This window comes from Paramisgurnus dabryanus, chromosome 8 (assembly GCF_030506205.2).
Source record: "Paramisgurnus dabryanus chromosome 8, PD_genome_1.1, whole genome shotgun sequence".
NCBI classification, from domain to species: domain Eukaryota; kingdom Metazoa; phylum Chordata; class Actinopteri; order Cypriniformes; family Cobitidae; genus Paramisgurnus; species Paramisgurnus dabryanus.
In genome coordinates this window covers 14888502-15032680 of record NC_133344.1, presented here as the reverse complement: position 1 = coordinate 15032680, position 144179 = coordinate 14888502, and the positions used below count along the sequence as shown (strand labels likewise).

At 38.1% G+C, this 144179-nt stretch overlaps 7 protein-coding genes across 9 annotated transcripts in view; all 7 read right to left on the bottom strand.

Annotated features, from left to right (window-relative positions):
• Nucleotides 1-4352, bottom strand: part of LOC135770199 (C3a anaphylatoxin chemotactic receptor-like) — a 5752-nt gene extending 1400 nt beyond the window's left edge. Inside the window, exons 1-2 of the mRNA XM_065279935.1 lie at nucleotides 4189-4352; nucleotides 3872-4026 (exon numbers count right to left, since the gene is read on the bottom strand). Of these exons, the coding sequence (XP_065136007.1) occupies nucleotides 3872-4026; nucleotides 4189-4352 (319 nt within the window). The remainder of the gene's footprint in view (nucleotides 1-3871; nucleotides 4027-4188) is intronic.
• Nucleotides 4353-20812: 16460 nt separating this feature from the next.
• On the bottom strand, nucleotides 20813-29647 carry LOC135770807 (C3a anaphylatoxin chemotactic receptor-like). The gene is made up of 2 exons (XM_065280617.1): nucleotides 29563-29647; nucleotides 20813-25186 (listed from the first exon to the last, which is right to left on the bottom strand). Exons 1-2 carry the CDS (start codon nucleotides 29564-29566, stop codon nucleotides 24108-24110), a joined length of 1083 nt encoding a protein of 360 aa, XP_065136689.1. The 5' UTR covers nucleotides 29567-29647; the 3' UTR covers nucleotides 20813-24107.
• An 11801-nt stretch (nucleotides 29648-41448) lies between these two features.
• LOC135770808 (C3a anaphylatoxin chemotactic receptor-like) lies at nucleotides 41449-131167 on the bottom strand. 3 transcript variants are annotated; one of them, XM_073815449.1, is made up of 2 exons: nucleotides 131099-131167; nucleotides 41449-42909 (listed from the first exon to the last, which is right to left on the bottom strand). In XM_073815449.1, exons 1-2 carry the CDS (start codon nucleotides 131100-131102, stop codon nucleotides 41936-41938), a joined length of 978 nt encoding a protein of 325 aa, XP_073671550.1. In that variant the 5' UTR covers nucleotides 131103-131167; the 3' UTR covers nucleotides 41449-41935. The 3 variants fall into 3 exon arrangements, with proteins under 3 accessions (XP_073671550.1, XP_065136693.1, XP_065136692.1); XM_065280621.2 differs by lacking the exon at nucleotides 131099-131167 and adding an exon at nucleotides 52425-52490; XM_065280620.1 differs by lacking the exon at nucleotides 41449-42909 and adding an exon at nucleotides 114190-115445 and having other exon boundaries at nucleotides 131099-131166.
• On the bottom strand, nucleotides 58948-60643 carry LOC135771625 (chemerin-like receptor 1). The gene is made up of 2 exons (XM_065281946.1): nucleotides 60640-60643; nucleotides 58948-59978 (listed from the first exon to the last, which is right to left on the bottom strand). Exons 1-2 carry the CDS (start codon nucleotides 60641-60643, stop codon nucleotides 58948-58950), a joined length of 1035 nt encoding a protein of 344 aa, XP_065138018.1.
• LOC141279792 (C3a anaphylatoxin chemotactic receptor-like) lies at nucleotides 74177-77339 on the bottom strand. Its single transcript, XM_065280619.1, has 2 exons — nucleotides 77290-77339; nucleotides 74177-75142 (listed from the first exon to the last, which is right to left on the bottom strand). The coding sequence occupies exons 1-2, from the start codon at nucleotides 77291-77293 to the stop codon at nucleotides 74196-74198; spliced, it is 951 nt and encodes a 316-aa protein (XP_065136691.1). The 5' UTR covers nucleotides 77294-77339; the 3' UTR covers nucleotides 74177-74195.
• LOC135770198 (C3a anaphylatoxin chemotactic receptor-like) lies at nucleotides 80605-82554 on the bottom strand. Its single transcript, XM_065279934.1, has 2 exons — nucleotides 82551-82554; nucleotides 80605-81887 (listed from the first exon to the last, which is right to left on the bottom strand). Exons 1-2 carry the CDS (start codon nucleotides 82552-82554, stop codon nucleotides 80917-80919), a joined length of 975 nt encoding a protein of 324 aa, XP_065136006.1. The 3' UTR covers nucleotides 80605-80916.
• Nucleotides 83486-108553, bottom strand: LOC135770196 (C3a anaphylatoxin chemotactic receptor-like). Its single transcript, XM_065279933.2, has 5 exons — nucleotides 108504-108553; nucleotides 106259-106984; nucleotides 90541-90550; nucleotides 84021-84176; nucleotides 83486-83810 (listed from the first exon to the last, which is right to left on the bottom strand). Exons 1-5 carry the CDS (start codon nucleotides 108505-108507, stop codon nucleotides 83486-83488), a joined length of 1221 nt encoding a protein of 406 aa, XP_065136005.2. The 5' UTR covers nucleotides 108508-108553.
• Nucleotides 131168-144179: the final 13012 nt, after the last annotated feature.

Genomic DNA, 144179 nt, shown 5'->3' with positions numbered 1-144179 from the left:
ATATTTAATAATATATTTAATAATAATAATTTTTTTAGATATTAATAAAAAGGTATGAAATAAATGTTTTTTTTTTTTTTTAAAAACCTTTAACAAAAAAGTGGTTCTTCTATGACATTGCTGTGAAGAATCTTTCAAGCACCTTTATTTTGAAGAGTGTATAGCATACATGTAAATTCTTACCCATTTTCTTTGTCATTATTTTTTCTCTTCTGTCTTCAGGTAATGTACAGATAGATGTTGTCAAAGCCCACAGCAATGTCTCTGTATCAACAATTTTTTGCCTGTTTCCTCTTATGCAAACAGGAGTTTAGGGGCGGAGATATGATTTTATAGGAAGATAAATGTTGCTGTAAAAATCTATTTCCAAATCATCTTCAACAACAGACAACATTAATATCAAAACAAAAGAAATACATTTTGGCCAAAAGATCCAATAATATTTGATGTTTTTATTTTAATGAAGGTGGAGGTTTGAGGCGGTGCCTTAGCACTTCCATAAGTGCTTTATTTTCACATATTAATTTTGTACTTAATATGCTAAAATTCTTCTTTAGCACTTCTTAAGGTAGTATAAGAACTTCTATGTACTTATCTGTGCTATTCTGAGAAACTATGAATATGAACTAAAATAGGCTAAAAACTTATTCATATAAATGTACTTGTACATGACATACTTGGTGTTACAGGATATTTCAAAATGCTTTTTTTAAATTGCAATGTCATAAAAAAACATTTCAGTAGGAACAACCAGGGTGCGATTTGTGAAAAAAAACAGAGGGGGGGGGGGTGTTTTCATAGGCGTCGATTTCGGCAACGGTGGGTACCCACCATATTTCGTCATGAGTCATTTTGTACCCACCACTAGTTTTAACTTTTTTGACTGTTTTCAGTGGTTATGAAGAGAAATATGAGAGAGAAATTTGGTAATCATTGTCCGACCTAACAAAAATCCATTATAATATTATTATTATTTTTTTTATATATTTCTAATTAAAATATTTCTAACATTCAGAAATGCGCTCTCCACTCACGAGCTCTGATCGGAACAAACACGAACCTCACTGTGTGCTGAACATGCGCAGAAACATCAAAATATAACCAGCTTTTTAAAATGGTTTTAAAACTAAACATTTAGACTATTTTAGCGCAAATTATGAGCTTATTGACGATTTTTTATAATTCTTGACATATTGCGTCTCTGTCCACAGCACATTTCAAAACATTTTAATTCATAAAAATAAATCATGAGAACATGAACTCATCACTGCATTTGCAGGAATTGTAAAATCTTTTTTCTTATTAACTCATGAAGCAGCCTAACGCAATATTTTTATTCTAATAGCTTATCTTTCCCCACACATATGAACTGTGATCATGCACAACGAAAAAACACGCAAGAATTAAATCTTGAATGGCAAAACTATATGGCACAACACAGTGTCAACTTAAACATAAATATGAACAATGTATTGATTGCAAAGTTAAACCATTACAGTAGAAACAGCTTTACTGCTGCTTTTAAAGTAATATCATTAACTTTACACCGCGATGCTGAGCTACAGTGAAATTATATAAAAGACGGATGCATTATGTGTTAGTCAATTAGCCTCATTTGCGCAAACTGGACGCGCCCGCGCCTCGCTAAACGCCTCATCTGCATTTATCATGTGTCACTTCTGCCATTCTCAGTGGTGTGACTGGGACACTAACTCTGCTTGTCATCATAAACAGATCATCAGATTGTTATGTTTATTCCCGCTTTATTCATATGCGGCTGAATATGCTGCCTTCCATCGTTTCGACACACAGCTCCATAACCATCTCGCAAGTGTTGATAGGCTTTTACTCGTGAGGTGTAACCGGGTCTGTAACCAATCAGACAGTGCCGTGGGCGGGACATTGAGCAAGTCTGCAGAGTGGTAAATACAGAGAGGCTGCGCGGCAGCTGAATCAGAGCCAGCCAAAGTAGCGCACTGTGAAACAAAATTGACTTTAATCATACCACGGATCCGTGATAAGTTTTGTGATCCGTCTTTCCACTAGTGTAGTAGCACTGATCACTTTGGGGGGGGATAAATTTATCCCCACCGGGGATAAAAATAATTAAGCAGAGGCAGGGATACATTGACCAGAAAGGGGGAAATCCCACGCATCCCCCCCGGCAAATCGCACCCTGGGAACAACTGTTATGCACACAGTGAAAAAATTTTCTACCCTATTTATAGTCATGCGTAAGGTCTACAACGTAGCTACGCCGTAGGTTATCTGTAGCCTCTGCGTAGCCTGACATGCAACTCACCAAATTTTTTACAGTGCGCCAGTTCTACACGGACCGCAAGCGCTGTGATTGAACTAGAACCCCTCCCATCAGGTAAAAATCTGCGTAATAGTTATTTCCGTTTGCACACCTATACACAACTCTTCCTACGCACAACTATACACAACTTTTCCTACACACAACTATACACAACTTTTCCTACACACAACTATACACAACTTTTCCTACACACAACTATACACAACTTTTCCTACACACAACTATAACAAGCCCTTAAGTAGTAAAACGGAATTGACTTCATGGGCTCGTTATAGTTGTGTGTAAGTCCTACGGCGAACAGACCAATCAGGCTATGGATAACCTACGGCTACGGATAATCAGGCTACGGATAACATACGGCGTAGAGCTTGCGCACAACTAATCGAGCTTTAGAAGTCATTCCAATTTGCTATTTCAATTTTTGTGATTTTTAAGTGATAAGTTGATAAAAAACAAGTTGAAATCACTTAACTTCAGTTTTTATAAGTGAAAATTCACACTGTATACCTTTTTTGCACTTAATTGGATTTACAAGACATTTCAACTTTTTTATCTTGACCACGATTTGCTGAAACTTATAAAATAAAGTTGAATTAGCTTAACTCTTTCACCGCCAGCGTTTTTAAAAAAGTTGCCAGCCAGCGCCAGCGTTTTTCATGATTTTCACCAAAGTTTAATGCCTCCCAGAAAATGTTCTTCTTTAAATATATAAACATACAATATACCAAATAAAAGAACAGACCCTCTGCTTTCAAAAAAAAAAAAAAAACATTTCATTCTACCTTCAGTGGTTCTTTTGTAATCAGCTTTTGAATATGGGTAGGTTTCTGCAAAAACACCCAATTTTGAGCAAAAAGCAGAGATAATTTCATTGTTGTGACTGACTTTTCATAGAGATCCCATTCAGAGCGATCTTTAAAACAGACACGGACATGCAGCCGCTTGCCATAGGGCAATACTTCCGGGTTTAAAAAGTTGCGGATTATGCCACCTGGTGGATAATAGCGGTATTGCGGAAAGACGGAAAATCTCGTCATTGGTGGCGAAGCGTTTTCTATTAATTGACGAGATATCTCGTCAATGGCGGGGAAAGAGTTAAGTTATTTTCACTTTATTTTATAAGTTGCAACAACTCATCACTAGTCAAAATAAAACCATCAAAGTGGAAATTACTTTGAAAATTATGTGCAATTTTTTTTAACAGTGCAGTAAAACTGTAGTGGCTTTCCTTTAAGCCTTGACATGAAGGCATCTTCCTCTAAAATTTTCTCATTGAAGTCATGATTATATTGGGCAATTAACTTCAATTTGGCAACTGAGATCCTTTTAGCAGTGACAACTGGAGAGCCAATCTTTTCTTTTCATCATTACCACCTCTTAAGGGCCGGTCACCAATAGGGTCTTGACAGCATAGGGTCCCCTGCATTGGCTGTTAATGATTTCCAATGGCTCCATGAGATTTGATGCATTGACACCAATCAAGAGTTCAAATTTTTCATCAATACTAGGAATAAAAACTGTCTATTTGTCCTTGTATTGATTTGTCTGTACCGTCTGCCTGAAGGTAACAGTTCAAACTGGGGCCGGGGTGTGATGCGTCTTTTATAATGTTCTGTGCTCTTTTGTGACAGCGGGAGCTGTGTAGGTCACAATCTTTTGTGTGGTGTTTATGACCCTTTAGAGTGCTCCTCTGAGCCGCTGTACAGCTGAAGTACCAGATGCCTATGCAATTTGTAAATATACTTTCAATGGAGGCTTGGTACTGTAGAAGGACACCAGCATTCTTTGTGTGATGTTATTCCTCCTAAGTATTCTCAGGAAGTACAGTCTCTGCTGGGCCTTCTTCAGCAGCACAGAGGTGTTCACACTAGAGGATAGACTCTCCTCTGTGGATTCCCAGGAAGTGGAAGTCTGCCACCCTTTCCACACACTCCCTGCTGATCATTAAGGGTGGGATCTCGGTCTTCTTTCTCCTGAAGTCTATTATGAGTTCTTTGAACTGTTGAGAAGGAGGTTGTTGGCCATACACCATGTCGTTAGCCGCTCCACTTCATCTCTGTAAGCGGACTTCTCCCCTCTGGAGATCAGCCCCACCACCGTAGTGTCTCACAGGCATTGATTCTTTAGAAAACAGCTCTGGTGAATCCACAAAGTTTTGTCCATCCAGGCTTGAAATTTGAAGACCTCTCACCATGAATGTCTTTATAGACCTTTCTTGGCCTAAAATACGGAGCAGGATGGAGCTTTTTGTTCCTGAAAGATTCAGTTTTCTCATAAGATAAGAATCTAGCTGAGCTTCCAGGATGCACAAAAGCATATAATTTACAATCCTGATACCTTTGCTTAACTCGTACAGGAATTATAAACAACACACTCTCCTCATTTCCGGCCCCAGTTTGACCACAAGCTTGCAAAAGTCGTAAGAGCATGTTCACTTGTAGTTGTGATGGCTAAACTTTTGATTCTATGTGAAGAAGGTCGTATGTCTTTGTTTGCAAACATCACAAATCGATGGGTTTCTACAATCTCTGCTTACATGTCCAGGCTCTAAGCATCCAAAACACCACCTGTTTTCTTTCAAGATGTTCATTTTTTCTCTGTATGTCAAATTCTCCAAATGAGAACATGCTTCCAATGAATGAGAGCCCTCAGATGCAATGCAGATTTTACTGTTAGCTTTTTATTGAACCAAACTGAAATTGGTAGGATTCACTTTAGATAAACATGATTCTGAAACAGTATGAACAGCTGCAACAGTTGCATGGCCTTTACTTAAAGATTTAGATTCAGCCTGAAACAAGGAAGTAGTTGAGCAGCCAGTGGTGTCAAAAGTATTCATATTCATTACTCAAGTAGAAGTATAGATACTAGGGTTAAAAAAGACTTTTGTAGAAGTTGAAGTATCAACTCAAGCTTTTTACTCAAGTAAAAGTGAAAAAGTACTGGTTTCAAAACTACTTAAAGTATAAAAGTAAAAGTAATGTAAGGAAAAAATTTCATTATGGAAAAAAGCCTAGGCCGCACCACAGGGGCCTTTTGTGCACTACCCTATCTCCTCTAAAACATGTTTCTAAAGGCCATAATAACTATAGTGTTATATTAAAAATGTTAATGTTAAACAATTTGGGATGCACTAGGGCCAGGGGTAGGCAACATCAGTCCTGGAGTGTTCCGTAAAAGGAATATATGTTTACGGTCTGGGTGTTACCCGGACACTTGTGTATGATGAACGAACAGGAAGTAAAGTTGTTGTTTTGATATGTGACACATGTGTTCCGTCTCGTGCTTCTAGCTAACTTAACATGGTGTCAGAAGTTGAAAACAACCAGTAAGTTACGATGCCACTATAACTTCTCGGGAGAGAGTGTGAGCATGTCGCAGTTAAGTGGAGGATACGGAGATTAAAGCGATCGTAAAAGACGCAAGAAAAAGTAGGGCTGTTCCGAATACCATTTTTTGAGCTTCGAAGCTCTAGTAGAAATAAAATCGAATATTCGAAGCTTCGGAAGGAGGGGCTGAACATATTTTTTCTCTTTAATAAAGGCAGGAATCTGTGTGTGTGTGTGTATGTGTGTATCTGTCTATCCACAGTTTTATTATGTGGCAGATGTGTTGCTGCGAACTCAAGGGAGTGTAGTGCATTTTTTTCGTGCAAAATGGACATGTGACACTTCTAGAATTAATAAACTTTAAAAATACTACAGAACAGCGCAAGCCGGAAGCGGCGTGCCTGTCATGCGTCATGCGAGAACAGCATTAGTGAAACAAAACACAAGACCAATACTTTTAATAAGGTAGCCTATTTTCTAACAACATTTGTCTAACAAACAAACATTCCCGTATCAGAAATTAGCAGCACAGTAATTACTGACAACGTAGGGTAGGCTATTTAAATAAAACAACGAAAATAAATGAACGAAGTTCAACAAACTGTAATAAAACGGTAGCATACTTTCAAAATCAAGTTTATTTATAACACTTACACCATCCAATATGTTTTTTTCATCAGAACAATAATGAAGATATTTTGCAGAAACCCCAGTGCTCCGTCATGCAAGTCAACCGATCCGCACACTTTAAGAGCTAAAGCATATATATCCAATACAAAAGTAATCCCCCATATCTCCGTGTGACATATTGACGTCTTGTGAAGCAAATCAATCAGTTTTTGCAAGAAACTGAACGTTATTTACAACACTATTAGCGTGAATGCCAAAGCAGGAAGCGCGCTTTCCGTTCGAGGCGATCTCTTCTTCTACTGGTGGAGTTTGATGGCTGTTGGCTATGGATGTTGGTCTCTCTGCGCCACCTACAGAGCGGGAGTGTGAAGCGCACTTCCTGCTTGGCAAAAGCTCTGCATTAACACTGAAAAATATTTGTATATATATATTCGAATCTCAAAACTGAAAATCGAATGTCAACCCACCGAACGAATATTCGAATATTCGAATTTTCTGGTCCAGCCCTAAGAAAAAGCGGAGATCAGAGGAACCGCGAGAGACGGAGAAAAGAGGGCGATTGAGCTGGTGAGAAACAGCAAGAAAAATAAATAAATAATAATAATAAGATAAAAAAATAAAAAGAGGCAACAATGGATGATGAAGCAGCCAGTGTGCCACAAATGTTGCCGTCACTGATGCCACCAGGCAAGTTTGATTTCAGTGATATTAGTGAATGGGCCAAATGGATGCGACGCTTTGAGCGTTATAGAATTGCGTCAGGTCTGGACAAGCAGTCACAAGAATTTCAAGTGAATACATTTATGTATACTATCGGTGACGAAGCTGAAGATATCCTGAATGTTCTTCCCCTGTCTGAGGCGGAGAAAAAGTCATATGAGACAGTGAAAACGGCATTCACACGACATTGCGTAAGCAAACGTAATGTGATTTTTGAACGTGCACGTTTTAACAGACGTAATCAAGAAGCAGGAGAGAGTATAGAAGCTTTTATTACTGCTGTACATGCACTGGCTGAACATTGTGAATTTGGAGCATTAAGAGACGAATTGATAAGAGACAGAATTGTTGTTGGAATACAGGATGCAAGATTGTCTGAAAGTTTGCAACTTGATCCTGAGCTCACCCTGGAAAAAGCTATGACTAAAGTGAGGCAAAGTGAAGCTGTGAAGAGACAGCAGCCCATCCTGCGGGGAAGTTCACGTGAAATACAAGTAGCAGGGGATGTTCATGCTTTAAGTTCAAAACCAAAACAGTCACAAAAGAAAGTAAGATGGCAAAAACAAAGTGGACCCAGTAAAATGGAAAAAAAATCAACTGGATGTGGAAAATGTGGAAATATAAAGAGACACAATTGGAGAGAATGCCCTGCACGTGAAGCGGAATGCCGTAAATGTCACAAAAAGGGACATTTTGCAAAGCAGTGTTGGTCAGCTGGAACGGTTAATGATATCACACAGGAGAGAGAAGAGCAGGATATGAGAGACTTTGCTTTCTTGGGAGAGGTGAGTTCAATCGAGACAAGTGAGTGGATTGAACTAGTCAGATTAAATGGTCAAAACACTGAGTTTAAGCTGGACACAGGAGCAGCGGTTACTGCAATCCCAGAAAGCAGCTTTTCAACGAATATTCATGGCAAACTCTTTCCATTCAGTAAAGTCTTGTATGGGCCTGGGAACCAGGCCCTCGATGTACAGGGTTTATTCCAGGGAGTGCTGGACATCAAAAATAAACAAACTAAACAAGACATTTATGTTGTGAAAGGACTGTCCAAAGCACTCTTGGGACTTCCAGCAATAGAAGCTTTGCATTTGATTACACGCTTACACACAGTGCAGACTAAGACAGAAGATTTTGTCGCTAACTATCCAGCTGTGTTTAAAGGCCTGGGGAAACTGAAAGAGCCGTACAAGATTGAATTAGAGCAGGGTGCGATACCTTATGCACTGTCTTCTCCACGTAGAGTTCCTCTCCCTCTGCGTGACAAAGTAAAAATTGAACTGCAACGTATGGAATCCATAGGAGTGATATCCAAGGTCACAGAGCCGACTCCATGGTGTGCGGGGTTGGTAGTTGTGCCCAAAGCTCAGGGAAAAATAAGACTGTGCGTGGATTTAACTCACCTGAACAAGTGGGTGCGTCGTGAGAGGCATATCTTACCAGCAGTCGATCATACACTGGGCATGTTAGCAGGGGCTAAAGTGTTTACGAAGCTTGATGCCACGTCAGGATTTTGGCAAATTCCCCTGACAAAGGAAAGTTCGCTCCTGACCACATTCATCACGCCATTTGGTCGGTACGCGTTTAACCGCTTACCATTTGGAATTTCCTCGGCCCCGGAACATTTCCAGCGCCGGATGACGCAGATGTTGGAGGGGTGTGCAGGAGTTGTCTGTCACGCAGATGATATTGTGGTGTATGGGGAAAACGTACAGCAACATAACGAAAGGTTGCATCAGGTTCTGAGCAGACTTGAAGAAAAAGGCCTAACACTGAATGAGAAATGTGTTTTTGCCAAGGACAAGATAATGTTTGTTGGACACAGCGTTACTTCAGATGGCATCGCACCTGATCCGAGCAAGGTGAGAGCAATAATGGATATGCCTGAGCCCAGCTGTGTAGCTGATGTTAGGAGGGTCATGGGCATGGCAAATTATCTGGGAAAATTTGTGCCCCATCTGGCTTCATTCACATGTCCATTAAAAGATCTGTTGTCAGAAAAGAATGAATGGTGTTGGGACACACCTCAGTGTGAGGCCTTTCAGAAACTAAAGAAAGAGCTCAGCTCAACACCAGTGTTAGCCCAGTATTCTCCAAAATATGAGACAAGACTGTCAGCAGATGCTTCGTCATTTGGTTTAGGAGGAGTGCTGACCCAGAAACAACCTGAGAATGGATTATGGAAGCCGGTGGTCTACATTTCTCGAGGGTTGTCAGAAGCAGAAAAACACTACGCGCAGATCGAGAAGGAAGCATTAGCAGCGACCTGGGCTTGCGAACGCCTTTCTCCCTATCTGTTAGGGTTAAAGTTCACTCTTGAAACGGATCACAAGCCTCTAGTTTCTTTGCTGAGCACCAAAGCATTGGACCAACTCCCTCCACGTGTCTTAAGATTTCGTCTTAGACTGATGCGCTATGATTATGACATAATTCATGTACCTGGAAAACAGCTGATCACAGCTGACGTACTGTCAAGAGCACCTGTTACGCGCACACTCTCAGAAGAGGAGATGGAGAAAGAGGCAGATCTGAAGGTGTTCGTTGATTCAGTTGTACAAGGCTTGCCGGCCACAGAAATAAGGCTGAAACAAATAGTTGAAGAACAAAAAGCAGACTCAGTCTGTGGAAAAATCCGCCAATAGTGTCAGTCTGGGTGGCCAGAAAAAAGTAATTTGCAGAAAGAGCTCTGGTCATATTGGCAAGAACGAGGGCATTTTTCCATAACTGGAGACCTCCTTTTGAAAGGACAAAGGATTGTCATACCCAGATCCATGTGGCAAGAGATGCTGAAAATTCTTCATGAGGGTCACCAAGGGATTGTTAAGTGCAGGGCCAGAGCATGTCAATCGGTGTGGTGGCCAGGTATTTCAGTACATATTAGCCAGCTGGTGGAACGGTGTAGTGTCTGTGCTCAACACAGGAACGCGTCGAAAGAGCCATTGCTGCCAACGCCCATTCCAGAACGACCTTGGCAACGTATTGGTACTGATCTTTTCTTCTGGGAGAAAGAGAACTATCTGCTTGTCGTTGACTATTTTTCTCGGTACATTGAGGTCGCAAGACTTAAAGTATCTACATCAAACACAGTCATATCCGCTCTGAAGGAGGTGTTTTGTCGACATGGCATTCCTGAGATTGTAGTGTCGGACAATGGACCCCAGTACAGTTCAGTTCTCTTTCGGGATTTTGCAACTGACTATGGATTTCATCATGTGACAAGTAGGGATGCACCGAATCCAGATTTTTTAGGTTCGGCCGAATCCCGAATCCACCGTTTAAGATTCGGCCGAATCCGAAACCGACTACCGAATCCTACTTGCATCCTTATTCCATTAACACAGTAAAACACATTAATGAATTATACAACGTCCACAGCATGTATTTTTTTTATTTTATTTAATTTTAACTGTACATTATGCCAGGATGACAAGTTGGAAAACTATTTTGACAATTACCATAAGCCTATGCATAATGAAAGCGATGCGTTGCGACACGCTCGTTTTTCCAATAAGCAAGCAGCTCCGCGCTGAAAACAATATTTAACTTTGAGTGAGAAGCTCCGCTCGTCAATGTCAGTTTTCACACGACCGTCCAATTACAATGGAGGAGGGGCGGGACATTACCACAGCAACCAACCGGCTCACAGCTGAAGCATCACAGCTACCAAGCGCTCGGCTGAAAAACAGCTGGCATTTGGTGTCCTCAAGGCATTTTCAGCCGTGTTTAAAAGTTTTGGTGTGTCCAGCCCCTAAAGCTCACCGAAAGAAAAAGCTCATCTCCACGTCAGCACCCGATGTGTGTAATCAACGGCCGCGTGACGTCGACCATCGTAGCGCAAGCCTAAGATTCGGTTCGGTGGAAAAAAAATCTAGGATTCGGCCGAACCCGAACCCCGTCAAAAAGCCCAGTATTCGGCCGAATCCGAATCCTGGATTCGGTGCATCCCTAGTGACAAGTAGCCCATTGTTTCCACAAGCAAATGGAGAAGCGGAGCGTGCAGTGGGTACTGTTAAAAGTCTGTGGAAAGGAGGGGGAGATAAGGAAAGAGCACTCCTGACGTATCGTTCCACGCCTTTGGGGAACGGATATTCACCTGCACAATTGCTTATGGGAAGGCAAATTCGCACCAGTTTACCTCAGCTCCCGAAAAAGTTGTCTCCAGGCTGGCCAGGAATAAGAGGGTTCAAGTGCTATGAAACAAAAGAAAGGAGAAAACAACAAAAGTACTACAACAGTCGTCACAGAGCCCGGCCCTTAGCCCCAAGATCTTATCTGATTGGCACAGAAGATGGTGTGATTCGCAGAAACAGGGCTCATCTACGCCCGATTCCTCAGTCAGAACAAGTGCCAGCATTGGAAAAGGAGTCTGAGAGTAACAGGAGTTCTATGTCCGTTGCAGAACAAACTGAAAGACATTCTTATGTGACCCGCTCAGGAAGAGTGTCACAGCCACCTAAGAGGATGGACTTGTAGAAAATAAAGAAAGATAATAATGATTAAGAAGTTGAAACAGTTAAAGGAAAAGTTCTGAAATAAGAAGTATATAATTTGTTGAGTTATTACTTATTGCTTTAGCATAGAGTTGGGAAAAAAAAGGGGCTTCTTTATTTAAGAGGGGAGATGTTCCGCAAAAGGAATATATGTTTACGGTCTGGGTGTTACCCGGACACTTGTGTATGATGAACGAACAGGAAGTAAAGTTGTTGTTTTGATATGTGACACATGTGTTCCGTCTCGTGCTTCTAGCTAACTTAACATGGAGTGCCGATGTCCTGCAGATTTTAGCTCCAACCCTTATAAAACCTTAGCTACCTGTAGTTTCAGGTGACTTTATAGACCTTTATTAGTTTGTTCAGGTCTGCTTGTTTAGACCTGGAGCTAAACACTGCAGGACATCGGCACTCCATGTTGCCTACCCCTGCACTAGACTATCTGTTTCAACCACATACGGTACATGCCCATTAAAAATGAACGCATTTCAATACAATGCGAACAAATACATTAAAGCAGTGGTTCTCAAACTGGGGGCCGCGAGATGGTGCCAGGGGCCCCAGTTTTATAATATTTTATGAAATACATTACTTTATTATAAATTCTGTGTAATTAAACCTCAAAAAATAAGGCTACTAAACAAAAGCAATACATTGTATAATTTAATATGTTTTGTTTAATTCAAATTGTAAGTTTTAGAATGTTTATGTCATACATTTTCTTTGGGGGGTCGTGAAGGAATCCACTGTACACAAGGGAGGCGAAAAAAAAAAAAGGTTTGATAACCACTGCATTAAAGAACCATATATGTGTACTACTGAGCATTAACATGTGTTCCATAGAGAGGAAGATATGATGACTAGTTGCCTATAAATATTGTAATGGTGCAAAAAGTCAAACTTCAGAGCAGGGCCGCTGCTGGCAAAACTTCTACAGTGGTGCCCTCTTTAGTTAAAAAACAACAAAATCTCACACAACTATAGTATGTGTGAGAATAGACCTTTTGCGTGTTTGCAAACAGAGATGACGTTTTTTGTGGGCGGAGCCCAACTGGTGGCAGAAAGTGAATGCTTCTCAATAGCTGTGTGAAGTGTTTTAGCATTAAACTGTGATTTTTAAGGATCCGGTGTTCTGTAGAAGTCTGTTTACCCTATATTTCTCTTAAGTGTAATGTTTCTTATAACGTTTTCACCAAGTTACGTTTATTTTTTTAAATAAATTAAAAGTTTTAATGGCTTGGCCACTGATATGCTTGCATGTATGTAATGTATATGTATTTTTCTTTATTGGTAAATCAATTATTTTTACAGTATGAATCTCTGAAGTACTTATAAGAGCAATACTATCATGTATTCTGTATAATATCATTTATTAAACATTTAATCATTTCCTGTTTTCCATTTCTTCCTTATATTTTTATCCTACGCGTTTGATCTAAAACTATTATGTTTACATACAAATTAATTTGTATAGGCCTGTTTATATATTATTAACACTTTACTGTACATCGTGTGTGTGTGTGTGTGTGTGTGTGTGTGTGTGTGTGTGCTATGTTTATATATTTATTAGTAAACATCATAATTTAGAACAAACAGGAAGACATAGGCTAAGATATAAGGTAAAAAGAAGTAATAGAAAATGAAAAAAAAAAATACGAAAACTTTAATAAATGGTAATATTATTGATATTATGAACTAATTGAAATCTTTAATCTTTCTAAATAAATTATAAACGTAACGTGATGAAAACGCTATAAGAAACACATAGAGGGATCAGACTTCGACAGAACACTGGATATCTTCTCTAATTATTTTCTATTTAAATAATTAAAAGATTTTCAGATGATTTCATCACTCCAGTCTGTCCGGTTGAGGGCTTTTATTGCACCCATAAACACCTACGTTTATCTTCAAATGGTGTCTTCGACGACGATATACTATAAAAATGAAGGTCATCTATTTTGGCATTCCTATTCTGACACTCAACAGCACAACAAAACATTTTCTAGTGAGTTATATTGTCCGTTTCACTCGTGTCTCATTCATTTCCACTGTTTTTCTGCCACCACATGCGCGCGTGACGTAACTGTGACGTCGACTCGCAAAAGGTCTATAGAAATATGCTATTATTGTTTTCATTTAAAATTTTATTTTGACAGCAACACAAACTACAATTATACAAATATGCAATTATATATTATAGCCTATATTCCTGTATCTGTACTTGTGTAGCTAATGGACTTTAGTATACTTAACTTTAGTCAGTATAAATCCAAGCAATTAAGGAGAATTACTAAATGTCTTTCTTGTAAGTAAATTCAAAAAGTCAGGTTTAAGGAAACAGCTAATGTCTATTAACAAAAGCAAAAGTTGGTATGTATGGTTATGTGTTTCATTGATTTAACACTCAAGCATTCAGCTAAGTAGGTTTTGTTAATGCAAATAACATTTAGGGCAGTTATTAGCATATACAAAACAACAGATGTCTTTAGCATAGATATCTTTGCCATGCTTCAAAACGCAAAGCAGCACAATGTCATTTAAGTTGAACAACTGAAGTTACATGATATAAATTGGTATTGTTACACTATTTAAATCACACAGATGAGTTGGTGTCAGCAGACAGCTATATATTTACACAGGCTTGTGAATGTGAACTGACCTGAAAGTGATGCGCAAGTTTTATTTCGTACTTTTACATTTAATGACAGAATGCCGCGTTCTGTTACTGTACAAACGGATGGCGGATGATATAAAATCATCGCGAGAGCAAACTGCTCCGCATGCTTTCTAATCGCTCTCGCGGTTCTTTTATGTTTCTCTGTGCAGCGCTAGAGAAACAAACTTTTGATCATCTGCAGTCAGCTGGGGGCGTGGATTGCGTACAAACCAATAGGGTGTCGGAATGGTGTATGTTTATACTTCTCATCCAACCACAATCGCATTTATGTGGATGATGCAATTTATCAAGATAGGTTTTTTTAACGATGACAAGCCGGAATGAAAAAAGCAAACAAGCCGAAATAATAGAAGTAACAAGGCGATTTTTAAAATGTAAGGAGTAGAAAGTACAGATAATTGCGTGAAAATGTAAGGAGTAGAAGTAAAAAGTCGTCTGAAAAATAATTACTCCAGTAAAGTATAGATACCCAAAATAGCTACTTAAGTAAGGTAACGAAGTATTTGTACTTCGTTACTTGACACCTCTGTGAGCAGCAATGATATTTTACTGTTGTACAATATCATGCAAAAAAGGACTTTGAGTTGGAACATTGGAGAAGGCAAACGTGGTTGGATGTTTGCACCAAACCCACAAGAACTTGAAATTGGCGTTGGATGATTACAGTGCATTGAGGCTTGTGTTTGAGTTTGCATATTTAATTTCACCTTTGGGCATACAATGGATGAACGACAACTGCAATGCTAAGAACTTGCATTCGTGGTTATAATGACGCCTTTGATTTTATGTACGTGACTTTGCACGCTTATCATAATATCCATTCATAGGATGTTCAGCAGCTAGTTTGGTTTCCATTTGTAATTGTTACTTTTCTTGTTTCAATTGTCTTTCAAGATCTTCCTTTTTAACCTCAATAGTGTGCAAGTTGTTTAAGGCGGAAACTTTAATTTGCATTGCCTTTGCAAGTTTTCAATATCCAGCGAAACACCTTTGTCTGACATTATCCTTACTCGTTTATCCGTTTGAACAGTTTCAGTATAAGTGTGATCATGGTAGGGGTTAAATTCCAGAGATGTATAGTAACGAAGTAGAACTACTTCACTACTGTACTTAAGTACTAAAAGACAGTATCTGTACTCTACTGAAGTATTATTTTTTTCTCCTACTTCCACTTTTACTTCAGTACATTTTTTCTTTGAGTTTAATACTTTTACTCCAATACATTTTTTATGTGCTGCATAGTTACTCGTTACTCTCAAATGTTACGAATCATGGTCACATGGTGGTCTGAACCAATTGGAGATAGTAAAGGGCGACCCCTCCCAACCTCTCACTCACAAATATGAGCCAGGGTTGTTGACAAATGTGAAGCGAAGAGAGAACCAAAGTGCGCGAGAAAGACAGAGAGAGAGAGAATGCGCAAGAAAGGGCGAGTCTGCGCGAAAGAAGGAAACCTAAATTCAATGAAACACCTTGTACCTTTACCTATTACCATTTTATCGACTAATATTTCATTAATTCTGAATTCTCTATCGCCATATCAGTTAAATTAATCTGAATTATATGAACATTCATGTCCTTGTACTCCTGCTACAGCCAAAGGAATTGTAAGTGTCCTTTAGCTTAAACATTTGAAATAATATAAACAATATTATATTCAAACTTTTGACTGTTTTCTTTAATAACTACATTACACAATACTTGTACTTTTACTTTCAGTACTTGAGTAGTATATTTTAAAATAAACTACTTGCAATACTTAAGTACAAAGCATGTTTAATACTTTAGTACTTCCACTTAAGTGCTGTGCTTAAAGAGCACTTCAACTTCTACTCAAGTCACTTTTTTGATAGAGCACTTGTACTTTTACTCAAGTCTGGGTCGCTAGTACTTTATACATATCTGTTAAATTCAAACACTGCAACATCCTCTTTATCAGTTGTGAATCCATCATCATTAATTTCTCTTGTAACACTCATCTTTATGCACAATTCCTTTTAGGACACATTCAATAAACAAGGCACAGAGCAGAGTTTATTTTACTGAACAGACTAAATTTCATTTCAAGCCAACAAAATGTAGCAAGCCAAAGACATGTTGATTGTAGATAATCATCATCACCCAGTCAGCATTTAAGCTTTAAAGTTCATCTTGAAGCAATATTTCATAACACGATTAATATCGCTAAATAAAGACTGTTCACTCAGCAGTGTTTCCAGAGGGCCTCAAAGTTTTGCAATCAAGATTAAAGTTAAGTTAAGTTCAGTTTAGGACGTCAAAACTTATCAGGTATCAGGTAAGCGATGCACACTCCAATAGTAGTCACTCACTCTGCAGTAAGTCGAAAAAGTCCATTTAAATTCCTCTGTCCATTCCAATGCTCAAGGAAATTCTTTATTCCAAAAAATATCCTCTTCGTCAAGGTTGGTTCTTACTTTGTGTAGTGTCTTTCCTTTAAGCATTAGCAGGGTTGTAAGGTGTTCTTCATTCGTAGCTTGAATTGGAATAACAATGTCCAAACTCCAATATCTTTTACATAATGATGTTCATTTAAAAAAGAATCCCCAAGTTTACTAATATAATGGCTGTGGCTTTGGCTATGTTTACGGCTATGGTAAGAACCATTGATCCTGCCACTCGTGCACACACCCTGACAAACACCCAAACTACCTTAATTTATATTAACCCTTAAGAGATCCTAGGGACATTTTGTGCCATTCTGACTGTGATGATTACAAATTTCCCTAAATTGCCAGAGGTAAATCATTTTTTATATATTTTAGAATTTTGGTTTCAGTTTTTTAAATTATCTTAATATGGCTAAGCTGCGCAAATACCGACACATGTGATCCTAGGGACAAAAAATGCCCCATTAAAAACATTTTAACTATAATTTTGACCCCCCCCCATTTATCTTAACATAAACTAATGCATACTTTTATATCAAGATATAATTTTGGACTACTGGCCTTGAAGTTTTGATTTTTATACTAGTCCATCAGGTAAAATTTCACAATTTTGGTGCATTGCTCCTAAAAGATAATCCATTGATGTTGAAAAATGATGTGAGTTGTAAAAAAGGGGTAAGGGGGTGGGGTGATGTTGGGGTGTTAAAAACATGGGTTAATGAAAACTGGCATATAAAGGGTCAAAATGTTTCACAAATGTAAATATTTGATATGTATGTTTCAAGCAAAAGTAGCCTTAAAAGATTTAATCATTTAAAGTGGAAAAAATATTAATGTATGATATTTTTAGACCAGTTTTGGGGAAGGTTTCTTTTTGTGGCTTCACAAGTGTGAACTTTTTATTAAACCTGACCATGTAAAAAAAAAAGAAAAAAAATGCATCTAAATCAATGTTGCTACCAATCTTTGACCTATCCCAGGGTCTAATGGAAAAAACAATCAAATGGTAGTTCAAATGTTTAGTTTGAATGTAATGTAATGAATATTTGATAATTATGTATCAGGCAGAAGTAGCTGTTTTAGATAATATAAAGTATAAACTTTATATCTTCAGTCATCACCAGACAATAACTGTCAGGACCCATCTAAATCATGTGTTTTATTACATCTAGTCTTTGTGTTCGGGGTCCTGGCAGTACCATGTTTTATGTGGGAAATGTGTGGTTTTAGTATTGGTTTATTCTGACCACGCATTTCCCGGGTCTCGTCACTTTTTCCCCGATCCCTTACTTGTAAGGATTTCCAGGTGTATGTAATTTACTTTGTCCCTATTTATTGTCCTTGTGTTTGATGTTCAGGGCGCGTATGTCTTGTTACATCCTTGTCATGTTCCTGAGTCGTATATCTGTGAGTATTAAGAAGTGTTTAGTCTAGTTTGTTATCTGTAGTTTATTGTTGGTTCATGTTTAGTTTTATGTTAGTTTAGTGTAGCGTTTACCCTGTCTTGTTTTGCCCCCTCGTGGGTTTTTGTTTCCCCTGTTTTGTTAATAAATTATTATTATTTTAGTCTGTCTGCATCTGTGTTCGTTTCTTGTCCAAATCCTCACATTACGAACGCGCCACTATAGAACCCAGCAGACATGTACACCCGTCTTGCACGGAGGGGTCGGTGTTATCGCCTGGAGTGTGAACCGGGTCCTTTCTGGACCGATCCACTCGTGCCTGGACCCGGGGCTAACTCTAGGCAGAACCCGACCCGAACCGCCGAACCCCGTCCGCTTCAAGCTATCCATGAAGGACGTACTTTAGGAATGTGGGGGTTCGGTGACCCAGAACCCTCTTCTCCGGCTCCAGAGAGCCACTCCCCACCGGTGTCCCTTCGAGGGAAGTATGAGAGGAGGATCTCCTGGGAGCATTCGTCTGGGGGGTCCTCCTACGACTTGACAGCACCACCTCATCCACTATCTGCTCCGCGACCTCGAAGGAAGAACAGGAGGAAGGGGGAGATTGTTCAGCCGCCGGAGCGCACAGAGCCGCCGCCGGAGCGCACAGAGCCGCCGACGCAGCCGCCGGAGCGCACAGAGCCCGTTTGTTGTTTGTTATTTTTGTTGTCCCATCCCAATCCGATCATTGTTATTTCCTGTTTGCCCCTGTTAATGTTTGTCATGTTTTCGTTGTTCATGTATTGTATGCAGTCTGTTTTGTCCCGTGTTTAGTGTTCCCCTTGGGGCTACTGTCAGGACCCGTCTAAATCATGTGTTTTATTACATCTAGTCTTTGTGTTCGGGGTCCTGGCAGTACCATGTTTTATGTGGGAAATGTGTGGTTTAAGTATTGGTTTATTCTGACCACGCATTTCCCGGGTCTCGTCACTTTTTCCTCTATCCCTAACTTGAAAGGATTTCCAGGTGTATGTAATTTACTTTGTCCCTATTTATTGTCCTTGTGTTTGATGTTCAGGGCGCGTACGTCTTGTTACATCCTTGTCATGTTCTGGAGTCGTATATCTGTGAGTATTAAGAAGTGTTTAGTCTAGTTTGTTATCTGTAGTTTATTGTTGGTTCATGTTTAGTTTTATGTTAGTTTAGTGTAGCGTTTACCCTGTCTTGTTTTGCTCCCTCACGGGTTTTTGTTTCCCCTGTTTTGTTAATAAATTATTATTATTTTAGTCTGTCTGCATCTGGGTTCGTTCCTTGTCCAAATTCTCACAATAACATTATAACTAAATTCAATGCAAAAAATTTAGTGGAACTGCGAAAAGTAGTGCAACAAAGAGCCTTCAAAGAGAGTTCATGAGTCTTCGATGTAAAAAGGTAAATAACCTTACGAGTTTTGTGATCTCAGAGTTGATAAAGATAAATGATCTGCATGTTACTTTACTCCCCGGGTACACAGTACCTTAACACTCTGTAAAATAAGATTAAGAGAGGAGGGAACTTTCCAGAAAAAGTACTGTTGTATGAAGAAAAGGTAGGTAATGCTACAGTAGATCTCTGTCAGGAAACAATTCAATGCAGTCAGTGGAGGGCCAAGTATTTACATGTTCACATTTGGCAGAAGCTTTTACCTAAAGCAACTAACAGTGCATTTCAGCTGTACATTTTTATCACTATATGTGTATTTTTGGGATCGAACCAATGACCTTTTGCACGGCTAATGCAAAGCTCTACCATTGAGTTGCAGAAACAATACAGGAGCAATGCAGTAATACAGGCAACATTTGCTAGATATTTCCTTGTTTAGATAACCTACTGTCCTTGCTTATGTGAAATTTTAGTACACACTGTTAAGCGTTACGTAATGTTCAGATTTGTATTTATTTATTTAACCTTTATTTTTTTCAGGAAGGTCCCATTGAGATTTAAGAAATCTCTTCTTCCAAGGAGTCCTGGCTAAGATGGCCTTATTAAAGTTTAAAATAAACACATTATACACAAAACAAAATCTAAACAAGCAAAACTATAAAAATACATTTAATTATACATAATAAATTATTTAAAACAGCAACATACTTCACTCGTTTTTAAAACAAGCTCCTCAATAAAGGTAAGTATTGATGGTAAAAATCCATAACTGCCTGTAACAATAATGCATCTGGTTTATCTTAAACACTTTTTTATCTATTTTCCTCCTTGTTACTCCTTTCGTTTTTCTACACCAGAGGCCTGTTGCTTTAACACAGTGCCACCCGAGCCTCTTCGGGGCCCTAAGCAGAATTTGTTTGGGGGCCCCCTCCCACCATTTTTTTATATATATAAAAAAGAAGTTGCAGATTAAATAAGGGCTAAAATTAGCATTATGTACAGAAATCAAATCAAATGAATTATAACACTGTCTTTATGAAATAAATATAATTATTATATTTTAGATATATAATTGTATCATTTGCTGAATGCTTAAAAGTACTCTAAAAATCTTAAGGAGACAATTATATAGTGCTACACAAGGTTTCAACTGCAAAGAACTATATATGTTAAAAGAGCGATAGTAAGTATAAGAGGAGAGTTTAACTTATTTTATTTATAGAATATAAGAGTTACCAAAGCTATAAGCAAATCTAACACCAGGTGTCTGCAGTTTAACAAAGCTATAAACTTTTCTTTGTCAAATTAGTTGTTCACCAGAAATGTGAAAAAAAAAAATTCTCATAAGTCGTCAAGATTTCCCTCTTCACTGACAAACAAGTTATAACTAGAAAGACTTACGAGGAACTGAAACACACGTACACAGCAAAATAATTGATATATTAAAGTTTATTTATAAAAAAATACAGTGAAAAATAAAAATTACCCAATGATTTACTCACAATAAAGCCAAAAGTCATGGGCCCTGTTTTCTGTTGTTATAAAGCTTGGAAGAGCCAGGACAATTACTAAAATAACTCAAATTGTGTACAGAAAGATGATGGAGATAATTATCTCAGATGACTTGAGGGTAAGTAAACCATGTGGTCATTTTTATTTTTTTCTAAACTATCCCTTTAGTACACAATAAAAACAGCCTTATTTACCTTAAAATAATGAAAATGTAAAAAACAAGAAAATAATGCATTTGTATTTTTCCATATGAAAGGTAAGTAGTGATGCCAATTGCAAACCATCAGGACTAACAAGTGGGTGTGTCAGGTGAGCAAACAAAAGGAAAAAGAAAAGATTGTGCGCATTAGAATATCAAAGGCAAGTACAGAGCTGCCCTTTCTTAGCCCTGAAAAATGATTCAACCTGACCTAAATCTAGATGTTTATGGTTTTAGTAAGAGATAACACGAAACCAGACAGTTGTTATTGCAAATCAAATCCAGACCCCTTCACAAAGTAGAGGGGCCTTTGTAGCACCCTGAAGGGATTATTTACAATAACAACCAGCTGGTTATGTGATTTGCCACATATGAAAATATTTATGTGTATGCAAAATATTGATTTGATTATAAAGGATTTTTGCAAGCTGTTTCAGTTTTTTTACATTTACAAACATTACAATAAAATACAACCGACAGAAAATTTGACTTCATGAAAATGTTAAACGAACAACTTTAAAACTATATTTGTGCATGGTAAATAAACACCTTTATGACTATTTGTGTAAATAAACACCTTTATGATTTTTTATGTATGTAAAATTATTAAAAAGAAAGAAAAAAAAGAAAGAATAACAAACAGGACCAGTGTTATTTACGTCTCACAAAATGGCATATTCGCTTATTTGTATCAAATCCTCCCTGAGTTTCCAACTTTAAAGGTCGTGTTCTTCCTGATCCCATTTTTTAAACTTTAGTTAGTGTGTAATGTTGCTATAATAGCATACATAATACCTGTAAAATGATAACGCTCAAAGTTCACTGCCAGGCGATATATTTTCTAAACAGAAGTCTCCTTTCAAAGCCTACAACGAACGACCGGTTTGGACTACAGCACTCTACTTCCTGCTTTAATGACGTCAATATTAAAGTTTTTGATTAAACTCCGCCCACAGGAATACGTCAGCAGTGTCGGCGCCACGAGCGGGCCCCGGGGGCATGGCCCGGCCACTTGAGTAACTGTGCCCCCTTACTTCTCAAAATAATAATGAACTTAATAATTAAAAAAAATGTGCTGCAAATAAATTTGGTTATACAATGTATACTGATTAAAATGAGGAGTATAATTAATAAAAAAAAAATTAAAATACTAACCCACAATGCAGTGCTAACATAGTCAGCCAGTTACATACACGCAGCCACTACATTTGAACAACACAAATTCTTAAAGCTATCCCCAGTGTTTTGTCTGCAATGAAAGTTAATGTCACGTTCGGGGTCTCAATCGCCATGCGTGAGAACTCATTCTCTATCTAAATAATGTACACTTGTAGACTAAGTCTCGGCATTTGAGCAAGACAAAGAAATTTTAAAAGGACCCTCTTAAAAAGTTTCTAAAAGTCCTCTCGTCGCCTGCAGCTCTTCTAAAGGTAAAATGCATAGTTCATTCTGGTGTTAGATATGTCAGTGACATTGTTTTCTTTTGCTGTTATTTGGTTATGTACTGGTCTTTATGATTTGCGTGAGTTTTGCACTTTAGCGTCATGATAAGTTATGGTTTTACTATAGTGAGGGATTTATTTGCGACAACAAATTGGCTGGCTGTAATAATCCCGCTTATTTCACGGCTAGTTGCTATACGAGTAAATATATAGACAGAACATTTAGATTTTATGTCTTTTATTAGCTTATTTTTAAGAAATACAAACCTTCTGGGAACACGTACATTTCATAATGGGTGAAAGCCAGACGCGTAAAAACAAGTTAAAAGTCAAAAGACGAACATTCGGTTTAATCAATGTAAATACAATCTCATATACGTTATTAATTATGAATATTTATTCTGTATAATTTGAAGGTGTTAAACTCCCTGTTAACGTGACTCGCACGCAGCACCTGGGTGAGCCTGTGTTTCAGGCGGTTGTTCAAGGAATAAAATACCTTTGAATGTTGCGACTGGCCAATCAGTACCAAGCATTTTACAGTGCCATGTAGTAATAATAATAATAATAATAAAATAATAAGATGAACGAGGTGCCCCCCCAGTGAAACAGGAGGCCCCCTCATTCTGTATTCTCTGGCGCCGACCCTGTACGTCAGTCACCAGCTTTGGCTCAAACGGCTCTGCTAAGCTAAGCTGCTGTCGAATCACAACACACTAAACAAACTACGCAATCATAACTCGTAACGTATTTCTGAAGGAGGGACTTCATAGCACAAGGAAGACATCAGCCTGTTTTGAGGACAGTGAAGACAACGGTATAGAGGTAAATAAGTTATGTGAAAAATAATGTGTTTTCTTTTACACGTGAAACATGAACACATGTTATATTGCGCACTGTAAACACAATCATTTGTGCGTTTGGTTTACTCAGTTGTAAATGAAATATTATATATTATGAAAATTAGTACGAATTAAACTGCAATTGTCACGATGTCTCACAGTACCAGATGTGGATAATACCCAGATAATATTGGATGGTTGTTATCTGGGAATATCAAACCTTGGAATGTCACCACTGGCCAATCAAACATTCCAGAGGGCCGTGTAATAACTTCAATTAACCAATTCAATAAGCTCAACATTATACATAAGTTAAATATATCTGTTATGTAATGGTTACGTTGTACATCCTAATTGTCTATTTTTACAGTGGTGATAGCAAAGGTTTCAATAAGGCATAGGCTTATTTTAAAATAAAACAACTCTTTGTGTTTAAAAAAGTCACTAAATATTATAAACAGAAAATAATCAGTTCCCTCAATTATGATGATTTTTACGACAACAAAGATACATTAGTCTAACAGCGTTGTAATGTAAAGGTTTTGTGTAACAAGGGCAATTAAAAAAAGTCATTTCCTCATCTATACATTGCTCTTTTTTGGATTCCATGAACCTTCCGACTTTGACTCAGCCAGTGGCAACAGTTTGGGGTGGGACCGAATGGAGGAATGTTTGAGAAACCTTCATGTCCGGTTTACAAGTTTATATCTTCAGTCATCACCAGACTGAATTTAAAAGCTTGTTCTGCCCTGACCACTTCCAGAGGAGGAGATGGTTGTGTCGTTTGTCTGCTTGCCAGATTTACTTCGCAGTGACTCTGAGTAGCGTAAAGTAGAACGAAGTGTTGATCGGTAAGGCAGATCATCCGTAAAGGCCGCCTCAAACACCAGCAGGAGAGACTTTTTAAGTTTTGTCTTATACTCATCACACATGAACACATAGAGAATGGGGTTCAGACAACTGTTTAGATAAGCCAGGCACTGAAGAAAAGATCCTGCAGAACTAATTTCTTTCTGAGCACTGACAGTCCAGTTATACTTCACTGCATGTATGTGACACAGTTGTTGAACATGGAGAGGAAACCAGCATATGAAGAAAGCCAGAATCACAGACAAAATGACTCGGTAAGGCCGAAGCTGCTTTTCAATTTTAAGGAGTTTCACGCGCACACCAATAGCTATGTATGAAGATGCAATGATCAAGAAGGGAATTAGAAAGCCAACCATAAACCTGTATGTGAACAGAGACAATAATACATCATGTGACTGGTTGTAGACACAGTATTTCAATCCCTTATGTTCCTGTACCGAGCGGTGCATGGCAAAAGGGAGGCTGCAGCAGATGGATAAAATCCACACAAATACACAGATGATTCTGCCTTTGTTTAGAGTTCGTTTATTCTGAACCCACACAATCATCCATATGCACAGACATCGATCCACACTGATGGCTGTCAGCAAAAAAATGCTCGCAAACATATTTATTACTGTGACCAAGGAGGTTAATTTACACATTAAGTCGTTGAAAAGCCAAACCTTATTGTTGAAGGTAACAATTATGTTGATAATCAAACAGAAATCAAAAATGAAATCTGCCATGGCCAAATTGAGAAACCAAACAGAGTTGACTGTCGTCTTCATTTTGTAGCCGGTCACAAAGATGACAAGTCCATTTCCAATGACACCCATGATCAAGATGACAAGATATATGCAGATCTTTAAGATATCGGTGCTTGATAAGATTTGGTTTGCCACTGTGTTGATGTTTGTTGTGTTCTCTGTCTGATTTTGAGGTCTCAAAGTTGTGCCCACTGCAAAAAGAAAAGAGAAAAATCACTTGCACATTGCACTGTGAAAAACAAACCTGTTTTAATAATCCACAAAGCAAATATGCTTAAAATCAAATGCTAAAATATCTTAGCATGATTTTAGTATTCTGATAACCAGTGTAGATGCACTGTAAGGCATTTTGGATAAAATGTCTGCCAAATGTCTTTTTTTAGAGCTCATGTTATCTCATTTCAATACAGAGATGATCAACATGTATAACTTTAGTGATGAGATGTAAAATTGGGTAGGAGTTTCCCCATTTTACACCAGGGGTCATCTTGCCATCATTTCCTATTATTGTGTGTTATACATTGCTAAAGACTTTGCATAATGTAGTTTATAGTTCAGCATTTAAACAATATTTTTTCTTCTGATTACAAAACTTTAATTTACAGAAGTCATTAAGGAAATTTATTTAATGACCAAGCAAAACAAGGCACGCACATCAACCTAAAGCTGGTACTCGATTAAAAAAATCGATATGATAAAAAAACATCAAGTATCCATATTCACTCAAGTTTACATGACCTACATTACTACACCGCAATCAAATGAAAAAATGATCTTAGAATGAAAACTAATTAATTAACAAACAAAAATAAATTAATGAAAACATGCAAAATGTAAAAGTCATTATTTTAAATATGTAATAATACATGCCTAAAAAAAAATATACGGAGGGAAAATAGACAAATGATGACACAAAAATCTTTTAAAAAAGTTAACAATGTGAAAATCTTTGTTTAAAGGTGCATGTGTACAATTAAAAAGGATCTATTGACAGAAATGGAATATAATATAAATAAATATTATCAGTGGTGTATAGACGGTTTCATCCGACGCATGTGCGGTGACACGATACGCGTCTGGTCAGAACTTTACTTCCAATTTCATATTTTTTAGTGGTCCGACTTGTTGCTGAACTGAAATCTTGAACAAATAACAAATGTTTTGGTTTCCTAGGTAATCTATGTGTTGTTTATTTTGCTTGTTAAATAAATAAATATGTTTAAAGTACATTGTTGTTATTTATTCTTAGCGGAGTTTTTCTGGAAGTTACGTTATGACCACGAAAACCGCTTGTTTATGTTGTTACTGCTGAAAACTTCTATAAAGACTTTACTTCACCCTATTATAAAAGTCCTTGTAAAGTCAGATATTAAATGTCAAAAAAATCTAAATCTTGAAAAATAGGCAGCATTGTCTGTTGTTTGCGTTGAACTCGACGGAAAGCCAGACGGCAGTTCTCTCAACTTTCAAATACAACTACACAACCTGAATGGATGCTCATGATTGTGTTAGGGGCGGGGCTATGCGCAGTGTCTCAGGTGTGTCATCAATCGACCGTTTTACGCCCGCCTAAAAATCCTAAACTTAGAAATGGTGAAAAACTGTATAACGATATACTCTTCAATTCAGTACTACATAGTTTACAGTCTTTTTGACATGTTTCAACAATACATTTCTAACATTTATAATTTGTTTAGAAACTATTTACAAGATTGACTTTACAGGAACTTTTCTTTGAATTGTAGGCCTATATTTGGAAAGATACTTTTGCTTAAGTTTGTTTTTCTTTTTGTTTATTGATATATTGTGGTTTAGTATGTCATGCGATATTATACCTGAAGGTATAAAGGGTGGCTCATTCGTTTTCTTTTATTGTGTAATAAAAAGCCTGCAAACTGTCACACCCTATATGTGAAAGTCTTTTATTAGATAAATTGTACACAATGAAAAAAATGTGCAACACTCCCTAATAATTAAACTTCTATTAGTTTAAAATCAGTGACAGTTTGGACAATATCAAGGCTTTCATTACACATCAAAAGCAACAGTCAACACACACCGTTTTATACACGCAGTCAACAACAACAGGGCTCAACATAAAGGACTGCCCGGTAGCCAGAGATGTATAGTAACGAAGTAGAGCTACTTCACTACTGTACTTAAGTACTAAAAGACAGTATCTGTACTCTACTGAAGTATTATTTTTTTTCTCCTACTTCCGCTTTTACTTCAGTACATATTTTCGATGAGTTTAATACTTTTACTCCGATACATTTTTAATCTGCTGCATCGTTACTCATTACACTCATTATAAAAATGTTACAAATCATTCCAAACCCACATTATCACTGCCGGAGCGGTGATACACTTTAGAAACACACACACATCGTGATCTAAACCAATCGGACCCCTCCCTCCCTCTCACTCACAAATATGATCTGCGGTTGTGGACAAATGTAAAGCGAAGAGAGAGCCAACGTGCACGAGAGAGACAGAGTTTGCGAGAGAGAGAGAGAATGCACAAGAAAATGTGAGTGTGCGTGAAAGAAGGAAACCTAAATACTTTGAAACACCTTGTACCTTTACCTTTTTATCGACTAATATTTAATTAATACTGAATTCTCTATCGCCATATCAGTTAAATGAATCTGAATTAATCTGATCATTCCTGCCCTTGTACTCCTGCTAGAGCCAAAGGAATTGTGAGTGTCATTTAGCTTAAACATTTGAAATAATATAAACAATATTATTTTCAAACTTTTGACTGTTTTCTTTAATAACTACATTACACAATACTTGTACTTTTACTTTCAGTACTTGAGTAGTATATTTTAAAATAAACTACTTGCAATACTTAAGTACAAAACATGTTTAATACTTTAGTACTTCCACTTAAGTGCTGTGCTTAAAGAGCACTTCAACTTCTACTTAAGTCACTTTTTTGATAAAGCACTTGTACTTTTACTCAAGTCTGGGTCCCTAGTACTTTATACATCTCTGCCGGTAGACCGGGGCAAGCATGAAAGACGTTCGGGCAAGTATTGTCACTTGCCCGATTGGGCCCCCCTCAGTCACTGAAATATATTTTCATCAATGTATATAATTTAACATCATGGAAGCAGACATTTACTTGGGTAAAACGCGACGAAAGAAACAATGCAATTTGTTTGCTGTCAGTAAAGCAGAAAAGTTGAGAGCCTTTTTTATTTTTAAATATGTGACACTGACATTTTTTTTTGGGGGGGGGGGGGGTGAAAATGTTGGCAGGGTAAGTAAAAACCTGAACCACTGGCCCGACCAGGCCAGTATAAAAATGATTTGCGTTGAGCCCCTGAACATTCTGCCCAGGGACTGCATGTGCAAACTAGCTTTATTGCTATTTCTGTCATAACACTTTTGGTATGCATGGTCCCTGTCAAATAAATACATGAAATACAAAACAGGTTAGAGAGAGAGAAAGAGAGAGAGAGAAAGAGAGAGAGACTTTGACTTTTAAGGTCTCTTTATTACAAAAAAACTACAAAAACATTAAAACAGCATCGAGATGATAAAAAACAATTCAAATATAAATGTTTAAAACCTCAACAGAATCAACCTCACAAATGCATTTATTAACTTCCCATTTTTCTTTGAAGCTCAACATGTCACCAATGAATTTATAATAACTATTCTCAATCAGCTTATTTTTTCTTGACAACCATATAGCCATCTTTGCTTGCCCAAACATGAGGTTTAATCAAAGAGAGAGAGAGAGAGAGAGAGAGAGAGAGAGAGAGAGAGAGAGAGAGAGAGAGAGAGAGAGAGAGAGAGAGAGAGAGAGAGAGAGAGAGAGAGAGAGAGAGAGACTAGACTTTATGCCTAGAGAGTTTTCAAAAATTTCAAAATGTTTTCAGTTCAATTTTGATACCAAATCCATCTCAACATCATGCAAAATATTTACAGTAATTATCTTATTTTAACTTGCATGTAAAAATGCATGTAACATGTAGTTGGTTTAGATAAAAAAAAATATTGTGTAGGTACGTGTTTTCACACGCCAGCCAAATCCTTGGTTTAAACAGACTTTTCCTGTTGATTTAATTCCACTGTAAAACTTGATACTACTTGTAGATAATTATGCTTTTTTTGGAAATTCATCAACACTGAAATATTTCAACAATGCAACTTCATTTGTGAGTACAAGTTCAAAGCTTGCATTTTTTAAATGATCGCTTTTCACAATTTTACATTGCATTTAATTTGCAGTGCACACATTGTGATCAAAATCAATAAAACGTCCCATGAGTGCATGACTTTTATTTTACCTTAAAATTGCAGTCAACACTAAAAGACAAAAGCACAGACAGACAAAATCACTTTCTACTCAAGTGATCATTATCTTGTTTAAAGCAAAGATGCAACAAAAAATACAAAGCTCGCCTTTAACAAAACTAATGTCATACATCTTAAAATAAAGAATAAAGCTCTTATCACAATTTTGCTCAGTAACCAAGTTACTTTATAAAACATACATTAATATGAAACATTGGCAAACGTATATGATTACAGCATAGATGTAAATTCTTACCCATTTTCTTTGTCTTTATTTTCCACGGTGTGTCTGCAGGTAGATGTTGTCAATGCCCACAACGTCTCTGCAATTTCCCTTTATAAGGAAGAATAGGGGTGGAGTGTGGGGTGATGATGTAAAGAGACAAACATTTTGATTATCATCTGCCAAGAAAAAGTTTCCCATGCCTGATCAAAATAGAGCCTTAAAAAAATTCATAATCAAAACATTGTCACGTTGGGATAGATGTTGTTTACGGAGTGTGTCATTACCATTGAAAGAGAGCCATCTAGAGGTAATACACAATAATAAATGGAGTTAAAACTTTGCATGCATTACACATCCGTTACTGCCTTGTTTGCCAGGGAGTCTATGGTTCAAGTGTTTTGAACAAGGTGGTTGAATTTAGCACACTTAGTCTCATTTGATTGATTGATTGATTGATTATTTTTATTTGAAACAGGGACAATGCACACATATACATTAAACTTGTTAAACAAGAAAATATGTCTTGGGCCAGGTTATAGCAACAATTGCTCATTTCCACCTGTAGTCCATGGGCAGGTATGACAAATTAAAAATAAATCTTACAAGATGAAAAAATAATATTAATGTCCATTATAATTAAACAAACAAATGTGCAAATAAACACCATCAAATAATTTGGTAATATCTTAATAAATACATTTTTAAGACAGATGGGTGCAGACCTGCATGCTTACCAACCACCTCTTTACTAGGCATTGGAAAATGTGCAAGTCTGTACATAAGTTGTATTCCGTGGGAAGTATATTTCACTGCGTCATGGCCACACATGAGAAGGAGAAAATCCGAAATTGGGTTTTACGTTGTGGGAAACTGCATTCCCCTGTTGCAACACTTCAAGTTGTTTGCTCTATTTTTTCCAGAGCAGAGTATTAAAAAATTGTTCAGAATTTGGGAGCAGTAGCAGTATGTATGATTTTATGTAACAAAGTTAAATTAGAGTGTTTTATTAAGTTATCAAAACTAAGTAAATCATGTTTGAACAATATGACAGTGATGATAATGATGTGTTTTTTTTGTCATGAGTTTATACAAAGATTCTAAGGGTTTTATGACTGTTTTACATGCCTGAGACCAGGATGTAATACAGTACAAAAGCTTTTGAAATATATAAGAAATAGGTATTGGTATAGACCGATTTGTGAAAAACATAGTTACAGTTTTTTCAATATTTAATGTAAGGCATGAGTCATGTAACCAATCACTGACCTTACTCATAATACTTGATAATTTCTCAGCTATCATGTGTGTGGGGAAGCAGACAGCTCTTAAACAGAAAGACTTTTATTATACACCAGAAACACCCTCGAGGGGGCAAACAATGACAACAATCCAAATAAATAACATAACGTGACACTTAGCAGGGCAGGACCAGACAAGACAGGAACACACAACGTTATTGTAAAATGAACAATGATCCAGCACAAGACAGTAGACACAAGGGCATTAAATAGGGGAAAACTAAACTAGGGAATAAGGACACACATGTGAAGGGTGTTAACTAATAATGAATAATTAACAAGGAAACAAGAGGGGAAGGTTCAACACTTAAGACAGGAGAGCAAGAGGTACACAAAACACAGGCCACGTGACTTTCCACACAAAAAATAAGGGCTGCCATGATCCTGTCACATGAAACAAGGCATAAAGACATACTGTACAGGGCCAACAGGATCATGACAGGATATAAAACTGTCATCAGCATACAACACAATATTTATTGCAGACTGACGGCAAGTCATTAATATATATATACAAAACAACAGTGGCCCCAGAATTGACCCCTGTGGTACTCCCATTGTAGATGTGAGAGACTTAGATAATGGGCCATTTATTTGCACATATTGTTTTCGATTTATCAATCAAGATTTTATTGTATTTGGCCAGTTTGTGTAATAGTACCTCATGGTAAACTATATCAAAGGCTTTAAGTAAATCTATGAAAATCATAAAATCATTTGTGGCAGTAGGAGGGCGGTAGATGCAAAAACAGCAAAAATGCATTTGGAGGGATAATATAAGTTTTACCCCACACACATTTCAAATTATTTTCAGGAAAAACTATTTGCTGACTTTGAATGCTGTCTAAGCTTTATTCGCTTCTCAAGCGCATGAAACAGACACTCCCATCTCTTGAATGGCGTGAGAATTTTAATCCCATCCAAATCGGAAAAAATCATAGAAGTCCTTAAATGTCGTATGGAAAATGAATCCCGTCCGAATAGTGCTTTTCACATATATCAGGACTCTACCCCTTTCCCTTTCCTTCTGTCCCTTCTGTACACATTATAACTGGAATATCAAAGACAGATTATTGGGGTTAAGCACGTCTCTGTAAGACCTAAGTAATCGACATTTCAGTCCATCAGCAAATGCTTTATTTGTGCAGTCTTTGAGATAATGCTACATATATTCAGATGTCTACCGAAAATACCTTTTGGCTTCATTTTTGCATTCCACTACACACTCGCATGATTTACAGTCTGGAACAGTTTCATCTGCTGCTGTTTAACACAGTATGTAGTTTGTGTAGTGTTGCTGAAGTCTGCACAAGAGCCATGTTTTCACCATTTTGCTTTCAGGCTTAATGCTGTGTGCTAGACGAAAATTACCTCAAGTTCCTACCCGTTAAAAGCAGCACCCTTGGTTGGTCTAGGGGTATTAAGATCTGCTGATTGACAAAACCCAAAAACCTCGGTCCAGGATTTAAATGGATATCCCCGCACAAAAGAAGAATTGCGCAAAAGACGATGGCCGGGCCCGACCTTGTCGACTCAGACGCTACAGAGCATCCACGTGACTCATCCTGTACACACCTCGCTCAACCATCATCCAAAATGTTGCGATTTTTCCAGTTAAGTCCATAAGCGCACGTTTAGAGGTAGAACACTAGCTCCCCCACATTTGTGTGCCCATCAGAAAAAAAACAGGTATCACCAAGGTAAGTGATTGATTCTCTACTTCTTCCTCATGAATTCATTGCTTTGTTTTTATACCCTGACCAGCCTGACCTTGACTCAATGAATGGCAATACAGTAGGTAAGGTTGGAACTGACTGTTTGTCTGATGGAGAAGTGTTTATTCACCAAATTACTAATTTACATCTTTATAGATTATTTAAAATTTAAAGCTTGTTTTTCTCCTTAATACCACCAAAAGATACGTGGCATGTGGTGACACTAATGCCGCATTTACATTGCATGTTTGAAGTGACTCAAAAGTGACTGAAAATGTTTTCCTCATGTGGAACAGATCGGATATGACCCAAAATCGGATATTGTCTGATTAATTTTACGCCTCATTCATATGTGTAAATAAATTAGATATGAAACGGATACATGCATTCACTTCTGCAGTGATCTAATATTTGCATGTCACATATAACTCTTATTAGCAGCGCAATAAAGGACGATGGCACCACTTAGTGGAGTAATGTTGAAGTGTTACTTGTTACAAAAATAAAGCTCTATAATCTTGTATAATCATTATGTTTGTGTCCATTGCATTTCACAACATTTTACTTCCTCTGTGGTTTAAGCTGTTCTGGGTCAATATGTCTACCTTGAATTGTTTTGGCAAGTGTTTAGTGTAAATGCTGATATTTAATTGAAAAGTTATGTAAGCTTTTTGACAAATGTTGTCAAAAACAACAACAACAACAACAACAACAAAAATAGATACATATACAGGCCACATATCAGAATTGGGCATCAAGATGTGCATTGTAAAGAGTTGTGAGGAGTTGTGAGTTAATCTCAAACCCAGATGCTCCTCAGTAAAAGCCGTCATAATTAATGAAAATTATTTTCCTGAACTCTATGTAAAATTGCAGTTTTGCATTTAAGGCAAACACCACAGGAATGAAACATCTCAACATTGCATTATTATAGTGAGTACAGCTAATTCTGCATTTTGGATGAACACAGTTTATTTTAACAAGTTGTATTTATTTCTATTAATAGACATATATGTATTTAGCTTATTATCATAAAGCTTATTATCATAAATTTATTTCCACATTTTACAAAAATGATTTTAGGTGTGAGATAGCCTACAGCACTGCAAAAATCTATGTATAAATTATACATATAAAAATGTCTGCCTACACAATGAGTTTAAAGACTAATTTAAAAACAAAAGACTTCAATTTCTCGAACATCTTGTGGAAGAAAACTACATAATTAAGGTACTGCATGTTTGAGTTAAGGCTCAGAAGTTCCAGAGAATAAGTGCAGATGATCTGAAGGTATAAGTAAAAGTGTAAATGTAGATCAGATTAGAAGTTAAAAAACATTTTCATATTTTTTTCTTTCAGGTAGATGTTTCAAAAGCCCACAGCAGTGTCTCTGCATCGACAATTTATGTCAGTTTCTCTTTAAATGAAAGGCGATTGGGAGGTGGTGATTTTCACCACAAATTCATAAGCTGACATAACTTCTAAAAACAAATAATTTGTAAAGATAAAGTGAGATGAAAATATATGTTGATTTATGCTGCTTTTTTTTTAGAAATGGGAGGCTGCAGATCTGGAGCACACAGATATATGACCCAGCAGTTTTATACCCCTGCTGTTCCTGAAGCGTCCAGTAGGGGACTGTATAGTGAGCCATCAGATCAGACCTAAGAGCAGGCCTATGGAACTGACAGTAATAAAAGGTGTGTTAAATAGTCACAGTTATTGTTGTTAAGCAATGGTTCAAACATTTTTCATTTATAAATGATTAGCAAAGGATCGATATCAATTCATTTCTGTATGTCTGTAGATGGGTCTATATTTATAAATGGTAACTGTCTCCTGATGGGAGGCAAAAAAAATCCACACCTAGGCACTCACGTAGTTGAGTACCAGATGTGCCGAGTGATATTTTTCTCTCTATCAGGTCTATATGTCAGAAACAATAAATGTACTTCTTGACGGTCACTTTGATGCAATAGCTAACCTGGTTATAAGTACCAATTAAACCTCCTATTTTTTTCCATTTTATTTTGTTGTTTGTCTCTGCATGAGGTGGCCTTTTCTGGTATATAATGACCAGTTTACTCCTTGCTTTACAACATACTGTAGGAACAAAGACAAATATGCCTGAATCAGATCAACTGCTAATTTACATATAGTTCTCATTTACATATATTTTTATTTCTGATGATTTCGCAGGTTTTAATGATTTTTAAAATCCTTTTTTTTTAAATGTTGTGTGCTGCTGCCCGTCCATGTATACGGTGCATTGTCATGCTGTTTATGCACATATTACTAAGGCGCTCTTCACTGGAAAAAAATTATTGATTCAATTTACTCAATTTTTTAAGGCAAGTGGTCGCAATCAATTTATTTAAGCTACATTAAAAAAAACAAAAAAAAAAACAAAAAAACTTTTGTTATTATGTAGCTTAGATAAATTGATTGCAACCACTTACCTTAAAAAATGTAGTAAATTAAGATTGAATCATTTTTTCAGTGTTTATCTCTTTCCCTGGCAGAAGTTTTTTCAAAAAATATAAGCATAAAATATATTAAATGAAAGAACAGACCATCTGCTTTCAAAAAAACTACCTTCATTTGTTCTCTTCTTATATGGGTAGGTTTCTTCAAAAAAGTATTTTTTTTGCAATTTTTACAACAATAATATTTTTCATCTTTTGTATCTACTTGGCCTGCAGGGTGTCTTGTGGTGTTTTGTAAAACGTGTTTGATTTTTGCATATTAAATAGTAAGGGTCTCAGTGCTACTGTTGGCAATATAACAGAATATAAAAATTAAAAGTGTCAATAAGCATTTGTTAGACTTGGTCCTCAATGAGAACACACAACCTTACCCTACACTCTAAAAAAAAAAAAACGGTGCTATATAGCACCAAAAGTGGTTCTTTGCTCATAATCATAGAAGAACCGTTTTAGTGCCATATAGCACCGGTGAAGCACCAGTGAAGCACCTGTGTAGAACCATATAGTGCTATGTAGAACCATATGTGGTGATATATGGCCCCTATTTGGTTCTACACAGGTGCTTCACCGGTGCTATATGGCACTAAAAACGGGCAAAGAACCACTTTTGGTGCTATATAGCACCGTTTGTTTTCAGAGATTAAAAGATAAAAACATAATTAATTAATTAATTAATAAACATGTCAAAATGTATGTATTATTAATGTATGTATTATTTTGTTATTAAATTTACATTACATTTTTATTATTACATCTTTGTATATCCAATAACAAACACAAGTACAGTTATGTCCTCTTGTTAGTCCTGGTTAGTTGACTGATTTAACCTTTTACCTGTTTATGTTCAGTCCCGTGTATTCATGCCCTGACTGTCTTTATAGTCCTTTTTAACTCTGTCTAAATTCTTTTTTTTTTTGTGGATCATTTAACTGTTGTGTTGAACTTGATATATGTTTGATCAGTTTTATCATAGTAAATGTGGAGGTTTGAGGTTCGGCCCTAATTATTTACACAACAAGGTATAGACACAATTTAGCATAAAAATATCTTTGTATTGAGAGAAGTTACAAAATGTAACATCCTGAAGCTATTTTGGGGATTTTCGCCTGGATTTGGCCTACCCAATTTCAAAAGCATCCCATACCCACATGCAGAGGTTTACATACAAAAGTTTGTTATCATTTTACAGGTAACCCTTTGAAATTACATAAAACACTGTTGAAAGTGCTAAACATGGTTGTATGTGATATCAGTCCTCTAATAAACACAAAAATAAATAGGCGCTTTTTGATGTTTTTTCTAAAGTTTTTATTTGAAAGAATATAACTCTGGCCCTGGGTATCTCAGGTCCCTGCAGACAGTTTTGTTTGATTCCAGCAATTGTCAGCTTACAGGGGGAAAAGGTTTTGTTTTTTCTATCATATGCAAAAGTTATTTTACTCCAACTGATGGGAGGAATAATACCCTTTTTGTATACAATTTCTGCCTAAAAACATTTGAAGTGCTCCCATAACCACATACAGTGGAATAAATGCAATTTCTTTATATCATTTTAAAGAAAACCTTTTGAAGTTACATAAAAAGCTGCTGTTTGTGACAAATTTTGTTATTTATGTTGTTTTTCATAGGATGAAACACCAAATTTTCTTTTTTATGTTGTAAATACTGCCTCTGATAGTGTATAACTCTGGTTCTGGGTGCTCTAGCAGACTGCAGACAGTTCAGGGCCCGGTTCCCCAAAACGTTCTTATCGCTAAGTAGTTCTTAACCTATACCTTAACCTCTCTCTTAACTCTATGGCATGATTCCCAAAACGTTCGTACGCGAAGTATATCTTCTGTAAGTCACACTTTCGTAAGGTTGGTCTGGACCATTCGTAAGCTCTCTCTTAGCGTTGTTTGGGTGCAAAACGCTATCGTCACAGTCTTTAGAAATCAGCGCAGCGCAGTGCAAGTCAAACTATGGTATGCTGACAATGATTTTATGTTATGGACATTTTTAAGACTTGTAATAAAATATGTTTGCAATGGATACAGGACTATTTATGTAGTTGACTTTATTTGGTATCAGAACTAATGAATCAAAGACGGCGCCAGTGTTTGTTCCTCATTGACGTCTGTTCCCTCTATGTTTATAGCGTTTTCATCACGTTACATTTATAATTTATTTAGAAAGATTAAAGATTTCAATTGGTTATACTAAAAAGCAATAATATCATGTATTCTATTATACAATTTATTAAATATTTCATATGTGACAGTTTTATGTCTTTTAACATAGCCTGTCTTTTTCTTTTTTTTTCTTTACTGTTTGTTTTAAAACTGTTATGTTTCCAAACATAATAAATATATATTATACATATAATATGATTCATACTGTAAAAATAAATGACTTACAATCAAGAACAGTCAAGATACATTACATAAATGCACACATATACATCTCAGTAGCCATTAAAACTTTCAATGTATATAAATAATAAACGTATAATGTGATAAAAATGCTATAAAAGTACTACACTAAAGGGAAACATAGGGGAAACAGACTTCCACACAACACCGGCCGCGTAACTGTTAAGTCCATGCCAATTTATTTATTCGTCAACCCTTAAACCTTTTGACATTTTGCCTGACGAGGCTAAATAAAAAAATCGCCTTCCAAGACAACTCATTATGGAGCTGCTAGATCTTCTCAGACCATATTCTGTACCTAGGTTGCTTTTTATTGAAAACATTAATGGTAAGCAATAGCCTACCGCATTAAACAGAAATACTGCAATCAATTCTGATTGTTAAGTACCTTAACAGTCGTATAAAAGTGTATTACACATGTGACTAGTCACGGAAAGTAGGGACACAAGTCGGCAGCGCAAGTTTCGAGATAATGGGCAACAAAGTGTTTATTTTCAAAATTTGTGATTTTCGTTTTATTGCAGAATCTGTTAGTTGAGATCACGAAGAAGCCTCTCCATGTTTGAGATAGCAGTTTTTGTATATTTAAAAGCGTACATTTTGCGGTTGAAATAGGCTTGTTTTTCCAGAGATTCTAGCGTGCAGCGGGGGGCGTCATTGTCTGTGTGTATTTACATACTGTATAAGCAGCTTGGTTTTCGCCCCCGCCCCCAAAGGGAACATCGTGACTACTGAATAAGGATAGTTCGCCCAAAAATGAAAATAATGTAATTAATGACTCACCCTTATGTCGTTCTAAACTCGGAAGACCTCCGTTCATCTTCGGAACACAGTTTAAGATGTTTTATCGTTAGATTTAGTCCGAGAGCTTTCTATCCCCTTCATTGAAAATCTATGTATGGTTTCCATGTCCAGAAAGGTAATAAAACATCATCAAAGTAGTCCATGTGACATCAGTGGGTCAGTGAGATTGTGTTGATGCATCGAAAATACAGTTTGGTCCAAAAATAGCAAGAATTACAACTTTATTCAGCATTGTCTTCTCTTTCGGCTCGAGCGTGAAGTCACGTGACTGTAGTGACGCGCTGCCCTGTTCCTCAGACATGTTTGCTAAGTTTTTTTTTTTTTTTCAAACTTATAGCGTGCGTCTCCCCAGACTGTAAAGCTTGGGCGCACAAATCAAAAGAAAAATAAAAGAAGCTGGGGCGGAACAAATAACAGTCAGCCGCATCGTACGTCAGCCGCGTCACTGACTTTATGCGGCGCCGCAGTAGGATGACGTCAACGTACCGCGAGAGCTCTTCAAGAAATCTTACGGAGTAGTTTAATTTCGACTCGACTTTGACGTCATCTCTATGTCAGTTCTTGCAGCGCAGCATGAGTCCAAACACACAGAAGTTACACAGATATCGTTGTATTCTTTATATAATTGGCTACATGTTTTGTCTATCAATATTTTCCATGAAGTCATTGGCTGATGGAGGAACGAGCGAGCCATTGGTAACATCTCTAAAGGATGTCACGTTTTCGACGGCGCTGTTTGGATGATCTATTATACTACTTCCCTATTTTAAATACAAACTTTGAAGGCGGGTTCATGTGTTTAACGGAGTGTAATCTCATATACCCTTACATGCTACGATTTAAATAGTCTTCAGATTGTATATTATATTGTATTACCAGACATTCATGCGAAATCTGATGTAAACAATCTATATTTCACGGATTATACGCATTTGTGGACAAATATGGTCATTGGATAATCTGAAACAGACTGGATTCGACTTGTGATCCCCACAAAGGTAAAAAGAGTCATGTTTATTTTTGCGTGTTGTCATTTGGTCATAAAATACTACATATGATGCTAGAACATCTCAAAAAGGGTTTTACAGGGGGTATGGCTTAGCTGTAATGTAAATGAGCCCTATTGTCCCACATGGAAAAAACATATATAAACATATATGTTTCAATATAGGTTTTGATATAGGTTTTACATATATGTGACATATATAAAATTGGCCGTTTTCCTATATTATATGTACGTATATGTACATATATGCACATATATGTTAACCTATATATTGGTAAAATTATTAAAATCTGTAGCTGCTAATAAATTAAACATAAATAAAGGTCCAACCAATGACAGTCTGCACCTGCAGGAGCCAGGATTCAAACCTCCAACCTTCCGATCACCAAAAAAAATGCAATCCCACGTGCCACTGCTGGGATTCGAACCTCCAACCTTCCGATCATTAGACATCTCACTCTACCATCTGCGCTACTGTCGCTGTTAAATAACACTGAACAGTAGCTATTAAATTAAACCATTTTGTTATACATGTCCTAGACAGATCTTGTAAATGTTTTAAATGTGCAGACATCATAACTTTATTTAATAATTCACATAATTTATGGCCTGTATATGCACATATATGCACCTCAATTTTGCATATATGCAGCATATATATTATCATATATGTGCATATATGCTGTATATGTGCAGCATATATGTGCATATTAGCTGCATATATGCTGTATATATGTGCATATATGCTGTATATGTGCTGCATATATGTGCATATTAGCTGCATATATGTTTCATATATGCGCATATATGCTGTATATATGCAGCATATATGTGCATATAAGCTGCATATAGGTTTCATATATGCACATATATCCACATATAGGTTCTTTCCATGTGGGGTCTCCCCCAGCTGAAAAGAAGAGTCCCTTTCGTCTCGATTTTCTCGGTTTGAGTATTTATGAGTTCCTATATTCAAATGGCCACAACTTCTCCAAATCTTATCAGATTTCCATGTGTTACACATCGTTGGAAAGCTTAGAAACTGCACTTTCAGAATCTGTGAATAACTCAAAATGCCCAGATCCGACTTGTGTCCCTACTTTCCGTGACTGGTCACATATTTTTTTTAAGTCAAAACCCATGTCAAGAAGCGGCACAAGTGGCACAACGGGATAAGGAGGGTGGATAAAGAGCGAGGGATACCCGGTTCGTCTACCCGTATTTCTGACAATTTGATCATTTAATTAATAGTCTATATTTTACGGATAACTTAAACTATGTTAAAATAAATGTGACTGGAATAATTTGAGTAATGTTCCATTTGTATATAACGTGTTGTCTTTCTTAACGTCGTAATGCACCTTCGCGTGAAGTGGAAAATCGATCCCTGAGTGATCGATTGCAAATAATTCAGCACCTTCACTTGGGACAGCGCCATTGTACGTCGTTCTTAGAGGCAGCGTGTTAAGAAGCTTCTTAAGAGACACTTCGGGGAACACACTTAGGAACATCAACAACTTTGGTAAGATATATCTTTTTGAGTCTTCTTAGCACGCTAAGAGTGAACGTTATCGGGGAACCGGGCCCTGGTTGTTAGCAGCAGCAGACAGTAAACACCCAAAAAAAGAATGAACTCTTTAGCATGTCACATTCAAAAGTTATTCTCATTTTACTAAAGGGTGTGAAAATACAGTTTTTATATAAATATAAATTTTTTGTTTTGCACATATAATAAATAGCAAGGGATTATATATGCACACAACCAAAGAAAATGCTGTGAATGGACTCATTGTTTAAAGTAGGACCTAAAATAAAAGATGGTGTATCATTTATGGCAATATGTGAAATCTGAGGCAGTTCACACTCAAGTTTCCCATATGTTTACAAAAGACCATTTTTTACCTTATTATTCATTCGATGATTGTTGGATATGTGTTGATAATAGATCAAAAATAACACTGCAGCCTTATTCCTGAGAATGAGAGCTTTCATTTGATATAAGACTTGCCCATGTTTGTCATATTTGACAAATATGAAATATGTGAATATTAAATTATATAAAAAATATGGGGGGGGGGTGACAGTGTTAATTAAGTGTAAATAACTTTCTTACAGTAAAAGATATGTCAAAGTGATGCATATCTGCAGAAAGTAGAGAGTCTAAGCTTTCAAACAGTATCTCATATGTGTTACTGGGGTCCATGACGGAGCATCAAAGATTAAAAGAATCTTTTATATTAAGTCAAAATACGAAATTCTGGACCCGGGACAGGGTCCTCAGGGTTGAAGAGGTTGGAAATTAAAAAAAGGTTTCTTAATTATCATGATTCTGAGGATAACAACGATAATATTTACATTAAAAGCATTACAACATAATGATTGCGTACAGTATAACAAAACATGAGAAAACATTTAATCCAGGAGTCACAATTACAGAACTAATCTAAGTAAGAGATTTGTAAATTTATTCTTGACTTCCTCTTCTTGAGCTGTTGGCAAGAGTTTGGAGAGGGACTTTCTGTTTGTCTGAGCACATAACAAGAGGAGCATTTAAGAAATCTTTATCTCCAAATTGCAAGATGTATATTTCCAATCATCTAAAGGCTGAAACTAAAGCTTGTTCAGTTTCCATGGCTGGCAAAGGATCAGATTGTTGGGTCTTCTGGCCGTACATCTGTTGACATTAACAGTTTTGAGGAAGTGGAGTTGACCTCAAACCCAGATGCTCTTCAGTAAAAGCCCCCTCAAACACCAGCAGGAGAGACTTTTTAAGTTTCTTCTTATACTCATCACACATGAACACATAGAGAATGGGGTTCACACAACTGTTTACACAAATCAGATACTGAATAAAAGATCCTGCAGAGTTAATTACTTTATGAGCACTGTCACTCCAGTTATACTTCACTGCATGTATGTGACACAGTTGTTGAACATGGAAAGGAAAGCAGCATATGAAAAAAGCCAGAATCACAGATATAATGACCCAGTAAGGCCGAAGCTGCTTTCCTCTATTGAGACGTTTCACCCGAACACATATAGCTGTGTATGAAGATACAATGATCAAGAAGGGAATTAGAAAGCCAACCATAAACCTAAATGTGAACAGAGAAAGTAATACATCATTTGACTGGTTGTAGAGACAGTATTTCAATCCATTATGTTCCTTTACCACGAGATTTATGGCAAAAGGGATGCTGCAGCAGATGGATAAAATCCTCACAAATACACTGAGGATTCTGGCTTTGACTAAAGTTCGTTTGTTCTGAGCCCAAACAACAAACCATGTGCACAGACATCGATCCACACTGATAACTGTCAGAAAGAAAACACTTGCAGACCTATTTAGATTTATCACAAAAGGAAAAAAATTACACGTTAAGTCAACGAATGGCTGAAAGTAAATGACAATCTGACAAATCAAGAACAAAACCAAATTTAAGTCTGCAATCGCCAAGTTAAGAAACCAAATGGAGTTGACTGTCTTCTTCATTTTGTAGCTGGTCACAAAGATGACAAGTCCATTTCCAATGCCTCCTATGACTACGATGACAATATATAAGCATATCTTAAGAATTTCATTGTTTGATAAGCTTTCTTTTGACACGTGGTATGTTGTGTCATCAGTCTGATTTTGAGGTCCCAAAGTTGTGACAACTGCAAAAAGAAAAGACAAATTAAATTAACAATGTTGATGATGGTACTGTTACATGTGTTAATGAGATAAGGAGGATGAGGAGATACAAAAAATTTAAACTTTAATAAGGACTAATAACATAGACCATACACATGTGTAGACATCGACAATAACAGACAAAGACTATGATAAACAACATAGTATGAATAAACAATGAGGATGAAACATAATGGATGACAGGTGAGGATAATTACATAACACTAAAGAAAATGATGGGAATTGAAGTCCAGTTGAGGATGACCGGCAGGGGAACAGACTATGAATGTAATAGGTTGCATTATGTGTGTGTGTGCATTATAAGCAACATAAAATTGCCATATTTCATACATACATTTCATAATATCCATATTATGCTCATACCTTTCACAGATCACTTAAAAGGTGATTTCCTAAAATGGTCTCTTTGCAACTGAAGCCCCCTATATGGCAAAAAATATATTTTGAAATATACAAAAAATTGCCAAAAAATGAAATATATTTTGAAATATAAAAAATTGCCAAAAACATATGTACTGAAATATATTTTTAAATAATTTTACAAAAAATTATTTTTCACCAATATATTTTTTGGCCATTTTTGTATATTTTGAATTATATTTGAAAAATAAATATATTTTAAAGCATTTATACTCAACGCTATATTGTAAGAAAAACTTAGTATTTTACAAATGTCAGGAAAAACTTCGGAGTCAAGTGCAAGTTAACAATATTTATTGAGAAAAATAGAATGAGAGATCTGGAGAGCAAAGTCACTGGTAGATCCACACACGGCACACACCCTCGACTCACTCTGGATGACAACACTACTGTGGGAATGAAGCACTCCCACAGTAGGAGAGAGTGAGTCGGCGCTACACGATAGTCCAGTACAGATCCGAAGAGAGAGAGAGAGCCACCCACGCACTCCGTCGAGAACACCAGCACAGTCACCACACGCAACAGAGGGATGAAACACGCCGCCCTGAAGGTGGATGACAGGCGGAGATGGAAGGTGGAAAATCCAAGTTCTCAGACGGGGTAATCCACTGTGAAATCCTGGTGTAGATGAAGCCACCCGGAAACAACTGGTCACCGCCTAAAAACGAAGCGAACCAGCGGTTCCGAGAAACAACAGTCATTAGAGTCAATGTAATCCACAATGGTGAAATGGTGTACTCCACTCACGGGTGATGATGCAAACCGATGAGAAACAGAGATAGCTGGTGTACCGCCTAGAAAAGAAGCGAACCAGCTGTTCCGAGAGACAAACAAAGTCAATGAGTTCCAGTAATCCACAAGCGAGCGGTCCGGGCGAAGACGAGTCTGTGAGATGTCTATCAGTTAGACGGGAGCGGAGCTTTGATTTTATAATTCCCATGGCAGAGAAGGAGCTCTCACAAACATATGTAGATCCAAAGCAGGTCAGGATTTTCTCAGCACACTGAAATAGTGCGGGATATTTGTCCTTAGGAACGAAGGATATCCAGAATGTGTCTGCGCTTTCTTCCTTGTGCCTTTCTTTGAGAATGGTATTGTGCTGCAAGTCGATTAGCTGCTCCTCAAACACAGCCCTTTCGACTCCAAGCTGGAGATCTCTGACTGACAGTGAAGTAGAAAGTACGTCACAAGCAAACGGATTTTCCGTAAATGCCAGCACAGGTTTCATGGCCTTGATGTCTGCGAATCGTCGAGAAAACTGCTCTTTTAGTTCAGTGATGTATGGGCAGTAGGCAATGGGTGACAATGATCGTGCAACGGACTGCAGAACAGGGAAGTGTGTCAGGTCCTTTTCCTTGAGTTGTTGAACAAATAGGTCCAGTTTTGTTTCAAATGCGGACACATCATTGAACATCATCGGCAGAATTTTTTGCCTCCCCTGAAGTTTGAGATTAAGTGAATTTAAATGACACGTTATGTCTGTTAAAAATGCAGCGTTTTCAATGAATGTGTCATTTAAGAGAGACAGTAAATTATGTTGACCCTTCTCTTCCAAAAACATGCGCACAGCAGGAAGCAGTTGCATAAAACGGCATAACACCTTTCCGCGACTAAGCCATCGGACCTCTGCATGCATTGCCAAGTCACCATATGCACTCTCACACTCTTCTACGAGTGATCGGAACTGTCTATGTTTCAGCGCGTGTGCAAGAATAAAGTTCACTATACGTACCACACTGTCCATTGTTTCTTTGAGTGCTCCGCCTCTTAGTTTGCTGCATAATTGCTCCTGATGCAGAATGCAATGATAAGAGAAGAATGCCGACATTTCAGGATCTTTTCTGAGCAGAGCAATTAAACCTTTCTCCTTTCCGACCATTGAAGGAGCTCCATCGGTGGTCACAGAAACAAGGTTTTTAAGATTGATGCTGTTGCCTGGACCATGGAAAAAGTTTTTTAACGCAGAGTAAATGTCCTCCCCTCGCGTCTGGCCTTTTAATGGTAACAAAGTCAGCATTTCTTCGGCAAACTTTTCCCCTTTGAGAAAACGTACCCAGACCATAAGCTGTGCAATGTCTGTGCCGTCGGTGCATTCATCCAATGCCAGACTAAAATACTCCGCACGTTCAATGTCTTTTAAAAGCTGCGAGAAGAGATCATCTGTAATGACCTCTACTCGCCTGGTAATTGTTGAGTCGGACAACTGTAGTTTAGAAATTTGTCTAATAATGTCATCCTTGTTCTTGAAATCTGAAAATAGTGTTTCCGCGCAGTCCATAAATGTATTTTTCAGAAATTCTCCTTCTGTAGCTGGCTTTTTTGCTTTTGCAATATTCCAGGCGATTTTGAACGATGCCTCCGTAACACTGTCACTGCATTTAACATGACGGTGAAACAGCGATTGTTGTGACTGAAAGCCATCTCGCAAAGTCTGTATTTTATGCTTTCTGAGATTACTGTCAGGAGGATACACGTCCTTGAAGTCCGGGTGAAGTTGTTCGTGGTGTCGTTGCAGATTAGCCCGCTTTAATACAGCAATCGTTTTTTGACAGATGAGACACACTGGTTTGCCCTTTACCTCAAGAAAAGCAAATTCAGATTCCCACGCAGGGTTAAAAGTCCTGTTTTCATCGTCCACTTTTCGTTTTTTGGTCGCCATCAAAATAATAACGTAAGAGTTGAAAAAGTTCTGTGGGTTTTGCTAATGAAGTAAACTGATTTGGCGCTTACAGACTAGTCTCGCGATAGGTTGCATGAAAATTGTACACATGTAATTTGTTTTTTAAAATTATTTAAGTTATATAATAAATATAATGATTTGTTCTGTTGTGATCACATAATTTTAATAATAAAATGTAAAAGTTTTTTTTGGTGTTCATGACTTAAAAAGTGTGCTCCACTTCGCTGCACAGACCGCACGGCGTATGATGTAAAAGTCCCGTGAGAGCAATTCAAGTCTGCGAGGCTGCGGGCCACATCTTAAAGGGACACGGGCCGTATTCGGCCCGCGGGCCGCCTGTTGAGAACCTTGGATGTAACCGAAAGACGTGATTAATCAAAACCTGAGCCATCTCTTTTGCAGAAGGAAGCTTGGGCAGGGGAATAAAATGAGCCGCTTTCGAAAAGCAATCCACCACAGTTAGGATAACAGTGTTACCACTAGATGCCGGTAAGCCGGTGACAAAATCAAGGGCTATATGAGACCAGGGGCGGGAGGGCACGGGCAAAGATTTAAGCAGACCAGCGGGTGGTAAATTAGATGCTTTGTTACGAGCACAAACCGAACAGGCTAATACAAACTGTCTGATGTCTGTGGACATAGAAGGCCACCAAAAACGCTGACGGACGGCAGCCAACGTTCTCCGAATACCTGGATGGCCGACAAACTTGGACTCATGACCCCACCGGATGACATCAGAACGTAACCGCTCAGGAACCCATAGGCGGCCCGCTGGACACCCCTCCGGAACTTCCCCCTCCCGACCGGCCTCTCTCACCCGCTGCTCGATTCCCCATACGAGGGCGCCGACCACCCTCCCCTCCGGGAGAATGGTCTCCGCCCTCTCCGAATCGGACTTCTCGAACAGACGGGAGAGAGCATCAGGTTTGGTATTCTTCGAGCCAGGCCGGTACGAGAGGGTAAAGTTGAAACGATCAAAGAAGAGTGCCCAACGAGCCTGCCTAGATGTTAGTCTTCTGGCCGAACGGATATATTCAAGATTTTTATGATCCGTCCAGACCAGAAAGGGCTCCGAGGTTCCCTCCAACCAGTGACGCCAATCACCCAAAGCGAGTCTAACCGCCAACAGCTCCTGATTCCCTATGTCGTAATTACGTTCTGCTGGGTTTAACCGGTGAGAGAAAAAAGCACACGGATGTACTTTCCCATCAATAGACGATCGCTGTGATAAAACGGCGCCTACCCAGACATCAGATGCATCCACTCCCACTATAAATTGTTTAGCCGGATCGGGAATAGAGAGGACAGGCGCAGAGATGAACCGGGATTTTAACACATCAAAGGCCTCCTGAGCCTCTCTATTCCAACGGAAACATACGTTAGGTGAAGTGAGAGCAGTAAGAGGCTTAGCGATCTGAACAAAATTTCTGATGAAACGCCGATAAAAATTGGCGAACCCCAGAAATCGCTGAAGCTGCTTCCGAGTGTCGGGTACTGGCCAATCGGCAACCGTCTTAACCTTAGCGGGATCGGGACGAATCTCTCCCTCGGCAATAACAAAACCCAGAAACGAAACCGACTTCCTGTGGAACTCGCACTTCTCCGCCTTAACGAATAGTTGATTCTCTAAAAGCCGTTGTAAAACCATGCGAACGTGCTGAGTGTGTATCTGCATGGAGGGAGAAAAGATGCGAATGTCATCGAGATACACAAAGACAAATCTGTTAATCATGTCACCCAGCACTTCCTTGACCATGGTCTGGAAGACAGCTGGAGCGTTACAAAGACCGAACGGCAGAACGGAATATTCCCAGTGTCCTGAGGGTGTATTAACCCAGAATGCATTCTGCATTTACTGAATGAGCACTGTGCTGCTTCACACTGACTGCACTTTGGAATGGGGGCTCTGTCATCGTTTTCTCATCCTCGTGTTGTTCTGGACCTGTGTGGGTTTCTTTTTTTTCTGGTGGGCATGGGGGAGGATATTTTGGGAGGTGGTGGTGGGCGCGCAGCGGTGGGTGGCCGTGGGCTTCCATGGTAGGAATAAAAAAAAATATGGTATTCTTACCATCATTTAACAAAATGTTTTCTTAGTCATTTATCCAAATACTTACAAAATATTTGTTTTCCTAGTATGGAGGTCTATGATTGCTTGCTGCTGTGTGTTTGCCATCATTTCTCGGGGTATCTTCTTTGTGTTCGTCGGAGGGGGGGATGTGTGCGGGTTTGGAGCAGCGTGGGGATGGGTGGATGGTGGCAGGGTTTTTCATTTTGAAGTGAATTATCTTAACTCAAGTCACTTTTACTCCTGTTTTATTCTTTTTAACATTTTAAACTGTTTTTATTAAAATCACATTTATCTTCTTTAATTGTTATTTTAAATTCTCATATATCTTTGTTTTTATTGTGATTTTATCGTGTATCTCTTATTTTTACATTTTCTTTTTTATATATTGTATATTGTTTTCTCATTTCTGTGTAAAGCACTTTGAATGACCTCTGTGTATGAAATGTGCTATACAAATAAACTTGCCGTGCCTTGCCTTGCCTTGCCTTGCCTTGTATTAAAGGCTGTCTTCCACTCATCGCCCTCTTTAATTCGTACCAAGTGATAAGCGTTGCGCAGATCTAGCTTGGTAAATACGCGCGCTCCCTGTAACAACTCGAATGCTGATGACATTAATGGCAAGGGGTACTTATTCTTAACAGTAATGTCATTCAGCCCTCGATAATCAATGCACGGACGAAGGGACCCGTCTTTCTTCTTTACAAAGAAAAATCCAGCACCAGCTGGAGACGAGGAGCGGCGAATGAGACCGGCTTTAAGAGCGTCATTAATGTATTTATCCATAGCCTCTCTTTCTGGTTTAGCTAGGGAAAATATGCGACCCTTAGGCGGAGAAGTGTTGGGAAGAAGTTTGATCTCACAATCATATGACCGATGAGGAGGCAGAGAAGTGGCCCGGGACCTACTGAAAACCTGATACAGATCCGAGTACTCCGCCGGGACCCCTGAGAGATCGACAGCCGGAACCTGCGAGACAGAACAAGAGACAAGAGAAGGAGCAGGACCAAGACAAGAAACATAACACGAAGACTTCCAAGATAACACAACATTGTTCTGCCAATCAACGTGAGGATTATGTTTGGATAACCAGTCATGACCTAATATGACTGGTGATTGAGAATCCTCTAAGATGTAGAACTCGATTTCCTCACGATGATTGCCAGAAACAAACAAACTCACAGGGGGTGTACGGTGCGTGATCACAGCCATATGCTGGCCCTTCAATGTCCAGGCAGACAAAGGAGAGGAGAGAGGAATTAATGGAATACCCCAGGACTTGGCCAACCCAGCATCCAAAAGACACGCCTCCGCACCGGAATCCACCAACGCCTGTGACGAGAAAGAGTTAATAATAACAGGTAGCGTAGTGCTGCTTACGGGAGATTTAAATGACGATGCGCCCACCGAGACTCCCAGGTTCATCGGCGAGCGTGAGCTTTTTACCGGACATGTAGCCGCCAGATGCCCCAGCTTGCCACAATATAAGCAGAGACCATTTGACAGACGACGACTTCTCTCACCAGCAGAGATACGAAACTTGCCCAGCTGCATAGGCTCCTCGGAGGGCGTCTCTGAAGCGGTCTCCCCTGGTTCCGACATCAGATGGCGAAATGAGCGACGCAGATCTCTCTGCCGATGGCGAGACTCAACCCTCAGAGCCAGATCGATGGCAGCTTCCAGTGACGTGGGTGGCTCCCTCAGTGCAATCTCGTCTTGAATGCCCGGTGTGAGACCCTCGAGAAATTGAGCTCTTAATGCCGCGTCGTTCCAATTGCAGCAAATAGCGAGAGTGTTAAATCTGATAGCAAAGTCAGTAACAGAGTCATTACGTTGCCGTAATCTCACCAACTCAGCCGCTGCCATGTCTCCCTTGAGTGACCGATCAAACAATTTTAACATCTCCTCCTCAAGAGCCTCGAATGAAAATGTAAATGGAGCTTTAGCCCCCCAGGCGGCCATACCCCAGTCTCTCGCTCTTCCCGTGAGTAACGTCAGAACATAGGCCACCTTGGAAGTGGATGAAGAAAATCGACGGGGTTGGAGCGCAAAGACGAGAGAGCATTGTTGCAAAAAGGATCTGCAGGTGTTGGGATCGCCGTTGTAGGTGGGAGGTGTTGCCGTGTGTGGCTCCCGTTCAATCGAAACGGCTCCTCCAGATGTGGTTGGAGCTTCATAGTGAGGAGTCACTTGGTCCAAGCGATTACTGAGCTCCTTAAGTTGCTCAGACGAAATCCTGAAATCTCTGGCCGCAGCAGACAATAATGAGGAATGTTGATCGATGGCCGCCCCCTGCTGGTGAAGGGCGGTCTGCACCTCCAAACTCTCCAAACTTGCTGACTCCATTAGTGGCGCGCTCATCTGTCAGGAAAAACTTCGGAGTCAAGTGGAAGTTAACAATATTTATTGAGAAAAATAGAATGAGAGATCTGGAGAGCAAAGTCACTGGTAGATCCACACACGGCACACACCCTCGACTCACTCTGGATGACAACACTACTGTGGGAATGAAGCACTCCCACAGTAGGAGAGAGTGAGTCGGCGCTACACGATAGTCCAGTACAGATCCGAAGAGAGAGAGAGAACCACCCACGCACTCCGTCGAGAACACCAGCACAGTCACCACACGCAACAGAGGGATGAAACACGCCGCCCTGAAGGTGGATGACAGGCGGAGATGGAAGGTGGAAAATCCAAGTTCTCAGACGGGGTAATCCACTGTGAAATCCTGGTGTAGATGAAGCCACCCGGAAACAACTGGTCACCGCCTAAAAACGAAGCGAACCAGCGGTTCCGAGAAACAACAGTCATTAGAGTCAATGTAATCCACAATGGTGAAATGGTGTACTCCACTCACGGGTGATGATGCAAACCGATGAGAAACAGAGACAGCTGGTGTACCGCCTAGAAACGAAGCGAACCAGCTGTTCCGAGAGACAAACAAAGTCAATGAGTTCCAGTAATCCACAAGCGAGCGGTCCGGGCGAAGACGAGTCTCCGGACACCGAAAACCAAACCTGGGGTAACAAGAGGAGGAGACAGAAAGCGTCCGACAAGACAAGGCAGAGCAGCAAGACTGTGATAAAACAAATGAGCGCGCAACGAAAGACAAGACTACGTGCAATATAAAGGAAAAGGTAAACGAGACACCACTGGTGAACAATTACTGAAACAAGGGGGCGGAGTTAGTGAACACACGAGGAACCGGCACCACAGGTAAACAACACACACACACACACACACATATCCCACACACAGCCATCAATCACCCAGGAGTCATGACAACAAACCTATAAACCTAACAGGTTTGAAGACATTAAAATTAAATATATATTCAACTACAAAACCATACTTATCATTTTATATTTTATACATAATGTTTAGTTCTGGGCGAAGATTAATCGCGTACAAAATAAAAGTGATTTTTTTATAGTGTGTACTGTCTGTAATTATTATGTATATATAAATACACACACATTCATATATGTATTAAAGATACATTTATGTGTATATACTGTATATTTATTTATATTTTTATATATTCTGTATGATATATAAAAAAATAAAAAAATATATATAAATAAAACATTTCTGAAATGAATATATATGTGTGGCTAAATATACATAATAATTACACACAGTACACACACATATAATATGCAAAAAAATCACTTTTATTTTATATGCGATTAATCTTTTACATTAATATTTTAGAAACTTTTATATTTTGGCCCGGGTATACATTTTTTGCCTTATTGGTCATTGCCTTCTTTCTTACTCTTAAACTTTACATTTCATTCAGTGAAAGTCTTTACTGTTTTTACTCCTCACACATGAAGACATCAAGAGTTGGGTTCAGACGGCACTCTGGGGGGTGTTTATATGGGTATTATGATGCATTTTTTCAATCTTGATAAGTCAGGCAGATAGCAAAATGTTATCTCTTTTGGCACTTTTCCACTCCATAGTACAACATGATGCTAGTCCAACGCTTGCCTTGCTTATATTTGCTTTACTACAGTTTAGTATCACTTCAGTTTAGGTGTTATTATATACTTGTCTCTACAGTAGCGCAACCTCAATGACATCATCAAAAACACAAAACAAACAAACACTGTCAATCTGCCACAAAATCTTTTTTGTTTTACAAAAGGTTCTTTGAGGTAAATTTTTTTATTTATATAATAAAAAAGTATGAAACAAATGGTTCGTTAAAGAACCTTTGACAAAGTGGTTCTTATATTGCAACGCTGTGGAAAACCTTTTAAGAACCTTTATTTTTAAGAGTGTATAGCATACATGTAAATTCTTACCCATTTTCTTTGTCTTTATTTTCTCTTTTCTGTCTTCAATGAATGTACATGCAGATGTTGTCAAAGTCCACAGCAACGTCTCTGTATGAACAATTTTTGCTGGTTTCCTCTTAATCAAACATGAGTTTAGGGGCGGAGTGATGATTTTATAGGAAGATAAATGTTGCTTATTTAGCAAATCATCTTCAACAACAGACAAATAATAGTTTCTCTTCTTTACTGATTGTTATACAGTATCACCGCTAAGAGAGAGAGAGCATTTATGATTCATTTAGCATAATTCATGAAGAAATAACTTTTGTATACACCTTCAGTACCCTTGTTTCGGGCTGTACACTCTAAAAAAACAAACGGTGCTAAATAGCACCAAAACTGTTGCTTTGGATCGTAATCATAGAAGAACCGTTTTTAGTGCCATATAGCACCGGTGAAGCACCAGTGAAGCACCTGTGTAGAACCATATGTGGTGCTATATGGCCTTTAACAGAAACCTTTAAAGAACCTTTCTGTTGCATAAAATGTTTAATGAAGTGTAAAGGTAATAAATATAGATTTTTGACTAAAAGATTTGCAGTACAAGATTAGCCAGCTGCAAGCACAAAAGTGTCAGGTGTCTCTTTCATTCATGTAGCTTAATTTTACTTCTGGAACAATTAAGAATCAACATAGCCTTTGAGATATACCGTAGGGTAAGAGTTACCCATGGCTCCAACATCTTGCGTCATCAATCCCTTTATTAGCTACATTATAAAACGTTTCATGTAGACTTTGAACATGCATTTTAGCTGGGACTAGGATAAACCCAGTCCAGGAAACCGCCCCATAAAGTTTATATTTTATTTAAGCAATATCGCTTGAGTAAGAGTGTAATATGTAAGGGATAATGTAGAGGCAGCCGGTAGTTATTGGGAAATAAGCCCCGACAGTGTGATCAGGACCCGACGCGAAGCGGAGGGTCTTGTATCACACTGAAGGGGCTTATTTCCCAATAACTACCGGCTGCCTCTACATTATCCCGCTTATTACACGGCTACTTGCCACATAAGAAAAAAAACTGGACATGAATATGAATTTGAAACATTTTATTGGCATATTTGTTTTAAATTAACATTTTTATCCTTCCGCGAAACTTTGCACAGATGCATAAAATGATCGTAATACCTTATTAAGATCCTCTGCTTCATACTTGTCTGTCTCCATTTTTTCTCTTTTAGCCAGTCTTTGAGAAGTTTTAATGCCCATTCTGTATTTTTTTGTGTGTTGGCTTCGTAGCTGTCATGCTCTATTTTGTCAAGTTCAGTCTCAGTAAGCTCTCTGTGTCTTGTCGTGGTTGTCGAGTGTTTGTCACAAGATGGCGCCAAACAGACAGTAATCTTTATTGATCTTTATTGGCGCGGAGCGATTTTACTCGTGAAAGTAGTCCGGCTATGCGTTATTATTTTGGAGCGGTTATTATTTGAAAAGAACGAACCTGCAAATGTCTCAACTGACCAATCAGAATCAAGCATTCCAGAGAGCCGTGTAATAAAGCTCTATATCATTCCGGCTGTGATCAGGCCAGGGGCAGACTCATCTCACAGCCTTGATGATATAGATCTATATCACACACGACTCTGAGAGCTGCGTGCGTTGATTTGTTTACGCTGTGAGATTTTGTAACTACAGCAACCGCTTCTCCGCTGCCGTGTTTTGGCAGAGACTACCGTAAAATACTTAGTATAAACACTTAGGTAAGGGTGAAAGTTAAGACCTTTGTTGTAATGCTCTTAAATAAATCCATTACCTCAGGGATTTTTTCTCCCTCAAGAGTTTTATGCAACCGGGCACAGAATAATAGATAACCCTTTCAGTTGTTTGTTTGAACTCAATAGATGTAATAGGCATTTCTCAATATTTTTGTAGTTTTTAAGATTAGTTCAGGCGAGAATATGTATGCAAAAAGAGTTCTAGGTAAAAATAATTTTTTATTTTCATTGCTCTTTGATGCTATGCTATGAGACACAATGGCCCCTCAAACTCCCTCAAAAGTTTACAGATCAGATTCGAGATCCAGAAAGAACTGTTGTATAATATGATAAAAATATTTATTTTTACTACTGAGTAGCCTATATTATGTTACAAATCAGTAATGCAGGAAACTTATGTAAGTGTATATCAAAAGGAAACAAATGTGATTAAAGTCATTAAAACGGATTAGAATCGCAAGAATGTTTCACTATTAAAGTGCGGTCTAAACTAAGAGATTTTTAGATTTCTATGGGATTGGAGTGCAAACTTGCAAGTTTTGATGCTGCTTAATCTTGATTGAGGTAAGATGCAGAAGTCAAGATAATGTAGGGGTAAAACAGAGAAGTGGAGGTGGAAAATAAAACTTGACTTTTTAAGGCAGTAATAAACTGACAATTTAATCTAAATGATAATGAAAGTAAAATGCCATTATAGAAGACAATGTTAGTATCTGTTAACCGTGCAAAAACATAAGATTCTCAAGAAAAAACTATTAGAAAACCGAACTCCTAACCTTACGCTCACAAGTGTCAAGGCAAATCATTAAAAAAATTACGAATGTGGTCGTATGAATTAATACTATAAGAACATAAAAACTGAAGTGTCAAGGCAAAGCAATCATTTGTCTTGGTCCACAATGAGAATACACAACCTTATTTACCCTAAAAGATTAAAAAGGGCTTTACTTATGAATAAACATGTCATATATATATATATATATATATATATATATATATCAATTATATATTACTTTTTTGTATAACCAGACTTGAACAGGTGGCATGGTCATATGTGTAAGGAATAATTGATGACGGGCTGTGAATTAATCGAAAAATAATCCACGTCCAAGGTGGAACAATGCGAAGAGGAGTTTTTCGAAAGATAATGCATATCCGTGGAACATTTCTCAATCAATCAGAATAAAGCATCCAACAGCCCTGTGATATAAAAAATTATATTATACAACAGTTCTTTCTGGTTCTCAAATCTGATTGGCTAATAGCTCTTCCTAGGCATGCGATGTTGTACTGATAACATAACAGTAACCACTTCACTGTTTGTATCATTCCACCTCCACAAACTTGTCATTTTAGTATTAGTGAGTGGGGCTTCTTTAAACACTGAGCCATTCGCTCATCTCTGACTGAAAAAGCTGCACTCACACACGGACACATACAGACGCGCTGTTTTTAAACACTCTCCGTGTGTCTCAATAAGTTCCGTAGCTCGTGAATCAGTCGCCGTTTCTCAATGTCAAGGATACTTCCTTGGCAGGACTGGTCCTTACAAGTCACTTCCTTCAGAGGCTAGGCGAGGCTCTTCTTAAGCATTCGGAGAACACGTTAAATGGAACAGGCAAGCAAGTGCACGTCATTGCATCATTGCGTGATTGAAAGGTGTGCTTTTGGTGCTGCGCGCATAGGATTGTGGGTGATTTCAGCGCGTGAAGAGCGCGAAGGATACACATACGTATCCTTTCCTGTATTTGGGATAGTCCTTGGCTGAAATTTCGAGGATCCTCGACAATGGAACAGTCCTTCGACGGACGTCAATGACGTAGCATCCTCGAAATTCTGGCTTCCGAGGATCCTTCCTTGACATTGAGAAACGGCTAGTCTGTGAATCCCAATCGGAAGTGATTATCCCGTCAAAGATCAGTGCTCTTGGATGTAAACTTAAGTGCAAAAAGACTGTTTTATGTAGTACTGACAAGAACAAAGTCCAATAATAAAGCGAGTGCTCGTACCACGTTAAGATTAAATTAAAAAGCAATAGTATAAAAAAAAGTTTTATTAACTTTTACCTTGTGCCAAAACAGACAGTAAATATCAATAAAAAGCAAGTTATAGTTTCATGACACCAAAATTGCGGGTTTGATTTTATTTTTGCCCATCAGATAGGCCTACATCAGAGCCAGGGAATCCCTGTCAGAGATGTAGCCCAGATAGGGAAGTGATCTGCGGGGTAAGCGAACACTGATGTCCGCTAATGCGTCTGGTTCTTGTCCGACTCTTTCTAAGCATTTGTTCAGATAGGCGCTATCTTACCTAATCGACTGCAAATTTGAATATATTTATTACACGGCTCTCTGGAATGCTTGATTCTGATTGGTCAGTTGAGACATTTGCAGGTTCGTTCTTTTCAAATAATAACCGCTCCAAAGTAATAACGCATAGCCGGTACTACTACGCGCCAATAAAGATTACTAGCTGTTTCGCGTCATCTTGTGACAAACACTGGACAACCACAACATTTTGACATTAATTTTAACATGTACGAAAAAAACAAAACATTTAAACAGTGGATAGCAGAACGAAAAACGACAAGACACAGAGAGCTTACTGAGACTGAACTTGACAAAATAGAGCATGACAGCTACGAAGCCAAAACACAAAAAATACAGAATGGGCATTAAAACTTCTCAAAGACTGGCTAAAAGAGAAAAAATGGAGACAGACAAGTATGAAGCAGAGGATCTTAATAAGGTATTACGATCATTTTATGCATCTGTGCAAAGTTTCGCGGAAGGATAAAAATGTTAATTTAAAACAAATATGCCAATAAAATGTTTCAAATTCATATTCATGTCCAGTTTTTTTTCTTATGTGGCAAGTAGCCGTGTAATAAGCGGGATAATGTAGAGGCAGCCGGTAGTTATCGGGAAATAAGCCCCTTCAGTGTGATACAAGACCCTCCACTTCGCGTCGGGTCCTGATCACACTGTCGGGGCTTATTTCCCAATAACTACCGGCTGCCTCTACATTATCCCTTACTTATTCTCGACTGAACTAATCTTAAAGGTGCTCTAAGCGAATTCACACGTTTAAGGCCATAACATATTTTTTGATTCATACAGTAAACATCTCCTCACTATCTGCTAGCTGCCTGTCTCCTGAACACACTGTAAAAAAACACGGTCTCTGTAGACAGCCCAGGCTCCACAAACTGCAACAAAAACCTACAACCACGAAACATAACAAATGTGTTACAGCCAATAAACAACAAGAAGGATTTGGGAGTGAGGGTTGGGTGCGTTCATGACTCTGTCAGAAAGCACGGATTGGAGGGGGAGGAGTTAGCTATGCTCCATATTGTTTGAAAACACTTCGGACGTCAACAAAAAGTGACATCACACAGATTCACTTAGAGAGCCTTTAAACTACACTTTGTGACCATTTACGGTAATATTAAGAAACGGCAATTCAGTCTATTGAGTTTTTATGAGATTCAAAACAGCCGAAAGTGTTACCTGTCATTCTGGCCGCCCTCAAATCCATGGTGGAAGAAAGTAGTTCCCCAACAAAGAGGCTTTAAAAATTACTCAGTTGTTGTTTTCTAGTTTTCTTTTTCAAACGTGTGCCGTCGCAACCCAGTCTCACCCCATTTCGTCAATATTTGACGACACCTGACCATTCGTCATATGTTGACGTGAAGGGTATACCTTTCGCGTCATTTTTTGACGAACTGGGGACTTCAATACTATTACGTCCGTTGCATTCTCTTTCCTATTTTATTACCATTTGCGCGTCGGTTTAGGGTTAGATTTACATAATGACATCCCTTCCCAAACCTAACTCTAACCCCAACGCCAGGTGACAACTGTTTCTAACCCCAACGCCAGGTGACAACTGTTTAATTTCGCGTACACTGTTTAATTTCGCGTACACTGTTTAATTTTGCGTAATCTAACCCTAAACCGACGCGCAAATGGTAATAAAATAGGAAAGAGAATGCAACGGACGTAACAGTATTGAAGTCCCCAGTTCGTCAAAAAATGACGCGAAAGGTATACCCTTCACGTCAACATATGACGAATGGTCAAGTGTCGTCAAATATTGACGAAATGGGGTGAGACTGTGTTAGCCGTCGAACTGTTGTATAAAAGCAATATCGCTCTCGAAGTCCTGTGATATTGCTCTATATCATCACAGCTGTGATTGCCTCTGGCCTAATCACAGCCGTGATGATATAGACCTATATCACACTCGTACTCGAGCAATATTGCTTAAATAACAAACACAAGTTCACCCTCTTGCTAGTCCTGGTTAATTAACTGATCTAAACTGTTACCCGTCTATGTTCAGTTCTGTAATGCATATCTATAGGCTTGAGGCTGTGCCCTAGTTGTTTGTACAATAATGTAAATACACAATTGAGCATAAAATGACTTTAAATTTTAAAAAAAAGTACAAAGTACCAGATATATTGATTCAGAAGATAACAAGGATAACATTTGCATTAACAGTATTATAACATAATGGTTGTGTATAACAAAACAGGAAACTAAGTAAGTCACAGAATTAACCTAAGAGATTTGTAGATTGAATCTTCACTTCCTCTTCATCAATACATTGAGCTGTTGGCAAGAGATTGGAGTGAGACTTTCTGTTTGTCTGAATACTGGAGAATGGGGAAGAACTTGAGAAATCTTTATCTCCAAATTACAAATGTATATCTCCAATCATCTAAAGACTGAAGCTTAAAATGGTTCTGTTCTCTTCCATCCAGGAAAGCTTCAGATGCCTGTTTCTTCTGTCTGTACGCTTAATACCTGCTGACATTGCGAATTGTGAAGTGAAGTTGACCTCAAACCCAGATGCTCTTCTGTAAAAGCCCCCTCAAACACCAGCAGGAGAGACTTTTTAAGTTTCTTCTTATACTCATCACACATGAACACATAGAGAATGGGGTTCAGACAACTGTTAAAATAAGCCAGACAGTCTACAAAAGGTTTTGCAGCAATAAGTTTCTCTATAGCACTGTCACTCCAGTTATACTTCACAGCACTTATTAAACATAAATAGCGACCATGAAAAGGAAAGCAGCATATGAAAAAAGCCAGAATCACAGATATGATGACCCGAAAAGGCCGGAGGTGATTTCCTCTTTTGAGACGTTTTATCCGCACACCAATAGCTATGTATGAAGATGCAATGATTATAAAGGGAATTACAAATCCCACAACAAATATGTATGTGAACAGAGACATATAGATATTGATATAAATTCTGTGGTTAAGTAAATTCTCAACAAAGCCAGGGAGGCTGCAGCAGATGGCTAAAATCCACACAAATACACTGATGATTCTGGCTTTGACTAAAGTTCGTTTGTTCTGAGCCCAAACAATAAACCATGTGCACAGACATCGATCCACACTGATAATTGTCAGAAAGAAAACACTTGCAAGCATATTTAGTACAAAAACAGTATTCAAACATGCCCTCATGAGTTTGGAGAAGTCCCAAAATATTTCATCATCAAAGGCAAAAGCAATTTTGTAAACCAAGAACATAATAAAAATGAAGTCTGCAATTGCCAAGTTAAGAAACCAAATGGAGTTGACTGTCGTCTTCATTTTGTAGCCGGTCACAAAGATGACAAGTCCATTTCCAATGACACCTACGACTAAGATGACAACATAAAGGCATATCTTGAAGATGATGAGTTTTGATGAGTTTTCTTCTTCTTCTTCTGGATAGTATTCTGTGTAATTGCCTTTGTAATTGTCTTCTGGATAGTCATATTGTGTGTAATTGCCTGTGTCAACTGCAGAAAGAAAAGATCAATTAATGTTTATGATGGTACTTGAATGGTGCAGATTAAATGCCCTTGCAAGACATTAAAATCATTTCAAACTGTATTTGGGTTATGACTTCAATTATTGTATACAGTAAGTTCAACGAGGTAAAGATTTCACAAGTGTGTGTCAGTGTGCATAATACACAGCATGGACATTCTGTGAAAATATAACCTTGATATCTTTAGGGTCTTTATATTGTCTAAGATGACAGCAAAGATTGAAATTAAAGTGAAATTCAACTTTGATGCGACAAATCTTATCATTAGAAATCATAACATTTTACAATTAAGCTGTACAATAAAGTCTCTAAAACAGATTCGATAATTGTTACTTTTAAATTGCAGTCAACACTAAAATAGACAACAGTACAGACAGATATGATCATTTAGTGATTTCTGTGCAAACTTTTAAGTCAAGTGGTCATTTTGTATTATTTTGCAGAATAATAAGGTGAAACAGAAGGGTGGTGGAGTAAAGTAAAACTTTTTAAGAAAATAAATAAACTGACAATTTGCCCCCAACACACTCATGTTATAAGTCTTTTCATGCTTACTATCTTTAAAACAAAAATGAATTTGTTACATTATAAGAGGAAAACATGACTATATCATGCATGTCATTTCTTACCCATTTTCTTTGTCTTTATCTTTACTCTTCTGTTATCAGGTAGATTTTGTCAAAGCGCACATCAACTTCTCTGTATAACAATGTCTGATGGTTTCCTCTTATATAGTAAATATGAGTTTAGGGGCGGAGCAATAATTTTGTAAAGAGAAAAATGTTAGTGTAAAAATGTATTTAACAAAACATCTTCAACAACAAACAACATTATTATCAAAATATGTCACATTGTGTTTATAGCATTTATCTATTTTACCAAGTGTTATATCATTGGTGAGATGAAGCAATCTATGATTCATTTAGCATAATTCATGAAAATATGAAGGTTTCAAAAAGCTTTTTTCTTGGCTTTTTTCCAGCCTTTAACAGAAACCTTTAACATCCACACAACCTTTCTGTTGCATAAAATGTTGTATGAAGTGTAAAGATAAAACCAAAGTATCTTGATATATTTCTCTGCTTTTACTGTAGTGAAAGTGGAGGTTTGAAGCTGTGCCTTAGATTTTTTATAATAAGAAAAAACCCAAAGTTACAAACAAAGAAAAATAAAACGGGAAATTAACAGTTTTCTTAATTATGATGAATCAGAAAATAATAAAAACAACATTTACCATAACAGTGTTTCAACATAATGATTGTGTACAACAAAACTAAAAAATAAACATTCAGTGAGTCACAATAACAGAGTTACAGTTTTTCTCATTTGCTAAGACACACAGATCTGAGATCTAAGAAACCAAGATCCACTTGATTTTTATCTTCAACTTCTTAGCACAGCAGAAGACTTTGCATGCAAAAGTTTTAACATATTTCCATTTGTTTTACACATTTTCACACCCAGGGGCGTCATGCACCAATTTTTTTTAAGGGGGCAGAGTGTGCACAGTTCACAGAAATTTGTGCATACACATACATCAAACGAATTATATTATAGAGCTTTCAGTCTTTTTCATGGCACTTACATTTCTAACAATATGAGCGCCCCTGCCTTCATGCAAAAAACTCCAAAATAAAAGTGTTGACTCACTTTCATTTCAAATACTATTCAATCGGAATAATGACATGATATTGGTATCATATTTAAAACAGAAACGACATGTTTTATTTATTTAAGTTTTGTTTAATGACTTGTTTAATTGTGTCATTAATGCATTTTGCACAACAACTGCATTATGAAATTAATGTCATTTTAAATCCATAAAGTATATAAACAACGAAAATGACATAAGCTATAGCAACGTGATTGATTTTAATGTTCAATAATGATTTTAAAAAATATGTTTAGATAAAATGATTGAAGGAACGAATTTTTGCATTAAATTTTACCTCATATGTGAGCATGTGTGATCCCACGCCCACGTGAACTCTGGCGAACTTTGGCGTTGTGCCAAGAAGATGAATCTATGAATTTCTACTTATATAACATAGAGACGGTCACATTTTAAACCATACATTTTTTACACAGAGGAGGTTAACTGCACATTACCGTACCGGGGTTTGAAAATGTTGTGAGCGTTTCTTGCACGTTTTAATTCATCAGATAGCCAAATGCAGCAGCAACAGCGGAGAGCTCGTGAGCGCGCTCACGCTGATGACGTCTGCGGCTGCTCTGACTGCAGCGCCTGCCGCCAGAAAGTAATGTAACATGTTCAAAACACTATCATAACGGCAAAAATCTCTGAAAAGTGACAAGGATGCAGCACAGAATTAATAATATTGTGCATATTAAACAAATTAAAAGACAAGTTATCGATTGATGGACGCTTGTATGATTTTCAGGTTGCATGCAAAATCCATTTGGCTAAAAAAAACAAGGGGGCACGTGCCCCTCAGTTTGAATGGGCATGACGCCTCTGTTCACACCCTTTGAACACATTTACTAAAGATCTCTTTGAAAGACCCATTTACTGGAATTACTTTTTATTGCTTTCACACAAAATGCATGCCGTGACCACATTTAAAAAAACTATTTTCTCATGCATACTCCACAACACACTGCATTCAGAATGGTTAAAAACACATTCAAAACAGAATTATGGCAAATTTCATGCATTTCTGTAGTAATTCTTTTAACATAAAGAACATTTTAGCAGAAAAAGAAAGTGTGATTGGACATTGAGCAATCCCAGGCCAAAGAGAAGGTAACATAATATCAAGATATGTGCACTGTCCAATGATGGTTTTTGCTGTTCAACACAGAGAGGCTCATTTCTTTTGGATGACTGGCATAATGCTTGTGCCAGCAGAGGAGAGATGGCAAAGGGAATCAAACTCCCTTAGCTTTATTGTTGTGTGGGATAATGTGGCATTTGGCCACTCCGCAGCAGTCACAGATTGGTTTGCCGCACATCCCAGGATGTCACCGTTGTCCCTGCCTCCATAGTCCCCTTTCTTACAGTAAACCCCATATAGAGGACTTTTTCTTTTTGTTGAGCCCTGTCCACTTCCAAAGGTTTATGACCACCATCCACATGGACAGATGACTTTACTGAAAGCAGTGAATGCAGGGTGTGAAGAGATTTCTCCTGAAGACTGCCAGGTTTGTATGAGAAATTCCAAACATTACTTTCCAAGATGCATTGCCAGATAAGACATCAGGTGTGATGTTAATCAGAACTTGTGTCCAAATGCAAAAGAGAGGGAGGACTAGAACCATCACGGTAATTTACAATGAATGAATGAATTGTTTGTCTGTGTATTTGCTACCTAGTGTATCTAAGATGTATAAGGATGTGGAGTTTCATGTCAACCCATATAATTTAGTAAAGGCTGCCTCAAGCACCATCAGGAGAGACTTTTTAAGTTTTACTTTAAACTTATCACACATGAACACATAGAGAATGGGGTTCAGACAGCTGTTTAGATAAACCAGACAGGTAACAAAAGGTTCTGCAGCTTCTAGATTCCTTACACTGTCAGTCACAAAGATGACAAGTCCATTTTCAATGACTCCAATGACTAAAGTATAATTTAAAGTCGTGCGTAGGTTCTACACCATAGCAATGCTGTATGTTATGCGTAGCTTGACGCACACCTCGCCAAATTTCTAACAACGCGTCCATTCTATGTGGACCACAAGCCTTCTTGTCATGTGCTTTATAGAGGATCCTGTAGATGATGATGCTGCATTTATTTGTAGGAAGTTAATGTTACATTTATGTCGGGAGAAGATTTTGAGACGAGTGGATTTTTGTCATATTCACGTGCATTTATGTGAGCGGTATTATTTTTCTTTGCAGTCATTTTAGATATATATCCTTACATGACTAATATCATCCTTTGTGGCCGTGCTCTTACATCTGAACAGTTGCCTTTACATTTCTTGTGAATATACTTATCATTATCGCTGGTCTAGTGGGTTAGGCTGTGTGCGGTGGTATGGCCAGATGTACTATCGGCGACATGAGTTTGAATACCGGCTTGGCGTATATTCTGTTTTATTCATGACAAACATTTGTAAAGTTCGTAGCCTTTTCTGCCCAAGTATTATGCCTAATTTCATTTTTAGCGGAGCTGCTGTCATCTTTTGTTCATAGGATTGCATGCATAAAAAAATTTATATAATAAAGTACAGTCCTCCGTTTATTTACTTCTGATAGGTTTGGCCACTGTGTTGTTATTGCCGTTTGTGAAGCCTGGGCTGTCTACAGAGATCGCGTTTTTTTACAGTTTGATCAGCTTACAGGCAGCAAGCAGATAGTGAGGAGATGTTTGCTGTATGTAACAAAAAAAATGTTATGGTCTAAAACGCGTCAATTCGATTAGAGCACCTTTAAGCTTCAGTCTTTGAATGATTGCAGATATAAATTTGTAATATGGAGATAAAGATTTCTGAAGTACTCCTCCATTCTCATGTGTTCAGACAAACAGAAAGTCTCACTCCAAACTCTTGCCAACAGCTCAATGTATCGATGAAGAGGAAGTGAAGAATCAATCTAGAAATCTTTACAGGAAATTTAGGAAATTGTTAGCTCTTTTATTTAAATCATAATAAAATTTCCAGGAAACATTAAAATTATTATAAACATGAACTAACAACAATTTACGGTTGATATAGTAATATTTGAGTAAACAAAGTAGGCTACAGAACAAAAACGTTTCAGTTTAGGCAGAGCCAAAAGCCCGTTATTAAGGCAAACTAAAAAAGTGGAGTCGGGATAGTCATCCTATGTTTCACACAGATTTTGTTGTTGATGGAAAAACTAGCATTCCGGTGAAAGTCAAATTCAGGTAATGTTACACCGGATGATGCAGTCATCCGCGGTGCGGACGCTGCATATAAACAAAGATAAAGCCTTTAAAGCTAAAAATATAAAGCTTAAAATGTGAACTTCGCGGTTGTTGGGGTTGCTGGTTATTTTCTGCTGTTAAATTTTTCATAGCATTGTACAATCGGTGCAAGAATTAGGGGGGTCCAGGACCCCCCATAAGAAGTAAAAAATATATTTAGGGAGATCCCTCAGATTCAGATATTTTTATTTGAATGAAAATAATAATAAATACAATCAAATGCATGCAATAGATACGGTACATTACATGATTTTTATTATTTACAATAATTTATATTAAGTTTTTTTATAGGCTAGTTGCCTGTCTCTTTAAAATGTAAAGCCCCGCCCACATCTAAAGAGTGCTGTGCACATGACATTGTTGACAGGACCGTGTGATTGGCGCTGCTCAGATGAAGCTCAGCTTTTTTTTTGAGGGGTAATTTTCTTTATTTATATATACAGATGCTGTTCATATAATTAGAATATCATCAAAAGGTTGATTTATTTAACTAATTCCATTCAGAAAGTGAAACTTAAATATTATATTCATTCATTACACACAGACTGATATATTTCAAATGTTTATTTTTTTATTTTGATGATATAACTGACATCTAAGGAAAATCCCTCAGTATCTCAGAAAATTTGAATATTACTTAAGACCAATACAAAGAAAGGATTTTTAGGAATCTTGAAAAGTATGAGCATGTATAGCACTCAATACTAAGTTGGGGCACCTTTTACCTGAATTGCTGCAGCAATGGGGTGTGGCATGGAGTCAATCAGTCTGTGGCACTGCTCAGGTGTTATGAGAGCCCTGGCTGCATGCTCAAATAGTGGCCTTCAGCTCTTCTGCATTGTTGGGTCAGGCATATCGCATCTTCCTCTTCACAATACCCCATAGATTCTCTATGGGGTTAAGGTCAAGTAAGTTTGCTGGCCAATTAAGAACAAGGATGCCATGGTCCCTTAACCAGGCAGGTACTGGTAGCTTTGGCACTGTGTACAGGTGCCAAGTCCTGTTGGAAAATGAAATCTGCATCTCCATAAAGTTGGTCCTTGTGTCAAACCATTCTAGAATAACAGGCAGCATCAGAAGCATCTTGCCTGGGCTAAAGACAAAAAGGACTGGACTGCTGCTGAGTGGACTTAAGTTATGTTCTCTGATGAAATTACATTTTCCATTTCCTTTGGAAATCAGGGATGAAGAGTCTGAAGGAGGGGTGGAGGGGCACACAATTTACATTATCTTTATTAGTTATCTTTATCTTTATTTGCAAATATGAGATCAATCAAAGTTTTTTTTGTTAGTCTAGCTGGCTTGTTTATCATTTGAGTCATTTGTACCGAATCTAAATAAAATTAATTTGTCGCATTTGGTGGTCGATATACAGCAAGTAAAATGAATGACATTTGTGATGAAAGGATTATAGTAACACAGACGCACTCCAAGGTTTGCACTGGAATGGCTATTTGATAACTATCGAAGCTGTCTCTCACATAGATTAATACTCTGCCTACTTTCCCTTTCCCTCTGTCCCGTCTATAAACATTATATCCACGAATTATAAACACGGATAAAGGAGTCGTGGATGTTAACCAAGTCTCTGTAAGACACAGGTAAGATATATCAATGCGAGTGTTGTGTCTCAAGATGCACGACAGTAATGTTTATTTATAATTTATGCTTTAAAAATGACTTAAGTGTCCTAATTTAACTAAGGCTAGTCCTGTCTTAAAAATATCCCTGTCTGGGACCCCCCCCCCCCCCCAATTATGTTTAAATTCAGTGTTAAAATGTTTACTAAAATATGGTTTAAAATAATTATGATTTTACTATTCAGTCACTGTGCTATATTTTTTTTTCAATTTTGATGCATTTGTTACATTGGGTTCATGTTTCATTACCTTCTAAATTAAAATAATGATTAAATGATTTGATCTGATCTCAGTTTAGAGTTTCATTCTGCTTAGCTGGTCAAATCCAACAACACTGAAACATCAACAATCCAACATTGGTAGGTGCATTTTGCATTCTGTATGAACACATTTTATTATATACTGTAATTAAATTTATATTAAAATTCACAAGTAAAGAAAGTTCACTTCATTGGTAAACAAAAAAACTGCAGTCTACAGCAGAAAGCAGGAAAGACAGATGATCATTTAGAGATTTCTATTAAATAAGAGAGCAACGTTTAACTCAAGTAAAACCGCATAATCTTGATTAAAACCAAAATTCTGAAGAAAGATAGTAAAGATAGTAAAGCACAGGGGTGGGGGACAAAAATCAAGCTTCGAATTAAAAACAAGAACACAGGGGCAGTTTCTGCAGGGGCGTTACTATCGGTAAGCAGGGTAAGCGGTGGGGGGAGCTATCGCATTTTCAACAATATCCGCTGTTCCCGGGTTTTCAGTGCTTGGCAACGTGCAACTGTGTCGTTACATCGCCCAATGAAATCACGGCTAGCGATAGAGCCCAACCAATCAGAGCCCAGAGGTTCTGTGCACGTTTGAAATCGGCTTGTTTGTATCTTTTGGTTTCTCAACACAAACAAGAAATAATAAACTATGCATTTTAGTCTGGGACTAAGATAAACCCTGTCTGGGAAACGGTCCTTAAATATTCACACACTGAATTTAAACATAATTGGGGGGGGGGGGGTCCCAGACAGGGATATTTTTAAGACAGGACTAGCCTTAGTTAAATTAGGACACTTAAGTCATTTTTAAAGCATAAATTATAAATAAACATTACTGTCGTGCATCTTGAGACACAACACTCGCATTGATATATCTTAAGATATGACAGAGCAAGTTGTTTTCGATCAAGACAACACTAACATTTAAATTAGTCGGGGACTAGGCTTAAGCCCTGTCTGGGAAACCACCCCATGATGTTTTTTCAGACACCTTAGCCCATTAGGGTTTGGGCACGGAAAACTTTTCTATATTCTTGATTCTTCAGAAAACTAAGCTTGCCTTTTTATAAAAGTAATAAACTAACACAGTTACCGTAAATGTAAAATGTTATATGTTACAGTCTTTTCACACTCACTTTTTACAAATAAACAAAGACAAACATCATTGTATAGATTGTATACATTTTTAACAAATTTCTTCATCTCATATTATAAAAGTTGTTTCGGAATATGTCTGAATGAGGACTCGGAACACATAAGAGAATGGAGTAGTACTTAAAAAAATCTTTATATACAAATTTTTTATATCTACTGTGACGGGTCTCTGGCTTCCCCGCTGTGGCCGGCCGGTGGGTGGAGCTACCGATACATCATCTGCACCTGTTGCTTGTTATGTTTCATTATTTAAGATCGGTGTTGATTGTTTTGGAGAGAGATCTCCGTTTGGGTTGTTCGTTTGGTTATTTTGGGTTTTGTTACTTCTTTATTTTGTAAGTATTGATTTGTTAATTTTGTGCTTCCCATTACATTTGTTTTTTAATTGTCAAAAGCCTTAGCAAGTTCCGTTTAATTATTATTTCCCTTAAATAAAAGATTCAATGTTATTTTGGGTTTCACTGCGTCCTCCTTTTTTGTCATAACTTGAGCCGGTTGTGACAAATTTGGGGGCTCGTCCTTTTAAGTTTTGAGTAAGAATTTAAGTTGATTAATTTCTTGATAATTTGGCTGATTATAATATTTGGTTATTTGTTGAAATTTTAGTTTTGGAGGGCTGCAGTGAATTAGGTTTATTCGTTTACTTTTGTTGTTGTAAACATTTGTGCGGAATTGAATTTAGTAAGTAAGCTATTTTGATAAGTTGAATGGGTGATAGTTTTGAAGTGCATTTCCCTAGTTAGGAATAAGAGGGTATCCTTAACGGGATGCTCTGTTTGTTATTTTAATTTATTTTTTTTTTGTATGGTGAAAGCGGTTAGAGCAATAGCTCGGGAACACGTCCGTGTTTGGTAATAGCAACTAGTCAATTGGTTGTTGTTGCAAACACTGGTTTGTAGTGTGTAAATACCCGCCGCAAGTAACTATATGAAGACTAGGGTTCAGTTTAGTTAGTTTATAATTTAGTTAGGGGGAGCTGCGCTTCAATCTTGTTACCTATGTATTAAAATAAGCTTACTTTGTTTTGTTATGGCGTCTGTCGAGGAGTTTATTAAGACTCCATCAGATGATCTTTTGGATGACTTTTCGAAAGACCAACTTTTAGAAGTTGCGGATCATTATGAAATTACGTTATCTGCCCAAGATAAGCGTTTAAAAGATACAATTAAAACGGTCATAAAAACCGAGCTGAATGAACGTGAGATATTAAAGTCGCAATCAAAACCTGTTGCGGCTACATCTAAAACGTCTGAGTTGACGTTTGAACAGCAAAAAGAACTGTTGTTGATTGAAGCTGCGACAAAAGAAAAAATATTTGAAGCCCAAAATCGTCTCGAATTATCTAAGATTCAGTTGCAACAACAACAGATAGACCTAGAACGTTATCGCTTGGATTTGATTAAAGTTGGAAGAATTTCTGGCACAAATGGGTCAGAAAGTGAACACGACTTGCGTAGATTTGATATTGTGAGTAATTTGAGACTGATTCCAAAATTTGATGAAAAAGATGTGGAACGATTTTTTGTATTATTTGAACGTGTTGCTGAGGCAAGAAATTGGCCAGATGACAAGCGCACTTTGATGTTGCAATGTATTTTTACGGGCAGGGCTCAAGAAGCATACTCCTCTCTTAGTACAGAGGATGCGGCAAATTATCAGACTGTGAAGACCACGGTTTTAAAATCTTATGAATTAGTTCCGGAGGCATACAGGCAAAAATTCAGGTCTTGGAGAAAAGGGGAGAAGCAGACACATGCTGAGTTTCTACGTGATATTTCGATGTACTTTAATCGCTGGTGTACGGCTTCTAAGGTTGAAACACTAGACGACTTAAAAGATTTGATTGTGCTTGAACAATTCAAAAATTGTATTTCTGATCGTGTAGCGACATACATAAGCGAACAAAAAAATCTCACTGCTTATGAAGCAGCTGTTGCCGCGGATGAATTTTCGTTAATTCATAAGACGTCGGCTAAGATGTATGGAGGAACTAGTCGTAGTGAGCCGTGGCGTAAGTCTGCACAGCCTGGTAAATTTCAACGTGAATTTGTTGGAGGACAAGATAAAAATAATGTATGTAATTATTGTCATACATTTGGTCATTGGAAAAATGAATGTCCGATGTTGAAAATGAGAGAAACGTCCAAAAACAGTTCAAAATTTCCACCTGCGAAACCTGTTGCTTTGGCTGTTTCGGCATTTAATCCTCATGAGAAAACCGTTTGCGCACCCTGCGATCGGGCTTTTAATGCCTTTGTTACAGAAGGTTATGTAAGCTTGCTTGATTCTGAGGAAAAGGTGCCTGTAAAAATCCTGCGGGACACGGGTTCATCTGAATCCTTTATTTTAGAGTCAGTACTGCCCTTTTCATCAACCTCGTATACAGGAGATAATGTGCTGATACGTGGCATCGGTATGGATGTTATGACCGTTCCCCTCCATCAAATTGTCCTGCAGTCTGATTTAATTCAGAGTGAAGTGGAAATTGGTGTTCAACCTTGTTTGCCAGTCGGAGGAATACAGGTTATACTAGGGAATGATTTGGCAGGAAACCGCGTTTGGAAAGATTGTTCGTCAAACCTGGTGGTGACCCCGTCTCCCGTTCTTCACGAATCGGGGAGTGAAGATCATTCTTCGGTCATCACCACAGTTTTGCCGTCCTGTGCCGTAACACGAGCTATGACAAAAAACCAAATAGCTGATCCAAAGGAGATTAGTACTTTGGAAATTCCGTCAATTTTGTCAGTATCGAAAAATGATCTTGTGATGGAACAAAAATTGGATTTGACCCTAAATGAGCTGTTTGATCGGGTTGTTCCGTGTGACGCGATTGCCAATCTTCCTTCTGGTTATTACCTAGATGACGGTGTGTTGGTTCGAAAATGGGTACCACATGGAGATTTTGCAATCGGAGACCCTATGGTACAAATTGTTGTTCCTCAGAAATTTCGGAGCATTGTGCTACAAACTGCACATGATACATCTGGCCACTTGGGTGTCAAAAAGACCTATAAACTGCTCTTAAAGCGATTCTTTTGGCCAAAATTAAAACGGGATGTTTCTAGTTACATTAAGTCATGTCATACTTGCCAACTTACGGGAAAACCTAATCAAGGAATAAAACCAGCACCTCTTTATCCAATTCCTGTGATAAGTCAACCTTTTGAGTATTTGATAGTGGACTGTGTCGGCCCTTTGCCGAAGTCAAAGTCAGGCAGCGAGTATTTACTCACAGTTATGTGCCAGGTAACACGTTATCCATCCGCTTACCCGCTTCGTTCTATTACTGCGAAAAATGTCTTGAAAGCACTTACGCAGTTTATTTCTGTCTTTGGAATACCACAGGTTATTCAGTCAGATCAAGGTAGTAATTTTACATCTAATGTGTTTGGTCAAATATTAAAGCAACTTCACATTAAACATAACCTTTCCAGTGCTTACCATGCGCAGAGCCAGGGAGCTCTGGAAAGATTTCACCAAACACTGAAGTCCTTACTACGATCGTACTGCACTCAGATGGGGAAAGATTGGGAAGCGGGGTTACCCTGGATGCTGATGGCTGCTCGTGAGGCTTCACAAGAGAGTACAGGTTTTAGTCCTAACGAGCTTGTGTTTGGGCATGATATCCGAGGTCCCTTGGATGTTTTGGCTGATGACTGGAAAAAATCTGATCCGCCAAAAAATGTTCTGACTTATGTTAGCGATTTCCGTAGGAGAATTTTTGAGGTTGGTCAGATAGCAAAAGCGCGTTTAGGCAAGGCACAGGACCGAATGAAGCGCTTCTTTGATCGCCGTACAGAAGTTCGTTCGTTTCAACAAGGTGATCAAGTTCTTGCGTTGTTGCCTATTGTGGGTTCGCCTTTTCAGGCTAAATTTGTTGGACCTTACACCGTTGCCCGTCAAATATCAGATCTAAATTATTTGATTGAAACTCCCGATCGAAACAAAAAGACCAGAGTGTGTCATATAAATTTGCTAAAACCCTATTATGCCTGCAGGGAGGATAATAAAATCATTAATGGTACTGACATGAAAGAAATAAAGGGGTCGGAAATAAAACCTGTTCTTTTGACACAAATTGTTGGACCTGATGTAACCCCCTCTGAAGATGAGTTTTATCCTGGTGATTCGGCTTTGCAAGGCCGTTTGCAAAATTCAGAGGCTCTTGCAACGCTAGGTGATCGGCTCAATTATTTGGTGGATGAGCAACGTACTGACTTGATTAATTTAATTACGGAGTACGTCTCGCTGTTTTCCGATATTCCATCATGTACTCATTTAATCGAGCACGATATTGATGTCGGGGATTCTATTCCTATTCGTCAGCGCTACTATCGTGTTTCAGCAAATAAGAAAAAACATCTGGATGCTGAAATTGACTATATGCTTAAAAATGGTATTGCCGAACCCTCATTTTCTAGTTGGGCGTCCCCGTCGTTGTTGGTGAGTAAATCTGATGGCTCCTTTCGATTTTGTACGGATTATCGAAAGGTAAATGCGGTTACCAAACCGGACTCTTTTCCTTTACCCCGAATTGAGGATTGCATTGATCAGGTGGGAAGTGCCAAATTTGTGACCAAGTTTGACCTTTTGAAAGGGTATTGGCAAGTACCCCTTACTGAAAGGGCGAGGGAAATATCTGCCTTTATTACACCGTCCGGATTATTTACTTATAAAGTAATGAGCTTCGGTTTGCGAAACGCGCCTGCCACTTTTCAGCGATTAATGAATCGCGTCATCTCTGGTTTAAAGGGCTGCGCGGTATATTTGGACGATGTGGTAGTTTACAGCCACACATGGGACGAGCATTTACAGCATATTCGGGCTTTGTTGGATCGCTTTGTTGAAGCCAATTTGACTGTAAATCTATCAAAGTGTGAGTTTGCAAAAGCTACTGTTACCTACCTTGGTAAGATTGTGGGTCAAGGTCAGGTGCGGCCGGTTCGTGGGAAAGTAGACGTCATTGATAATTATCCTACTCCAACTACCAAGAAGGAATTAATGCGTTTTTTGGGCATGGTGGGATTTTACCGTTGTTTCTGTCGGAATTTCTCTGTGGTGGCTGCGCCTTTAACAAATTTATTACGTGGGACCGTAAAATTCCATTGGAATCATATTTGCCAAGAGGCTTTTGAGAAGATTAAAATGTTGCTTACAGAAGCTCCTGTATTGGCGGCTCCGAAATTTGACCAGCCTTTTCAATTACAAGTAGATGCAAGCAACATAGGCACGGGTGCAGTCTTGATCCAGAAATCCGAGGAAGGTATTGACCTTCCAGTGGCTTTCTTTTCCCGGAAATTTAACTCATACCAGTTAAATTATTCTGTAATTGAGAAAGAAGCACTGGCTTTAATATGGGCATTGCAACACTTTGATGTGTACGTGGGGGCGACGGAGGGTCCTTTGGTCGTCTATACTGACCATAACCCATTAACTTTTTTGCGCTCCTTACAAAGCCCAAACCAGCGGCTTATGAGGTGGTGCCTATTTCTCCAGGCTTATTCATTAGAAATTCGCCACATTAAAGGCTCGGAAAATCTAATTGCTGATGCCCTGTCGCGTATTTATACGGTATGAACGTTCTGCTGGTGCACCCGTATTCTTGTCTCTCTCTTTTTTTTTCCCCTTTCTTAGATTTTGCTTCCTAGGCGCCAAGGTTGCTGGGAGGTGATGAAGAACTGAGGGACTGAATTTATGAGTGTGTCCGACATGGCCTAATACTGTTTGGGAAACAGGGTGATTTGTTGGTTTTTTGTGTGTTATTTTATTTATTATTGGTGGTCTCTTCTTTTTAGGAGGGGTGTGTGACGGGTCTCTGGCTTCCCCGCTGTGGCCGGCCGGTGGGTGGAGCTACCGATACATCATCTGCACCTGTTGCTTGTTATGTTTCATTATTTAAGATCGGTGTTGATTGTTTTGGAGAGAGATCTCCGTTTGGGTTGTTCGTTTGGTTATTTTGGGTTTTGTTACTTCTTTATTTTGTAAGTATTGATTTGTTAATTTTGTGCTTCCCATTACATTTGTTTTTTAATTGTCAAAAGCCTTAGCAAGTTCCGTTTAATTATTATTTCCCTTAAATAAAAGATTCAATGTTATTTTGGGTTTCACTGCGTCCTCCTTTTTTGTCATAACTTGAGCCGGTTGTGACACTACAATCATTTAAGACTGAAGCTAAAAAAAAATTCTGTTCTCTTGCTAAAGGATCAGTAAAGGATCAGATGGTTGTTTCTTCAGTAAAAGCTGCCTCAAACACCAGCAGAAGAGACTTTTTAAGTTTCTTCTTATACTCATCACACATGAACACATAGAGAATGGGGTTCAGACAACTGTTCAGATAAGCAAGACAGTCTACAAAAGGTGCTGCAGCATTAAGTTTCTCTCTAAGACTGTCACTCCAGTTATACTTCACAGCACTTATGAAACATAAATAGCGAACGTGAAAAGGAAACCAGCATATGAAAAAAGCCAGAATCACAGATATAATGACCCGAAAAGGTCGGAGGTTCTTTCCTGTTTTGAGACGTTTTACCCGCACACCAATAGCTATGTATGAAAATGCAATGATTATAAAGGGAATTACAAATCCCACAATAAATATGTATGTTTGCAGAGACAATATAACATTGATGGCATTTTCAGCTTCATATACATACTCGGTAATGCCAAAAGGGATGCTGCAGCAGATGGATAAAATCCACACAAATAGACTGATGATTCTGGCTTTGTCTAAAGTTCGCTTATTCTGAACCCACACAATAAACCATGTGCACAGACATCGATCCACACTGATAACTGTCAGAAAGAAAACACTTGCAAATATATTTAGTACAACACCAAAAATCCAACATGCAGCTAAGAGTTTGTTGGATTGCAAATATATACTATTTTCAAAGACAACAACAATTTCATAAACCAAGAACGTAATAAAAAGGAAGTCTGCAATCGCCAAGTTGAGAAACCAGATGGAGTTGACTGTCGTCTTCATTTTGTAGCCGGTCACAAAGATGACAAGTCCATTTCCAATGACACCTATAACTAAGGTGACAAAAAATATGCATATCATGAAGATTTCAATGCTTGAAAAGCTCTTCTCCTGCATTTTGTTTGGACTAATTGTTGTTTGGAGTTCAGTCAGATTTTGATGTCCCATAGTTGTGCCCACTGCAGAAAGAAGAGAGAGAGAAATGACTCATGATTACAAACTCATGCACAGAGAAATGTGAACCTGTTTTATGATTTCACAAAGCAAACTAAAGTAAACAAAGTAAACTCTCCATTCAGTTTATTACCGACTGATAATTTATGTAATAATTGTGTAAATAATGGAGAAAAAAAACGTAATTAATTTTCATTTATAAACAATTTATAGTTTATGTAACGTCTAGACTTGTGGTAGAATCCAAGTGCAGAAGTTTATTAAGAAACCAGTGCCCGGTTGCATGAAACTCCTTAAGTGAGGGTTTCCCTGAGGGAGAAAAAATCCCTGAGGTAAGGGATTTATTTAAGAGCGTTGCAACAAAGGTCTTATCTGTCACCCTTACCTAAGTGTTGATACTAAGTATTTTACGATAGTCTCTGCCAAAACACGGCAGCGGAGAAGCAGTTGCTACGGTTACAAAATCTCACAGCGTAAACAAATCAACGCACGCAGCTCAACAGACGGCGAATTTGTGTACAATGAAACATCGCAAATAACAGACTGTAAAGTGCCGCATGCATGAATACTCAAAGTAATTCAAACTGGAAACACTTTATTTTGACGGACGATCAAACCGCCATTCTTCTGATAAATGCGCATCACTTTTCTCTAGGGATTATTTCGATTGTTAGAAATGCGCGTTTGTGCTTCATTTTCTTAAAAAAACCATAAAATCAGCCATCGCGTGTGACGTTAAGGGACCTGTTTTAGTCCCTTAAGTTTTTAAGGGAAAATTGGACTTAAGGACTTTGTTGCAACGCATAGCAGAACTTAAGGTAATACTTTAGCATTCAAGGGTAAATACTTATTGACAGCCTTAAGGTTCACTTAAGGGTTTTTCTTGCAACCCATTTTTTATTAAGGGTACCCTTAACCTTATATTTAAGGGATTTCTTAGCTTAAGGACTTTCATGCAACCGGGCACAGGCAAACAACACAAAAGGGTAATCCAAAAACATAATCCAATGAACAGGCAAAGGTCAAAACCAGAACATGAGAGACAATGGCAATGTTAAATACACACAGAAAAGGAAGTGAATACAGAAAGAGGGTAAACATGTCAATAGTCCAGAAGGTGGAGAGGGTGCCTACCATTCATTACAGTTTAGATGCACTGTGAGTCATTTTGATTTAAAGTGTCAATGTCTCCTGAGTTCATATAGTTTGGTTTCAATACTGAGATGTTTAAGAATTAACAGTGATTTGCGGGTCAATGTATAAACAACCCGACCAACGTTTTCAACTAACCCGCCCACAACTCGGACCACAAAAAAAAAAATATTGTACCCCACCCGCTTCCTGGCCCGCATTTTTTAAAAGTAGCAATTGTTTAAAATAGTTAATTGGCATCTTTATTTCAAATGATCTGACCGATCGGGACCCGAATATCATTGAAAATATTTTTGGATGACTTCTAACCACCGGTGACCGCAGGCACCCACACATTTTGGATCAACCCGCGCATCACTGATAAACTCAGTCTTCAAATATACGTGTTGAAATTAGCAGGGGGTTAGGAGTTACATCATCTTTGCTATTATATAAATATTATATAAAAAAAAACATATTATATAAAAATATGTATTAGTTTTTGCTTTTAATGTAAGTTTTCATGTTGTAAAATCTTAAGCAATAAATACATAAACCAAAAATATTTTAATCAATTAAAATGAAAGTATTCCCATATTACGATACTTTTCACCTAATTGTATTTTAAACAGCAATCAATTTTTTTTTATTCAAAAGAGGCACAAAAACATTAAACTGTTAGATAGATGCAAATACATGTACATACTATTATCTTCTTTTTATTTCTTTATTTCTGTCCTTATGTCTTCAGGTAGACATAATGTTTGCATGAACAATTATTGCAGATATCCTCTTTTATAGGGGGATAAGTATTTAGAAAGTATTCATAGTTTTTATTATGTTTGATCAGTTTAAAGAGGAAGCAAAGTTTGATTTATGTAGCATAAATAATGTAGTGAAATCTTTTGTAGGCACATATTGTACACAATTAAAAATCAAGTTCCCTGCTTCTTTGTCAGTCAGAAAATAAACTAATAATGAAACAAAAACATAACATTAAAGCATAGATATAAATTCTTACCCATTTTCTTTGTCTTTATTTTCTACTGTGTGTCTGCAGGTTGATGTGGTAGATATCAATGCCCACAACAACGTCTCTGTGATTTCCCTTTATAAGGCAGAATAGGGGTGGAGTGTGGGGTGATGATGTAAAGAGACAAATATGCTGCTGTAGAAAGACATTTAAATAGCATCTGCCAAGAAAAACTTTCCCATTCCAGATAAAATTAGAGCCATAAAATCATTGTTTATCAATCACTGAGATGTCTGCCTTTTCAGTCGCTTAAAGAAATAGTTCACCCAAACATGAAAATTCTGTCATCATTTTCTCATTTTCATGTTGTTTTAAACCTGTATGAATTTCTTTTTTTCTGATGAACACCAAAGAAGATATTTTTATAAGTGATGGTAAGCACACATCTGATTGACTTCCATCTGTGCTGAGAGGCAGTGACCTATGATTATTTACAGCCTGATCTCAAGAGAATTCATACATATTTTAGGAGTTGGCTAATTTGTATGAATTCATACGAAGTTAATCCTGCAAAAACGTAAAATTCTCAAGAAAAAACTATTAGAAAACTGAACCCCTAACCCACCAACTCCCACCTAACCTTACGCTCATAGGGGTCAAGGCAAATCATTCAAAAAATTAAGAATGTGGTCGTATGAATGAATACTATAAGAACCTAAAAACTGAAGTGTCAAGGCTAAGCAATCATTTGCCTTGGTCCACAATGAGAATGCACAACCTTATTTACCCTAAAAGATTAAAAAGGGCTTTACTTATGAATAAACATGTCATATATATATATATATATATATATATATATATATATATATATATGTATCAATTATATATAACTTTTTTGTTTAACCAGACTTGAACAGGTGGCAGGGTCATATGTGTAAGGAATAATTGATGACGGGCTGTGAATTAATCAAAAAATAATCCACGTCCAAGGTGGAAACAATGCGAAGAGGAGTTTTTCGAAAGATAATGCATACCCGTGGAACATTTCTCAATCAATCAGAATAAAGCATCCAACAGCACCATGATATAAAAAATTATATTATACAACAGTTCTTTCTGGTTCTCAAATCTGATTGGCTAATAGCTCTTCCCAGGCATGTAATGTTGTACTGATAACATAACAGTAACCACTTCACTGTTTGAATCATTCCACCTCCACAAACTTGTCATTTTAGTATTAGTGAGTGGGGCTTCTTTAAACACTGAGCCATTCGCTCATTTCTGACTGGAAAAGCTTCACTCACACACGGACACATACAGACGTGCTGTTTTTAAACACTCTCCGTGTGTCTCATTAAGTTCCCTAGCTCGTGAATCAGTCGCCGTTTCTCAATGTCAAGGATACTTCCTTGGCAGGACTTGTCCTTACAAGTCTCCTCTTAAGCATTCGGAGAACACGTAAATGGAACAGGCTAGCAAGTGCACGTCATTGCATCATTGCGTGATTGAAAGGTGTGCTTTCGGTGCTGCGCGCATAGGATTGTGGGTGATTTCAGCGCGTGAAGAGCGCGAAGGATACACATACGTATCCTTTCCTGTATTTGGGATATTTCTCGAACGAAGGACTCAGTCCTTGGCTGAAATTTCGAGGATCCTCGACAATGGAACAGTCCTTCGACGGACGTCGATGACGTAGCATCCTCGAAATTCTGGCTTCCGAGGATCCTTCCTTGACATTGAGAAACGGCTATACTGTGAATCCCAATCGGAAGTGATTATACCGTCAAAGATTAGCGCTCTTGGATATAAACTTAAGTGCAATAATGTCACATCGTGTGGATACACTTGGAATAAAGCAATGAAGACAAAAATTTTCTCTGGAGCGATCTCTCCTCCTATTAAAAGGACACGAAAACACAATGGAACTGCAGGTAAGGATACTCATTTATTTCCGCCTGATGTGACTTTTAAAACACGTTGTGAGATATCACCGCTGATATTTATAAGCAGCACGCAAAAGCATCTCTCTGACTTATAAAAAAACTGTTTTATGTAGTACTGACAAGAACAAAGTCCAATAATAAACCGAGTGCTCGTACCACGTTAAGATTAAATTAAAAAGCAATAGTATATAAATATAGTTTTATTAACTTTTACCTTGTGCCAAAACAGACAGTAAATATCAATAAAAAGCAAGTTATAGTTTCAAGACACCAAAATTGCGGGTTTGATTTTATTTTTGCCCATCAGATAGGCCTACATCAGAGCCAGGGAATCCCTGTCAGAGATGTAGCCCAGATAGGGCAGTGATCTGCGGGGTAAGCGAACACTGATGTCCGCTGATGCGTCTGGTTCTTGTCCGACTCTTTCTAAGCATTTGTTCAGATAGGCGCTATCTTTACTAATCGACTGCAAATTTGAATATTATACATATATATTCTCGACTGAACTAATCTTAAAGGTGCTCTAAGCGAATTCACACGTTTTAGGCCATAAAATATTTTTTGTTTCATACAGTAAACATCTCCTCACTATCTGCTAGCTGCCTGTCTCCTGAACACACTGTAAAAAACACGGTCTTTGTACACAGCCCAGGCAAACTGCAACAAAAACAAAGTGGTCAAACCTACAACCACGAAACATAACAAATGTGTTACAGCCAATAAACAACAAGAAGGATTTGGGAGTGAGGGTTGGGTGCGTTCATGACTCTTTCAGAAAGCACGGAGGGGGAGGAGTTAGCTATGCTCCATATTGTTTGAAAACACTTCGAACGTCAACAAGAAGTGACATCACACAGATTCACTTAAAGAGCCTTTAAAACTACACTTTGTGACCATTTACGGTAATATTAAGAAACGGCAATTCAGTCTATTGAGTTTTTATGAGATTCAAAACAGCCGAAAGTGTTATCTGTCATTCTGGCCGCCCTCAAATCCATGGCGGAAGAAAGTAGTTCCCCAACAAAGACGCTTTAAAAATAACTCAGTTGTTGTTTTCTAGTTTTCTTTTTCAAACGTGTGCCGTCGAACTGTTGTATAAAAGCAATATCGCTCTCGAAGTCCTGTGATATTGCTCTATATCATCACAGCTGTGATTGCCTCTGGCCTAATCACAGCCGTGATGATATAGACCTATATCACACTCCTACTCGAGCAATATTGCTTAAATGACAAACACAAGTTCACCCTCTTGCTAGTCCTGGTTAATTAACTGATCTAAACTGTTACCCGTCTATGTTCAGTCCTGAAATGCATATCTATAGGCTTGAGGCTGTGCCCTAGTTGTTTGTACAATAATGTAAATACACAATTGAGCATAAAATGACTTTAAATTGGAAAAAAAAGTACAAAGTACCAAATATATTGATTCAGAAGATAACAAGGATAACATTTGCATTAACAGTATTATAACATAATGGTTGTGTATAACAAAACAGGAAACTAAGTAAGTCCCAGAATTAACCTAAGAGATTTGTAGATTGAATCTTCACTTCCTCTTCATCAATACATTGAGCTGTTGGCAAGAGATTGGAGTGAGACTTTCTGTTTGTCTGAATACTGGAGAATGGAGGAGAACTTGAGAAATCTTTATCTCCAAATTACAAATGTATATCTCCAATCATCTAAAGACTGAAGCTTAAAATGGTTCTGTTCTCTTCCATCCAGGAAAGCTTCAGATGGTTGTGTCTTCTGTCTGTACACTTAATACCTGCTGACATTGCGAATTGTGAAGTGGAGTTGACCTCAAACCCAGATGCTCTTCAGTAAAAGCCCCCTCAAACACCAGCAGGAGAGACTTTTTAAGTTTCTTCTTATACTCATCACACATGAACACATAGATAATGGGGTTCAGACAACTGTTAAAATAAGCCAGACAGTCTACAAAAGGTTTTGCAGCAATAAGTTTCTCTCTAGCACTGTCACTCCAGTTATACTTCACAGCACTTATGTGACACAGTCGTTGAACATGGAAAGGACACAAGCATATGAAAAAAGCCAGAATCACAGATATAATGAGCCAAAAAGGCCGGAGGTGATTTCCTCTTTTGAGACGTTTTATCCGCACACCAATAGCTATGTATGAAGATGCAATGATTATAAAGGGAATTACAAATCCAACAATAAACCTGTATGTGAACAGAGAAATATTGATATTGACATTTCCATACCCCGCAAGGCCAAAAGGGATGCTGCAGCAGATTGCTAAAATCCACACATATACACTAAAGATTCTGGCTTTGACTAAAGTTCGTTTGTTCTGAGCCCAAACAACAAACCATGTGCACAGACATCGGTCTAGACTGATAACTGTCAGAAAGAAAACACTTGCAAACATATTTAGTACAAAAACAATATCCAAACATGCCATCATGAGTTGGGTGAAGTGCCAAAATATTTTCTCATCAAAGGCAAAAGCAATTTTGTAAACCAAGAACATAATAAAAATGAAGTCTGCAATTGCCAAGTTAAGAAACCAAATGGAGTTGACTGTCGTCTTCATTTTGTAACCGGTTACAAAGATGACAAGTCCATTTCCAATGACACCTATGACTAAGGTGACAACATATATGCATATCTTGAAGATGATGAGTTTTGATGAGTTTTCTTCTTCTTTTTTTGGAGAGTCATATTCTGTGTAATTGTCTGTGTCAACAGCAGAAAGGAAAAATCAATTAATGTTTATGATGGTACTTGAATGGTGCAGATTAAATGCCCTTGCAAGACATAATTTCAAACTGTATTTGGGTTATGACTTCAATTATTGTATACAGTAAGTTCAACGAGGTAAAGATTTCACAAGTGTGTGTCAGTGTGCATACTACACAGCATGGACATTCTGTGAAAATATTACCTTGATATCTTCAGGGTCTTTATATTGTCTAAGATGACAGCAAAGATTGAAATTAAAGTGAAATTCAACTTTGATGCGACAAATCTTATCATTAGAAATCATAACATTTTACAATTAAGCTGTACAATAAAGTCACTAAACAGATTCGATAATTTTTACTTTTAAATTGCAGTCAACACTAAAATAGACAACAGTACAGACAGATATGATCATTTAGTGATTTCTGTGCAAACTTTTAACTCAAGTGGTCATTCTGTATTATTTTGCAGAATAATAAGGTGAAACAGAAGGGTGGTGGAGTAAAGTAAAACTTTTTAAGAAAATAAATAAACTGACAATTTGCCCTCAACACACTCATGTTATAAGTCTTTTCATGCTTACTATCTTTAAAACAAAAATGAATTTGTTACATTATAAGAGGAAAACATGACTATATCATGCATGTCATTTCTTACCCATTTTCTTTGTCTTTATCTTTACTCTTCTGTTATCAGGTAGATTTTGTCAAAGCGCACATCAACTTCTCTGTATAACAATGTCTGATGGTTTCCTCTTATATAGTAAATATGAGTTTAGGGGCGGAGCAATAATTTTGTAAAGAGAAAAATGTTACTGTAAAAATGTATTTAACAAAACATCTTCAACAACAAACAACATTATTATCAAAATATGTCACATTGTGTTTATAGGATTTATCTATTTTACTGAGTGTTATATCACTCGTGAGAGGAAGCAATCTATGATTCATTTAGCATAATTCATGAAAATATGAAGGTTTCAAAAAGCTTTTTTCTTGGCTCTTTTCCAGCCTTTAACAGAAACCTTTAACATCCACACAACCTTTCTGTTGCATAAAATGTTGTATGAAGTGTAAAGATAAAACCAAAGTATCTTGATATGTTTCTCTGTTTTTACTGTAGTGAAAGTGGAGGTTTGAAGCTGTGCCTTAGATTTTTTTATAAAAAGAAAAAAACACAAACTGACCTTTGTATTGAGAAAAGTTACAAACAAAGAAAAATAAAACAGGAAATTAACAGTTTTCTTAATTATGATGAATCAGAAGATAACAAAAACAACATTTACACTAACAGTGTTTCAACATAATGATTGTGTACAACAAAACGAAAAAATAAACATTCAGTGAGTCACAATAACAGAGTTACAGTTTTTCTCATTTGCTAAGACACACAGATCTGAGATCTAAGAAACCAAGATTCACTTGATTTTATCTTCAACTTCTTAGAATCGAGAAAAACTGTAACATAGAGAACATTTTAGCAGAAAAAGAAAGTGTGATTGGACATTGAGCAATCCCAGGCCAAAGAGAAGGTAACATATCAAGATATGTGCTCTTTCCAATGATGGTTTTTGCTGTTCAACCCAGAGAGGCTCATTTCTTTTGGATGACTGGCATAATGCTTGTGCCAGCAGAGGAGAGATGGCAAAGGGAATCAAACTCCCTTAGCTTTATTGTTGTGTGGGATAATGTGGCATTTGGCCACTCCGCAGCAGTCACAGATTGGTTTGCTGCACATCCCAGGATGTCCCCGTTGTCCCTGCCTCCATAGTCCCCTTTCTTACAGTAAACCCCATAGAGGACTTTTTCTTTTTGTTGAGCCCTGTCCACTTTCAAAGGTTTATGACCACCATCCACATGACCAGATGACTTTAATGGAAGCAGTGAATGCAGGGTGTGAAGAGATTTCTCCTGAAGACTGCCAGGGTTGTATGAGAAATTCCAGACATTACTTTCCAAGATGCATTGCCAGATAAGACATCAGGTGTGATGTTGATCAGAACTTATGGCCAAATGCAAAAGAGAGGGAGGACTAGAACCCTCACAGTAATTATGAATGAATTGTTTGTCTGTGTATTTGCTACCTAGTGTATCTAAGATGTATAAGGATGTGGAGTTTCATGTCAACCCATATAATTTAGTAAAGGCTGCCTCAAGCACCATCAGGAGAGACTTTTTAAGTTTTACTTTAAACTTATCACACATGAACACATAGAGAATGGGGTTCAGACAGCTGTTTAGATAAACCAGACAGGTAACAAAAGGTTCTGCAGCTTCAAGATTCCTTACACTGTCAGTCACAAACATGACAAGTCCATTTTCAATGACTCCAATGACTAAAGTATAATTTAAAGTCGTGCGTAGGTTCTACACCATAGCAATGCTGTATGTTATGCTTAGCTTGATGCACACCTCGCCAAATTTCTAACAACGCATCCATTCTACGTGGACCACAAGCCTCCTGTCAGGTAAATATTTCTGCATCACATTTCTTTATAGGCATTTCTGCTTGTGACTGTAAGAACATAGATGGGCCAACCGGAGGAGGTATTTAACTCTGAGTTTTCCGTTTCAAAATGAGAGGTAGGTTAAACCTGAGACAGCGGGGTAAGTCAAGCCTGTTTCAGAAGGAGAGGTAACTTATACTCAGAGTCTGTCTCCGGAGTAACTTACTCTCTGAACCTAACCTGGTTGGGAGCATGTTTTATCCTGTAAACTCTGAGTTTCTGGCAGTCTCCTCCCCATTTTTAAAGGAGTAGCTGTGTTTAATCTTATTAGTTGCTTTAGTACATTCATTCATTGCGCACATTTTTATTACGTACACTGTAAAATATGTTTTTAGCTGTCTTTAAGTTATAATTAAATTGCCAGTGCAAATCATTTTACCTTAGTGCTTTATATATTTAATAAACTACACTTAAATTGAAACAAAATAAACAGTATATTTATTACGTTCTTAATTAAGGTGGCAGTCTAGGAGATGAATCTTGAAGCAACACTAAAGACTTATTGCTATTTGCTCCCCCTACAGGTTAGAAGCGTAATTGTTCATTACCACTGTCGTAAATACTGCAGCATAGCTGGCTCTGATTGGATTGTAGGTCTGCCGTAAAGCAAGTTTGTGTAGTTTTCACTCGAACTACAGGACCACTACCCGACGGTTGGAAACTTCTTTAGTGAGGTTTTGGCCGATAGAGGGCTGCAAAGCGAATGTGAATGAACCACTGAAACTTTTTTGGAAACGTTATTTTAAGGTAAAAAAAACTCTTTGGTGTTGCTTTAAGTTGAAAAAGTAATAGTGTATGGGCAGGTAAGAGTCACTAAACACAAAAAGGTAAACTGAGAAGTATTTTATTGTTTGGAGCTCTTTTCTCAGTTAAAAAATTAAGATAAGGAGGCAGACAAAAATTCAGGAGGGGGAAAGCCCAAAATAACAAACAAAATGACCCTCTGACTAGTTAGATGTGTAACTGCTAAGCTAGCAACAGAAAATGAAATAAACAACAAAAGTATACTCTACCTCCCTGGCTAGAAGAAAAACAGGAGAAAACGTGTTACAAAAAGGAATAAGCGGGCACCCACCTCCCTAAAGATTCCAGAGTTCAAGATGTAAAATTAAAGTAGTTCCACTAAAGGGCTACAACCAGCCAGATAGTACAACACAATACAACATCAGGGGTTTTCACACTGCGCTTAACCCTGGGTTATCTTCATTCTAAACCCCACTTTTAACCCTGGGTTAAGGAGCGTTTCACACCTGTAATTTGAAAGCGGTGTTAGCACCGCTTTTTACCCAGGGTTATGAAACCCTGCTCCGGAGCAGGGTTAGCACCACATTTGTGGTGTTAACACCGCATTGGGGTGCCAAATGCATGCAGTGTGAAACGAAGCAGGGTTAGAATGTTATGACCCTAATTAAACACAGCTGAAGCAGCTAATCAAGGTGTTCAGGGTTGCTTGATAATTACAGACAGGTGTGTTGGAGCTGGGTTGGAGACTCCTGACCCAGGGTTTAGGCATGCACAGTGTGAAACATCAAATTATGAATACCAGGGTTATCTCTTAACCCCTGGTTAAGTTTGAACAGTGTGAAACATGAAAAAAATAACCCAGGATTCCGCTAACCCTGGTTTTAGAATAACCCAGGGTTAACAATTTCAGGTGTGAAAAGCCCTAAAGAGTCAAAATACTCCAACAACTAGAAAAATACAAATGTGGTATTTAGCAAGGAGGATTCAACATGCTTAGGAGGCTGCCCCAGAGTCTTTCGCTGCTGCTCTCTTAAGGTGTTGCACGCTCAGGCCAAATGAGTTGCAGGTGGCGACAGCAATCAGAGCACTCTCTCTCTCCTCTCACCTGGTGGGAGACAAAGAGAAAAACCACACACATACACAATACCCACAGGTACACAACCACATTAACAATCATAAAAAGGAAAAAAAATATACGTTCCTTGGAACGTAACAATATTGAAATGACTAGTAAAGCCAATATGATATTCTTATGTGCAGAGACCGTCTAAGTGACTAAAATGTCATGTGCTTTATAAAGGATCCTGTAGATGATGATGCTGCATTTATTTGTAGGAAGTTAATGTTACATTTATGTCGGGAGAAGACTTTGAGACCCTGAGTGGATTTTTGTCATATTCACGCGCATTTATGTGAGCGGTATTATTTTTCAGGTAACGTTACACCGGATGATGCAGTCATCCGCGGTGCGAACGCTGCATATAAACAAAGATAAAGCCTTTAAAGCTAAAAATATAAAGCTTAAAATGTGAACTTCGCGGTTGTTGAGGTTGCTGGTTATTTTCTGCTGTTAAATGTTTAATAGCATTGTACAATCGGTGCAAGAATTGGGGGGGTCCAGGACCCCCCATAAGAAGTAAAAAATATATTTAGAGGGATCCCTCAGAGTCAGATATTTTTATTTGAATGAAAATAATAATAAATACAATCAAATGCATGCAATGGATACGGTACATTACATGAATTTTATTATTTACAATAATTTATATTAAAGGTAGGGTAACACATTTGGAAAAATGCTAACGGTAGCCGCCTAGCAATGAAATCCCGATCCCACCCTCAAGTCAAATCGCCAAATGTAAAGCCCCGCCCACATCTAAAGAGTGCTGTGCACATGACATTGTTGACCGGACCGTGTGATTGGCGCTGCTCAGATGAAGAAAATTTTCTTGAACCTTTTTTTTAGGGGTAATTTTCTTTATTTACATATACAGGTGCTGTTCATATAATTACAATATCAACAATATCATTTTTTTTTTTTTTTTTTGATGATATAACTGACAACTAAGGAAAATCCCAAACTCAGTATCTCAGAAAATTTGAATATTACTTTAGACCAATACAAAGAAAGGATTTTTAGGAATCTTGGCCAACTGAAAAGTATGAACTTGAAAAGTATGAGCATGTTTAGCACTCAATACTTAGTTGCGGCTCCTTTTACCTGAATTACTGCAGCAATGGGGTGTGGGATGGAGTCGATCAGTCTGTGGCACTGCTCAGGTGTTATGAGAGCCCAGTTTGCTCTAATAGTGGCCTTCAGCTCTTCTGCATTGTTGAGTCTGGTATTTCGCATCTTCCTCTTCACAATAAGGTCAAGTGAGTTTGCTGGCCAATTCAGAACAGGGATGCCATGGTCCCTAAACCAGGCAGGTACTGGTAGCTTTGGCACTGTGTGCAAGTGCCAAGTCCGGTTGGAAAATGAAATCTGCATCTCCATAAAGTTGGTCCTTGTGTCAAGCCAGTCTTGAACAACAGACAGTGTCGGAAGCATCTTGCCTGGGCTAAAACAAAAAAGACTGGACTGCTGCTGAGTGGACTTAAGTTATGTTCTCTGATGAAAGTACATTTTCCATTTCCTTTGGAAATCAGGATTCCAGAGTCTGAAGGAGGGGTGGAGGAGCACACAGTTTACATTATCTTTATTAGTTATCTTTATCTTTATTTGCAAATATGAGATCAAAGTTTTTTTTGTTAGTCTAGCTGGCTTGTTTATCATTTGAGTCATTTGTACCAAATTTTTTTCTTTCTTACTTATCAAGCCAGTTTATATTCAGATCACCCAGTTTCTTTTGTCTCATACTTTTAAAGTATTTTCAGCCAAATCAAAATAAAATTTATTTGTCGCATTTCGTGGTCGATATACAGCAAGTAAAATGAATGACATTTGTGATGAAAGGATTATAGTAACACAGACGCACTCCAAGGTTTGTACTGGAATGGCTATTTGATAACTATCGAAGCTGTCTCTCACATAGATTAATACTCCGCCTACTTTCCCCTTCCCTCTGTCCCGTCTATAAACATTATATCGAGGAATTGTAAACACGGATAAAGGAGTCGTGGATGTTAACCAAGTCATATGGTAGAGAAATTTTGAGTGTTTTATCTTAAGCTTAGTATAAATGTTTTATATAAAGCATACTTTTAATGTGTTATATTGTTGAGGTCTAAATGAATTAAGTTGTCTCTCTGTTGCTTGCCATGACAGTGTTTTTCCACAGCTAGGCCTGGAGGAGATAAGGGTGTCCTTGGTAAGGATAGCGAAATAGTTGTATGATGTGTTAGAGAACAAAGACACTGAGTGTTACCACCCATGGGAGGATTTATGTACCAGCTTGGAATGTTATAGAGATAAAGCCACAGCATCACCAAGTTGTCATGAGTTAATGAGAAGGAGCTAAGGGGCCTAAAGGCAGGAGTCTGCTGAGCATTGGGATAGTACAGAGTGAAAGAAAGGCAGGGCTACTGGACCACTATATAATATACTGAAAAACTCAGAACGGGGTCATTGTCATAGTCATTGTGATCATCATTTTACCAATGCAGGTGTATACACCCTATGACCAGTATTGTGTTTCAAGCTGTCTGACACAATTCTTTAATAAAATACTTTGAAGAGAATTTTACATCTCAACCGTCTCTGATTCTCCTGAAAAAATCCACGACATTTTGGCGCTGCGAGCAGGGTTACAAGAGAGAACATTGGACAACCGAGTGGGATCGTTCAGAGGCCGGTCACGGTCGGGGGGAGATGTTCTCCATCCTGAGTCGATTGTTTCTTCTTTGTGGGTGTTAAACTGCTAAGGCTGGCCAGCCGCTTGCTTCTTAAATTAAGGTAAGCAAAGCGTTATGGCATTTTTTCACCTGCATTGATGGGATTTTTGACTCTGTTTGGAAAACACAGACAGCCCGGCGTTTTCATTTGAATTCCTTAATTCTCTCTGTAACTCATAAACGAACTAGTATTGCGATTAATGAGAAGGGACTTGTGGATGATATTACAAGATAAATTATCTCTAATAGGGAAACCTGGTCTTCCGAGTAAAGTGTACTCTTATCTGGGGGTCAAGAGGACCCAGCTGTGAAACAGTTGATGGAAAATAATATTAACATAGCCAAGAGGGCGTTGACTGTTAATAGCCAAGAGGGCATTTAATTATACTAAATTTTGTTGATTTTATGGACTCAAACTAAAACAGTAATTTTGAAACTAAATTTTGTTAAGCCAGTGGGCTGATTTAAATAGAGTATCTGAGATGAGTACGGATATATCTTTTTTAAAGGAAAGAAAACCAGTGGGTTGATTGTGAGCAGTTTCTTGGTGTAACTGGTTAAGTTACGAAACAAAGTGAGATAAGAGAGAAGATTTTTGTTGAGGGAGAACCAGTGGGTTGCTTAAATGAGTATTTGAGAGTAATTTATCGATGAACTATGATACTATAAATTGCTCTGTGAAACAAATACGAAGAGTTTGCATAGTTTATGTTCCAAGGAGCTTAGAACGTGCAAACGAGGGTGAGCGAGAGAGACTGGAGTGAGGGAAAAACCAGTGGGTTGCTTGAGTGAGTGTTTATGAGTGCCTCTATCGATGAACTGTGATACTATAGAGAAGCTCACTGATATGGACACAGTGTTCAAGGGTGCTTTATCGATGAACTATGATACTATAAAGTATTCTTTGAGACGAACACAGTGTTTAAGGGTAATTTATCGATGAACTATGATACTATAAATTACTCTATCAAATAAACACGGGAGAGACAAGGGAAAAAGCTTCGGTCCAACTTAAAGTTAAAAAAAGTGTTTATTAATTGTTGCATGGTAAGGATTTACCATAAGTGAATTGTTTTAGAACAACCCAAGAGGATTTCTGCATTTTATTAAACCCATATGAGAATTTTGATTTTGAAAGTTAGGGGTAAGAGTTATCCTGTGTGAAAAATATTGTCCATGATTGAATGTCAGTTGTTACTGAAAACATTGAATTTTGGTGGAACCTGAAATCTTTATCTAATATTGAAAAGTCATTATTGAGTGTATTTGATTTAACAAAAGAAAGGTTAACAGAAGGAAGTTTAACAATTAAAAGGGAAGCCTCTGAGATCAATACAGTTACGTCTGCATTTAAAATAGCCCAATTAATCAGAGAGATCTTTTGTGTTAGTTTTAGTTGGCCTGAGATAAGAAGTTTGTCCAGTTGTAAGATTAATGTGTCAAAGACAATTGTGGGATATAGAGAACTGAGCATTGTAAGTGCTAAGTTTAAGTTTGAATCAAATCTTAAAAGTGGTTGTGTGACAAATACAGTGATAGGTGAAGAGGAGATCATTTACATACTTGTGGGACCCTTTGTGATTTATTCCAGTGGCCTGACTGGAACATTTTATAGTGCAGAGCAGTGCATTGACTTATTGGTAAATAAATAAAGTAAACAACCATTCAGTGTAACATGGAAGCAGCAACAAAAGAATTAGAGCGTGCTATCACTGTGGCCCCGGTGGAATGGTGTAACTTACAAGACAAAGGCTTTGATGGCAAAGCATTGGCTAAGTGGTGTAATGATCTTAAATGGTATAACAGAAGTAACAAATATAAGAAAGGAGAGCAACCTCCCTTTCACTGGCCAGAACAGGGAACATGGAATAAAGAAAAAACAAAGAGTATGAAAATTTGGATGACTAATTACATAGCTAATCAGGAGTTGAAAGCAAAGAAGGATGGAAAGAAAGAGAAGAGGAAAGCTTTGTTAGATGGAATGGAATTGTGGGAAAAAGCTAGAGGTTGCTGGAGTAAGGAAGCTGAAAGAGTGATGGCTGATAGAGAAGAGGTCAGAGCTCGAGAGATGGCAAAGCAAAACGAAAGAACAGAAAAGACAAGATTGCTAGAACAACCATTAGACACTGCAAACCAATTACCTGTGGTAACTACAACAGTTAAGCCACCGCCCTATGCACCGCCCACTGCCTCTGCCTCTCTCAATCCATGCCCTCCCTCTACCACACACACAAACTGCCCTCCCTTCACTACTTTCTCTGAGAGTGGCCCTCCCTTTACAGCTCTCACTCCAGCCCCAACCACTCCTGTTGCTTCACCAAATGCTAGCACACTGTATCCAGTTATTAAAGGAACTATGCAGCTTAAAGGGGAATGAGAAGTTGAGGGAGATGTGGAACTGTATGATGAGATGCATAGAGGCAAAGAAGGATCATTCAGTGAACAAAGTCAGGCAGCAGAAGGAGCTAGTCAGTATACCAGGACTCATTTAGAACATTTGGACCGACTAATTGAACAGAGAGCAAAGGAAATAACAGATTTAACTAAAGAGGTGAAGTCTTTGGGTTTAGCAGGGCTATCGCAGGACAGAGAGCTAAGTAAAAGATTACAAGAGGAAGAAAGGATGATTTTGGAGCAAGAAAGGCAGGATAGAGAGAGGGCAAAAGAAAGGGTGCTTAAGCAACAAAAGGTCAGGGCAGTGCAGGCTATGGAACAGAGAAAGCGAGAAACTGATGACTGGCTAAATATGAAAATGGCACAAGAGTACCCAGCCTCTAAAGGTGGTATAGATATGACAAAAATGTCAGGACCTGATGGATTAAGAACTTACAGAGCTAAGATGTTGGTAGAGGAGAGAAACAGAGATTTGGAGTATAGGGACACATTAGCTTTAGACTTTGACCCAATAGAGGAAAGATCCCCATTATTGAAAAGCACCCCTAGAGGTAAAATAAATGAACAAGGCGTGAGTGTATTTCCATTGCGTATTGAAGGAAAAACAGCTGTGTATGTTCCATGGGCTCATAGAGATTTAGAGACTATAATAAACTTTTTGCCAAGTTTAAGAGACGGTGCTGGTCCCTGGATTGGTGCGTTGGAGAAAGAGACGCAAGGTACAAGATTGGCAGTGGGTGACATAAAAGCCTTACTGGCAAAAATTACTAGTTTAAGAGAAATGGAGGATGTGTTGTGGTTAGCAGGTATGGGACAGAGTGTGGTTTCATCTGATTTTGACGGCCAGGCTCTTGACTGTTACAGAGGCAGACTTTGGGGTGCCTTGAGAACTGAGTTCCCTGTCAAGTTTGACAGCACCAAACTGACCCCCACTGCACTGGGTCAGGAGGACTGTGCACTGTGGATTGCTAAAAACATGCAAACTTGGAGAGGGCAGGGGCTGAGAAAAGATCCCACTGACCCAAGAGACTTTGAAACCAGACTGTTCAGAAAGGAACTGCTGGACGCACTGCCAGTGTCTGTGCAAAACAAACTGAGTGACACCCCAGGGCTAGATGCAATGCCACACAGCCAGTGGGTGGAGACCCTGAAACACCATGCTTCCAAACACCAGAAACACGAAAGAGACTTAGAGCAACAAGCTAAAGAGACTATACGAAAGCTGGCTCAAGTTAGCCTGGAAGAAAAGAAAAGACACAAAGACATTAGTAAGGCCCCCAGGGGAACCTATGTAGTGGGATGGGCAGGGTCATATGAGTCAGCGAGCCACTCTCAGGGCGAAATGGTTGCAACACACCCTCCTAACAAATCTGAACAGGTAGCTGATCTGCCAAAACAAGCTGCGGATCAAACCCAAAATCAGAACCCATGGCAGCACCCCCAGGGCGCAGCCCCATCTCTACCAGTAGTTGTGAATGTAATGGCACCTAGTGGGCAGAGTAGATGAATTATTTTTCGAAGATGGCCAAGGGGCAGAGGAAGGGGATATTTTCAGAACAGGGCATCCGCTGATCTGGGTCCATATTTCGGGCAAAACAATGTTTGCTGGGGATGTGGGGAGAATACTCATGCTAGGCGTGACTGTCCAACAAACCCATGGAAGCAATAGGGGTGTTCGGAGGGTCCAATTAACCAACAGGTAGCATTATCCGAAAATGATTGGGAAGAACCTAAATTAACATGCATAATTAATGGAGTGAAAATTGAATGTTTAATTGACACCGGGGCTACATGCAGCTCAATTGATCCAAAATTGGTACCTGGGGTTGTTGCATCACAATCATCTGTTAGAACAATGGGATTCTCTGGAAAAAGGAAAAACTGTTGTAAATCAATTTCTGATGGCACCTCAGGTTCCGATCACATTAATTGGAACGGTCATTTTGTGTAAATTAGATGATACCATCAAAACCGCACCAAAGGGATTAACATTGCAGTGTCTAACCAAAATAACTAAACAGGAATTAACCCCTTTAATTAGACCAGAAGTATATTGGATTGGGAAATTAGAAAAAAAAATGATGGCGGCTGCCAGAGAAAAAACTAAAGATTTTCAGGGACGAAAGCCAAGATTTGAGGGTCACTGTACAATGAAATATTGCCTCAAAGGAGAGGATTTAAAGTATGAACAAAGATTCAAATTAGGAGAAGAAATTGAGTTGAGAAGTGAAGGAGTGTTGGTTTGTGAGGCTGGAGTAGCAGTGAGGATCAGCAGTTGTAAGCTAGATAATTTTGCTGTGGAAGGAAGCCACCCCAATGTGACAGTGTGGGTGTGGGGAAATCATAGGGCTAGGGACCTAGAACCTTATGTGAAAAAGCCATATTCCATTGAATGGGAAGAAGGAGAGAAAGGCTGGATGGAGAACAGGGAGCTAGGTTGGTATCTAATTCCATAAGAAATGACTTAGACAGGTATACAGCAGAAGCAAATAATTTTACAGGACAGCAGCACAAAGGAGCAGGTAATTGTATTGTTTAACCAATTGCTAAAAGATAAGCTAGTTATCCCAAGAGATGAGGGGGAGTATGGTTGAAATATGTAGATGATATTTTGACAGCACACAACAACAGAGAGGGGTTTGATAAATTAACAGACAGTTTTGAACAGTGGATAAAAAGTATCAAAATAAAAGCTGATATTGGCTAAAACCAGTGTACAATACCTAAAAAGAGTAATCTTTGAAGGGCAAAATTAAATTTGTGACAAACACCACAGAACCATGCTTGACTATCCATGTCAAAAAAAAAAAAAAAAAAACAGTGAAGCAAATGATGGCATTAATGGGAGCCACAGGGTGTTGTAGTTCATACCAGAGTTATTACCAGAATATGCCAGTAGGGTCAAGTAATTTAGGGAATTAAAATGTAAGGACATGGGAAAAAATCTGACAGATGTTGTTATATTGTAGAGAAGACACACCGCAGGTTTGTATGACAGAAGGCATTGAAGAGATGAAACTGAGAGCAGATTTGGGTTACGAAGGGGATCCTGGTTACAAGTTTGTTGATGGTTCATGCTATAAAAATGAGATAGGTCAGAGTTGCATGTGATAAAGTGTGATCCTGGGAGATCCAGTGACTGACAGATTTAAAGTTTTGAGGTGTAAGAGGATGAGGCATGGGCACATGTCTGCCCAGTGTGCAGAGTTAATGGCTTTAATTGAAGCATGTGAAATTGGAAAAGGTTTGGAAATCAATGTAAATACTGATATGTGGTATAATGGGTTTAAGAGAAGTAATGGCCACCCAATTAAATATCTTACAGAGATCAAATAACTATTCAAGGCAATACAAAAACCAGCCAAAGTAAATGTAATTAAGTGTGCAGCACACACAAAAGGAGATTCATTTATTGACAAAGGAAATGAAAAAGCAGATGAGGAAGCAAAATTAGGCGCGGCAAAACCAGAGCGAGCTGAAACCATGACCATGGTAGTGACAAGGTCAGGTAATAAGACTGACAGTAAACAGGTGAATATTTCCGCAGACGTAACTGTAGATGAAATCAGAGACATGCAAAATGCAGCGTAACAAATTGAAAAGATGGAGTGGCAAAGCAGAGGTGTTGTCAATGTAAAAGGTTTGTGGAGAACAGACCATCAACAATTAGTAATTCCATCTAGAATGGAGAAAATGGTAATGATGAACGCGCATGGTAGTGAACATTGCGCGAGGGGGGAGATGATAGATAAGATTTTGAGACAACAGGGTTTCTGGTTTATCAATATGCAAAACAAAATTAGCAAATTTTTGTCATTTTTGTCAGAGTGTGACATGTATATGAAAAGAAATGTCAAACCAGCAGTACATCCAATGTGTCTGTTTCCAAGTGTGGAAGGACCATTTGTGCATCTAGTGATGGATTTTGTAGATATGATCCACCCAATTAAGGAGAAAATGTGTTTTTTAGAGATGGACAGAAGCTTCAATCCAGTGTGAACGCAGAGTGCGCAAGCAGTGGCTGGAGCACTTAAGAGGGAAGTTGGTCCCAAGATTTGGGCTTCCCAAGGTATTGCAGGCAGATAATGGACCAGGATTTCAGGCCAACCTGTTGGGAAAAGCACTTGCTAGGGTAGGAATAACCCAAAAATTTGGATCAGTGTATCATCCACAGTCTCAAGGGGCGGTTGAGAGGTGTAATGGCATACTTAAAATCAAAAATAGCCAAAATCTGTGCACAGACTAAACTAATTTGGGTTCAGGCCTTACCAATAGCGCTCATGGCCATAAGAGCTAGTACTAACAACGAAACGCGTTTATCCCCTCATGAAATGGTAACTGGGAGACCAATGTTCAAAGCTAACCAAAATGAATTGAATTTGGAGCATGAGGAGGATCTAAAAAATGAAATTAATGAATATATTGCTGAACTAATGAGAAACCATAAAGCTATTTTACAGATTGAAAGCAGGCCCAGAGAGACACCTGGTGACGAAGAAACTCGATCAAAGTTTACTAGCGTAAGTGTGATGAACCCAGACGAGAAGGCTCGTATGAGGTCACAGAAGCTAGCCCAACAGCTGTTAAGGTAAAATGTTCCAAATTGTGGTATTATAATACTCATTGCTTCCAGGTACCAGAGAAGACGACCCCCGGCGACTGTCTCCATGTCATTATGTTGAAATAACCATATGATAAATAAACACTGTAACCTTATTTTTTAGATAGTGATGTGATGAACCATAGAAACTGGATTTGGAGATCACAATGAATGGGTAATGTATGATCAAAGCATTTAAGGATATGGAGGATGACGATTGCAAGAATGTTGTTTATTTGTTTATAATAATGAAAATGTTTCTCCCACCAAATATACAGGCCTATAAGGGTAATTATAAATGTTTTAAGATAACCATTTTACAGATGGGTGGTGCCAAAAAGAAATTGATGTTACAAATGATAAAGAGGGATACAAGGCAAACTGGTTTGTAGGCCAGACCACAGAAAGGGCAGACGTATGGTGAATGTGTGTTGACATGAATTTAAGGCCAAGTTTGAGAGTAAATTGGAAGGGAACCTGTACCCTTGTACAATTAATAATGCCATTTCAAATGTTTTCATTACCTGATTTTGGGAGCCTACATGATAAAATAAGTGTTAAGAGTATTAACAGACAGAAAAGAAATCTGCCTGGTGGATCTTATGATAATATGTGTATATAGAATGTACAGTATATAGATGCCATAGGGGTTCCAAGGGGGGTGCCAGATGAATACAAAGTGAGAAATCAGATTGTTGCAAGTTTTGAGTCAATTCTTTTCTGGTGGTCAACCCTCAATAAAAATGTGGATTGGATTAATTAATTGTATTACGTTAAGGGGATAACTGAACAAATGGGACTAACGTCACTGATGGCACAACAAAACAGGCTGGCATTAGATATGTGGTTGGCTGAAAAGGGGGGGTGTTTAAAAAATTATAGATGATGGATGCTGAAAATGTATTTTTGATAATACTGCCCCTGATGAGAGCATTATAAGGGCATTAGAAGGTTTGACCGCCTTGTCGAATGAATTGGCTGAGAACGCTGGAATTGATGACCCATTTACAAAAATGATGGAAAAGTGGTTTGGGAAGTGGAGTACATTGATAACTTCTATACTGATGTCAGCTGCTGTAGCTGTTGCTATCCTTGCATTGTGTGGTTGTTGTTGCATACCATGTATCAGGGGTTTGATTGAGAAAACTATCGACAAAGGAATGGGTAAGATAATGTACCAACGGGTACAAATTAATGAGGACGACGAGGGAGATAAATTTGAGGACAACATCCATGTGTGATGGGAAACCAACGAGGCTCTAGTACCCTCCTCCCTCACACGGCCCTCTACGCGTGCAAAGCGCATGGGTTGAAGACCGTCGAAAGCTGGAAGATGCACCCTACACATATACATATAGAATTTATGTTTCTTAGAAAGACTCTGTGTGGACTGCCCACCAGAGCAAAACACTCTCATGTGAGAATCATTATGTTACTGGTCATGTAAAACTGGACATAGGGTGTCACCTATACTAATGCATTTATTCTTTTTTATTAACATTTATATTTTTTTGCGTTTGTTATCATTTATTAACAAGGTATTATCTTTTGCATTTATTATTTTTATTACAAGTTATAATCTTTTATTAGTAATGCAAGTTGCAAACCTGAAGTGTGTGTAAAATAGGGAAAGGGATGGTTTTAAGCATCACTGTCCACGGTGTGATGACAGTGTAACAAGCCTGGTAAGTGACTGATGGTCCAGGAATCTCCTGGGGGTGGAGGTAAAACATCCACCTAGCACGGCTTACCAGAAAGTGAAAAGAATTTTTTGAAAGGATGATATGCTTGCTTTAGATTTAAAATTGAATGTTATGTTATTTTTTTATATGTTGTTAATCATTACTCTTTTTTACAGGTTGTTAATTATCATTTAAAGGATAACCGGTGTGAAATGACTGTTGAGACTAGAAAAGTGACTGAGGGTCTGGCCCTAACTGTCAGGGGTATTTTATTCTTTGATTCTTTCTTTAAAGTACCTAGCCCGGCTTCTCTGGTATCATCAGTCGTATTTTCAGGGTGGTTATCGAAAACATTTAGTTTCCGAAGGGGGGATATATGGTAGAGAAATTTTGAGTGTTTTATCTTAAGCTTAGTATAAATGTTTTATATAAAGCATACTTTTAATGTGTTATATTGTTGAGGTCTAAATGAATTAAGTTGTCTCTCTGTTGCTTGCCATGACAGTGTTTTTCCACAGCTAGGCCTGGAGGAGATAAGGGTGTCCTTGGTAAGGATAGCGAAATAGTTGTATGATGTGTTAGAGAACAAAGACACTGAGTGTTACCACCCATGGGAGGATTTATGTACCAGCTTGGAATGTTATAGAGATAAAGCCACAGCATCACCAAGTTGTCATGAGTTAATGAGAAGGAGCTAAGGGGCCTAAAGGCAGGAGTCTGCTGAGCATTGGGATAGTACAGAGTGAAAGAAAGGCAGGGCTACTGGACCACTATATAATATACTGAAAAACTCAGAACGGGGTCATTGTCATAGTCATTGTGATCATCATTTTACCAATGCAGGTGTATACACCCTATGACCAGTATTGTGTTTCAAGCTGTCTGACACAATTCTTTAATAAAATACTTTGAAGAGAATTTTACATCTCAACCGTCTCTGATTCTCCTGAAAAAATCCACGACAGTCACTGTAAGACACAGGTAATCAAGATTTGAATCCAAAAGTATATGTTCCAACTGTTCAGTTTTTTTAAATTAAACTGCGTATATTTATACTGTATGTCCACCAAATATTCATTTCAGTTTTGTTTTGGGATTCCATAACAGATGCATGATTAACTGTTTGAAAAAGTTTAGTGAGGCTGACAATAGTCTGCCCATATTGACATCCTATCAATATGGGCCAACATTGGTTTTCAGCACCTTGTTGAATCAATGCCACAAAAGAATTAAAGCAGTGAAAAGGGGTCAAACACAGTATAAGTGTGGTGTTCCTAATAATTCTTTAGGTGAGTGTTTAATACAAGTAGCATTTATGTTGGCCCAGTGTACTGTGGTGTGTAGCGAGAAGGGTGTGGTGGGCCGCAATTTTGATGCATTTGTTACATTGGGTTAATGTTTCATTACCTTCTAAATTAAAGTTTAAAATGATTTGATCTGATCTCAGTTTAGAGTTTCATTCTGCTTAGCTGATCAAATCCAACAACACTGAAACATCAACAATCCAACATTGGTAGGTGCATTTTGCATTCTGTATGAACACATTTTATTATATACTGTAATTAAATTTATATTAAAATTCACAAGTAAAGAAAGTTCACTTCATTGGTAAACTAAAGAACTGCAGTCTACAGCAGAAAGCAGGAAAGACAGATGATCATTTAGAGATTTCTATTAAATAAGAGAGTATAAAACCGCATAATCTTGATTAAAACCAAAATTCTGAAGAAAGATAGTAAAGATAGTAAAGCACAAGGGTGGTGGACAAAAATCAAGCTTCAAATTAAAAACAAGAACACAGGGGCAGTTTCTGCAGGGGCGTAAATGTTAGCTTAGCGTAGCGTAGCGCTAGTTCTACCAGGAAACTCGAATGTTACGTCATTCATTTCACAAGGCGCAATCAATCATCCCTGATACTGAGAGTATATAAGCCTCGTACTCACCTGCATTTGCCAGCATTTACAACCCACCCTCCCTACCACCATCACCAGGTCGGTTCCGTCCATACTCGAGGGGGATTAGATTCTGTCCTGTCTTCATCTTCAGACAGGAACCGCAAGAATCTTTGACCCCCGGATTTGAACTATGGTCGGGGCCTACGCCAAAGAACTATATTGTGTTACAATCCAGCCTTGGTTGCTAACTACTGTTAAATAGACTGATATAAATTCTTAACCTATCTTCGAGTCTTTCTGGTAGAAATATAAATACACACAAATTCATGTATGTGTAGCAGGATTAGGTGAGCTGTGATTGACAGCTGATTTCACCAATCAGGAAGGGGCAGTCCCTTTTTAAGAGCCGATTGGCTGCTGCCCGGGATGCGTCATGTCCTTTTCCCCCCTGGGTGTTTACAACGTTAGCGGCAGGTGAGCTCTTGCTAACATGCTATGGTTAGCAGTAGTGATGGGCAGAGCGAGGCTTTGTGAAACACTGAAACAGTTGAATCAATTGTGTCGAGGCTTCGAAACATGGATCGAAACAGCCTCCACAGTGACACCTAATGGTCATTTGCACGTATTACCATAGAGCAGCCTTGACAAGGTTTTAGACGAGCGCTGACAAATTGTATCCCACATGTTGTGTAATTGATATAAGTGATCAGGTGGGAGAGTGGATAGTGTCCTCGACTCTCGTGCAAAAGCCCTTTGGATCAAACCCCGGGAAACGCATTGTTATTACCGTCGTCACAATTAAGTTACATATTTTTTTGTTGTTGTTTTAAAATCTGTTTGACAACTACATGAGCTTTTAGGCTCATCATTGTCAATAACTATAAGCTGGTCTATTTAATAAATAAATTGAATAGAGATAAATACCACATAAACAATAAGAAATTAATAAAATATATCAAGCCACCATGTCACATATAAATATCTGCTGTGTGTGGAAGGACTTAGCCTACTTCTTTTTTACAGATAGTTTCTCCAGCCTTTGAAAGACTCCTCTCACAAAACCCCACAAGGTCAATATGCGTTTATTTCACTTTTATACAGATGTGCGATTGTGTTGTCTGTTCCCGACCGTGCCAATCAAACGCTGATTCGGCAGACCACACCTGATGAAACACTTAGTGAAACACTTCGAGGCTTCGTTTGGTCATAGTCACGTGACATGGGTGTTTTGAATCACGCTTCGGATCAGTGTTTCGACACATCTGCGCTTCGGGATCTCGCAAAGCTTCGGAACGACTGTTTCGCGTCAGCCATCCCTAGACTTCAGACAACAACAAACCACAGTGAACATGAACGAAGAAGCTGATGAGATCGCTTTGGTTGGCCCCGTGGATGGGAAATTCTTTTATAAAAACCAACGGATGGGAGCGTCAATAAGAGCATGGTTGTGTGTAAGCTATGCAACAAGGAATTCACATATCACCGCAGCACATCGTACACAATACCCACAGGTACACAACCACATTAACAATCATAAAAAGGAAAAAAAAATATACGTTCCTTGGAACGTAACAATATTGAAATGACTACTAAAGCCAATATGATATTCTTATGTGCAGAGACCGTCTAAGTGACTAAAATGTCATGTGCTTTATAAAGGATCCTGTAGATGATGATGCTGCATTTATTTGTAGGAAGTTAATGTTACATTTATGTCGGGAGAAGACTTTGAGACCCCGAGTGGATTTTTGTCATATTCACGTGCATTTATGTGAGCGGTATTATTTTTCAGGTAACGTTACACCGGATGATGCAGTCATCCGCGGTGCGAACGCTGCATATGAACAAAGATAAATCCTTTAAAGCTAAAAATATAAAGCTTAAAATGTGAACTTCGCGGTTGTTGAGGTTGCTGGTTATTTTCTGCTGTTAAATGTTTAATAGCATTGTACAATCGGTGCAAGAATTGGGGAGGTCCAGGACCCCCCATAAGAAGTAAAAAATATATTTAGAGGGATCCCTCAGAGTCAGATATTTTTATTTGAATGAAAATAATAATAAATACAATCAAATGCATGCAATGGATACGGTACATCACATGAATTTTATTATTTACAATAATTTATATTAAAGGTAGGGTAACACATTTGGAAAAATGCTAACGGTAGCCGCCTAGCAAATCCCGATCCCACCCTCAAGTCAAATCGCCAAATGTAAAGCCCCGCCCACATCTAAAGAGTGCTGTGCACATGACATTGTTGACCGGACAGTGTGATTAGCGCTGCTCAGATGAAGAAAATTTTCTTGAACCTTTTTTTTAGGGGTAATTTTCTTTATTTACATATACAGGTGCTGTTCATATAATTACAATATCAACAATATCATTTTTTATTTTTTTGATGATATAACTGACAACTAAGGAAAATCCCAAACTCAGTATCTTAGAAAATTTGAATATTACTTTAGACCAATACAAAGAAAGGATTTTTAGGAATCTTGGCCAACTGAAAAGTATGAACTTGAAAAGTATGAGCATGTTTAGCACTTAATACTTAGTTGCGGCTCCTTTTACCTGAATTACTGCAGCAGTGGGGTGTGGGATGGAGTCGATCAGTCTGTGGCACTGCTCAGGTGTTATGAGAGCCCAGTTTGCTCTAATAGTGGCCTTCTGCTCTTCTGCATTGTTGAGTCTGGCATTTCGCATCTTCCTCTTCACAATAAGGTCAAGTGAGTTTGCTGGCCAATTCAGAACAGGGATGCCATGGTCCCTAAACCAGGCAGGTACTGGTAGCTTTGGCACTGTGTGCAAGTGCCAAGTCCTGTTGGAAAATGAAATCTGCATCTCCATAAAGTTGGTCCTTGTATCAAGCCAGTCTTGAACAACAGACAGTGTCAGAAGCATCTTGCCTGGGCTAAAGACAAAAAGGACTGGACTGCTGCTGAGTGGTCTAAAGTTATGTTCTCTGATGAAAGTACCTTTTCCGTTTCCTTTGGAAATCAGGATTCCAGAGTCTGAAGGAGGGGTGGAGGAACACACAGTTTACATTATCTTTATTAGTTATCTTTATCTTTATTTGCAAATATGAGATCAAAGTTTTTTTTGTTAGTCTAGCTGGCTTGTTTATCATTTGAGTCATTTGTACCGATTTTTTTTCTTTCTTACTTATCAAGCCAGTTTATATTCAGATCACCCAGTTTCTTTTGTCTCATACTTTTAAAGTATTTCAGCCAAATCAAAATAAAATTAATTTGTCGCATTTGGTGGTCGATATACAGCAAGTAAAATGAATGACATTTGTGATGAAAGGATTATAGTAACACAGACGCACTCCAAGGTTTGCACTGGAATGGCTATTTGATAACTATCAAAGCTGTCTCTCACATAGATTAATACTCCGCCTACTTTCCCTTTCCCTCTGTCCCGTCTATAAACATTATATTGAGGAATTGTAAACATGGATAAAGGAGTCGTGGATGTTAACCAAGTCTCTAAAACACACAGGTAATCAAGATTTAAATCCAAAAGTATATGTTCCAACTGTTCAGTTTTTTTTTAGATCAAACTGCGTATATTTATACTGTATGTCCACCAAATAATAATTTCGGTTTTGTTTTGGGATTCCATAACAGATGCATGATTAACTGTTTGAAAAAGTTTAGTGAGGCTGACAATAGTCTGCCCATATTGACATCCTATCAATATGGGCCAACATTGGCTTTCAGCACCTTGTTGAATCAATGCCACAAAGAATTAAAGCAGTGAAAGGGGGGTCAAACACAGAATAAGTGTGGTGTTCCTAATAATTCTTTAGGTGAGTGTATAATACAAGTAGCATTTATATTGGCCCAGTGTGCTGTGGTGTGTAGCGAGAAGGGTGTGGTGGGCCGCGTTGGGTGAGAAAACGTATCGGTCCCAGTCCACCCCTGCACAAAAGAAATAGAAATGACTCACAAACTCATGGACAGTTTAAAGTGAACTTGTTTTTGGAAATCACAAAGCAAATATTCTCAAGTGAAAATCTTTACTAAAATAGTGGTTTAAAATAATTATGATTTTACTATTCAGTCACTGTGCTATTATTTTTGTCAATTTTGATGCATTTGTTACATTGGGTTCATGTTTCATTACCTTCTAAATTAAAGTGTAAAATGATTTGATCTGATCTCAGTTGAGAGTTTCATTCTGCTTAGCTGGTCAAATCCAACAACACTGAAACATCAACAATCCAACATTGGTAGGTGCATTTTGCATTCTGTATGAACACATTTTATTATATACTGTATACTGTAATTTATATTAAAATTTAAATTCACAAGTAAAGAAAGTTCACTTCATTGGTAAACTAAAAAACTGCAGTCTACAGCAGAAAGCAGGAAAGACAGATATGATCATTTAGAGATTTCTATTAAATAAGAGAGCAACGTTTAACTCAAGTAAAACCACATAATCTTGATTAAAACCAAAATTCTGAAGAAAGATAGTAAAGATAGTAAAGCACAGGGGTGGTGGACAAAAATCAAGCTTCGAATTAAAAACAAGAACACAGGGGCAGTTTCTGCAGGGGCGTAACTATCTGTAAGCAGGGTAAGCGGTGGGTGGACCTATCGCATTTTCAACACTATCCGCTGTTCCCGGGTTTTCAATGCTTGGCAACGTGCAAACTCTGTCGTTACATCGCCCAATGAAATCACGGCTAGCGATAGAGCCCAACCAATCAGAGACCAGAGGTTCTGTGCACGTTTAAAATCAACTTGTTTGTATCTGTTGGTTTCTCAAAACAAACAAGAAATAATAAACTATGCATTTTAATCTGGGACTAAGATAAACCCTGTCTGGGAAACGGTCCTTAAATATTCACACACTGAATTTAAACATAATTGGGTGGGGTCCCAGACAGGGATTATTTTAAGACAGGACTAGCCTTAGTTAAATTAAAGGAATATTCCATTTTCTTAAAAGAAAATTCCAGATAATTTACTCACCACCATGTCATCCAAAATGTTGATGTCTTTCTTTGTTCAGTCGAGAAGAAATTATGTTTTTTGAGGAAAACATTGCAGGATTTTTCTCATTTTAATGGACTTTAATAGAGCCCAACATTTAATACTTAACTTAATACTTAACTCAACAGTTTTTTTCAACGGCGTTTCAAAGGACTCTAAACGATCCCAAACGAGGTATAAGGGTCTTATCTAGCAAAACGATTGTCATTTTTGGCAAGAAAAATAACAAAAATGCTCTTTTAAAGCACAACTTCTCGTCTAAATCCGGTCCAGCGCGACCTAACGTAAATGCGTAGTGAAGTAGGGAGGTCACGTGTTACATATATAAAACGCACATTTGCGGACCATTGTAAACAATAAACTGACACAAAGACATTAATTAGTATCAGTTGACATACAAGAACGTAGGAACGGTCCTCGTTCTCAACACTTGTAAACACTGGGGCGGAGTTTCCCGTTCGTCCTCTGTGACCTAGATAAGACCCTTATCCCTCGTTTGGGATCGTTTAGAGTCCTTTGAAACTCCGTTGAAAAAAACTGTTAAGTGTTGAGTTAAGTATTAAATGCTGGGCTCTATTAAAGTCCATTAAAATGAGAAAAATCCTGCAAAGTTTTCCTCAAAAAACATAATTTCTTCTCGACTGAACAAAGAAAGACATCAACATTTTGGATGACATGGTGGTGAGTAAATTATCTGGATTTTTCTTTTAAGAAAATTGAATATTCCTTTAAGTCATTTTTAAAGCATAAATTATAAATAAACATTAATGGCGTGCATCTTGAGACACAACACACAAATTGATATATTTTAAGATATGACAGAGCAAGTTGTTTTTGATCAAGACAACACTAACATTAGTCTGGGACTAGGCTTAAGTCCTGTCTGGGAAACCACCACATTATGTTTTTGTCCGCCACCTCAGCCCATAAAGATTTGAGCATGGACAACTTGTCTATATTCTTGAATCTTCAGAAAACTAAGCTGGCCTTTTATAAAAGTAATAAACTAACCCAGTTACTGTAAAATGTTATGGGGCGGTTTCCCGGACAGGGATTAGAAAAGTCCTAGACTAAAACATTTATAAGAGGTGTCCAAACTGAAAACAACTTGAACTGACATATCTTTGAATACACCAGTGCCCTTTGTTTTGCCTCAAAATGCACACAGGTAATGTTTTTAGTAAGGCATGCTTGTTAAAACTAGTTATATTTCCTTATTAAAATAAGGCCTAGTCCTGGATTAAGCTGATCCCTGTCCAGGAAACCACCCCTAAATGTTACAGTCTTTTCACACTCACTTTTTACAAATTAATAAAGACAAACATCATTGTATAGATTGTATAAACTCTTAACAAATTTCTTCATCTCATATTATAAAGTTGTTACGGAATATGTCTGAATGGGGACTCTGAACACATAGGAGAATGGAGGAGTACTTATAAAAATCTTTATATACAAATTACAAAATGTATATCTCCAATCATCTAAGACTGAAGCTAAAAATTGTTATGTTCTCTTGCTAAAGGATCAGTAAATGATCAGATGGTTGTTTCTTCAGTAAAAGCTGCCTCAAACACCAGCAGAAGAGACTTAACTTTCTTCTTATACTCATCACACATAGAGAATGGGGTTCAGACAACTGTTAAAAAAAGCAAGACAGTCTACAAAAGGTCCTGCAGCATTTAGTTCCCATATAACACTCTCACTCCATTTATACTTTACTGAACTCATGAAACACAATTTTTGAACATGGAAAGGAAACCAGCATATGAAAAAAGCCAGAATCACAGATATGATGACCCGCACACCAATAGCTATGTATGAAGATGCAATGATTATAAATGGAATTACAAATCCCATAATAAATATGTATGTTTGCAGAGACAACATAACATTGATGGCATTTTCAGCTTTATATACATACTCCGTAATGCCAAAAGGGAGGCTGCAGCAGATGGCTAAAATCCACACAAATACACTGATGATTCTGGCTTTGACTAAAGTTCGCTTATTCTGAACCCAAACAATAAACCATGTGCACAGACATCGATCCACACTGATAACTGTCAGAAAGAAAACACTTGCAAATATATTTAGTACAACACCAAAAATCCAACATGCAGCTATGAGTTTGTTGGATTGCAAATATATACTATTTTCAAAGACAACAACAATTTCGTAAACCAAGAACGTAATAAAAAGGAAGTCTGCAATCGCCAAGTTGAGGAACCAGATGGAGTTGACTGTCGTCTTCATTTTGTAGCTGGTCACAAAGATGACAAGTCCATTTCCAATGACACCTATAACTAAGGTGACAAAAAATATGCATATCATAAAGATTTCAATGCTTGAAAAGCTCTTCTCCTGCATTTTGTTTGGACTAATTGTTGTTTGGAGTTCAGTCAGATTTTGATGTCCCATAGTTGTGCCCACTGCAGAAAGAAGAGAGAGAGAAATGACTCATGATCACAAACTCATGCACAGAGAAATGTGAACCTGTTTTATTATTTCACAAGCAAACTAAAGGAAACAAAGTAAACTCTCCATTCAGTTTATGACCGACTGATATTTTATGTAATATTTGTGTAAATAATGGAGAAAAAAACTTAATTAATTTTCATTGATAAACAATTTATAGTTTATGTAACGTCTAGACTTGTGGTAGAATCCAAGTGCAGAAGTTTATTAAGAAACCAGGCAAACAACACAAAAGGGTAATCCAAAAACATAATCCAATGAACAGGCAAAGGTCAAAACCAGAACATGAGAGACAATGGCAATGTTAAATACACACAGAAAAGGAAGTGAATACAGAAAGAGTGTAAGCATGTCAATAGTTCAGTAGGTGGAGAGGGAGCCTACCATTCATTACAGTTTAGATGCACTGTGAGTCATTTTCAATTAAAGTGTCAATGTCTCCTGAGTTCATATAGTTTGGTTTCAATACTGAGATGTTTAAGAATTAACAGTGATTTGCGGGTCAATGTATAAACAACCCGACCAACGTTTTCAACTAACCCGCCCACAACTCGGACCTCAAAAAAATATATTGTACCCCACCCGCTTCCTGGCCCGCATTTTTTAAAAGTAGTAATTGTTTAAAATAGTTAATTGGCATCTTTATTTCAAATGATCTGACCGATCAGGACCCGAATATCATTAAAATATTTTTGGATGACTCCTTACCACCGGTGCCCGCAGGCACCCACACATTTTGGATCAACCCGCCCATCACTGATAAACTCAGTCTTCAAATATACGTGTTGAAATTAGCAGGGGGTTAGGAGTTACACAATCTTTGCTATTAGCTAAAAATATGTATTAGTTTATGTTTTTAATGTAAGTTTTCATGTTGTAAAATCTTAAGCAATACATACATAAACAAAAAAATATTTTAATCAATTAAAATGAAAGTAAAGTATTCCAATATTACGATACTTTTCACCTAATTGTATTTTAAACAGCAATCAATTTTTTTTATTCAAAAGAGGCACAAAAACATTAAACTGTTAGATAGATGCAAATACATGTACATACTGTTATCTTCTTTTAATTTCTTTATTTCTGTCCTTATGTCTTCAGGTAGACATAATGTTTGCATGAACAATTATTGCAGATATCCTCTTTTATAGGGGGATTAGGGGTGATGATGTAAGAAGCTATAAGATGCTAATCTATAAACCTATAAACCATTTTTTTATATTGACTTTCGCAGCCAAGCATGTTTAGCAAAACACATTTAGTTTATAAGTGTTCATAGTTTTTATTATGTTTGATCAGTTTAAAGAGGAAGCAAAGTTTGATTCATGTACCATAAATAATGGAGTGAAATCTTTTGTAGGCAGATATTGTACACTATTAAAAATTAAGTTCCCTGCTTCTTTGCCAGTCAGAAAATAAACTAATAATGAAACAAAAACATAGCATTAAAGCATAGATGTAAATTCTTACCCATTTTCTTTGTCTTTATTTTCTACTGTGTGTCTGCAGGTTGATGTTGTCAATGCCCACAACAACGTCTCTGTGATTTCCCTTTATAAGGGAGAATAGGGGTGGAGTGTGGGGTGATGATGTAAAGAGACAAATATGCTGCTGTAGAAAGACATTTAAATAGCATCTGCCAAGGAAAACTTTCCCATTCCAGATAAAATTAGAGCCATAAAATCATTGTTTATCAATCACTGAGATGTCTGCCTTTTCAGTCGCTTAAAGAAATAGTTCACCCAAACATGAAAATTCTGTCATCATTTTCTCATTTTCATGTTGTTTTAAACCTGTATGAATTTCTTTTTTTTCTTTCTGATGAACACCAAAGAAGATATTTTGATAAGTGATGGTAAGCACACATCTGATTGACTTCCATCTATGCTGAGAGGCAGTGACCTATGATTATTTACAGCCTGATCTCACGAGAATTCATACATATTTTAGGAGTTGGCTAATTCGTATGAATTCATACGAAGTTAATCGTGCAAAAACGTAAGATGCTCAAGAAAAAACTATTAGAAAACCGAACCCTTAACGCACCAACTCCCACCTAACCTTACGCTCACAGGGGTCAAGGCAAATCATTCAAAAAAATACGAATGTGGTCGTATGAATTAATACTATAAGAACATAAAAACTGAAGTGTCAAGGCTAAGCAATTATTTGACTTGGTCCACAATGAGAATGCACAACCTTATTTACCCTAAAAGATTAAAAAGGGCTTTACTTATGAATAAACATGTCATATATATCAATTATATATTACTTTGTATAACCAGACTTAAACAGGTGGCAGGGTCATATGTGTAAGGAATAATTGATGACGGGCTGTGAATTAAGCGAAAAATAATCCACGGCCAAGGTGAAAATGTGGCACGATGCGAAGAGGAGTTTATCAAAAAATAATGCATACCCGTGAAACAATTCTCAATCAATCAGAATAAAGCATCCAACAGCCTCATGGTATAAATTATATTATACAACAGTTCTTTCTCGTTCTCAAATCTGATTGGCTAAGAGCTCCTCCCAGGCATGCGATATTGTACTGATAACATGACAGTAACCACTTCACCGTTTGTATCATTCCGCCTACACATACTTGTCATTTTAGTATTAGTGAGTGGGGCTTCTTTAAACACTAAGCCATTCTCTCATCTCTGACTGGAATCCCAATAGGAAGTGATCATCCCGTCAAAGATCAGCGCTCTTGGATGTAAACTTAAGTGCAATAATATCACATCGTGTGGATACACTTGGAATAAAGCAATGAAGACGAAAACACAATGGAATTGCAGGTAAGGATACTCATTTATTTCTGCTGATGTGACTTTTAAAACACAGCTCACTCATTACGGTCATCATAAACTCCTCTCTCACCTCTGGAATAGTTCCCTCTGCCCTCAAAGTTGCAACTATCATACCAATACTTAAAAGACCTGGCTTGGATCCTGAAAACCCCAACAACTTCCGCCCCATTTCCAAATGACCTTTTCTGTCTAAAATTTTGAAACGCACGGTCGCTGATCAACTAAAACATCACCTCCTCTCCAATCAGCTCTACAAAACATTTCAGTCTGGATTTCACACTTATCACTCTACTGAAACTGCACTACTCAAAGTAACAAATCACCTCCTGCTTGCCTCTGGCTCTGGTTCCCTCTCCATTCTCCTTCTTCGACACCATTAACCACTCCATTCTACTACTACACCTACAACATCTTGGCATCTCTGACACAGACGTCTCTTAGTTCACCTCCTACCTCACCAACAGATCTCAATTCATATCCATCAATAACTGTATGTCTCACACCATACCTGTCAATCATGGAGTCCCTCAAGGCTCTGTGCTAGGTCCCTTTTTGTTTATTCTGTATATGCTTCCCCTTGTATTTATCTTTCATAATCACAGACTAAAATTCCACAATTACGCAGATGACATAGAACTATACCTAAGCACCAGATCCATCACTCCTGCCACAGTATTAACCATCACAAACTGCAATAAAATCCTGGATGAATGCCAACTTCCTTAAACTCAACTGCAATAAATCGGAAATCATCGGTCCGAAATCACTCCTTCCCGCCTCCCAAGATTTCACTCTATCTGTCGATGGCCATACAGTTACCACCTCTCTCCAGATCCTAAATCTTGGTTTCATTGTTGACCCTACACTCACATTTAAGCCTCATATCCGTCACATCACCAAAATTGCATTTTCCACCTGCAAAATATTGCTCGTCTTTGCCCCACTCTCTCCACATCTGCTGCTGAAACCCTCATCCGTGCATTTATTACATCAAGACTTGACTATTGCAATAGCCTCCTATATGGTCTCCCTTCCACTGATTTACAAAAGCTGCTGTGATGGAGGAGAACTAGCCCTCCCCGCTGGGTAATCATTACTGGAAACCACACACACGCACACGCACACGCACACGCACACACACACACACACACACACACACACACACACACACACACACACACACACACACACACATTCTGGTTTCCATGTTTTGTGGGGACATTCCATAGACGTAATGCAATTTATACCATACAAACTGTATATTCTATTCCCCTTACCTGCCCCATTCCCTAACCCCAACCATCACAGAAAACTTTCTACTACCTTAGATTTTCAATAAACATCATCTTGTTTGATTTATAAGCTTGTTTCCTCATGGGGACATCAAAATGTCCCCACAAGGTCACAAAAATACTGGTATTCCTATCTTTGTGGGGACAATTGGTCCCCACAACGTGATAATTACCAGGTACACACACACACACACACACACACACACACACACACACACACACACACACACACACACACACACACACACACACACACACACACACACACACACACACACACACATACATATCGCCAGTGGTGGACGAATTACACAAATCGTGTACTTGAGTAAAAGTAAAGATACCCAGGGTAAAATATTACTCAAGTAAAATTAGAAGTACTTGCTTAAAATTTTTACTTGAGTAAAAGTACAAAAGTATCTGCCTCAAAATGTACTTAAGTACAAAAGTACTGTGATTTATTATGTCTGTATCATATTGTCACGAAACTCAAATTATGTTAAAAAACTCTCTTGGCTCACTAATCTATTAATAGAAGGACATTAAATATTCAGACACTGATGTCTATTAAAATTATCATAAGCCTAAAACCTTAAAGCATTTCCTTTTTTTTATGTTCTCAATGTTTAAATGTTTTAATGTCATTGTCTTCTATATTTATATTTATGTTTTAACTGTTTGGAGCGTGTAAGGTGACCATATGAACTTCCTAGTGGGTAATAAAGTTTACCTTGACCTTGATTTTTTTTAGCAGCTGTTATGACCCCGTTGATGTTTCTTCTTTATTCTATGTGCTAACAGGATTTAAGAGCAGGAAGTCTCATTTCAAGATTTATTTGTTAAATAATTTAACAGTTTAAGTGTAGTAAAAACTTCCTCACTTTCCAGGTTTCTTTTCCTTGATGATTTTACAGTAACATACCTTTTAATGTTGGCTACCATGCTTTCTCTGCAAAAGAAAATATTCAAAACATTAAATACATATCTAAAAATCAGTCTCCCAATGTTTAAACTGTTAAATATGCTTTAAAGTTTGTATTTGAATATGTTCAATAAAAAAAGACAAATAAATAAAAAAATAGACGCTGTGTAGTAATTACGTCAGCTATATAATTCTTTGCTCACAGCTAATGGGCAAACTGCAGTCTCAGATCTCGAATCCAAAACATTAAGGATTCGAGAGCTGAGCATAAGATACCATGGCGACGAACCCTGAATAAAGCCTCGCTAATTTCATTGTACCTAAAAACCAGGGTTGGCGCAAACTAATCTTAAACTTACCTGGCTATCCACTTAAATCGGCTTCATGGTATAGGCCCATGTTAACTGATCTACCCTGTTACCCATTTATGTTTAGTATGTGTGTTTATGCCCTGCAGTTTTTGTTTTTCTCATTTAAAGCTGCTTATTGTGAGTATTTGTCTGTTTATGTTGTTTACCAGTGGGTAACCTTCTGGGCCTTCTACGCCTTCGTGAAGGCCTAAAAAAATTAATTAAAATATTTTTTTATAATAATAATACAAATAAATTATATAGTATTCAATAAAAATATGTTTTTACATTTTTAAATTTCTATTTAATTCAATTTAATACAATACATGTAATATATTTTCTCTCATCTATGTTCTAACGTTAAGCTTACTGTCAGGTTCATGTCATGAAAACATCTAATCCAATCAGAATCGTCTGTCTCTATTAAGGCCCAGTTATCTGGCTCATTCATTGGTTAGGACTTCATGAATCCCAAGGAAGGCCAAGCTATGTGTTTTGGTGTGGAGAGTGACAGGCAAATCGACCAATCACGTTTTGATTTCAAGTGGGCGGGTAAAAAACAAAACATTGTAAGCCTTCATGAAGTCCTAAGCATGCAACAAACTGGATGCGAGCTGCCGTAAAACATCAAAGACGAAAATCATAGACCGTTAATATTAATACAGTCTAATGGCTCGAATCTCTGCGGTGAGAGTGGTTGAGGTAAATGGCGGAAAAATTGATTGACGTTGTGACTAGCTTGATAGGGCTGAGGTAAAAACGAAATTACTTAAGCGGGTCATCGTGAAGAGCACAGCCGGGAGAAGCGCGTGCAAAGGAGACTGTGCATGAATTATACTTTTACTTCCTGACAGTTTCACTTGTTACGTGAGGATAGTAATGACTGACAGACGACGCCGAATTACATACAATATAATTTCCTAACTAAATCTGAGAGAATGCGAAAACATTCAAAAAAAAATTTCCTCGCTATACCCGATGGGCAGGGCGGAGATACATTTTGGTAGCCCGACAATAATTCGCAATAGCCCCAGGACCTCGGGGCTCGGCTAGCGATTTTGCGAGCCCTGGATATAACAACAGTTATAAGCCACAAGGAGCTGCACTGAGAACGCAGGGTGCTATATTTCCCCTTATGAAAAAGATTAACAAGGTATCCTACAGCTAAATATATATTTCCAAAAAATAAAATAAAGAACATAATTTAAGCTTGTTAAATGCAAATTTACAGAGCCCCTGTCATTACAGAGCAGCAGAGTCTGTATTTGTGTTTATCAGTTAGATTAAAGTAATTTTAAACTTTAAAACTGCATTTAAAGGCAGACAATGCCCATTCTGTAATTTAACTTTGCGTGCTCAGAATTTTAACACGTTCACTGTATGATTTAATGAAATACGAATAGCCTAGTATTATGGATGGAGAGGCATTGCACTTCATTGCATATTTTGAAGGCCCAGCTGAAGTACCCACAGTTCGCCACTGCTGATTACATTACGTAATCATACATTTTATACATCATCTATATTGTACCTAAAACTGTAAGTGTTGTAATAGCATTTGGATATTTAATGAGTTCAGTATTATAAATATCTACACATATCTATAAGTGTAACTTTTATGTTGAACCTGATATATTGTATCTGTTATAACCACAGTGAAAATAGAGGTTTAATGCGGTGCCTTAGTTTTTTTTAATAAGATAAAGACACAATTTAGCATAAAATGACTTTTATATTGAGAAATCTTACAAAATGTTTAAAGCAGGAAGATCAAAAGATAAACATTCAGTGAGTGAGTTAACTAAGTAAGAGATTTGTAGATTGATTCTTCACTTCCTCTTGATCGATAAATTGAGCTGTTGGCAGAAGTTTGGAGTGAGACTTTCTGTTTGTCTGAACACAGGAACATGGAGGAGAATTTGAGAAATCTTTATCTCCAAATTACAAATGTATATCTCCAATCATCTAAAGACTGAAGCTAAAAAAAATTATCTTGCTGTCAGCAAAGGATCAGATGGTTGTTTCTTCTGTCTGCACACGTAGTACCTTCTGACACTGAAAGTTTTGAGGAAGTGGAGTTGATCTCAAACCCAGATGCTCTTCAGTAAAAGCTGCCTCAAACACCAGCAGGAGAGACTTTTTAAGTTTCTTCTTATATTCATCACACATGAACACATAGAGAATGGGGTTCAGACAACTGTTTAGATAAGCCAGACAGCTTACAAAAAAAAATGCAGCCATAAGTTTCTTTATAGCACTGTAACTCCAGCTATACTTCACTGCATTTATTAAACACAAACTGAGACAATGGAAAGGAAAGCAGCATATGAAGAAAGCCAGAATCACAGATATGATCCGGTAAGGCCGAAACTGTTTTCCTATTTTGAGACGTTTTACTCGCACACCAATAGCTATGTATGAAGATGCAATGATTATAAAGGGAATTAAAAATCCAACAATGAACCTGAATGTGAACAGAGACATATAGACATTGATGAAATTTTCATTGTTAAATACATAATCAGCAATGCCAACAGGGATGCTGCAGCAGATGGCTAAAATCCACACAAATACACTGATGATCTTGGCTTTGACTAAAGTTCGTTTGTTCTGAGCCCAAACAACAAACCATGTGCACAGACATCGATCCACACTGATAACTGTCAGAAAGAATACACTTGCAAACATATTTAGTAAAAAAACAAAAAACCTACATGCATATATGTGTTTGTTCAAGGCTGCGTGTGAACTACTTTCAAAGAGCAAAACAAGGTCGTAAACCAAGAACATAATAAAAAGAAAATCTGCAATCGCCAAGTTGAGAAACCAAATGGAGTTGACTGTCCTCTTCATTTTGTGGCCGGTCACAAAGATGACAAGTCCGTTTCCAATGCCTCCTATGACTATGATGACGAAATATATGCATATCGTGAATATTTTAATGTTTGATGAGTTTTCTTCTGACTCTGCGTAGGAAGTGTCATTTAAGTCATATGTGTCATCAGTCTGATCTTGAGGTCCCAAAGTTGTGCCAACTGCAAAAAGAATAGATAACTTAACAATATTGTTGATGGTATTCACTCAGTATATATTACCTTATTGTATTTCACGAGTTCGCATTAACGTGTATAGTAATGTCAATAGGGAATGTGATAAGCATATTTGGCGTACTGTCCGAGGGCAGGGCTCCAAGCTCGGAATTTTAGTCCAAACCCAGAGTATTCCCCCCTCTTCAACTGGGATAGATGTACCAGCAGAGAGTAATGTGATTAGGTGAAGGGGAGATGCTGCAAAAACTGTCAAAGGACAAATGTGAGGGATGGATAGACACATCTTTGCGCTGATTGGTTGGATTACATGACCATGCTCCTTTGTCAATTTAGTTGAATAAACTTAATTTCATTTTATATCGTCCGTGTGCATAATGAGCAGCAAACAATGGACATATTTATTTAATAAATACATTTTATTATATTCATATTATGTACCCTGAAAAACAGATCACTTAGATTTCCTAAAATGGTCTCTTTGCAGCCTTTTGACTCCCTTTTTACTTTTAAACGCTAGATTTTCCTTCTGAAAAGTTATCTCTAATCAGATATTACCTTTTGACACTTTTTTTCACTCAATAGTTTGTGTATATTGTAAACCCTACTGACAGCATAAGCTGGTGAGATGGTTTTAGCTGGTGTCCCAGCTTGGTTTTAGTTGGTGAAGCAAGCTGGTCTAGCTGTGTTTTGGTCACTTTTAAAGCGGTACTAGCTGGACTTAGCTGGTTAGGTTGGAAGACCAGCTCATCCACCAGCTTTGCCAGGCTGGGAGGACCAGATTAACCAGCTATTGCCACCTTAAACCAGCTAAAACCAGCTAACAGCTTATGCTGGTCTTGGCTGAAATTTTCAGTAGGGAAGCAGCATATAGCAGTGGGGAACCTTCAGGGCCTTCTACGCCTTCAGAGAAGGCCTAAAAAAATGAATAATAAAATGTTTTATAATAATAATAATACTAAAAATAAAAAGTATTCAATAAAAATATGTTTTTAAATTTTTAAATCTTTATTTAATTTAATTTAATACAATACATGTAATATATTTTCTCTCATCTATGTTCTAACGTTAAGCTTACTGTCAGGTTTATGTCATGAAAACATCTAATCCAATCAAAATCGTCTGTCTCTATTAAGGCCCAGTTATCTGGCTCATTCATTGGTTAGGACTTCACGAATCCCAGGGAAGGCCAAGCTATGTGTTTTGGTGCGGAGAGTGACGGGCAAATCGACCAATCACGTTTTGATTTCAAGTGGGCGGGTAAAAAACAAAACATTGTAAGCCTTCATGAAGTCCTAAGCATGCAACAAACTGGATGCGAGCTGCCGAAAAACACCAAAGAAGAAGAAGCAGTCCTGATCATAGACTGCTAACAGTCTAATGGCCCGAATCTCTGCGGTGAGAGTGGTTGAGGTAAATGGCGGAAAACGTGATTGATGTTGTGGCTAGGTTGATAGGGCTGAGGTAAAAATGAAATTACTTAAGCAGGTACTCGTGAAGAGCACAGCAGAGAGAAGCGCGTGCAGAGGAGCCTGTGCATATGACGCGAACACGAGAAAACTAATGGGTTTAGTTATACTTTCACTTCTTGACAGTTTCACTTGTTACGTGAGGATAGTAATGACTGACAGACGACGCCGAATTACATACAATATAATTACCTAACTAAATCTAAGAGAATGCAAAAACATTCAAATATTTTTTCACCATATATCCAATGGGCAGGGCGGAGATACATTTTGGTAGCCCGACAAGAATTTGCAATAGCCCCGGGACCTCAGGGCTTGGGTTAGCGATTTTGCGAGCACTGGTGATATTATAACAGTTATAAGCCATAAGGAGGTGCTCTGAGAATGCAGGGTGCTATATTTCCACTTATGAAAAAAGATTAACAAGCTATCCTACAGCTAAATATATATTTACAAAAAAACCTAAAATAAATTAAAGAACATAATTTAAGCTTGTTAATGCAAATTTACAGAGCCTCTTTCATTACAGAGCAGCAGAGTCTGTATTTGTGTTGATCACTTAAAGTAATTTTAAACTTTAAAACTGCATTTAAAGGCAGACAATGCCCATTCTGAAAATTTAACTTTGCGTGCTCAGAATTTTTACACGTTCACTGTATGATTTAATGAAATACGAATAGCCAAGTATTATATTCTGAACTGAAACATTTACGAAAAACAAAATACTCTTTATTTGGGTGTTTATTCCCCCCATGTTCACTTGTCTCCGTTTCCCTGTTTTTAAGAATTAAGGCGGTGTAGTAAGTAGAACCCTTTCCATTAAAATTGTGACTTTAATTTATTGTGCCATGCGTAATTGCGCATGGAGAGGCATTTGCACTTCATTGCATATTTTGAAGGCCCAGCTGTAGTTATCACGGTTCGCCACTGGCATATAGTATGAATTATTACAAAGAATCTTATTATTAAGATTCTTTGTGCGGATATGGGATGCTCTAGCAGTGTTCCCCAATCCTGGTCCTCGGGCACCCCCTCCCAAAAAGTTAAAGATGTCTCCTTATTTAACACACCTGATTCAACTAATCAGCCTCCTTCCAAAATGGTAAACATGTCTCCCTAACAAGCTGATGAGTTAGTTAAATCAGGTGTGTTAAATAAGGAGACATCTAAAACTTTTTGGGAGGGGTGCTCGAGGACCAGGATTGGGAAACACTGCTCTAGCAGATGGATAAAAGCCACAAAAATATACAATGATTAGGACTAGAATTTGTTTATTATGAATCCTCATATTCGGTCACAAATGTATGAAAAATCCACTTCCAATCAAACCTGCTAAAAGGGTGGTGAAATAAATGTACAATGTGAAGTTTTGAATGTTTGACAGGCCTTTGCTCTGCCAATGAAAATTGGTAATAAATGTCTGTAAAAACCCATATAAACCCATTGTTTCCTTTCAGTCGGTCACTACGACGTCACTTCGTGACCGACAAATTGGGAACTCGCTTAGAGAGACCAATCTCCTTCGAATACTACTTAAACGGCAATGAACTTGGCATTGAGATATTTGCATAATGCTGGCGCCGCCCCGCCAGGTGCGTATATAAGCAGCAGGTGCAAATAGGGAAATTAGCTTTTTATCGCTTCGAAAGCCGGCAGTATCTGCTACTGAGAAGCTACTTTACTCTGTTGGGATTTGATTGCTGAAGTTGGTTGGACTGGCAGTACCACAGCGGACGCTTCGCGTATTCCACGGCTCTGCATCTGTCTGTTTGTTTTGAGTTTAGTGTGTGCGTTGCCTTTCCCTGTGCGCATCATCAACTGAGCATCTGAGTGAATTTCCCTAAAAGAGTGATACGAGAGAGCTTTGTGCCTTGTTAAAGGCAGCCACTCTCTCGTATATCCGGAGATCAGCGTCCTTTTCAGGCCGTCGGCAGACCGCCCGCCCCACCCGTTTCCCGTGGCAAACGGAAGTCGAAGCGGTCCTAAAACGGGCGACCTGGAGTCGAATGGGATCACTCTACGGAAGACGGTGATGGCATCGCTCCCTCCACCGGTAGAGGGCCGTGTGGAGAATCTTTGGTTTCGTTTTGTTTCTGTTCCGCCGGCTTCTCAGCCGGCACCCACAAAACCACAAAAAGAGTGCATTCCTATTCCTTCTCCAGGTCTCCAGAGGATCGAGAGAGATGTGAGCGGGCATTCACATGCTCTTCCTCCCTCTCCTCTATCGCCAGCGGGTGTCCTGAGGAGTCCTAGCTCTCCGCTGAGGAGACGGGACCACCAGCACCCTCATCTGAGTCTGCGCTCTCCGCTGAGGAGACCAGACGACCGCCACCCACAGCGGGCTCAGGTCAGTGTTACACACACACATACTGTAGATACTTATGCTGTCACAGCAGACGTACCGGCAGTACCACCTGTCTCGCTTCGCCGCCCCACCACGGGTACACCGGTAGTGCCGTTAATTCCCCTCGTACGGTCCCTGGGGGCTTGGCTTCAGCTTCCCAGCCCGTCTCGTTGGGTTTTACGCACTGTCCGCCTCGGTTACGAAATACAATTCAACCGGCACACACCCAAATTCTCGGGCATTCGTTTCACCACGGTGAAAGCGTCCGATGCACATGTACTGCGTGCAGAGGTCGAAGTCCTGCTGGCGAAGGACGCAATCAAGCCGGTCCCTCCAACCGAAATGAGGTCGGGTTTCTACAGCCCGTATTTCCACCCCCAGACGGTCAAGCTAATTTGGAAGAAGTTCGGTTGTGCGCAGATAGACCTGTTTGCGTCGCCGGACGATACCCACTGTCGCCTATTTTATTCACTAACCGAGGGCACACAGCTGGCCTCGGGGGATGCGCAAATACGCATTCCCCCCAGTGAGCTTAATCGCACAGACGCTGTGCAAAGTCAGGCAGGACGAGGAGAGCCTTTTACTGATCGCCCCTTATTGGACGACCAGGAATTGGTTTCCAGAACTAATGCTCCGCGTGACACCCCCTCCCTGGCGGATTCCCCTGAGGAAGGACCTTCTTTCTCAAGGAGGGGGCACATTATGGCACCCGCGCCCCGGCCTGTGGGATCTCCATGTGTGGTCGTTCAGCGCGCGCAAGGTTTAGGTGATTTACCGCAATCGACGCAGCACGAGCTCCATCCACAAGACGGGCTTACGCATTTAAATGGAACCTTTTCGTCACCTGGTGATCTTCGCAACGCGAGGACCCCAGAGAATGCCCTATTAACATTGTGCTTTTATATCTTCAACATAGGTTAGACGATAGGCTGTCACCCTCCACCATTAAAGTTGATATCGCAGCTATTTCTGCTCATCACTCACTTATCAACGGCAGATCAGTTGGCCAGCATGATTTGGTTATTAGATTTTTAAGAATCTTCTATTCCTCCCTGGGACCTGTCCATGGTGCTGAAAGCCCTTCAGGGACCTCCGTTCGAGCCTTTGCAGTCTGCGAGTCTGAGCTTTTGTCAATGAAAGCTCTGACCCTGCTAGCATTGGCCTCAGTGAAGAGAGTAGGGGATTTACATGCATTCTCTGTTGACGATTCGTGCCTTCAGTTTGGTCCTGCTGTCTCAAGCGTAACATTGAGACCCAGACCAGGCTACGTCCCCAAAGTTCCCACCACTCCTTTCGAGATCAGGTGGTTAGCTTGCAAGCGCTGCCCCCGGAGGAGGCAGACCCAACCATGGCTTTGTTGTGCCCCGTACGCGCACTGCGATTCTACGTGGACCGCACGCAAAGCCTCAGGACCTCAGACCAGCTCTTTGTTTGTTATGGTGGCCAGCAGAAAGGGAAAGCTGTCACTAAGCAGAGGATGTCTCATTGGATAGTTGATACTATCGCCCTGGCTTATAATCTTCAGGGTATTCCTTGCCCCTTTAATTTGAGAGCGCACTCCACACGGAGTGTTGCCTCATCTTGGGCTCTCGCTCGTGGTTCCTCGCTAACAGACATCTGCAGAGCTGCTGGTTGGGCGACACCTAATACGTTCATAAGATTCTACAGTGTTCGTTTCGAGCCTGTATCCTCTCGTGTTCTTTCCTCATCAGGGGGAGCACGGAGAGCAGTCTCGCAGGTCGGCTTGCAGCCTCCAACTGATGCTTCATAACTGTGTCAGTATGAAAGGCCTTTAGAGCAAAAATGCGTAATGGTTTGAATTGTTCTTCCTCCATTGCCTTGGCAGCCTTTGTTGCGGAGCATTGGCTGTCAGCCTTTCACTAGCTGTATCCTCGTGAACCTACGTGTCTGGCATGGGCTCCACATTGTGTCCCACCGGGTTCCCTTGTGAGTATTTTTCCGTGGGGTTAATCCTACCAGCCCACGTTTCCCTTAGCAGAGCACTGCTTTGCTTACACAGCCACAGCTGTCTTTATTTTTATTGTCCACCATTAGCCCTTAAGAGGGGCGGTGGCTTCCGCAGCGTTCCTATCCCGCTCAGGTAGGGCGCTTCCCAGTCGCTGGCACTTCTGTGGGGTTAAAGGAACATCTAGTGCCCGGCCTTTCTGCCTTATCCTGTTTCTCCATTCCTTAATGGGATTTGGAGGGTTTTCTGCAGACACTGGAAGAGGTCAGCCCCTAGTGGCGTTTTGGTAGGGATTCCCAATTCGTCAGTCACGACGTGACGTCGTAGTGACCGACTGAAAGGGAACGTCTCGGTTACGGATGTAACCCTCGTTCCCTGAAGGAGGGAACGGAGCTGTCACGTCCCGTCGCCACAGGTGCTGCCACCTGCTGTTACGGCCGGTCACACTTTCCGGCTTTCTCAGCGAAAAAGAAGCTAATTTCCCTATTTGCACCTGCTGCTTATATACGCACCTGGCGGGGCGGCGCCAGCATTATGCAAATATCTCAATGCCAAGTTCATTGCCGTTTTAGTAGTATTCGAAGCAGATTGGTCTCTCTAAGCAAGTTCCCAATTCGTCGGTCACGACGTGACGTCTCCGTTTCCTCCTTCAGGGAACGAGCGTTACATCCGTAACCGAGACGTTTTCTTTTGTGATTTACTGTTTCCTTCATAGAATCATCCTACATGTAAAGACCATTTGATTGAAATCAAAGTGAAATTTTTATGCAACAAATCTTATCATTAAAAATCTTAACATTTTACAATTAAACTGTACAGTAAATAAAGTAACATCAAGTAAATAATAAATAAAGGCCCATAAAAAAGATTAGATATTTTTTTAAGATATTGTTTTCTTTTAAATTGCAGTCAACACTAAAATAGTCAACAGTACAGACAGATATGATTATTTTGTGATCTGTGAAAAATCAGTTCAAACTTTTAACTCAAGTGGTCATACTGCAACTGCATAATTTTGCAGAAGAATAAAGTGAAACAGAAGGGTGGTGGAGTAAAATAAAACTTTTTTTAGAAAAGAAATAAACTGTCAATTTGCCCCCAACGCACTCATGTTATAAGTCTTTTCATACTAACTATCTTTAAAACAAAAATTAATTTGTTACATTATAAGAGGAAAACATGACTATAGCACACATGTAATTTCTTACCCATTTTCTTTATCTTTTCTCTTATGTTATCAGATAGATTTTGTCAAAGCGCAAAACAACTTCTCTGTATGAACAATGTTTGACAGTTTCCTCTTATAGTTTTGGGGCGGAGTGATGATTTTGTAAAAAGAAAAATGTTACTGTAAAAATCTATTTAACAAAACATCTTCAACAACATTAATATCAAAAAATGTCAAATTGTTTTTATAGCATTTATCTATTTTACTGAGTGTTATATCAATGGTAAAGAGGAAGTAATTTACGATTCATTTAGCATGATTAATGAAAATATGAAGGTTTCAAAAATCTTTTCTCAGGGTTAATGGCTAAAAGAAACCTTTAAAGAACCTTTAACATCCACACAACTTTTCTGTTGCATAAAATGTTTTAAGAAGTGTAAAGATAAAACCAAAATATCTTGATATATTTATCTGTTTTTACTGTAGTGAAAGTGGAGGTTTGAAGCTGTGTCTCAGTTTTTTTTTATAATAAAAAAGCACAAACTGACCTTTGTATTAAGAAAAGTTACGAACAGAGAAAAACAGGAAATTAACAGTTTTATGATTATGATACAATTATGATGAATCACAAGATAACAAAATAACATTTACACTAACAGTATCACAACACAATGGTTGTGTATAACAAAACGAAGATATAAAAATATACACATTCAGTAAGTCACAATAACAGAGTTACAGTTTATCCCATTTGCTAAGACACACAGATCTGAGATCTAAGAAACTAAGAGGCTGTTTACACTTGGTATTAAGATGTGTTTTCATCGATCGGATCACAAGTGGACGAGAGAGACACATTACGTTTACACCTGGTATTTAAATCCGTCTCTTTTGTCCACTTTCGACCGCATCTGTCCTGAATACTGTGAGGGGGTGGTCTGTGAGACGGTGGGCGAGTCTCTCTGCTGTCATTCAAACGCGAGCGGGAGTAATTATGAGTTTATATGGACGCAAACTTATATTATGTCGGAGCCCGCTGCTTGTTTAGCAAGTATACATGCTGCACAGTGTTTTGTACGTTTATTTGTTGGAGCTTTCTCTGAATTTTCAACGCAATTGATGAAATAGGATCGCGCAACTTTCACGCTTTCAAAACGAAACTACGGAGAACACTCGCAGTAGTTTTATCAATGAAAGGCTAAAAATAGCGCTGTTCACCGTATGTTCACTGCAGAAGTCAAAAAAAGACGTAAAATTGGTGTTTAATACCTCAGATTAGATAAATGGGCGGAGAGAAGGCGGTCGCGTGTGGCGGTTCGAACGCATTCAACCACATTGCGTTCCGCAACTCCAAAGCGATCCGATCGAAAGTGGTTTCGACTACCTCTGAATGTGGTTGAAAGTGGTCGAAAGCGGACGCGTTCAAAACGTTTTGAACACCGTTTACACCTGGCATTAACGTCGTCCACTTGTGATCCGATCGACAAAAACGCATGTTAATGCCAAGTGTAAACAGCCTCTAAGATCCACCATCTTCAACTTGTTAGCACAGCAGAAGCTTGTTAACACATTTCCATTTGTTTCACACATTTCCATTTGTTTCACACATTTTCACACCCTTTGAACACATTTACCACAGATCTCTTTGAAAGACCCATTTACTGTAATTACCTTTCATTGCTTTCACACAAAATGCATGCTGTGACCACATTTAAAAAAATTCACAAAGTCTTCTCATGCATACAACACACTACATTCAAAATGGTTAAAAACACATTCAAAAAATTTCATGCATTTCTGTAGTAATTATTTTAACATAGAGAAAATGTTAACAGTTCACGAGTTCGCCCTTACATCTTACAGTATCTGATTGCGAAAGTAAGCATATTTTGGCGTGCTGTCCTGGGAGGGCTCAGGATTCGGAGTGAAGCTCGAACTCCAAATCTGGGGTATGGCCCGAACCCGGAGAACTCCCCAAAGGAAGCTTGATGCATAGGACAGCAGCCGGAGAGTAAAATATTTTTGCTCCCCCCCCCAAAATATGTTGAGAAATATGCCGGCCGACCGGGAGAGCTTATGTGGTGCTTGATAGCAGGGCCAGAGTGGGGCCACTTTCAGCCTGGGAGTTTCAGGCCCAAGACCGGCCCACTTTTTCCATAGTGTTATTACAAATTAGCACTTTTTTCAAATTGGATAAATAAAGCAACAGTTCAGCTCTTACTATAGTTTTTATTAATATCATGGTTCAACAAATAAGGTAAAAGTTAAATAATATTTCACTTAAGATGACAAGTTAACAAAAATATTCCTCTACACTCTAAAAAAGGCTGGGTTATTTTTTACCCATAATGGGTAAATATTGGACAGAACAAATGCTGGGTTAAAAATAACCCAATGTTGGGTTGTTGTTATGCAACCATGGATTATAATAACCCAACAGTTGGGTTTAAACAACCCAGCATTGGGTCAATTTTAACCCAGCAGCGTGTTCTGTCCAATATTTACCCATTATGGGTCAAAAATAACCCAGCCCTTTTTAGAGTCTATTCCACAAGGAAAGGTTGATAAAGTATTAGCATTGCTAATGCTATGAGGCCTATATGATTAATCAGATGCAAATAGAAATATAAAACCCAGTCCTAATTAAAAAAGAAAACAATTTGACAAAAATATTGAATCCAATATTGGGTAAACATATAGCATAACAAGTGATTTATAAGCTTTTTTTAGGCTGGTCATTTTTGACTGGGAACACAAAAGGTGTTATAGGGTTCTGAATACAACCTGAGGGTTAAACAACTTTAATTCATATTGTTTACTCATGGCCTCCTCATTTTCACCGGGGAACTGGCTTATCTGCTGCTCAGAAGATGCTTGCATAATATTTGCAAAGTCTATAAATCGCCATGTATACACAAAAGGCTAATATTTTAACTAAAAAAATGTTGGCTTGTAAATAGTTTGACAACGGTATTAGCCGAATAATTACGTTGCTAATGCTAATCATTATTAGGCTTATTTCTCTTTAAGTTACCTGTTGTCACTTTTGTTTGTCCTCTTGAAAATAAATCTGTTAGGTTGGCACATTTGGCAGCATCCTCCTCCAATGGCTTTTTTCTTCAACCTGTTTTTTTCGCCCTCGTCCTCTCAGACGCGTATCGTTACGGTAGGGCCGGTCCAGCCTACCGGAGAAAAGTTTTGGAAAAGACGTGCTATGGATCGAACCAACTCTATGGGAGGGGAAAACTCCCTCACATGGTACAACCCATGCAGATGCTGCGCGCTGCAGTGTCAATGCGAAACGTGTGAAGTGTCATTTAAGAGAAGATAGATTCATTATCGTGACAAATGTAAACAAAAATATAGCTGCAAGCAGCAATTGCCGGGTTTCGAGCTTTAAGGCAACGTCAAAAACGTCAGACGTCGTTTACCAGGCTGAGCAGTTACACCCGAACACAGCCACATTGAATGATAGACCACCTCGTTCCAGAAAAACGAAAGAGATGGTCAAAGAAGGATCATACAGACAATGTATGCTTACACACACGTGCGCCTGTAAGACAAACATGTAATGTCCTTAATGTGACGTTATGAGAATAATTTGTTAACAAGAATTAGTTTTCAGATTTATAAAGTAACATACAATTCAGAAATGGCCGTGTTTAGTTGAACTACAAGGCCATTGAGTCGTGGTATGGTGCAATGGTGCAAACAGACTGCACACGTGTACATAAGACACAAACACAGCAGTGCAGCAGACCGCAAGGAACTACAGTGGACAGCAAACACAGCTGGAAAGATAATGCTTGACTAATTTAATGTCCTCCTGAATTGTGTTATGATAACCCCAGGACTAAGCATAAGGCAAAACCTGGCATGTTTGGTATTGTTGGTCTCTGCAACAATTCAGGACTCCTGTGAAAAAAGTCCCATGAAAATACGGTGGCTGCAGCCAAAGTTTTAGGTGTCTGAAATATGCGTCCGACGACTAGGTGGCACTGCGATGAAACTGCAGGCTCCCTTAGGTCCTGAATGCCATCAGAATTACCAAGTACCGTGTCATTACGCATACGTTTGGTGAAGATACAACCTTAAATACATTAATTATCAGCAAAAAAATGGCTCTCATTCAGTGAAATCTCTCCGCTCTCTACTCACTTTTAAGTGAAAATAACAAATAACCACAGGGTGGCGCAACGACAAAATTGTGCATGCAACTTCAGGTCATGACTTTGTTACATCTAGTTAGTATCATGGCTAAACACTTTAGTTTAGTGAAAAAACAGAAAAAGACCATTGGGCTCGCTCAATGTCAAATGTTTTGTTCAATTGTGAGGCCAACTAGTGGTGCAGGCATATTATTTTTTGGGTATTGCCTCAGACTCTACTCAGACATCAGCGTATCAAATCTGGTAAAAAAATGTCATTTCATTGCGGAGTTATAACCATTTATGTGTAGAAAACACAAAAAATGAATGTATTTTTTAGTTTTTTGCAATTTTCGGCCATTTCTGATGGAAATTTTAACATAACGCCAATAGAGTTTTTTGTTCAGAAGGTAATGCAATGTTCTTCCTTTGGCATTTTCGAGTCGAACGGAATAACCCTCGCGGAGTTATTTGTGCATGTTTTGTAAGCGCTATTTTTGCTGTGCAGAGCTAACCGTAAGGCGAAATCTGGCATGATTGGTATCGTAGGACTCGGAAACAATTCAGGATGCTAAAAAAATAACTCCCATGAAAATCTCTTGACCACAGATAAAGTTATAGGCATGAAAGTTGTAACCATTGCATAATCACAGTATTTAGTGCCATTTTCCCAGTTATAGCGCCATCTAGTGTCCGATCGGCGAGTTTTTTATATCACGACCTTAGACCGATGGCCTACACATATGATTCAAGCCCCATGATGATATCTCAAACGCCTCTCGAGTTATGGCCGTTTAAATGTTTTAAGCTCCGCCCATTTCGGTTTTTGGCCACTCCTTGCGTGTTTCAATACAAATTTCAATTGATTTTTTTGATAATTATTCATATTCACACTCCACAGAATCAATCAGCCTTGGTTAGGTTCGGATCGGGCGAAAAACCTAGGACTAGTTCGCAAAAGTATGTTTGAATGTTATCGTCAATAACTAACAAACCGTTTGATTGACAGCAATGCTTCAAGAGGCAAAGTTTTTCGGCATGAGCCGATCTATCATATGATGTCATGTTTGTGTGTGTATGTCAAACGTCACGTGATACAGGCACCAAAATACGATATAACGCCCCCCAAGTGGCCAAATGACACCATAATTCTTACAAGCCTTCAGGAGAAGTACACAAAGAAGCACAGTGCGTTTCGTTACGATCTCCTCCGGTAACCCTGTCAAATCAGTCCTCAACCTTCCTTGGCTGATGAAGGCCATGTTTTTGGAGATATGCCAATGTCATTCTAGACCCTCATGGTACATTGCACAAAGACACACCATACCAAATATTAAGTGTATCGGGCTAACGGTTGTGTAATAATAGCCATTCCCGAACTCAAGCCTGTTATAGCGCCACCTAATGGCCAAAATCGGGGGTGACCGAAGGGAGCCGTGGGTCTGCTGCATCGGAAGGGGAGCCCTGTCCGATGCTGAATAGGCATGTAATTAGAGTGCGGGTGACGCGTCGGATGGAGGGTTCCTGCTGCGCCCGAAGGGAGCTAGCGGCTCTGCTGCACCGGGCAGGGGGATCCCCATCCATCGCATAACATGGTAAAGCTCAGGCGACAGATGGGGGTTCGCCCTGCGACCGAAGGGAGCCGTGGGTCTGCTGCACCGGAAGGGGAGCCCTGTCCGATGCTGAAAGATTGACAAAAATAATGAAATGATAATGAGATGAGTTGTGACTGTTTATGAAATTATGGCCTGTTGAGCGGAATAAATGTTTAACCGATCATGGCTGCATGTGCTTCTTTAATGTGAAGATGATTATACCTGTAGCTTTTGAAAGCGTCTGATGACCATTGACCAAGAGCTTGTATCTGGTTTTGTGATAGGCCTTTTTGAGCTGCAGTAGTTGCTGCTCCGATGAGAAATGAGTGGCTGCAAAAATTCTCCACAGGTAAATCTGACAGAGCTATGATTTGTTTTAAGTGTTTTTGGAACCAAAAACTGTAACGGGATGGTTGGAGTCGTCGACGAAGAGAGGGTCCAGTGCGGATTTAGACTGGGCATTCCTGAGTTTTAAATAAGACAAGAGAGCCCGATACGGTTGAATTGGGGAGGGGAGATTAAAAATTTATATATAATGGCCTTTATTTTCTTGGTCCGTCTTACTTTGTTTGATGAAGTAAGAGATTGTTTCGCTATCAAGAATGGACAAGTCGGAGATTGTCGGGTGGACTTTCGGGTTGAATTTGGAGTTTATTGCAATTTCGGAGCATCTCAGGAAACCGAAAAAAGACAATAAGAACATGGCATCGAGGATATGAGCTGTATGGATCGAATGATAACCTGTGCGGAGATTTTGGATACATTTTGTGAGGATGTCCAGGGTTATAGGTTGTCTCGAATCTATTTTTGAAGGACGAGAGCGCTGGATTCCTTTAATTAGAAGCAGTGCCGGCGCCAGCCTAGCACTGATGAGGGCGCATCTAAAATACCAGAGGGGGCGATCACATGAATGCATATAATTTCCACAGCTAGAAAATACACAGGTTTGGTACATTAAGTTTTAACGTGTTATAAACAAACATCTCTGTAATACAACCACAAAAACTACAGCTATAGTGAGCAACGTACATTATGTACTGAAATATATTTTTAAATAAGTTTACAAAAATTTATTTTTCACCAATATATTTTTGACCATTTTTGTATATTTTGAATAATATTTGAAAAATAAATATATTTTAAAGCATTTATACTCAAAGCTAGATTGTAAGAAAAACTTTGTATGTTACAAACCTGTAAACCTAACAGGTTTAAAAATATTAAAATTAAATGTATTTTCAACTACAAAACTATACTTATCATTTTATATTTTATACATAATGTTTAGTTCTGGGCAAAGATTAATCATGATTAATTGCATACAAAATAAAAGTGATTTTTTATGAGTGTGTGCCGTCTGTAATTATTATGTATATATAAATACACACACATTCATATATGTATTAAAGATACATTTACATGTGTATATTCTGTATATTTATTTATATTTTTATATATTCTGTATGATATATATAAATAATAAAAAAATATGTTAATAAAACATTTCTGAAATGAATATATTTATGTGTGTGTGGCTAAATATACATAATAATTACACACAGTACACACACATATATTATGCAAAAAAATAACTTTTATTTTGTATGCGATTAATCTTATAAAACGGCCCGTTCTGGTTCTTCATTCTGATTGGTTGAAACGCGTTCTAAGCCGTGAAAATTTGAGAGGTGATAAGAGAACAAATGAAGGTAGGATTAAACATGTTTTTTTTTTTTTTTTTTTTTGAAAGCTGATGGTCTGTTCTTTCATTTGATATTTTATGTTTATTTAAAGAAGATAATTTTTAACTGTAAGGCATTAAACTAAAACTGGGTGGCAACTTAAAAGAAAAACGCTGATGGGGAAAGAGTTAAGCATGATTCCAAGCATATTTGATCATCACTTCAACAGTTGCACGATATAAATGTTAATGTATAAATTAAATTAGATGAATGTTGATTTATAAAATAAACACCACAGTCTTAAATCATATTTTCATTGTGTCTTTGCTGCGTCTGTGTTGGTTGTGAACTGCGCTCTGTTTCAGTCACACTTGATTCTAAGGAACTACTTTGTTTGGTGGAAGACTAATATTTGTACTAATATAATTACAACTTATTTGTGTTTTATTTTATGAAATCCTGCTATGTATATGAAGTAACCGTTTAATAAAAGCAATAATTCCCGCGAAACAGTGGGGTTACTCCGCTTCGCGTCGTGCCTAACAACGCCCCTTAGCTGTTATAAATTGCACTGGTAACCCACTGTTTCTTGGGGCTTATTGCTTTATTTTACAATTATTTTTTACAAACTTTTATATTTTGGCCAGGGTATACATTTTTTGCCATATTGGTCATTGCCTTCTTTCTTACTCTTAAACTTTACATTTCATTCACTGAAAGTCTCTTCTGTTTTTACTCCTCACACATGAAGACATCAAGAGTTGGGTTCAGACGGCACTCTGGAGGCTGTTTATATGGGTATTAAGATGCATTTTTTCAATCTAGATAAGTCAGGCAGATAGCAAAATGTTATCTCTTTTGGCACTTTTCCACTGCATTACAACATGATGCTAGTCCAACGCTTGCCTTGCTTATATTTGCTTTACTACAGTTTAGTATCGCTTCAGTTTAGGTTTTATTACATACTTGTCTTTACAGTAGCTAAACCTCAATGACATCATCAAAAACGCAATACAAACAAACACGCAGCACGGGAGAAACAGAGCATATCGATGGAATGCAGTGTTTCCCATAAATTCATTTGTGTCAATCTGCCACAAAATCTTTCTGTTTTAAAAAAGGTTCTTTAAGGTAAATTTTTTTTTATTTAGATAATAAAAAAGTTAAAGTTAAAGAACCTTTTACAGAGTGGTTCTTATATTGCAACGCTGTGGAGAACCTTTCAAGAACCTTTATTTTTAAGAGTGTATAGCACATGTAAATTCTTACCCATTTTCTTTGTCTTTATTTTCTCTCTTCTGGCTTCAGGTAATGTACAGATAGATGTTGTCAAAGTCCACAGCAACGGCTCTGTATGAACAATTTTTGCTGGTTTCCTCTTAATCAAATAGGAGTTTAGGGGCGGAGTGATGATTTTATAGGAAGATAAATGTTGCTTATTTAGCAAATCATCTTCAACAACAGACAACATTAATATCAAAACATGTCATATTGTGTTTTTAATAGTTTCTCTTTTTAACTGATTGTTATACATCATCGCTAAGAGAGAGCATTTATGCTTCATTTAGCATAATTCATGAATAAATTACTTTTGTATACACCTTCAGTACCCTTGTTTCGGGCTGTATAGGTTCCAGCCTTTCACAGAAACCTTTAAAGAACCTTTCTGTTGCATAAAATGTTTTATGAAGTGTAAAGGTAATAAATATAGATTTTTGACTGAAAGATTTGCAGTACAAGATTAGCCAGCTGCAAGCACAAAAGTGTCAGGTGCCTCTTTCATTCATGTAGCTTAATTTTACTTCTGGAACAATTAAGAATCAACATAGCCTTTGAGATATACCGTAGGGTAAGAGTTACCCATGGCTCCAACATCTTGCGTCATCAATCGCTTTATTATAAAACGTTTCATGTAGACTTTGAACATGCATTTTAGTCTGGGACTAGGATAAACCCAGTCCAGGAAACCGCCCCATAAAGTTTATATTTTATTTAAGCAATATCGCTTGAGTAAGAGTGTAATATAGCTCTATATCATTCCGGCTGTGATTAGGCCAGAGGCAGACTCATCTCACAGCCTTGATGATATAGATCTATATCACACACGACTCCGAGAGCTGCGTGCGTTGATTTGTTTACGCTGTGAGATTTTGTAACTACAGCAACCGCTTCTCCGCTGCCGTGTTTTGGCAGAGACTACCGTAAAATACTTAGTATAAACATTTAGGTAAGGGTGACAGTTAAGACCTTTGTTGCAACGCTCTTAAATAAATCCCTTACCTCAGGGATTTTTTCTCCCTCAAGGAAACCCTCACTTAAAGAGTTTCATGCAACCGGGCATAGGTAACCCTTTCAGTTGTTTGTTTGAACTCAATAGATGTAATAGGCATTTCTCAATATTATTGTACTTTTTAAGATTAGTTCAGGCGAGAATATATATGCAAAAAGAGTTCTAGGTAAAAATATTTTTTTATTTTCATTGCTCTTTTTGCCAAGTGTATTTTAATCGGCCACGCTATGAGACACAACGGCCGCAATTCCCTCAAAAGTTTACAGATCAGATTCGAGAACCAGAAAGAACTGTTGTATAATATGATAAAAATATTTATTTTTACTACTGAGTAGCCTATATTATGTTACAAATCAGTAATGCAGGAAACTTATGTAAGTGTATATCAAAAGGAATCAAATGTGATTAAAGTCTTTAAAACGGATCAGAATCGCAAGAATGTTTCACTATTAAAGTGCGGTCAACACTAAGAGATTTTTAGATTTCTATGGGATTGGCGTGCAAACTTTCAAGTTTTGATGCTGCTTAATCTTGATTGAGGTAAGATGCAGAAGTCAAGATAATGTTGGGGTAAAACAGAGAAGTGGAGGTGGAAAATAAAACTTGACTTTTTAACTCTTTCACCGCCAGCATTTTTAAAAAAAGTTGTCAGCCAGCGCCAGCGTTTTTCATGATTTTCACCAAAGTTTAATGCCTTCCAGAAAATGTTCTTTTTTAAATATATAAACATACAATATACCAAATGAAAGAACAGACCCTCTGCTTTCAAACAAAACAAAACGTTTAATCCTACCTTTAGTGGTTCTTTTGCAATCAGCTTTTGAATATGGGTAGGTTTTTGCAAAAACACCATATTTTGAGCAAAAAGCAGAGATAATTCCATTTTTGTGACGGACTTTTCATAGAGATCAGATTCAGAGCGATCTTTAAAACAGACACGGACATGCAGCAGCTTGCAATAGGGCAATTCTTCCAATACTTCCGTTGCGGAAGGGCGCCACCTGGTGGATAATAGCGGTATTGCGGAAAGACGGAAAATCTCGTCATTGGCGGGGAAGCGTTTTCTCCTAATTGACGAGATATCTCGTCAATGGCGGGGAAAGAGTTAAAGACACACTATGCAGTTATTTTACCTTAATATAACAGCTTCAATGTTATTTTGGTGGTAAACAAAGTCATAGTAGGGCGAATCATCCTCCTGTTGAAGCTCGGGGAGGACGCCGCTAGCAAAACCAGCAATGCAAGTGTCACGAGTGACTATGAGGGTGGAACCAAAGTTGTAAAGAGAAGTTCCGCACGGACCGATTTACGCAAACACCGGCACTTCCGGGTAACCCCGGGCAACAAAATCAGCGGGAACAAATGTCAGGTGAGTGTGCTGAGGTGGCGAACGCTGACTGGGCGGTTCACAGGAAGCAAGGAGTATAAATGGAGCGTGTGAAACACAAGAAGATGTTCATTGCTCATTGTTCATTGTGGATGGTTGAAAGAGGGCGTTGTGACGAAGCGGTGTGTTATGTGACAAGGCGAATGAATAGGAACCACAGAGATGATTTGCTGGAGTAAGGAAGGAGAGGAAACGAACCATTGAAAGAGGTTTGGGAAAGATAAACAACATTAAAGAGGTAAAAATGGTAAAAAATGGTAAATGGACTACATTTATATAGCGCTTTCATAGACCAATGGCCATCCAAAGCGCTTTACAATTTTGCCTCACATTCACCCATTCACTCACACATTCATACACCGACGGCGGTGTCAGCCATGCAAGGCGCCATCCAGCTCGTCGGGAGCAGCTGGGGTTAGGTGTCTTGCTCAAGGACACCTCGACACTTGGTCAGGTGGAGCCTGGGATTGAACCACCAACCTTCCGATTTGTAGACAACCTACATGACCCACTCAACCACTGCCGTACCCTCTTACCTGTGTTACACATGTGTATTTGAAGGCTGTGTTGAAACACGATCTCTGGCGGAGACTTCGCGGAGTCAGGCGGTTGTTGGAGAACTGTTGGGAGAAAACGAACGATACGGAGGAAGAGGGATAACTGTTACCAGACTGTGAGTACGAGTGGTTTGTTTACATTCACTGAAGCATTGGAAAATGGACAGTAAACCTTCGTGTGGAGTGTGTTGTTGTTTAGTGGCCCCACCGTGAAGAACGAAGCCGGTGGGTGAGCCAGTGGATTGTAGAATACGTGGATCGCTGTGGCAGCGATTGCAACGTATCCCTCTCCAGTGAAAAACTTGACCCAGTGTGGAGGTATGGGCCTTATCTATCACTAAAGAGTGTGGATTGCCGTAGGTGAGTGTGATTTATTGACGTGTGTGCACCTGAAGTATTTGCAGTGCTGTGCCGTGTCTCCTGTCTCCTATACCCGCTCCTAGGTCAAGCAAGCCACTGTGGGGTGCTTTGGGGACCTCCTCGAGGTGGAACTTACGGAGGGACGCTAGTGGTCCGCTCCGACTGGTAACACAAGCTTGAGAGAACCGCACCTGACAAATCTCGCGAGAATCACGACTTGCTTTATGGCAACAACGTCACACACGTTAGGCTTGTTCGACTTCGTGTGGCGCTGCAGGAACCGACCGCTGGATGACGTCAAAGTACCGCGAGAATGATCCGAGACGGCACTTTGACGTCATCCGGCTGTCCGTTCTTGCAGCGCTGCATGAAGTCGATCAAGCCTATAACAACAACTGCACGCACGAATTTGAGACGTGAGTCTAAACGATTTAAAAGTTAAGAAAGCGCGTTCGGAAGAGAGTAGGAAAAGAGAATTTGACCACGTTAGGAACCGGACAAGAGTCCCACTCGGTCAGGTTTTTACTCGTTGGCGTGAGCTAAAAGACAGCACTGGATGGGATGCTGATCTGGCGCTCTTGTTTATGGACTAGTAAGTAAATCTCTCATTTGTAAACTTGTTTGCGGTCTATGTTGCGCTTGCTTGTAGTATGTCATGCGATTATCATGGCAACAGTTGTCAATATCTCACATAATTATCAGGCCATAAATAAGCCTAGAGGTTGTAAATAGTGTAAACATGCACAATTTGCAAACTATTATGATAAATAGCAATAATCATGTATAGTGACATTATAACGAACAATGTTATGAAATAATGCAACGTACACAATTAACTTTGTCAAGGCATTTTGTAATGTTTACATTACAATAAAAGAACACAAATGAAATTATACAGTAGACATAGACTATAGACTGTTTACTTGTGGTTTAGCTGCAATCATGTAAAAACGTTATAAGCTAGCAAACGTGGTACTTTATTATTATATGCACTCTACACTTTGAATAAACTTCTTATTATCCTATTACCATCATCTGTAGTTTAGTAGACTATGCAGTAGCCTAATATTTGTATGAAATTGTGAAACATTACCTGGTCATTATCTTCGGAGTAGGGGTGACCCCGAATAGTCGAAGATTCGATGCATCGATAGGAGAAGCCTGATTCGACTACCAATCTCATAGTCGAATCGTCGCAGATGTATTATGAAATGAGGATCATTCAATTTTGACCGTATATGGGTGCACACATCTGATTTCACATATAACAGCTTTCTCCCAATATTAATATACTGCATATTATGGTAATGCTGCAAATAATATGTGAAGTAGCAGCTTTCAATAAATATTTTTAAAATGCGTTAATAAATCCAACAACCCCTGTGACCGGGCTTCACGTGCATAAGAGGTCTCTATGTTAATAACTACCCGTTCAAAGCCTTGCCTCTTTGTTTCAACATTTAAAAGACAAAGCTGGCAAATTAAACTTTGACTTTCGTTCTTTTAATAATTTCTATATTTTATTTTATATCACTTTGGGTTTAAATCACTTTGGGTTATCTGATTTAACTATTTGGCTTGTGTTTTGTTTCCGTGCACTTGAGGCATTTTGCATATTTGTTCTGCACTTTGTTACTTCTGACCTTATTTTATTAAAAAATTTGTATTTATTATAAACGTAAATTCCGATCTAATTTAAGTATGTAAATTTTGGATAGCTTTTCGTTGTATCGATGTTGCGCTATTGCGTGCTGGCCATGCTTGCGCATGTAATTTAGCTGAACGGGCTAGGTAGGTGCTCTGCGTCTCATATTTAGGAGTTCATCAAACTAAACATTAAAAAACGGATGTTTTTCGACGAGTATAAGTTTTTAAAATGTATTTAAAACAGAGTGGTTATATTGTCTATCTTAAAGTTAAAGTACAAAACAGGTAAGCCGTTTTTTTTATTTCGGTGATGAAACGGAAACTATCTGCACCAAACCTATTTCTGCCTGACACGAATGTCTTTCTTGTGATTTAATATTATGGTCAGTCGGTGTTCACTTTCAAATGATAGCAAAGAGATTCCTGAAATAAATAATATCATCCGGTCTTTCTGTATCTAAAGTGAATACAGAGATGATCAAAGTCAAAGCAAGCAAGCAGGTATTTCTGTGCTAAATATAACACGTAGTGTCTATAAAATCATTAATTTCAGTGTTTTCTTGTTATAAATTAAAGTTTAATGAATTGTATATAAAGATTTGTTTTTATCATTTACAGTCACAATCACAAATTATTTGTCATTTCTCATTTGTCGGGTTTTTTTGGTCATGACTGCTTTGACGCGCTATCTCCAAATTAAATAAAAACACTTAATTGTAGCCGGAGTTTCCAAGGCAGGATCACCTTTGTTATTTTTTTAGGTTTAGTTATCAAAATGTATTTTTGTGTGATGTTCTGTAGATCGTGGCTTTAAAATGTTATGAGGAATAATTAAACAAATGTTGCCTTACATTTTACCTTAAAAAATATATATATAAATGCATCGTCAGTTTTGTCTTCGTTTATTACTTGAAAGACAGTTTTGGTCACTTTATCAGACAGTTGTTTATGTGTGCTGCTTGTGAAAGAAAATAAAAGTTACTAATTTGTACCTGGTCTGGCCCCCTCTCAACCCATGCACACAAACATAGATGATTCGACTATCGGTCGACTATGGAAAGATTCGAAAATTCTGATTCGAATATGTAAATCCTTAGTCGAGGACACCCCTACTTCGGAGTACTAGAGTGGGAAATTACGACAGTTGCAAGTATTCTCCAGCGACTCTAGGGGTCGCTGTTTGACAAAAATGCAGAAAATGCATAGAGTGGCTTTAAGGCAGTAATAAACTGACAATTTAATCTAAATGATAATGAAAGTAAAATGCCACAAGACTTTTCACACTAACTGTCTTTTAAACAAAAATGAATTTGCTACTAGAGGCAAACTTCAGATTGACGCAAATTCTTACCCATTTTAATCTTTATTTTCAGTCTTCAGGTAGACTCAGCAATAATATAAACATTTGCATGAACAATAAGTTGTAGTTTCCCCTAATATGAATGGGGTTTAGGGGTGGGGTGATACATTTTTTACAAAAACAATATACAAATCAACTTCAACTACAAGCAGTGTTGTTAATAAATGTTACAGTTTTGTTGATAACAGTTTGTCTTTCTTATATCGACTGCTTTATAACCTCTGCTCTCGGTCTTCCAAAAGTGCTAACGTGTACCACTCATCTCCACTACAAATAGGAAAAAGAGACTACAATTTGCACGAGCTCACCAAAATTGGACATTTGAAGACTGGAAAAATGTTAGAATTTGGTGTAAACAGAATAAGAACATGGATCCATCATGCCTTGTTACCACTGTGCAGGCAGGTGGTGCCAACATTTAGAGTAAGCCAACATTAGAAGCAATCCTTCATACAATATAAAACATCATTTAAGACGTAATATCTGATTAATTAATCGGTAATTATGATTTCTATACATTAATTATATGAATTCATTATATTTATTTCAAAAAAATATCCAGAAGTGGCAAAATACATACTTAAAGCGTCATGAAACACTAACCAACACTTTTTTATAGATGTTAACAAAGTTGGTTGTGTTGCGCATCATAGAAGACCATGTTAGTATCTGTTAATTTTAACATAAATAGTTAATTTTTAGCTTTTTTGTGACATTTTTGTCTTCTGGGTTTAAACAAATTATTGTAGGGCATCATTTTAAGGATGGCTCAGAAACACTGGGATCCATTTTGCCAGCGCCGGTCTTTCCTATACGCAAATTACGCAATTTGCATAGGGCCCCGCACCACTAGGGGGCCCCCTTGATCTCAGAATTATTTAAAACCATTATACCAAAGAAAAATTATTATTATGTTTAATGAAAACAAGACGCTATAATTTAAATAATTTGCAAACTTCCGAATTTATGCGGGTTTTTAAAAATACTTAATGATTTCTTAAATCACTGATATGTATTCGGACAACATGCAGGCAGTTTCTCAATCCGAAGACTGCAGCCTTCAGAGGTCACATTTGTAGGCTGCATATGCGTCATAAAAACGTATTTCAGAATATTAACAATTATAATGTTGACTATTTTTCTTAGTTAATGGTTAATTGTTATATTATGCTTATGACTTGCATTTGAAATGCTTATTTAACTTAAATAAATCAGGCTTGATGATGTATGCAGTGCGCATATGCGACATCCGGAGGTTGCAGCCTTCAAATTTAGAAACGGCAGCGTGCATGACGCGTGAAGAGTGATGTGGTAACGATGCGCATATATGCCCACCATTGATTTAAAACGAAGCTAGCCGTCTGGGGCAAAATAAAGGGGAAAAAACATGAAGCAAGGGAACAAGATAAAGGATTTGCGCGAGCAGATTACATACAAAGTCAATGCAAAGACGCATCCACACGCGTCCTAGCATGGGGCGATGCAAATGACGCGAATTGGGCGACGCAATTGTCGCAAAAACTCTCGCTTTTCCCTTTGAACTTCAAGATTGCGCTCTCGCAAAGGATAATTTGAAATGAGAGAGAGAGGTAAGAATGGTGCCCACGTGGAGAAAACTTAATAGAAGACTTGAAATTTGTAAAGGATTCAAGTATATGTCACTCGTTTAATTACAGTATGTTAACTGGATAACACTGGATATAACTCATTGTATAGTTGAATAAAATAATGTATTTTGATTACACAAATCAAACCTAACTATATGATTGTTTTAGCTGCTGACCAGCATAGGGAATCTCTATGGCTAATTTCTAAGACATGTTGCTGATACAGTACTGTGTGTTGTACCTTTTTTTTGTTAATTGAGTCTTTTTTGGGCATCTTATGCCTAGAATTATTCAAGGAGGTTGATTCTTTTAACTTCCTTTAAAGTTTGATCAATTGTGCATAATGACATGTGCAACAAATGGATATAGGGTGTCAAACTCATAGATTTGCAATATTTAAAATCAGACACTCTTTTAAAATATTTGGGGTCAACCTATGAAGGTATATTTGGTGCAAAACAACTGCACACCTGTGACAGTGGAATTTGTATTTGTAGAGATTATCCACACATGTGTTAGCCTGACGTTGTCATACTCAATTCTAGTCAGAATTTGAGTCTGATACCGCTCCATTGAGCTATAATTATGAGGCGTGTCTCAACCGAAAAATGCCTCTGCACTCAATTGGATAGACCTACGACCAATCAGAGCAACGGGGTGTGAGACGTATGTTGAAATGACGTATTTGCAGCTTGACCGAACTGCTAGTTATTTCGCTACGACACACACTACAAGTCTGAGTTTGCGAACGTACATCAACACCTACTATGTTTACAACATTTCATTTATATCACATTAAGTCATACAGTAAGACTATCTCTTACCATTTGTACATTAGTTGAACTTCATCCACGACGATACCCATTACGTTTGCTTGTTATATCCATCTCGTCGTGCACACCGAGTTGCATCGCCGTGATACCCATTTTAGTTGCTTCTTTAACTTGATCTTTCATAAGTGCGACAACTTTTGTCGAATCCCGTAGGACGGCAAAAACATCAACAAATGCCTTGCTCGCGTTTCTCTGTTCCTCTTTTAAAATCAATGCTCTGTCGATATCTTTTAGAACAGACTCAATGTCAGAGTCCACACATCTGATTTCTACCGCGGCAGCCATTTCGTTGTAAACAACAGATTCAACACACGCGCTCTTTGGTGACGTGGTTGATTTACGTTACTGATCATCTGTCCATCATCATATAAAGCCCGCCCTGACAATTTGATTGGTTCGACCAGCTTTGGGTCGAGCATAGTAGCAACTCAACGGTGAAACTCCAGACCGATCTTCCCGTTCCTCAAAATGTTGTGGGCGGGGCTAAGATCGGCTGGCACCCAGGCTACACATGTGTATCAGTAAACTTGAAGTCACAGAGGACGAGATGCAAACTTGTAGATTTTTTTCTTTCCCTCAAATACAACACAACAGTTACACATTCACAAATCCTTCAGTGCAGCTGCACAAATCCCATTTTACAAATCACAGATTAAGAAACTCACAAGTTCACATTTTTTGCTACAATTGATGCAGTAAATATGGTGCATAACCTACTTGAACGCCTGCATCAAATAATGTGAAGTCACACACAAATTTTGTACATTTGCAAAATCAGTTTGTGCATCTGTGCGATGAGACTTGCATGTGTGTACAATTTATTTTTCACAAATATTTTTTTATTTTTTTTATATTTTCTAGCCCAAACACAAGTACATAAATACAACTGCTTGAATCTGCTTCTACGAGTTTCAAATACTCTTTTTCATGTGCTCTCTCTTCTGCACCAAATATCTCGAGATAAATGGTGCGAAAGTGATTTGTATACCTGTAGGCTTTGGCGAGCACTGTTCAGCACTGCCCACCAGGTGGTGCCCCAGACACGCAGAGTTTATTAATTACCACCAATGTTTCAGCAAAGTAAATCGCCTTTATCAAGGTATTATTTTCACCAAGTGGAGAACAATATAAATGGGAGTGCTAATTATACACACATAAAGGTAATTACATACAATATTCCAATGATTCATTAGTAAACAAAATATAAGTTCCATAAATTTCAAACCATCAATATAAGTAGATTAAAAAATACAAGCAGCAAATACACACATTTTAACTTTAAATAAGATACCAAATGATGTAAGTCCCATTCATTTTTAATATCATAATACCTATAAAAACAACCCAAATCAAAATCTACTTTTAAACCATGTGTGCCAATGTTCACATTTAATATACCTAAAAGGCCTTCTGTCTAAGTAAAAATTGGTCAAACTCACCTCACCTTCTAGATGGAAATCCCCTCTCAATTCCTATATACAATAATGAAGTAATAGGATGATTAAGTTCAACAAAATGCAGTGCTAATGGCAGGTTCATATTTCTGCATATTATTGCACTCTGATGTTTTGTGATGTGTGTTTTATACTCTCTATTTGTTTTTCCTACATATGATTTACCACAGTGACATGTTATCAAATAAATAAGCTTGTATTTGTTTGGGGGTGAATCCCAAAGATATTTCCATATCATTAAGATTCTTAATGAAATCATTTGGTCCCTTATATATTATTTTTAGACTTTATATATTACATTTGACCTTAAGGAAGACTTTTCTTCAATGTTAACGGATGATAACTGTCACAGGAAGGCAAGACATGGCAAGATGAGTGGATCCAAATGCAGTTTTTAAGTGTATTAAATCCAAAAAAGGTACAGGAGCACAGGCAAGAACACGAACAGTAACACATGACAGGAAACAACCAACATAAAACAACGGCTGACAAACAGGCAATCAACAGGCAGGGTAATTAAACGTGACAAGAACCAATGACAGAACAGAAACAATTAATTACTATGGAAACAGATGGGCAGTGGGTGGAGTATGAATTAATGTCCATGGCAACAAAAAAGGGGGTGGGGCAACAAAGGAACAAGAGGGAAATAGGGCAGACACAGACAGGACTCTTGACCTTGGCCGTACCCACCATTGAGGTCCGGACTGTTTTAGTGAGTATCATAGTAAACTAGTGATTATGTCTTAATATGTCTTCCGAATGTAAACATTTTATTACATTCTGTCTTAAAGTCTAAAAAACAGTACCTGTTGAAGTCATTAAAGTTACTTAAATAACAAAAGAAGAGAAAATCACTCACTGGTCCTGACTGTAACTTCGTAAAAAAAGATTAATCCATATTTAATTTTAAATATATTTTTTTGCCAACAATCCTTAATGTTGAGCTCTGCTCTTTGAAGTAAGTTGTTTTATTATTGGTTTATTATGCAAGTTCAGCCTTGCATTTTGTTTGTATCTTACAGTTAGTATAATGCATGTAATGAATTCAGGGCAAGAAGAATATTTATCTAATATGGGGTAATGTGAAGTATTGTAATAATTACATATCATTTTCTTTCATGGGATATGGACCCCCTAAAGTAGCCTTGGCCACCCCATTTATAAAATTCTAGTTCTGCCACTGCAATATTGATGTTGTATTTCAGCATATTAAGTGTATAATAAGTGTGTGCATATTGTGAATGAATTTAATAAACAAATTCTTGATAGCCTTTGGTTAATTCACTAAACTGATCCTATATTCAGTTAGCCTATGTTTACTTAACTGACACAGCAGTGTGCCCAGGATGGTAACATAATTATTTCAATGTCTTACTAAAAAACAACACAAGTCTTGCGCATACTGACATGGTTTGAAATCTATATTTATTTGATTGTTTTTTTTTTCTGATGTGTTAGAAGTCATATATGTAGAGCAGAGAACTAAGAATTTTTTCCTGGGGTGCATTCCCTAGAAAAATACATATGGACCTCGGTATTTATAAAATCCTGCGTACGGCCCTGTAGGTTTTTTAATCGGATCCCTATATAAACAATTACGAGCTATCCACAAGTCTAAAAAGCTGATTTGATTTGGGTTAGCATCCAAAGTAAATGTTAAGAAATCAGAACAACTGTTTATATAATAATAAAAAAAATTTAGTTGTTCAGTAACCCGATTCAAAAAGACAGAAATAATCATCCAAATTAGTATATTAGAAGAAAAGGCATGATTTAAATACACATATTTTTCTTCAAAAAAAGGTTATTTTGCAAAAGAAATCACAAACGTTCTTTCCATGGCCCCACCTCCTGTTTGAATTAAAAATTAGTCTGAAAAATAAAATAATTTGTTTTATGATATTAAAAATGAATGGGACTTACATCATTTGGTATCTTATTTAAATGTAGGCCTATGTGTGTATGTGCTGCTTGTATTTTTTAATCTACTTATATTGATGGTTTGAAATTTATGAAACTTATATTTTGTTTACTAATGAATCATTGGAGTATTGTATGTAATTACCTTCATGTGTGTATAATTAGCACTCCCATTTATATTGTTCTCCACTTGGTGAAAATAATACCTTGATAAAGGCGATTTACTTTGCTGAAACATTGGTTGTAATTAATAAACTCTTCTTCAGTGAGTGTCGGGCACCACCTGGTGGGCAGTGCTGAACAGTGCTCGCCAAAGCCTACAGGTATACAAATCACTTTCGCACCATTTATCTCGAGATATTTGGTGCAGAAGAGAGAGCACATGAAAAAGAGTATTTGAAACTCGTAGCAGCAGATTCAAGCAGTTGTATTTATGTACTTGTGTTTGGGCTAGAAAATATAAAAAAAATAAAAAAATATTTGTGAAAAATAAATTGTACACACATCCAAGTCTCATCGCACAGATGCACAAACTGATTTTGCAAATGTACAAAATTTGTGTGTGACTTCACATTATTTGATGCAGGTGTTCAAGTAGGTTATGCACCATATTTACTGCATCAATTGTAGCAAAAAATGTGAACTTGTGAGTTTCTTAATCTGTGATTTGAAAAATGGGATTTGTGCAGCTGCACTGAAGGATTTGTGAATGTGTAACTGTTGTGTTGTATTTGAGGGAAAGAAAAAAAATCTACAAGTTTGCATCTCGTCCTCTGCGACTTCAAGTTTACTGATACACATGTGTGGATAATCTCTACAAATACAAATTCCACTGTCACAGGTGTGGAGTTGTTTTGCACCAAATATACCTTCATATCAACCTCTGGGACAGCTTTAAAGGGACACTTCACCCATTTGCATTAAGCTTTGTA

What these genes read in the sequence shown, in the direction of transcription:
- LOC135770196 (XM_065279933.2), bottom strand. An exon ending in GCCTTTACTAAATTATATGG is followed by an intron (nt 83,811 to 84,020) that starts GTTGACATGAAA and finishes CAACCCTGGCAG; the next exon opens with TCTTCAGGAGAAATCTCTTC.